The sequence below is a fragment of the Macaca nemestrina genome, chromosome 4 (assembly GCF_043159975.1).
Source record: "Macaca nemestrina isolate mMacNem1 chromosome 4, mMacNem.hap1, whole genome shotgun sequence".
In the NCBI taxonomy this organism is placed as follows: Eukaryota; Metazoa; Chordata; class Mammalia; order Primates; family Cercopithecidae; genus Macaca; species Macaca nemestrina.
This window is the reverse complement of record NC_092128.1, coordinates 122134255-122278433: the sequence shown is the minus strand read 5'-3', so window position 1 is coordinate 122278433 and position 144179 is coordinate 122134255. Positions and strand designations below refer to the sequence as shown.

Here is a 144179-nt window from a genome sequence, read left to right as displayed (position 1 = left end):
GTGCTCTATCTCTTTCCTGGGTTCTTAGAAAACCTCATGTTTCTGGAGGTGGAGCTACAAGAAAATCTTATGTTTCGGGAGGTGGAGCTACAAGAAAATCTCATGTTTCGGGAGGTGGAGCTACAAGGTAGACACACTGTGTCCTGTGTGGCTGAGCCTCCCTTCCCAGTCTCTTGCCAACCTCCAGTAATCACGAATTTAAAAAAACATTGTGTTTAACAACAGAGATTTTGGGCTTGATACCGAAGCATGATAAAAATTATTTTGACTACTATGAAAACCTATAACTAATTAACATGGAACTTTTTAGTAATTATTAAATCATATTCACCATTATAAACTTATTTTCCAAAAAACAGAGAATCATCTTTTCTACAAATAAGAAAATTTTTAAATATCGAAAAGCAATTACGGGAGAAAACTGACATATACAATCTCACTTAATTCTCACTGTAGCTTATGATGTGCATCCTATTTCCCTTGTCTTACAGATGAAAAAACTAATGAACAGTAATTTCAAAGGAGATTTACTGGCTTGGTGTGGTGGCTTATACCTGTAATCCCAGCACTTTCCAAGGTCGAGGCCAGCAGATCCCTTGAGCTCAGGAGTTTGAGACCAGCCTGGACAACATGGTGAGAACCTGTCTCTACAAAAAATACAAAAATTAGCTGGGTGTGGTGGTATGTGCCTGTAGTCTCAGCTACTAGGGAGGCTGAGCTGAGAGGATCACTTGAGCCTGGGAGGCAGAGGTTGTAGTGAGTCAAGGTTGTGCCACTGTAGTCCAGTCTGGACGACAGAGCAAGAGACCCTGTCTCAAAAAAAAAAAAAAATCACCAAAGTTCGCATGAGTAATAAACAATGAAGTTATAATTCAAATCCATGCTTTATTTTTTTTCATATTATGTGCACTGGATTATAGGCCGGGGTTTCTATAGAAGCACAATTGTTTAATTGCAGGTCTCTTATCTGTAAATGTAAGTCTCTGTAAACATAGAAGACATAGATCTCCCTGAATTCTTAAATCTTTAAATAGCTTAGGATTTAAAAATTTAAAATAGATTAGCATTCTTCTTCAGTAACTTTATTAGTTTATAGAAATATAAATAGATTGATATATACCTACATACATTCACACATTTCATCTTAATCTTTAGATTAAGATAAAATATAATTCTTCTTTGGTTTGTTTGTCATTTTGAATATTTTAAATGATGGTATTTTAAAAACCTCTGTGATTTGCTTTGAATCATATAAAACTCCTGATAATCCAATTCTATGAACTTCCATCTTCTAACTTATTAGACAGAGCATGATTTCTGAATGAGCAAACCCTGAATCTGAACTCAAGCTGCACCATCTCTAGTCATGAGATTTGAGGCAAATGTCTTGGTGTAAGTCTCAGCTTTCTCTTCTGTTTAAAAGAATAGTAGTACCTATTTGAAAAAATTTATTGTTAAAATTAAAAATCACATTTTTAAAGTAAAAGAAATTACACTGTATCTGCCTCATGGTTGCAAAGTAGAAGCTGTTTGAATTAGGTTGCTTTTAAATTTGAAGATGAGAATGAGGAGTATTTTAATGTCCATTACTGGGGAGCTTTCTTGGAATATTAATTTCATGACTCATCATCTCATCTGTATCAGGGTAAATCAGACAAAAAGTATCATCTGTCATCTAATAATTGGCACACCATACTTTTTGCATATTTATTATTCCGATATGTTAACCATTTTTAAATAGACAATGACTATACTTAATAATCTACATATAATTAGGCATTTTCCCCAAAGGAATATTTTTAGTCAATTACCTACAAGTGAACATTATAATTGAGGTAGAAGATAGATGAAATGACCGTGTGAAAATGAGAACTATTTTTCAATTAGAATTAATAAAAAATGAAATAATTTTTATAATTCAGCAAAACCCATGTTTATTTGAAAAACTATAGTATTCTGATATGTTATTATTCAAGTGTAAGAGTTGATTTTAAAAAAGCCCACAAAAGCATTTTTAGAGTTTGGAGACATGAGAGAATCCTAACTTATTATTAGAAGACTTTGGGCAAGTCATTTATTTTCTCTGAGTCTCAGGAACTTGAAACGCAAAACAAAGTGATAATATTTTTACCACCACTTTCACAGGGATATGTATAATGCATATATACATGCTTTTCCAGTTATAAGTTTCTGTACAAATATACATGTTTTTTATCTAGACACTGAGCAATTATATATTTTTTCATACCAAAAATGTTACTAAAAGCATTCCTTATGTGGAATATTATAAGCGGATTATTCTTATTCTCATTTGATATCCAAATCTAAAACACAAGTTTCATTTTCAGAGGACATGGTTTGGGCTAATTTGGATTGATAATTTAACTTGATCTAAAGTATAACAACCTTTAATGGGTATTTGTTATTGTCTCTAGACTTTCTAAGAATTTGTAGTTTAAAAATTCTCCTTTCATCATTTTATGGGTAAGTGTAAAAAAAAAACACTCAGCTATATAGTGGTATTTTTATAAGAAAGTGAGAAGAAACGATGATTGATTTTTATTTTCTGTAATTTAAAGGATGATTATGACAGGAAAGGGCTTCTGAACAATGAGGATAGAGAGACTGAGGAAAAGAAAGTGCTTATTTATTTTAAGGCTGATGGAAGAATTACTTTCCTGTTAAGTACTTGTTCATAACTCTTATTATTGTTCACATATTGAACTTTTACTTCTAGTTTAAAATTTAATGGAATTTGCCTTAAAAAATAATTCCCACTCTCCACCTTTTTCTATTATTCTAATCCAAATCCTTTTCGTGAGCCATAGATATGGACTTCTCATGTTCGGTTGGCTGCTTTTTGTGTTTAGGAGATTATATTTGAATACTAAATTTTATCTAAGCTCTGAGCTAACAATACATATAAAAATAGCACATCGGACTAGTTCTGAATTTAGAAAAAGCGTATAATTGTGCTTTCATTTTCTTCTGGTATTGTTCAAATTGCTGTATTAAACAGGCAAAACAATAAAATTTTAGTTGAGCTCTTACATTTCAGCACATCTAAAGAAGTAAATTTAGAGAATGATGATGGCACATTGAAAACTGGACTTGAAAAATCCAAATTCGTCTTCTGAGTATTCTTCAGACAGACTCCTTGGCAAGCATGAGCATAGCTTTCCATGGCTTTCTAACACTTCAGAGCATAGGTTTACGTGGCTCAGACCAAACCAGAGCCAGGGATCTCCATTGCAGAAAGGATACAAGCATGAATAAGCAGGAATCTCATCAGCTGATATTTTCTGCTATCTTGGGCCATTCTCGGGTGCGATGTGGCCAGAAGGCATTTTAGTACAAATCAAAAACAGTAAACCCTATTTTCCACTAAATTACCCTTTTGCAAAATACTGATTTGATTATTGCAACTGCATTCAAAATCACTCTCTACCTCCTTTACTGCAAAAATTCACAATTACACCATGCATAACCTTTATTAGACAGCAAGACAAACATGCAAATAAATAAAAATCAAAGCTAACTGAGAATGTGTTCTACTGACAGAAACAAGCTCTGAAATGCAGACAGAGAATTCTAAGTAAACCACCAAGAAGTTTTGCTAAAGGCCATTAATAAATGGCATAAAAGTAAATCTGGCAGATTTCCTCAAGAACTTTATATTGCTAAATTTGAGGGCGAAGGCGTCTGTATCTTCTACAAATATATCATGGTCTTAATATTTCAAATGTTAATATTTCCTTTAAAAAATGCTTCCCAAGCATGCTCTACACACAGCAGGCACTCTGAAAATGCTAGTTGATTGCTGGTTAGATTTCATTTAGGGGAGATCAGCTGAAGCAAATAGATTTTCAATGAAACAGTAATTGCTTGCCAGGAAAGAGATGACTGAAAGCAGCGTGCAGGACCCCCTGTGGCCATACCACCCTCCTCTCCTTCCATCACAATGGGCACAAAGGCTTGGAGTCGATCATGCACACGAATCACAGGAACTCCCTGCTGGCCACTCCGAAAGCTGCTGGAAGGCCCTTGTTTAGATGATCTTAGTGTTAGATGGTAACACTTGAGAATCCATGAGAGTGTAGAAGTTCAAAAATAAATCACAAAAATATACATGATTTTAGACTGATGCAAGAAGCACTTTGTAGAACTCACTCAAAACGAAACACAATGCATGCATCTGACTTTAACACAAAAAGTCCATCCTTGTGTTTGGAGGGCTCTTCAGGAAAGTGTTTATTTATTAATCCGGACCTTCTCCTCCCTGAGGCAATGCAGCCTAGTTGCAAAGGTCATAGATTCCACACCCACAGCGCTTGATTTCACCTCCTGTCTCTGCCATGGAATGCTCTTCAGCTGTGTGCAAATGAGCCAGCCACTCTGTGCTTACTTTCTCAACTGTAAAATTAGTTGTTACAGACAACATCAACCTCACAGGATAGTTGTGAGACTAAAGGGGTTAATCATTTATAGGAAGTGCTTACCACAGTGCCTGGTGTATAGCAAAAATACAAGAAATGCCCTTTATCATTTTTCTTGAGTTAATGTCATTAAATATATCCATAAAATTATTCTTCCTCATGAACTTGGAAACTATTAGAATGGATACAATTATTACATTGTTCTATGTAATATCAAGTTTACTTTAAAATATTTTTAAAACCTCCTTTATAAAAATAATGTTAATTTTTTAAATTTTTTAAAGAGACAGAATCTCATTATGTTGCCCAGGCTGGTCTCGAACTCCTGACCTCAAGTGACCCATTTGCCTCAACCTCACAAAGCGCTGGAATTACAGGCATGAGTTACCACACCTGAGATTTAAAATGTTTTAAATGTAATAGGATTAAACGATTAGAATACATATTCCTGTTCTGTGCCATAGAGTCATATTTTCTTTTTTCTTTTTTTTTTTTTTTGAGACGGAGTCTTGCTCTGTCACCCAAGCTGGAGTGCAGTGGCGCCCCCCGGGTTCATGCCATTCTCCTGCCATGTGTTTTGGAATTCACTGTGGTTCAATACTCTATAAGCTTTCATTTTATTTTTGAAACCAGCTTTTGAACATTCAATGGAGAAGTAAAACACTAAGACATGATTGTTTAGCCCAGTTTTAAAAGAATGTATTTTTTCAGAGAACCTATTTAATTTCTTAGGTTTCTTAATAGATTATAGAAAATTAGGTTGTCATTGGGATTTTGTTAGTCTTTTTGTATCTTTGAAACATTTTGTCTTTATATTACGATGCTAACATTTAAAGCTTTTAAAAACTGTTAATGACTTTTTTCCAAACGGTTTTTTTAAGTGTTGAATGATTCTCTGTATCTCACATGATGTTCCTTTTATTTAATTCATTCTATCTGGTATTGATTGGTGTCTTTTTCTTCTTTTAGTGTATATTTTAGCCGACATCATTTATTTTTAATAACTTTTGTGGGGTTTTTTGTACTTTTGTAATGTGATTATCATGCATTGATTCTTTTTTTCTTAATAAATCCAAGAAATAGGTAAGTTTTTTAATAGACAAGTTTAACATGTTGATGTTAACATGTTTAACATGTTGATGATAATTTTTAAAACTGTTATATCTTCTGTTATACTGTGTTATGCTCGTGTTGGATTCATTTGTTTTCTTTACTTGCAATATAATTTATGTTTTAGTTAATTTTATGCTCCATGATTACTGTGTTATATGTTCTGATTATAATTTTATCAACGTGTAGGCTAAAATCTATAACAAACATGTGAAATCCTATGGTTGACATGATACTGGATGATCAAATAGAGCCCTATTAAGGGATCTTGCTGCACTGATTAGTTGTGTTTTTTCCTGGTCACCTCACTCTGTCTGTGAAATCCTAGTCATAAGTTCCGAAGTATTCCACTTTAAAAAAAAAGACAGAGAGAGAGAAGGAAAGGAAAGAAGAAAAAGCAGTGTGCCTTCCCTCATCTCCACCTTCCCCTAGAGCTTTCAGTGTGCTTCCTTAGACAGCCATGCTGCTTGAGCAGCATCGTTTCCTCATGTCCCATCTCCTAGAATCAGGCTTCTGGACTCTTCTACACCTAAACGGCTCTCGCTAAGGTCGTCGACGACCTTGAGGTTTATCAATTCAATAGGCACTCTTTATTCCTTTCCTTACTCAACTCCTTTCAACATTTGAAACCCTGATTCCTACAGAGCAGGTCTTGGGCCTCTCGCTCTTTGGTGCCAGCTCAACCTCATCTCAGGAAACTGGATTCCTCTGAAGCTCATTCCACAGTGCTCTGTTCTTTTCACTCTATATTTTCCCTAAAATACTATCATAAAATTGCATGGTTTTAAAAGTCACCTAATGCTAATAACTATCAAAATTGTATTTGCATCTGGACTTATCCTTTGTACTTCAAATCCAAGTACCTAAAAAATCTCAGATACTGTCACAGGTTTCTCAAACTGAATATTCAAAACTCCCGACCGGGCCGGGCGCAGTGGCTCAAGCCTGTAATCCCAGCACTTGGGGAGGCCGAGACGGGCAGATCACGAGGTCAGGAGATCGAGACCATCCTGGCTAACACAGTGAAACCCCGTCTCTACTAAAAAATACAAAAAAAAACCTAGCCGGGCGAGGTGGCGGGTGCCTGTAGTCCCAGCTACTCGGGAGGCTGAGGCAGGAGAATGGCGTAAACCCGGGAGGCGGAGCTTGCAGTGAGCTGAGATCTGGCACTGCACTCCAGCCTGGGCGACAGAGGGAGACACCGTCTCAAAAAAAAAAAAAAAAAAAAAAAAAAAAAAACTCCCGACCTTCCCCTGCTAGCCATCATTTCCTCTAGTTTTCTATCCATCAGTAAATGTCGCACAGTAAGACTTAGTAGCCTACACACACACACACACACACACACACACACACACACCCCTAAAAGTTTTTCTTGGCAATTCCTTACCCCTATTAGTTTTTAAATTTATCACCAATTTGACTGATGCTTCTAAGATATATCTTAAATTCTTCCCATATCCAATGCCCCATCACCTGCTGCCAGGGCCACCTGGCCTCCCTTAGATGTACAATTGACAGCTGTTTCCACAATCCTTCAGTTCTCAGGTGAAGCATCCTTTTCCGTAGGCTTGGCTTGACCACTCTAACTCAGCAGGACACTTCCTGGCTCTCTGTTGTAGTGCCCTGCTTGTTTTCTTTCTTGCACTAATCACTATCTACAATCAATTTCTTACTTAGTTACTTTTTAAAATATATATCCTTCCTAAATTGCAAAGTCTATAAATGCAAAGATCTTGCCCATTCTTTTGTTTATCTAACATAGACCCTGGTGCATAGTTTATACACAGTGTTTTTAGAAATAACGGGCCGGGCATGGTGTCTCAGGCCGGTAATCCCAGCACTTTGGGAGGCCGAGGTGGGTGGATCACCTGAGGTCAGGAGTTCAAGCCCACCCTGGCCAACATAGTGAAACCCATCTCTACTAAAAATACAAAATTAGCTGGGTGTGGTGGCCGGCACCTGTAGTCCCAGCTACTCAGGAGGCTGAAGCAGGAGAATTGCTTGAACCCTGGAAGCAGAGGTTTCAGTGAGCCGAGATTATGCCCCTGCATTCCAGCCTGGGTGACAGAGCAAGACTTTGTCTCAAAAACAAAACAAAACAAAAAACAAACAAAAAAGAAGGTATGATTACAAACACACAAATGGATTTACAACATTTGTCCTGTTAGCTTCCATCTTTGGTATTTTGCACAGCCACACAGTCAGCATTATCCTCTGTAGTTGAATTGCAGGGAGGCTGTTTGAGACTGAAGATGGTTTCTACCATAGCGATCTGGTGTACAACAGGGATCTATGCCCTGAGTCTACATGGAGAGGTAGGAATCCTGAAAACTCCTTCCCCTTCCACAAACCTCTCAGAACGATTTATTCTGAAGATAAAAGATTCCAAGAGGGCATGACACATTGACCACAAATTTATCAATTTGATACGTTGAAAGTCTGTCCTGCTGAGAAGCAGAATTAAAAGCCAGGTGATAATTACTTCCTTTCCATTGTAAGCCCGAGGCCACATTTGTGGGGAGAATAAGGAAGATCTAAGTTCCTGTGAAGGTCAGGAGACGGTAGCTGCATGAAATAATTTTAACTCATTTCTCTGCAAAGTTAGTTGAGATTCACAGTTAAACACAATGTGTTCAATTATGCAAAAATTACATGAGTGGTCACTGTAGAATATATAGTAAATTCATATTCAATTTGGTGTTTTTTTAAAATTACTAGAAGGTGAAAGTGATGAGGCATATTACATGATAGTCTCATTTAACTCGGTATCCCTAAGAGGTTCAGTGAAGCAACATCAGTTCTTTTGTCCAAACGAAAGAACAACTCTAGCTGTTTAATGCAGTGTGATCTCCAGGGAGTAGACCTCTGGGTTCAGGGGCCACATGCTCTTCTCCATATTCTAAGTGCATCTGCCATTCTATAGCTGTACATCAGCCTGTAAAAACCTTCCTTTTAAAGAGTAACATATGGTGTTATATGTCTGGAATATAACATATTCCATGTGTTATATGTCATGACTGGATATAGTGTTTAAAATAGCAAAATGAAAAATGCTTCCTTGAGTAGAGTCATGGTTCTGTTTTCACATAAGTGAACCAAGGTTTATATCTGTAACAACAGCTAACTAGTTGCAGGGTTATGGTTAAGTCACTTAGGTTTCCTGGGTCTCACTTTCTTCAGCTGTTAAATGGGATACTTAGAACAGTTAATCTTTAAGTTCTTTATCTTTTTTTTTTATTATTATACTTTAAGTTCTAGGGTACGTGTACACAACATGCAGGTTTGTTACATATGTATACATGTTCCATGTTGGTGTGCTGCATCCATTAACTCGTCATTTACATTAGGTATATCTCCTAATGCTATACCTCCCTGCTCCCCGCTCCCCCCTCCCCACAATAGGCCCTGGTGTGTGATGTTCCCCTTCCTGTGTCCAAGTGATCTCATTGCTCAATTCCCACCTATGAGTGACAACATGCAGTGTTTGGTTTTCTGTTCTTGCTATAGTTTGCTGAGAATGATGGTTTCCAGCTGCATCCATGTCCCTACAAAGGACACAAACTCATCCTTTTTTATGACTGCAGAGTATTCCATGGTGTATGTGTGCCACATTTTCTTAATCCACTCTGTCACTGATGGACATTTGGGTTGATTCCAAGTCTTTGCTATTGTGAATAGTGCTGCAATAAACACGCATGTGCATGTGTCTTGATAGCAGCATGATTTATAATCCTTTGGGTATCTACCCAGTAATGGGATGACTGGGTCAAATGGTATTTCTAGTTCTAGATCCTTGAGGAATTGCCACACTGTTTTCCACAATGGTTGAACTAGTTTACAATCCCACCAACAGTGTAAAAGTGTTCCTATTTCTCCACATCCTCTCCAGTACCTGTTGTTTCCTGACTTTTTAAAGATTGCCATTCTAACTAGTGTGAGATGATATCTCATTGTGGTTTTGATTTGCATCTCTCTGATGGTGAGTGTTGATGAGCATTTTGTCATGTGTTGGTTGGCTATATAAATGTCTTCTTTTGAGAAATGTCTGTTCATATCCTTTGCCCACTTTTTGATGGGATTGTTTGTTTTTTTCTTGTAAATTTCTTTGAGTTCTTTGTAGGTTCTGGATATTAGCCGTTCGTCAGATAAGTAGATTGCAAAAATGTTCTCCCATTCTGTAGGTTGCCTGTTCACTCTGATGGTGGTTTCTTTTTCTGTGCAGAAGCTCTTTAGTTTAATTAGATCCCATTTGTCAATTTTGGCTTTCGTTGCCATTCCTTTTGGTGTTTTAGACATGAAGTCCTTGCCCATGTCTATGTCCTGAACGGTATTACCTAGGTTTTCTTCTAAGGTTTTTATGGTTTTAATCCTAACATTTAAGTCTCTAATCCTTCTTGAATTAATTTTCATATAAGGAGTAAGGAAAGGATCCAGTTTTAGCTTTCTACTTATGGCTAGTCAATTTTCCCAGCACCATTTATTAAATAGGGAATCCTTTCCCCATTTCTTCTTTTTGTCAGATTTCTCAAAGATCAGATGGCTGTAGATATGTGGTATTATTTCTGAGGGCTCTGTTCTGTTCCATTGGTCTATATCTCTGTTTTGGGACGACTACCATGCTGTTTTTGGTTACTGTAGCCTTGCAGTATAGTTTGAAGTCAGGTAGGGTGATGCCTCCAGCTTTGTTCTTTTGGCTTAGGATCGTCTTGGCAATGCGGAGTCTTTTTGGGATCCATATGAACTTTAAAGCAGTTTTTTCCAATTCTGTAAAGAAAGTCATTGGTAGCTTAATGGGGATGGCATTGAATCTATAAATTACCTTGGGCAGTATGGCCATTTTCACGATATTGATTCTTCCTATTCATGAGCATGGAATGTTCTTCCATTTATTTGTGTCCTCTTTTATTTCATTGAGCAGTGGTTTGTATTTCTCCTTGAAGAGGTGCTTTACATCCCTTTTAAGTTGTATTCCTAGGTATTTTATTCTCTTTGAAGCTATGGTGAATGGGAGTTCATTCATGATTTGGCTCTCTGTCTGTTATCGGTGTATAAGAATGCCTGTGATTTTTGCACATTGATTTTGTATCCCGAGACTTTGCTGAAGTTGCTTATCAATTTAAGGAGATTTTTGGCTGAGACAATGGGGTTTTCTAAATATACAATCATGTCATCTGCAAACAGGGACAATTTGACTTCTTCTTTTCCTAATTGAATACCCTTTATTTCTTTCTCTTGCCTGATTGCCCTAGCCAGAACTTCCAATACTATGTTGAATAGAAGTGGTGAGAGAGAGCATCCCTGTCTTGTGCCAGTTTTCAAAGGGAATGCTTCCAGTTTTTGCCCATTCAGTATGATATTGGCTGTGGGTTTTTCATAAATAGCTCTTATTATTTTGAGATATGTTCCATCAATACCGAATTTATTGAGAGTTTTTAGCATGAAGGGCTGTTGAATTTTATCAAAGGCCTTTTCTGCATCTATTCAGATAATCATGTGATTTTTGTCTCTGGTTCTGTTTATATGCTGGATTATGTTTATTGATTTGCATATGTTGAACCAGCCTTGCATCCCAGGGATGAAGCCCACTTGATCATGGTGGATAAGCTTTTGGATGTGCTGCTGCTGGATTCGGTTTGCCATTATTTTATTGAGGATTTTTGCATCGATGTTCATCAGGGATATTGGTCTAAAATTCTCTTTTTTTGTTGTGTCTCTGCCAGGTTTTGGTATCAGGATGACGTTGGCCTCATAAAATGAGTTAGGGAGGATTCCCTCTTTTTCTATTGATTGGAATAGTTTCAAAGGAATGGTACCAGCTCCTCCTTCTACCTCTGGTAGAATTCAGCTGTGAATGTGTCTGGTCCCGGACTTTTTTTGCTCAGTAGGCTATTAATTATTGTCTCAATTTCAGAGCCTGCTCTTGGTCTATTCAGGTATTAAACTTCTTCTTGGTTTAGTCTTGGGAGAGTGTATGTGTTCAGGAATTTATCCATTTGTTCTAGGTTTTCTAGTTTGTTTGCATAGAGGTGTTTATAGTATTCTCTGATGGTAGTTTGTATTTCTGTGGGGTTGGTGGTGATATCCCCTTTATCATTTTTTATTGCATCTATTTGATTCTTCTCTCTTTTCTTCTTTATTAGTCTTGCTAACAGTCTATCAATTTTGTTTTCTATCAAAACCAGCTCCTGGATTCATTGATTTTTTGAAGGATTCTTTGTGTCTCTATCTCCTTCAGTTCTGCTCTGATCTTATAGTTATTTCTTGCCTACTGTTAGCTTTTGAATGTGTTTGCTCTTGCTTCTCTAGTTCTTTTAATTGTGATGTTAGAGTGTCAATTTTAGATCTTTCCTGCTTTCTCTTGTGGGCATTTAGTGCTATAAATTTTCCTCTACAGACTGCTTTAAATGTGTCCCAGAGATTTTGGTATGTTGTATCTTTGTTTTCATTGGTTTCAAAGAACATCTTTATTTCTGCCTTCATTTCGTTATGTACCCAGTAGTCCTTCAGGGGCAGGTTGTTCATTTTCCATGTAATTGAGCGGTTTTGCTTGAGTTTCTTAGTCCTGAGTTCTAGTTTGATTGGACTGTGGTCTGAGAGACAGTTTGTTGTAATTTCTGTTCTTGTACATTTGCTGAGGACATTTACTTCCAACTATGTGGTCAATTTTGGAATAAGTGTGATGTGGTGCTGAGAAGAATGTTTATTCTCTTGATTTGGGGTGGAGAGTTCTATAGATGTCTATTAGGTCCTCTTAGTGCAGAGTTGAGTTCAATTCCTGGATATCCTTCTTAACTTTGTGTCTCGTTGATCTGTCTAATGTTGACAGTGGAGTGTTAAACCTCCCATTATTATTGTATGGGAGTTTAAGTCTCTTTGTAAGTCTCTGAGGACTTGCTTTATGAATCTGGGTGCTCCTGTATTGCGTGCATATATATTTAGGATAGTTAGCTCTTCCTGTTGAATTGATCCCTTTACCATTATGTAATGGCCTTCTTTGTCTGTTTTGATCTTTGATGGTTTAAAGTCTGTTTTATCAGAGACTAGGATTACAACCCCTGCCTTTTTTTGTTTTCCATTTGCTTGGTAGATCTTCCTCCATCCCTTTATTTTGAGACTGTGTGTGTCTCTGCATGTGATATGGGTCTCCTGAATACAGCACACTGATGGGTCTTGATTCTGTATCCAATATGGTAGTCTGCACCTTTTAATTGGACCATTTAGTCTGTTTACATTTAAGGTTAATATTGTTATGTGTGAACTTGATCCTGTCATTATGATATTAGCTGGTTATTTTGCTCGCTAGTTGATGCAGTTTCTTCCTAGCATCGATGGTCTTTACATTTTGGCATGTTTTTGCAATGGCTGGTACGGGTTGTTCCTTTCCATGTTTAGTGCTTCCTTCAGGATCTCTTGTAGGGCAGGCCTGGTGCTGACAAAATCTCTAAGCATTTGCTTGTCTGCAAAGAATTTTATTTCTCCTTCACTTATGAAGCTTAGTTTGGCTTGATGTGAAATTCTCGGTTGAAAATTCTTTTCTTTAAGAATGTTGAATATTGACCCCCATTCTCTTCTGGCTTGTAGAGTTTCTGCGAGAGATCTGCTATCAGTCTGATGGGCTTCCCTTTGTGGGTAACCCGACCTTTCTCTCTGGCTGCACTTAACATTTTTTCCTTCATTTCAACTTTGGTGAATCTGACAATTATGTGTCTTGGAGTTGCCCTTCTCTAGGAGTATCTTTGTGGCATTCTCTCTATTTCCTAAATTTGAATGTTGGCCTGCCTTGCTAGGTTGGGGAAGTTCTCCAGGATAATATCCTGCAGAGTGTTTTCCAAATTATTTCCATTCTCCCTGTCTCTTTCAGGCACACTAATCAGATGTAGATTTGGTCTTTTCACAGAATCCCATATTTCTTGGAGGCTTTGTTCATTTCTTTTTACTTTTTTTCTCTAAACTTCTCTAATGACTTCATTTCATTCATTTGATCTTCAATCACTGATGCTCTTTCTTCCAGTTGATCGAGTCTGTTACTGAAGGTTGTGCATTTATCATGTAGTTCTCATGTCATGGCTTTTATCTCTATGAGTCATTTATGGACTTCTCTGCATTGGTTATTCTAGTTATCCATTCTTCCATTCTTTTTTCAAGGTTTTTACTTTCTTTGCACTGGGTACATAGTTCCTCCTTTAGCTCTGAGAGGTTTGATTGACTGAAGTCTTCTTCTCTCAGCTGGTCAAATTCATTCTCTGTCCAGCTTTGTTCCACTGCTGGCGATGGCGCCATCATTGCTCGTGATGAGTTCCTTTGGAGGGGCAGATGCACTCTGATTTTTTGAATTTCCAGCTTTTCTGCACTGCTTTTTCCCCATCTTTGTGGTTTTATCTGCCTTTGGTTTTTGATGATGGTGGTATACTGATGGGGTTTTGGTGTGGGTGTCCTTTCTGTTTGTTAGTTTTCCTTCTAACAGTCAGGACCCTCAGCTGCAGGTCTGTTGGAGTTTGCTTGAGGTCCACTCCAGACCCTGTTTGCCTGGGTATCAACAACAGAGGCTGCAGAAGATATATTATTGCTGAACAGAAAGTGTTGCTGTCTGATTCTTGCTCTGAAAGCTTCGTCTCAGAGGTGTACCCAGCCATGTCAGGTGTGAGGTATCAGTCTGCACCTAGTGGGGGATGTCTCCCAGTTAGGCTACTCAGGGGTCAAGGACCCACTTGAGCAGGCAGTCTGTCCATTCTCAGATCTCAACTTCCGTGCTGGGAGAACCACTGCTCTCTTCAAAGCTGTCAGACAGGGACATTTACATCTGCCGAGGTTTCTGCTGCTTTTTGTTTAGCTATGCCCTGTCCCCGGAGGTGGAGTCTACAGAGGCAGGCAGGACTCCTTGAGCTGCGGTGAGCTCCACCCAATTCTAGCTTCCCAGCGACTTTGTTTACCTACTTAAGCCTCAGCAATGGCAGGCACCCCTCCCCCAGTCTCACTGCCGCCTTGCAGTTAGATCTCAGACTGCTGTGCTAGCAATGAGGGAGGCTCTGTGGGCATAGGACGCGCTGGGCCTGGCGTGGGATATAATCTCCTGGTGTGCCATTTGCTAAGACCCTTGGTAAAGTGCAGTATTAGCGTAGGAGTTACCCGATTTTCCAGGTGTTGTGTGTCTCAATTTCCCTTGGCTAGGAAAAGGAATTCCCTTCCCCCTTGTGCTTCCCAGGTGAGGTGATGCCTCGCCCTGCTTCAGCTCTCACTGGTTGGGCTGCACCCATTGACCAGCACCAACTGTCTGACATGCCCCAGTGAGATGAACTTGGTACCTCAGTTGAAAATACAGAAATCACCCGTCTTCTGTGCCGCTCATGCTGGGAGCTGGAGGCTGGAGCTGTTCCTATTCAGCCATCTTGCGCAACCCCCCAAGTTACTTTTCACCTAGATCTATGAAGCCAACTTTCTCCACCTTCTAAAACAATCCATTTTTTTTGTCATAGATTATAAGCACTTAAATGTCTCTGACTGCCTTTCCAGAGGCAGGAATTTCCTAGAAATTCACTTTCACAAGCCCAGAGCCTTTTCTCATTTCAGAGCCTTTCTCTTTGATTCCCTTTGCCTAAAATATTTGTCAGCCCATGCATTTGCTCTTGCCTAAAATTCCTCCTTCTCTGAAAGGACTTCTCTAGCTACCCCATTAAAATATCATCTTTCTATACTCTTATGTTAAATATTTCTTTTACTCATATTCTTGATTAATGTAGAACATTTTATTTTGGGATTTATTGTGTCCTCTCACAAGAATGTATATGATATGATAGACTGGATAAAGGAAATGTGGCACATATACACCATGGAATACTATGCAGCCAAAAAAAAAGAATGAGTTCATGTCCTTTGCAGGGACATGGATGAAGCTGGAAACCATCATTCTCAGCAAACTAACACAAGAACAGAAAACTAAACACCACATGTTCTCACTCATACGTGGGAGTTGAATAATGAGAACATATGGGCCCAGGGAGGGGAACATCATTCACTGGGGGCTGTTGGAGGTCAGGGGCAAGAGGAGGGATAGCATTAGTAGAAATACCTAATGTAGATGACAGGTTGATAGGTGCAGCAAACCACCATGGCATGTGTATGTCTATGTAACAAGCCTGCACATTATGCACATGTATCCCAGAACTTAAAGTATATATTAAAAAAAAAAAAAAAAAGAATGTAAGCTCCATTATGACAGTAACTTGGACACCTGTGTTCATTTTGGTTGCAATTTTTTATTTATTTTATTTTATTTTTTGAGACAGAGGCTTGCTCTTGTTGCCTAGGCTGCAGGGCAATGGTGGGATCTCAGCTCACCGCAGCCTCTGCCTCCCAGGTTCAAGCAATTCTCCAGCCTCAGCCTGCAGACTAGCTGGGATTATAGGCACCCACCACCAAACCCAGCTAATTTTTGTATTTTTAATAGAGCTAGGGTTTCACCATGGTTGGCCAAGCTGGTTTCAAACCCTTAACCTCAGGTGATCCACCCACATCAGCCTCCCAAAGTGTTTGGATTACAGGCATGAGCCACCGTGCCTGGCTTTTTTTTTTTTTTTTTTTTTCCTGAGACAGTCTTGCTCTGTTGCCAGGAGTGCAGTGGTACAATCTCTGCTCACTGCAACCTCTGCCTCCCAGGTTCAAGTGATTCTCCTGCTTCAGCCTCCTGAGTAGCTGGGACTGCAGGTGCATGTCACCACACCTGGCTAATTTTTGTATTTTTAGTAGACACAGGGTTTCACCATATTGGTGAGGCTGGTCTTGAACTCTTGACCTCAGGTGACCCCCCTGTCTCAGCCTCCCTAAGTGCTGGATTATAGGCATGAGCCACCACATTCAGCCTCAATTCTTAATTTTGGTAACTATCACATTTTCTTTTCTAATCAAAAATTCTTAATACAGACTTTTACTTATGATAAATACCTTATAATATTCATGAGGTTTATCATATGAGTATTCAATAAATTAGATCATGTTGTTTAAGTATTATGTTTTAAGCACAACTTTCACCCTTATATTGACTGTATAACTTAGACAAATTATTCAAATCTCTAAACTCCAGGATCCTTGGTTGTCACTGTTTTCAATAATAGGATTTACCTACATAAATGATGGTGTATATTAAATGAACTACAATGAAAACAAATCACTGAGCAGAGTTTTGACACATAATAGAAAAAAATTTATTAATAGTAAATTTGTGCATACGGGGTGTATGATAGACCAGAAATACTATGCTAAATTTCTGACAATTCTACAAATTAACACTTTTTTGATGAGTGTGTAAAATCAGTTTCTAAAACATCAATATTTCAGATGTCAAGTACACAGAAAGCTTTTAGTGTGCTTTAGAACATTAAAAGAAATCACTCAATTCCATATTGCATTAACTTTGCTTCCTTCTTGGTGGTTCCAGTTTCATGAGTTTATGATGGAATTAATATTGGTCTTGGCATATATTTTATTTGTTATGTAGCTCAAGAAGTTATGGAGCATCAAAAGTATGCAAAATAAGATATGGGATTGTTTAAAATACTGTGCCATTTAAATAAAAAACACGTTTTATTACTCTGTAACCTGAAAAACAATAATCATTTACTATAAATCTTGTCAATCCAAAATGTTCCAAGTTACTCTTATACAACAGAACATGACATTAGAACAGTGCATGTATAGTCCTGGAGGTTTCAAAATCAATAGCCAGTTTTTTGTATAATTTTGTCTTTAAACATAGTCTCAAATTTTGTCAGACATTTTGGGCAATCCCAAAGGACATTTTCCTAAAAATATCAGTAGTTCATGAAAAAAGTGATAGCTCAATGTTATTATTTATCGAAACATTTCATTTTTATCGATAGGTTTATTATACTGGTTTGATTATATGCTTTCTGAGATGCATTTAAGATATGATTAAAAATTGTGAAAAGATAATAATAGTTGTTTTTTCGGCTGTACTAGATTATGTCTCTAGTACATATACTCATGTAGTTTTCTGAAAATCCTACTATCAACTCACACTCACATTCCTGCTTAATTTGTGAAATTAATCATTTGCTTGAATTAATCATCTGTGCCCAACATACCCTCCTCAGTCAATGAGACCACTGCTCCCTGAGAAACTCTGTCATGGAAACCCTGAAATCTGGCACTCCCATTTATATCACACCATTCCCCCGTTACCAATATTCAGTAAACCTTTAAATTCATTAATTTTTGCTTAGAAATCTCTTTCATACTGTTGATTCCTTTTTCTTTCTAGAAGATCAGATTTTTGAAGAGCCCTTTAGCTGTTCTTTCAGACTCCATTTTTTTTTCTACTTCCAATACTTCACATGTATTGCCAGGCCCTGTTGGCTGGCTTATCTTCTGTTCAAGGTAACCCCTAGCACGTGCTACGTCCAACGTATGCTCCCTTCTCAGCTTACGGAGATCTAAGTGCAGTGACCCACAGGGCCCCCTTTTCCTTCATTCCTTCCTCAGAAGCTTGAGCTTAAGAAGACAGGACTTCTTGACTCTCTTGACTTTTTGACTTATAGCACTGCATAGGATCCCCACAGCATCTGAGCCATCAGGCCCACTCCCACCAGCATGCTGTTTTTTCAGACCCTACTACCTGCCCAATCAGTTTCCTTTCCATCTACATCCAGAGCAAACCCAACTCTCCATAAGAAGTTTTTGTGGATTACTTTTAGCTCATTCTATTACCTTACCTGTCTCTAGAACTTTTTACTAAGTGAATTGTGAAAAAGCCTTCTTTTACATAGCTCTAAAATACTTAAGATGGCTTGAACGTCCATAGACTTAAAATATTAATAGTTCAGTGGTTTACTTCTGGCCTTTTTGCTTATGTATACATCTCTATTTTCTTCATAACCGAAATTGTTATGACTGAACAGAGGTGCATTGTGTACTGATTTTTTAAAAATATAAAGCACTGATGCTTTCCCCTATAGTCTTAGGAATGAGTGAGCTAATGTCTGTTTAATGGCTACTATGAGACAAACTATATACTATCTATTTTACAAAGAAAGAGATTTCAAAAGATGGTGAAATAGGACTCTCCAGCAGTCATCCTTCAACAGACACATTAATTTGAATAACTATCCATGCATGAAAATACCTTCATAAGAGCTAAAGGAAACAGGAGAGAGATCAAAGCACCACATGGGAATAGCACAGAAATAAGGAAAGATGCATTGAAAAGGGAAGGACAGTTTCACTTTACCTACTTCACATCTTGCCCAACCAAAGGCAGAACAGCACAGAGATACCATCTGCTCGAGAGAAAGATAGGAAAGTATCGTTGAACTTAGCCTTGAGCACTGGGCCCACCTCCATAAAACTCAGAACCGGGCAGGCCCCACAGCCCCAAACTCAAGGCTGGTGCCTGCAGAATGAGCCTCTAGATCTGCCCCAGAGACAGGCTGGGCTACCCTGCAGCTTTCAGCTCCAGATCTTCATGGTGGACTTCATCTCCTGTCTGTGTCTGCCCCACTTGTGTTCCAAACTCAGCAGCTCCAAGTTCCCAACCACCCTCAGTACCAGGCTCGCCCCAGGAGCACCAAGCTATGGGCTTACGCTAGTGGCGGGCTATTTTCAGTGAGCCCTAGGCTTCAGGTCCACCTTAACTCCAGGCCAGCTCCTATAGCCATAGTAATTAGGCCAGTAACTGTGGACCCAGGCTTCAGGTTGGCCCCTACAGCCCCAAGCTCCACATCTTCCAGAGCAACCCAGAGTCAAGTTGGCCTACACAGCCCCAGACTTCAGAAACCCACACAAGCACTAGATAAGCACGCCTGACCTATGGGTACCCACTCAGCCCCTGCAGACCCAGGCTCCTGATCTACACGGTGTCAAAATAATCCCTACATCTTCAGCTTCCAGGTAGAGCCCCTGAAGTCCCAGGTCATAGGTCAGTCCTTACACACCTAACTTCTAGGATAGCACCCACACATTTTGTTTTCAAGCTGGCCTCCATGAGCCCAGAGTCCAGGCCAGTCTCCAGGACTCCAGGATTTAGGCCGGCCCCTGTGGACTCATTCTTTGGAAGACCCAGGGTCCAGGTCCATTCCAGTAGACCCAGAGATCAACCCCAACCCTGTAGACATATATGCTGGGCAGTCCCCTAAATACTCATGTTTCAGGGTCATTTCTAGGGGTACAAGCTCCAGGCTGGTCCCCATGGCCTGAGGACATAGGCCAATTCCCACAAATTGAGCCTTCAGGCCAGTCCCAGCACCAGTCTAACACCCATGGCCCCAGGTTCCAAACCAGCACCTACAGACTAAAGATCCAGGCTAGTCATGGTGGCCCCAGGATTCATTGCCTCATAATCCAGGCCTGCAGCAGTAGACCCAGGGTTCAGGTCTGCCCTAATGGACACTAGTACCAGGCTAGTCCTCACAGGTTAAAGCTGTAGGAACACCCCTGCAGATCCAGTCTCCAGTCCCTGGACCCAGGATCGAGGCTCATCTCAGAGGACACAGGTTCAAGGCCAACACCAATGCCAAGCTAGCCCCTGTGAACCCAGGGGCCATGCTCACCCCAACAGACCCAGTCAACAAATCCAACATAATGCATCTAGGCTCCAGGATTACCCACCTGCTGACCCAGACACCTGGCTAGCAAGTCCTCTCATGGACCATACTAGATGGCCTGCCTTGAATCTCTGGATGGGTTAACTGGTGACGAGCTTTCCCAGATAAAACTAGTCTGCATATTGAAATATGTACCTACTTCTTTAAATGCATAGACACCAACACACAAGGATTAAGAATAATCAGGGAAACATGACATCGCCAAAGAGACAAATTGAAGCACCAGTGATTAACTTAAATAAGTTAACTTCCTGACAGAGAATTCAAAATAGCTGCTCTAGGGAAGATCAGGAAATTTCAACAAAATACATAAAAGCAATCCAATGAAATAAGGAAAACAATAAATGATTGAAGGAAAAATTTTACAGAGATATTAAAATTATTAATAAAACAAAGCTGAAAGTATAATAAATGAAATAAAAACTGCAATAGTGAGCTAATAGCGGAATTTATTAAGGAGAAGAAATAATCTATTAACTCAAGATTATTTGAAAATATACAATCAGAGGAGGAAAAAGAAAACAAGAATGAAAAAGAATAAAGAAAGCATACAGAATTTAAAGCACAGTATAAAAAGAGCAAATATTCAAGTCAAAGTTTAGGAAAGAGATGAGATAGTCAAAGAAGTGGTACTTACTTAAAGAAATAATAGCACAAACCTTTCCAAACCTGGGAAAAGATATAAGTATCCAGATACAACTCCCCAGTAAGATTCAATCCAAGCAAGATACTTACCCCTAAGATATACTATAACCAAACTGTCAAAACTCAAAGTCAAAGAGAGGATCCTAAAAGCAGCAAGAGAAAAGAAACAGATAACATGTAAGGGAATTATATTAAAGCTAGTAGCAGATTTATCAGCAGAAATCTTATAGGTCAAGAGAGAGGGTACAAAGTGCTAAGGGAAAAAAATGCCAACCAAGAATATTGTATCTGGAAAAGTTGTCCTTGAGAAATGAAGGAAAGATTTTTCCAAACAAACAAAAGAAAGCTAAGGGAGCTAATCACCACCAGATCTTTCTTACAAGAAATACCAAAGGGAGGTCTTCCAGCTGAAAGAAAAAGATGCTAATTGTAATGCAAAAACACAAAAGTATAAAACACAAAATCATTAAAATATAAAAGTAAGAATGCAGCAAAATTCAGCACACTCTAATACAGTAATGAGGTGAGTAAATGACTTGTATCTTTGGCATGAAGGTTAAACAAAAAAACCATTAAAAATACTAATAGCTATAATAATTTGTTAAGAGATATGCAATATGCAAAGTTGTAAATTGTGATATTAGGAATTCAGGATGTGGAAATGGAGTCAAAATGTAGAATTTTTTGTTTGCTTGGTTTTTGTTTTTGTTTTTGTAATCAAAGTTAGGTTTTTATAAGTTTAAAGTAACTTATTTTAACTATAAGATGATTTTATAAGTGTCATGGTAATCCCAAAGCAAAAAAATATAGTATATGCACAAAAAATAAGAAGTAAGAAATTAAAGCATACCAATAATGAAAATTATCTAATCACAAGGAAGAGAGGAAAAAAGGAATAATAGATCTACAAAACATGCAGAAAACAACTAGCAAAATGACAGTAGTAAATCCTTACTTATCAATATTAACCTTCAATGTAAATGGATTAAATTCTGCAATCAAAAGACATAAAATGGCTAAATGAATTTTTAAAAATATGCAACTATGTGCTGCTTATGAGAGACTCCCTTCACCTGTAAGAACACACATAGACTGAAAGTTAAGGGATGAAAAAAGATATTCCATGAAAACAAAATGCAAAAGAGAACAGAATTTGCTATACTTACATCAGATAAAATGGATTTCTTAAGTCAAAAACTGTAAAATAATACAAAGTTGTTATATGATGATAAAAGGGTTAATTCAGCAAAAGGATATAATGACTATAAATAAATATGCACCCAACGTCAGAGCACCTAAACATATAAAGCAAATATTAATTGGTATTAAGAGAGAGATAAACTGTAATACACTAATGATAGAGGAATTCAACAAACCCACTTTCATCAGTGGCAAGATCCATAAACAGAACACTAAAAAAGACATATTGGCATAAATTACACTTTAGACCAAATGGACCTAACAAACATACACAGAACACTCCATCCAAAAGTAGCAGTATGCAGATTCTTCTTCTCAAGCACACAGGGAACATTCTCCAGGATAGATCATATGTTAGGCCAAAATACAAGTCTTAGCAAGTTTAAAAAGTTTGAAATCATATCAATTAGCTTTTCCGACCACAATGTTATGAAACCAGAAATCAATAAAAAAAGAAAGATTGTAAAATTTACAAAGCATAGATATTAAACAATGTAATCCTAAACAATCAATGTGTCAATGAAGAAATTAAAAGAGAGAATATACAAACGAAAAATGGTTAGACAAATGAAAATAGAAATACCACATACCAAAACATATGAGATAGCAAAAGCAGTTATTATAAGAGGGAAATTTATAGCAACAAACATCTGCATTAAAAAAGAAAAGTCTCACATCAGCAACTTAATGTTGCACCTTTCTAGAAAAAGAAAAACTAAGCCCAGAGTTAAAGGAAGTAAATAATAAAATCAGAGCAGAAATAAATAAAGTCTAGAAAATCAATAGAAAATTTCAATAAAATGAAGACTTGGTTTTTGAAAAGAGAAACAAAACTGACAAATCTTTAGCTAAACTAAGAATAAAAGAAAAAAAGCCTCAAATGAACAAAATCAGAAATGGAAAATAAGACACTACAACTGACACAACAGAAAAACAAACAAAGGGTCATATGAAGTTATTATGACCAATTATTTGACAATAAGCTGGATAACTTAGATGGATGAAATAGATAAATTTCTAGACATATCAACTTACCAAGGATGAATCATGAAGAAATAGAAAATCCGAAGAGACCGTTAAAGAGTAAGGAGATCAAATCATTACTAAAATGTCTCCCATCAAAGATGGGATGACTGGATGACTTCAATGATAAATTCTACCAAACATTTAAAAATACCAGTATTTCTCAGACTATCCCCAAAAAATTAAAGAGGGGAACATGCTTTCAATCAAAGCCAGACAAGGACATTACCCTAAGAGAAATAGAAAGAAGCAAATAAATAAATAAAAATACTGGCCAATATCCCTGCTGAACATAGACGCAGAAATCCTCAACAAAACACTAGCAAACAAAAGTCAACACACATTGAAAAAATTGCTCATCATGCTCAAGTGGGATTTATCCTAGAGAGTCAAGTATGGTTCAACATATGCAGACTTACAAATGTGATACACCACGTTAACAGAATGAAAGACAAAAGACATAATCATCTCAATGGATGTGGAGAAAGCATTTGACAAGATTCAACATCCTTTCATAATAAAGTCTCAACAGATTATATATAGAAGGAATGTACCTCTACACAGTAAAGTTCATACATGACAAATTCATAGGTAACATCATACTCAATGGGTAAAAGCTGACAGTTTTTTATCTAAGCTCAAGAACAAAATAAAGATGCCCACTCTTGCCAGTTCTATTCAGCATAGTACTGGACATCCTAGCCAGTGCAATTAGGCAAGAAGAAGAAATGAAAGGCATCCCAATTGGAAAGGAAGAAGTGAAATTGTCCTTTTTTGCAGATGACATGATCTTATATATATTTTAAATGCTAAACAATCCACCCCAAAACTATTAGAACTAATAAACAAATTTAGTAAAGTTGCAGAATACAAAATCAGCATACAAAAATTAGTAGCATTTCTACACACTAACACCACACTATCTGAATAAGAAATCAAGAAAATGATACCATTTACAATAGCTGTCAAAATACTGAGAACAAAATTAGCCAAGGAAATGAATATTCTATACACTGAAAACCATAAAACATTAATTAAAGAAATTGAAGAAGATGCAAATAAATGAAAAATTCCATGTGCATTGACTGGAAGAATTACTATTGTTAAAATGTCCATAGTACCCAAACTGACCTACAGATTTAATGTATTTCTCATCAAAATTCCAATAACATGCTCTCAGAAATAGAAAACAGTTTCTAAAGTTTTTATGGACTGCCTAAGACCCCAAATTGCCAAAGCAATCCTGAGCAAGAAAACAAAGCTGGATGCATCACACTAACAACCTTCAAAATTTACTGCAATGTTGTAGTGATCAAAACAGCATGGCACTTGTCTAAAAACAGATATTTATGGAGAGCCCAGAAATGCATAGAGAGAGATAGGTGATAGATAGATAGATAGATAGATAGATAGATAGATAGATAGATAGACAGACAGACAGACAGACAGATAGATAGATAGATCAAATAAAAGTAAAAATCAGCTTTCAAGTGATTTTTCACAAAGGTGCCAAGAACAGACAAGGAAGAAAAGACAGTTTCTTCAATAACTGGTGCAGGGAAAACTCAATCTCCAAATACAGAATAATGAAATTAGACCTTTGTCTGATACCACACACTAAAACAGCTCAAAACCAATTAAAAACTTAAATGTAAGACCCAAAACTGTAAAACTACTAGAAGAAAATGTAGAGGAAAAACCCCACAACATTGGTCTGGGCAAAAGCAAATCCAAAAAAATGGAATTGCATCAAATTGAAAGGTTCTCCACAGCCAAGGAAACAATGAACATAGTAAAGACAACTTATGGAATGGGAGATAATATTTGCAAACTATGCATCTGATAAGGGGCTACTATCCAAAATATATAAAGAACTCAATTCAACTACAAGGAGAAAAATATTTTAAATGGGCAAAGGAACTGAATAGACCTTACTCAAAACAAGACATACAAATGACCAAGAACTGTATGAAATAATGTTTATCACTAATCATTAGAAAAATTAAAATTAAAGTTACAATGATATATCATCCTATGTCTCTTAAATGGTTATTATCAAAACAACAAAAGATAACAAGTGTTGATGGGGATATAGAGAAAATGGAACCCTTGTGCTCTGTTGGTGAGAATGTAAGTTAGTATAGCTATTAAAGAAAACAGTATGGAGCTTCCTCAATAAATTAGAAACAGAATTACCATATTATCCAACAATCACACTACTAAGTATACAACCAAAGGAAGTGAAATAAGTATGTTGAATAGATAGCTGCATTCCCATGTTTATTGCAGCATTATGTACAATAACCAATATCAGGGGAAACAGCCCCCAATATTTCAACATAGGTTCTTTCTATTTTCCATAAGTTTTGGCTGGCTAAGAATTAAAGAGAAAGAGTACAAAGAGAGGAATTGTACAGCTGGGCCTCTGGGGGTGACATCACATATTGGTAGGACTGTGATGCCCACCTGAGCCACAAAACCAGCAGGGTTTTATTGAGGATTTCAAAAAAGGGAGGGGGTGCAAGAACAGGGAATAGGTCACAAAGATCACATGCTTCAAAGGGCAAAAAGGAAATAAAGATCACATGCTTCTGAGGCCAATAAAGATCACAAGGCAAAGGGCAAAGCAAAGATCACAAGGCAAAGGGCAAAATCAAAAACTCCTGATAAGGGTCTATGTTCAGCTGTGCAAGTATTGTCTTGATAAACATCTTAAACAACCGAAACAGGTTTCAAGAGCAGAGAATGGGTCTGACCTCAAATTTGCCAAGGTGGTGTTTCTTCCTCACCCTAATAAGCCTGAGGGTACTGCAGGAGACCAGTGCATATTTCAGTCCTTATCCCAGCTGCATAAAACAGACACTCCCAGAGCGGTCATTTATAGACCTCCCCCCAGGAAAGCATTCCTTCCCCAGGGTATTAATTATTAATATTCCTTGCTGGGAAAAGAATGTAGCAATATCTTCCCTACTTGCACGTCCATTTATAGGCTCTCTGCAAGAAGAAAACTATGGCTCTACTCTGCCCGACCCCATAGGCAGTCAGACCTTATGGTTGTCTTCCCTTGTTGCCTAAAATTACTGCTATTCTGTTCTTTTTCAAGGTGCACTGATTTCATACTGTTCAAAGTCACATGTTTTACAATCAATTTGAACAGTTAGGTACAATTATCACAGTGGTCCTGAGGTGACATACATCCTCAGCTTAAGAAGAAAACAGGATTAAGAGATTAAAATAAGACACACATAAGAAATTATAAAAGTATTAATTTTGGGAACTGATAAATGTCCATATTAAAATGAAATCTTCACAATTTATATTCAGAGATTGCAATAAAGACAGGTGTAAGAAATTATAAAAGTATTAATTTTGGGAACTGATATATGTCCATATTAAAATGAAATCTTCACAATTTATATTCCTCTGCTGTGGCTCCAGCCAGTCCCTCGATTCAGGGTCCCTGACTTTCCACAACAAGCCAGCATTTGGAATCAACTTGAGTGTCCATTGATGAATAATTGGACCAAAAAAAAAATATGTGGTATGTATACACGATGGAATACTATTCAGCCATAAAGAAGAAAATACTGTCATTTGTGACAGCGTGAATGAACTTGGAAGACATTATGCTAAGTGAAATAAACCAGGCACAGAAAGACAAATATTGCATAATCTCACCTATATATGGAATCTAAAAATATTGAATGCATAGAAGTAGAGAGTAGAATAGTGGTTACCAGGGGTTGGGACATTGAGGGGAAAGGGAGATGTTGGTTAAAGCTTACAAAATTTTAGTTTAATAGGAGGAATAATTCCAAATGCGCTAACGTACAACATGGTAACTATAGATGACAATATATTACATTCATTAAAAAAGTTATTACATTCATTAAAAATGCTAAGGCAGTAGATTTTAAGTGTAATCACAAAAATAATAACTGTGAGAGAATGCATATATTAATTTGCTCAATTTAGAAATTTCAGTTTATACATGTTTTAAAGCATCATTTTTTACAAAGTAAATATATACAAGTTTGCTAATTTAAAAAATACAGTAAGATAAATGTTAAAAAAGAAATTTCTGATTTCTAAGTGAGTATTAGATATCAATGCCTATGACTATAAGAGATTATTGTGTGATTCATATTTTCAGGCAGAAAAAGAAAAGAGAAGCAGAGATTTGTTTTTAACGTTCAAACTAAAGAAGTCTATTCTTGTTTAAAGACTCTGCACAGATTGATATTTGAAATTTTTGCAAGTAATTTACAAAAATGTTGAAAATTAACTCAGACAATATACGATAACAAAATAGTCTGCAATCTTATGATTCACAATTTTTATTTTTGGATCAAAGTTGTTTACATAGTAAATCAAATGCAAAAAAATCAAGAAAAACTCAAAAACTTGAAACTTTTATTATTTATTATGTTGTCTGCTTTTTAGACATATATGTTTTCTATCCCCATTTCTATGTCCTGAGTTGCTACATAGACTTCTCCTTGTTTTCATGAATAAATTAGTACATAATTTATGAAGTTTTGATCCCTCCTCTCCAAAAAGACTTAATTAGATTTTTCATCAATTACAGCCTTGTGTATGAGATTTTATGAGATTTTAGTTGTCTTCATTCATTTGCTTACACCCACAGTGGGAAGTATGTATACCATGTTGTTCTACACGATAAAATTTTAAATGATAGTCTTCATCCATCATATTAATAGTCCAATTAACAGCATACAGCATGCTATGGTTCTACCTGATTTACCTCCTCTGGCAAACAAGTAGACAATATTTCTAGTTAGATTCCCGGTATTAAGATTACCAGGAAAACTAAGATTTAAACTTGCTGCTACACTGTTAATAATGCTAAATATAAAGTTTTTAAGCAGCAAGATACACATCCTGCAATTCTTATCAGTCGTGCATCTCATTCAGAAAGTAAACTGCAAAGACATCCTCTCAACTCATGTGAAACCAATTCATTCTCTAGTGCTAATTATAAGCTATCAAAGAGATGACATTTTCCAAGGTGCCTAGATCTTTCATGAGGGTTTCAATGGCACACCTAAGTCAATTGATTAAAATACTATTATTTGTCTACATGACTTTTTTTTCAATGTAAAATGTTTCACATTATTAAGCAATGGAGTAATCTTGACAAAGTTAAAGCTTAATCTAAGTAATGAGCAACATTAATCAAAGTCCAACAGGACTAATCAGGCTTCAGACAATGCAACCATTTTAAAAAGTTTGCTAATGAGTGTTTCAAGTGGAAGTGAATGATTTTATTCTTAGGTGTAATATCACTATTCATGAGCATCCACTGGAAACATTAAACTCTAGTAGAAAGGCCACTGCTGCAGCTTCTATAATTACCTATAAAAACTTCTTCAACAATGGTCAGGAATAGAATATATTTGCATAATATGCAATTTCAATGCCCAGTGGTTTTCTGAATAATGCGTCACTTGTCAAACTTCATCTTAGGTTAGCATAATGTTTTTCTCTAGCCACTGAACGAGACTAAGTCTTTTTTGCATTACTTTTTTGTGTTTAGCACTGAACAAACAAAAATAAATGATGAACTTCCAAATAAATAAAGCCTTTGACTAAAGCAGGCAGGAGAAAAGAATACAATGAGAAATGAGCACTATGTCCAAATCTTAGCCTTCCTTTATTTACTTATTTTGTTGTGTGTTTGATTTCACATCACTGTGGCAGGAAATACTATTGCCCCAAAAGGATGTCCTCATCCTAATCCCAGGGACCTGCAATTTTGTTACCTTACATAGAGAAAGCAGGACTTGGCAGTTATGCTTACTATTTAGATGGGAGGGTTACCCTACGTGACTATTTAGATAGGAGGGTCACTCACTCAGCTGAGTCCAGTATAACCAGTGTGAGAGAGACTGGAAGGTGCTATACTGCTGGCTTTGAGTGTGGAGAAAGAGATCACAAACCAAAGACAGCAGGCAGTCTCTAGAAACTAGAAAAGACAAGAGAAGCTATTCTTCCTGAGAAGTCTCAGAGAAATACAGCCTTGCCACCAAATACCTTGATTGTAGCCCAGTGAGAACCATTTTGGACAACTGACCTCTAAACTGTAAGATAATACATTTGTGTTTTCTTAAGTCACTTAAGAATACAACTAAAATTGCATCCACCCTCAATCTTTGCATATTACTCAACTGAATATCTCTCATTCATATCTCAAAAATCCCATTTTTAATCTCAGTACAAGTTCTTTAATTTAGACCATCACCATTACTTTCCACAGTTATTTTCCTTAAATTACTTGGCTAGAACCTCAGGGAGCTTGATCGTCTGCTATTTTCATGAGAGGAAAATGGTTGAAATGTATAAGGCCTTCAGAGAAAGAGAGATCCTTTCTTGTTGGAAGAGTCAGAGAAAGCTTGCATTGACAAGGATTATTGCTATAATAATGACTTTGCTCCCATTTTTTAATTTTATTACAGATATAGCAAAAACAAAGTCTTTTTGCTAAGAAAATGAGGAGCATGTGCCTCAGTTTGTTATTCCTGATCCCCAACATTGTGCCTCCAGCTGCATCATTCACTGTAGGTTATAAATACACCAAAAACTCTCCCCAAACTATACAATCATATAGCCTGATAAAAGTGGTTTAGTTAACACTTTTAGTTAAAGTGCACATTGATAAACAATTAATTTACATTTACAGGTGTTCTGGTCACTTTTTTTTAAGTTGTACACTTTATTTCAAACTATAGAGAAATAGAAAACCCAAGAACCTTGATTATAACAAAACAGCAGCCACACTGGAGCACTCCCTCTTCTCCAAATACACTTTAACATTTCTACGGCTTTGTCTTCAGTGCTGCTGTTACCTGTGTGTGAATTGCCTTTCACCCACAGCCTCCACTCATCACTCCCTGAAAAAACTTAAAGGACTTGAAAACGCCTCTGATTTAGTCAATCCAAGCCAGAGACCTATCAAGAGTGTGTAATGAATTTAGTAACTGATGACTTTTTCCCTAAAAATCAATGGCTGTTCTTCCACATCCTGGAGGAATTGATTCAACACCATTGATGTCTTTTCTCTAGCTCTAATTTGATCATTATCTTACCTAATGAAGGAATCCAGCTACTGAGTCTGCTAGAGGACATGGTCTGAGCCATCTGGCCATCCATCATGACCTCACTAACTCTTCATTGACTCTGTTCTTTATCCCAATGGTAAGGACCATTTTACTAGAATGATCTCCATTGTGTAAAAGTTTTCTCAGGATTTTATTTTAGTAATTGTATTGATTCAAAATGTGGAATTAGTCATTAATGCTGTTCACCAAGCATTTATGTTCTCACCTATCTGGGCCTGTGGTGAGATTGCACTTCAGAAAACCCTTGAGGTCCTATGGGACCATGTAACAAGTTCTAGCCAATGCTTTTCAAGCAGGTTTCTGATTTGAGGGCTGTTTCCTTCTAGGATGATGACTGGCCATTTTCAGGATGGTACCAGATGCCTCAGCCAGGGCAACTGAATGACCCAATGAGCAGAGTCCTTATGGCAGATGGGAGAAGTATGAAGTATGAATATGAAAAACATCTTCATTGTTTTGAGCCACTAAAATTTATAGGTTGTTTTTTACTGCAGCGTAATCTAATCTATCCTGATTGTTACACATACATGTTTTGTGTGTAATGATGTACACACAAAAATGAGAGAAAGTGGAACAAGAATGAGAATAGTATATTTGTCCGTAGTAATGGAGATGAGAGACTAGCCAACTCTCAAAAAAAAAAAAAAAAAAAAGAGGCAGCTCTCTAGATTCCTCCTCTCTGGGCAGGGCATCTCTGAAAGATAGGCAGCAGCCCCCATCAGAGGCTTATAGATAAAACTCTCATCTTCCTGGGACAGAGCATCTGGGGGAAGGGTTGGCTGTGGGTGCAGCTTCAGCAGAATTAAATGTTCTCGCCTGCAGGCTCTGAAGAGAGCAGTGGATCTCCCAGCATAGCACTTGAGTTCTGCTAAGGGACAGACTGCCTCCTCAAGTGGGTCTCCTCCTGATCGGGAGACACCTCCCAGCAGGGGTCGACAGACACCTCATACAGGAGAAATCTGGCTGGCATGTGGCAGGTGTACCTCTGGGATGAAGCTTCCAGAGGCAGGAGCAGACACAAATCTTTGCTGTTCTGCAGCCTCCCCTGGTGATTCCCAGGCAAACATGGTCTGCAGTGGACCCCCAGCAAACTCCAGCAGACCTGCAGAAGAGAGGCCTGACTGTTAGAAGGAAAAATAACAAGCAGAAAGCAATAGAATCAACATCAACAAAAAGGACAATCACGCAAAAACTCCATCCGAAGGTCACCAACAGAAAAGACCAAAGGTGGATAAATCCACAAAGATGAGGAAAAACCAGAGCACAAAGGCTGAAAATTCCAAAAACCAGAGTGCCTCTTGTCCTCCAAAGGATCACAAGTCCTCACCAGCAAGGGAACAAAACTGGATGGAGAATGAGTTTGACAAATTGACAGAAGCAGGCTTCAGAAGGTGGGTAATAACAAACTCCTCTGATCTAAAGGAGCATGTTCTAACCCAGTGCAAGGAAGCTAAGAACCTTGATAAAAGAACCTTGATAAAAGAATTGCTAACTAGAATAATCAGTTTAGAGAAGAACATAAATAACTGATAGAGCCGAAAAACACAGCACAAGAACTTTGGGAAGCATACACAAGTATCAAGAGCCAAATCGATCAAGCGGAAGAAAGGATATAGGAGATTGAAGATCAACTTAATGAAATGAAGCATGAAGACAAGATTTAAAAAAAAAGAATGAAAAGGAATGAACAAAACCTCCAAAAAATATGGTACTATTTGAAAAGACCAAACCTACATTTGATTGGTGTACCCGAAAGTGATGGAGAGAATGGAACCAAGCTGGAAAACGCACGTCTGGATATTATCCAGGAGAAATTCCCCAACTTAGGAAGACAAGCCAACACTTAAATTCAGGAAACGCAGAGAACACCACAAAGATACTCCTCAAGAAGAGCAACCCCAAGACACATAGTCGTCAGATTCAGCAAGGTTGAAATGAAGGAAAAAAAAATGTTAAGAGCAGCCAGAAAGAAAGGTCAGGTTACCCAAAAAGGGAAGCCCATCAGACTAACAGCAGACTTCTCTGCTGAAACCCTACAAGCCACAAAAGAGTGGGGGCCATTATTCAACATTCTAAAAAAAAAGAATTTTAAATCCAGGATTTCATATGCAGCCAAACTAAGCTTCATAAGTGAAGGAGAAATAAAATCCTTTCCAGACAAGCAAATGCTGAGGGATTTTGTCACCACCAGGACTGCCTTATAAGAGTTCCAGAATATAAATACTGGAAAACCCAATCCAACAGCACATTAAAAAGGTTATCCACCATGATCAAGTTGGCTTCATCCCTGGGATGCAAGGCTGATTCAACATATGCAAATCAATCAACATAACCCATCACGTAAATAGAGCCAAAGACAAAAACCAAATGATTATCTCAATAGATGCAGAAAGGCCTTTGACGAAATTCAACACCCCTGCATGCTAAAAACAGTCAATAAACTGGGTATTGGTGGAACATATCTTGAAATAATAAGAGATATTTGTGACAGACCCACAGCCGATATCATACTAAGTGGGCAAAAGCTGGAAGCATCCCTTTGAAAATTGACACAAGACAAGAATGCCCTCTGTCACCACTCCTATTCAACATAGTATTAGAAGTTCTGGCCAGGGCAATCAGGCAAGAGAAAGAAATAAAGGGTATTCAAATGGTAAGAGAGGAAGTCAAATTATCTCTGTTTGCAGATGACATGATTGCATATTTAAAAAACCCCATCGTCTCATCCCAAAATCTCCTTAAGTTGATAAGCAATTCCCATTCACAATTGCTACAAAGATAATAAAATATCCAGGAATACAACTTACGAAGGACGTGAAGGACCTCTTCAAGGAGAACTACAAACCATTGCTCAAGGAAATAAGACAGGATACAAACAAATGGAAAAACATTCCATGTTCATGAATAGGATGAATAAATATTATGAAAATGACCATGCTGCCCAAAATAATTTATAGATTCAACACTATTCCCATCAAGCAACCATTTACTTTCTTCACAGATTTAGAAAAAACTACTTTAAATTTCATATGGAACTAAAAAAGAGACCATATAGCCAAGACAATCCTAAACAAAAAGAACAAAGCTGGAGGCATCAGGCTACCTGACTTCAAACTATACTAGAAGGCTATAGTAACCATACCATCATGGTAGTGGTACCAAAACAGATATATTGACCAATGGAACAGAACAGAGGCCTCAGAAATAACACCACATATTTAACAACCATCTGATCTTTGACAAACCTAACAAAAATAAGCAATGAGGGAAGGATTCCCTATGTAATAAATGGTGTTGGGAAAACTGGCTAGCCATATGCAGAAAGCCGAAACTGGACCCCTTCCTTACATCTTATACAAAAATTAACTCAAGATGGATTAAAAATTTAAACATAAGACCTAAAACCATAAAAACCCTAGAAGAAAACCTAGGCAATACCATTCAGGACATAGGCATGGGCAAAGACTTTATGACTAAAGCTCCAAATGGCAATAGCAACGAATGCCAAAATTGACAAATGGGATCTAACTAAACTAAAGAGTTCTGCACAGCAAAAGAAACTATCATCAGAGTGAACAGGTAGCCTACAGAATGGGAGAAAATTTTTGCAATTTTGCATCTGACAAAGGGCTAATATCCAGAACCTACAAGGAACTTAAACAAATTTACAAGAAAAAACCAAACCACCCCATCAAAAAGTGGGCAAAGAATATGAACAGATACTTCTCAAAAGAAGACATTTATATGTCCAGCAAACGTATGAAAAAAAGCTCATCATCACTGATCATTAGAGAAATGCAAATCAAAACCACAATGGGATACCATCTCACACAAGTTAGACTGGCGATCATTAAAAAGTCAGGAAACAACAGATACTGGAGAGGATGTGGAGGAATAGGAAGTCTTTTACACTGTTGGTGGGAGTGTAAATTAGTTCAACCATTGTGGAAGACAGTGTGGCAATTCCTCAAGGATCTAGAACCAGAAATACCATTTGACCAGCCATGCCGTTACTGGGTATATACCCAGAGGATTATAAATTATTCTACTATAAGGACACATGCACATGTATGTTTATTGCAGCATTATTCACAATAGCAAAGACTTGGAACCAACCCAAATGTCCATCCGTGATAGACTAAGTAAAGAAATGTGGCACATATATACCATGGAATACTATGCAGCCATAAAAAAGGATGAGTTTATGTCCTTTGCAAGGACATTGGTGAAGCTGGAAACCATCATTCTCAGCAAACTAACACAGGAACAGAAAACCAAAGCATGTTCTCACTCATAAGTGGGAGTTGAACAATGAGAACACATGGATACAGGGAGGGAAACATCACACACAGGGGCCTGTCAGGGGGTAGGGGGCAGGGGAAGGGATAGCATTAGGAGAAATACCTAATGTAGATGATGACAGCTTGATGGGTAGAGCAAACTACCATTGCTCATGTATACCTATGTAACAACCCTATATGTTCTGCACGTGTATCCCAGAACTTAAAGTATGATTAAAAAAAAAAAAAAATGAAAAGGCAGAGGAACCCTAGAGACATCTGCTTATCACTTCTTATATACCCTGAAATCACAGTTCCCAACCTCTTACTCTAAAAGGCCCCATTTCAATCTCAGAACATACTGAGACGCCTGTATGCTTTTCATATTCATCGACTGGGGATATATATGATGAAAACTTCCTCGTGTGAATTGAGAAAAAGATCACAAATTTTTATTTATTTGCTTTTGTTCCCTGACCAAAAATCATTGCCCAGGCTAATGTTGTGGGATGTTCCCCTATCCTTTATTTTAGTGTTTACAGTTTCAGGACTTACATGTAAGTTTTCAATCGTTTGAGTTGATTTCTGTATCCTAATTTCATTGTTCTGCATTTGAATATCCATTTTTCCCAGCACCGTTTATTGAACAGACTGTCTTTTCCCCATTGTCTGTTTTTGGCACGTTTATCAAAAATCAGAAGATATAGGCCTCACTGCTAAGACAGGAGAACCATGCAGCATAGTTAATAACTGCTCAGAAGCACTCTCCCACGGAGCGCGGTATAATCTCTTCCCAAAATTCTGCTCTCAATCCCTCCCAGGCCAAATTCCTATCTGATGTCTACCATTTCTACAGAACCTTCAGCATTTTGGCTGCTCCCTAAATACTTCTCCTAAGACATCTTCTTATCAAATAATTCCTAAACAAACCTGATGTCATCTTTGTTTCCAACAGCAAGTGCAGCAACTCGTGATCTCTCGGAGACCTTTCCTCACTTTGCTTGTCTTGCAGTTAGCGTGGTAAGATACAGATGCCCTTTAGAGACAGTAGTGACTGCAGCCAAATCCCATACTTTGACATTATTTCAGCCCATTCAATCAAAATATATTCATGGAACCACTATCTGTTATCAGTATTAGAGATGATCAAAGTTAGGAGCTGGGTCTCAATTTCCGCCAGCCCAAGACCTTGGGTTCCCCAAATAAGACAGACCAACTGTGATCAAACTATAAGACACAGGTTGCCAAAATGAGAATAATGTTTATTGGCTTATCATTAGATATGCAGCTGCCAAGTGTCTCAGAGTGTACAAATCCATTACTCAGCATGTGCTTTTTTTCTGCACAGGAACTAACTTATAACCAGCGTGGTTGTTGTTGAGCCAGATATAAATGGAAATGGTAGAAACTCTACAATAATAAAAGTTAATATTACCAAATGGCATCTATTCATATGCTCAAAAGGGTAAACAAATGGAGCTAGATAGACACAGATAGGTAAATAAGGCACCCACATCTCTGAACTTCTGAGTAAGGGTGGCCCAGTCTCTCTCCTTAGCATCCTTTCTGCCCAGGCCCCATATGCATCCCTTCTTTTCTGTGAACGTAGCGCTTCTTCAAACATAGTCGTTTGATGGACTGGTACAAAAGATTATTCTACCTGCAGATCTTCACTTGATCTTGACTTTGCTTGCTTGCATTTACTTTACAGGCTATCTGCTTTTGTATTATTAATAAAATAATAACATTAATAATTGCATGTGGAAAGTGCTGATGGCACTGTGTAAGTCTCCCTTTATTTCTATATTTTTCAAGACACTTTTAAACCACTCCCTACCTTTTTGTAAATGCCCATGTGCCTCTGAGAGAGTTCTCTCTTTGTTCAGCTTGGAATTGGAATTCAAATTTTACGAAACCAAAAATAAAAACAGTTGCATATTGCAAGTGTTAAGCAGAGATTTTTTACTTTAACTAAATTAAATTGACTTTAAACACCCCAAATTCTAAAATTATAAGTGCTTGCTTGGTTTTTATTTTGTTTTGTTTTAAATAGGATCTCACTCTCACCCAGGGAGGAGTGCAGTGGTAAAATCATAGCTCACTGTTACTTTGAACTTCTGGGTTCAAAAAGTCTTCCTGCCTCAGCTTCCAGAATAGCTAGGACTACAGATGTGTACCATGGTGCCTACATATATATATATATATATATATATATATATGTGTGTGTGTGTGTGTGTGTGTGTGTGTGCGCGTGTGTGTGTGTGTATATATATATATATATTAGAAAGTCAGGGTCTTGCTATGGCTCCCACGTTGGTCTCGAATTCCTGGCCTCAAGTGATCCTTGAGAATCCCAAAACACTTGGCCTCCCAAATCACTGGGATTATAGGTGGGAGCCACCAAGCCTGGCCACTGGATATTCATTGAAATGAAATATCATTGGAAAAACCAAATCAAACATAGAGGTACAAATGGCACCGTACATTTCTGGATTTCAGTAATCAAGTGAATATGTTCTTTGAACTATCTTCTAGGAAAGGAAGCAAAATTAAATGTCATCCTGGTTTTTTATATTTTTGATGTTTTGAGAATGGATTTTCCTGCAGCTTGTAAGTTTGTATTTTAACAAAGTAAATACTCCAACATCTGAATCAATGTGATTTTCTTCTGACTTTTGTTAATTGCATGAATAATATTCTAGCAATATGAAGGAAACAATGTGAAAGAAATGCAGCCACCAGAAATGCAGCTCTTTTGCTTTTTTGCATGTGCACGTGCACTTTGAACAAAATAAAAATTACAACTTACATTTGATTATGCTTTTTAAATTTAATATTCTATCAGAAACATTTTCATATGTTGTATAGTCATTACATGCTTAATAGTTTCATATCTTAATTTATTTCATAATATTATATATTTGTGTACCATAATGCACTTATCCGTTATCCCATCTTCAGACAAGAATTTTACTTCCTCATTTCCACTACATAAATATTATTTTAAAGCATATATTTAACGTGTGTGCACTATACATTTTCCAATTTTGAATTACATCCTTTGGGTACATTCTTTAAGGAAAACAATTTTTAGATACAAATTGATATGATTTTATATTATGTTTTACTTTACAAGTGTGTCAATGTACACATTCTCACACAGCAATCATGAGTGTATTTTTTCAATACAGTATTTCCAACACGAGTAAATGTGGCTGCACCTCTTGTTCATGCTTGCTTTTGACCTGAACCTCCCAGGCCCTGGGGAATGAACCCCTCAAACAGTGCCCTTAGCACCTGCCTGGGGAGGGAGGAATGATCACAGCAGCAAGGCGGAAAAAGAAGGCACAGATTCAGGTCTTAGCTCCTACTCCAGAGTGTGTTCCTAAGCTTTCTTTTGCAGGTAGTGATATGAAAAGAAGAAACGTGTTAGTTTAAGTCAGAGCTTCTGAAGGTGGGAGGATCTCTTCTGAAAATACAAACATTCACTCTAGGAGCCTTTCTGGGATGACTTGGCTCTCATGAAAGGAGATGAAAAGTGAGAAGTATGCAAGAGCCTGAAGATGAGAAGGGGTCCACTGCCCTCCCACTGTGGCGCTCCTGAGCGCTGGGCTCTGACTTTTATTATAATCTTCTTGTGGCTCCCTACTGTGGAAAAGGAGTTAGTCTACTTGATGGGAGGTGGATAGCCCTGTCCCAAGTCAAGGAAATATCCTTTGAAGACCCCAGGGATATGGACCTGAGCGTGGCCTCCAGGAGTTGCTTTAAAAGGTGGGCACAAGCCAGAGATGTGTGGGTGTGGAGGGCAGGAGAGACAGGGAGTCTGGAGGGAACTCTGGCATGAGGGTGGTGCTGCTGCAACTGCACCAGTAGGATTAGAATTAAAAAACCTCCTTTGTACCTACAGTTGATGGGGACGGGTAGCATTCTGGTTGGTTGGAGAAAAAAGAGATGCAGATGTAAAAATTGCTCATTATTTTAACTTTCCTCAATTTGTTACTTGAGGGTTTGAGGCAGTCTTACTTTATCAAAAGGAGCTTGGGTGTAGAGTCTTGTTTCTTGCTATTTCTTGATGTGTAGTTTCACATTCTTCAGTCTAATTTTTCTGTTCTACAAAATAGGGAGAATGATGCATATCTCGTGGAATCATTGTGAGGATTAAACATTGAGATGATGATGATGATGATGATGACACTAATACTAGCTAATATTTATTCTATGCCACTCAGACCTTTCCATATCTTTATATTTCACAGTCTGCTGCTATCATGTTGTCCCACTATTATTTGTTTTGCAGATGAGAAAACCAAAATTCAGAAATGGGAAATGTACTATAGGGATACAGTCAAGCATAAGTAGCCAAGAGCTGTACAAAATGTAGCTGCTGCTGCTGTCTTCTCTGGAGTGGGAATTCTTTTTTCTTCTTTTTTTTTTTTTTTGAGACAGTCTCACTCTCTAACCCAGGCTGGAGTGCAGTGGCATGATCTTACTCACTGCTACTTCTGCCTCCTGGGTCCTGGTTCAAGCAATTCTCCTGCCTCAGTCTCCTGAGTAGCTGGGATTACAGGCACATGCCACCGTGTCTAGCTAATTTTTGTATTTTTAGTAGAGACAGGATTTCACCACATTGGCCAGGCTGGTATTGAACTCCTGACCTCAGGTGATTCACCTGCCTCAGCTTCCCAAAGTGCTTGGGCTACAGGCATGAGTGGGAATTATTTATATTCTTTGTCCCTTGCTGCTTTACTTTGTACACTCTATCTTATTAAGCTGTATTAGTCTTTATAGTAGGATAATTAAATCACTCTAATCTTTTCCTTTGATATAAATGCTTTGATGTTCAGTGATTCATTTTTAATTTTAGTTCTGTTATTTGGAAATGCACAGATGATTTATTTTTGCCTTTGTGGCATGTTTTAATATTTGTTTATATTTTCTATTGCTTTAAAGTATAGGAATGTCCATCCTTTCACACATTAAAGAACTTGTTCTCTTGAACCAAATTGTAACCCATTTTCCCCTAGTAAAATAGAGTAAATATTTTTTCACTTTCCTTTATAATACCTACTTTGTCACATCATAAATCTAGAAAGAGAGGCAAAATAATAATAAAATCTGTTATTAGTGTTCTGTTTCATTGATCTATATGCCTCATTATTCTTATCCACCTATGTCACACTGACTAAATTATTATTCATTTACAAAGTGCTTTAAAATTTTGGTGGACCGACAGCGCTTTATAATTTTGTATATGTATACACACATATATACTCATTCTTTTTTTTGTAATGGATTCATATTTACTCAATTGATTACAAAATAGAGCCTGTTAGGGTTTGTACAAACACATATATATATTTCACATATATATGCATATATGGGTATCTATATACTTGTTTTCATTGTCATTTTTATTTAACACTTTCACTAACGTAGCATGTATCTTTATTGAAATTCTCTTCTAAATAACTAAATGAAACTTGCTTTTTCTTCTACCAGTAGTATACATCTCTCATTATATGTATTTCTAAATAATATTTGTGTGTATTTATTAACATTTCTTTTCCATTATGACTTCTAATTAATTATCACCAGAGGCATTAATGCATTTGTACTTCAGCCATCACATTTTTAATATGCAGGCATTCTTTCCTGAGCTCTGCATGCTTGCTTTCCTTAGTATCTAGTTACTGTTTTACAGAGAAAATACAGCTGAGTCATATCATACTGAAGGCTAGGTTCTAAAATCAGGGAATGAAGCAAAGAGCAGGGAGTCAAAAATTATTCTCCAGTAACCTCTAAATAACAAATTAAGTAGAGTATGCACAGTTTTGTGAACTATTTATCAACTCATCCAAGCAATCGTGAGCTGAGCATTTCTAAGCCAGGTCACCACCACCAGGAGGAAGAAGCATTTACTCTGGGATGCCAATGGCATAGATATTTATCAAGGTTTCCTCGGTCATTTTTAAGATGGCTACTTGATTTTATCCTTCTCTCTCTACTTTTCCTTTTCCCTAGCTGAACAAACAGCTGGTGTTTGATGAGAGGGAGAATAATGGAGAGGGTTGTGGTTGGTGTTTGGTGGGAGATAGAATGGTGGAGGGGGTCATAGTTGATGTTTAGTGAGAGAGAGAATGGTGGAGGGGGTCATAGTTGATGTTTAGTGAGAGAGAGAACGGTGGAGGGGGTCATAGTTGGTGTTTGGTGGGAGAGAGAATGGTGGAGGGGGTCATAGTTGATGTTTAGTGAGAGAGAGAATGGTGGAGGGGGTCATAGTTGGTGTTTGGTGAGAGAGAGAATGGTGGAGGGGGTCATAGTTGATGTTTAGTGAGAGAGAGAACGGTGGAGGGGGTCATAGTTGGTGTTTGGTGGGAGAGAGAATGGTGGAGGGGGTCATAGTTGGTGTTTGGTGAGACAGAGAATGGTGGAGGGGGTCATAGTTGATGTTTGGTGAGAGAGAGAATGGTGGAGGGGGTCATAGTTGGTGTTTGGTGAGAGAGAGAATGGTGGAGGGGGTCATAGTTGATGTTTAGTGAGAGAGAGAATGGTGGAGGGGGTCATAGTTGGTGTTTGGTGAGAGAGAGAATGGTGGAGGGGGTCATAGTTGATGTTTAGTGAGAGAGAGAATGGTGGAGGGGGTCATAGTTGGTGTTTGGTGAGAGAGAGAATGGTGGAGGGGGTCATAGTTGGTGTTTGGTGAGAGAGAGAATGGTGGAGGGGGTCATAGCTGGTGTTTGGTGGGAGAGAGAATGGTGGAGGGGGTCATAGTTGGTGTTTGGTGGGAGAGAGAATGGTGGAGGGGGTCGTGATTGTGTTAGGGGGGCTTTCTTTTGCAGACTCCTTTCGCCTGCATATTCAGCCCCACCACTTATTTCTAAGCATCAGCAACCTGCTGGGTCTACTTTCTAAGTTTCAAAAATATGTTAAAATCTTTCACCAGGTGATGGTCCCTTTGTCTTCTCTTTGAAGTTGTGTGCTTGCCCCTTTTTAATCCCTTTCTGAGATTTTAAAGGATTTTGAGGAGAAGTGGACACAAAAACGTATGTTCCATCTGCCAGATTGAACTAGCAGCTCTGTCTCCTTCATATCATTCTTTCCTTGATTCTCCAGTAATTGTTTCTCTCATTTGCTTTTCAGTCTCCCATTCTGCCTTTGCAGCTCTCTTATTTGCAACTTGTCTACAATTATTTTCCCAATAATAACCTTCTTAAAGTCTCATGGCACCGTATCATAGAAGTAACATTTTACTGCCAAGTTTGGGGAGAAAAATGTGTCATATAAAAATTCATTAACTTTGTATCTGTTATTACATTTTAAATTACTTTATAGTCCAGTGTTTAAAACATTAAGTGACAAATGGAAATGTGGTCGACTTGCCATGAAAAGCAATGGAGAGAAGGCAACACTCAGAAATGAGTTTAAATCTACAAATTATGATGTCAGTGCTGACCAATGAAAGCCACCAGGAATGCATTTGTTTTGAACAAGTTGTGCTTATTACTCTTTGCAGTGAGAAGGGACACACACCATGGAGAACTTTACCACATTTTAATAAGACAGAGCTAGGAAAGCATTATTACAACATTTAGGCTGTTAGGTGATTTACGAGTAAGTTTTCAGAAAGCAGGACTATGTTCTGCATTGGATGCTGTCAAGGAGGAGGGGTTGTCCTATGATTGGGTTTCTGAATACATTTTATCTAGAAGGAAGAAGACTTGGCCAAAGCTAAAGGAATAATTGCTAAAGAAGCCACCTTCACTTATATCAGCTAGCATAGGGGGTATTTGTCATTTTTTGTTTATATGGACAATGTTAATGTTTTATTTATGTTAAACTTGATTACAGACTCATCTTGTTTAGTCCTGATCAATAATGTTCATAAATGGCCTTGTCTCATTTTGATGTTCTGTGAAATTTATATGTGTAATAGGAAAATGCCGTGCCATGCACACCATAATCTACTAATGGTACCAGGCAGCTTTGGGGTATCAAAAGCTGCTATTCTCAACAATTTAAAAACATCAAAAATAAAATTACTTTTAAAGATAACTCCATCAATTCCTATTTTTTCATTCAAGCTCCTTCATTAAAGTGTTTGAAAGTGATGTCAAGAGTGATTTTCATTTTTGTCACATTTTAATGGACAAAAATGATCATGGGGGTCATTTCCCCCATGCTGTTCTCATGATAATGATTGAGTTCTCATGAGATCTGATAGTTTTATAAGGGGCTCTTCCCCCTTCACTCTCTCTCTCCTGCTGCCTTGTGAAGAAGGTCCCTGCTTCTCCTTTGCCTTCCACCATAACTGTAAGTTTCCTGAGGCCTCCCCAGTCATGTGGAACTGTGAGTCAATTAAACATCTTTCCTTTATAAATTACCCAGTCCCAGGCATTTCTTTATAGCAGTGTGAAAAAGAACTCATGCACACGTATAGCTGTGCAAAGAAAGAGACAGATGATAAATTAAAATCTGTATATAACCTTGTGAAATTTTAGTCCCACAGAAAATAATTTTATTTTTTAACTTTATTACCAGCAAAAGACATTATTACCACCTACAACATTTTGTTGTCTTCCAAATAATTAACACACTTGAAACAATGTCATAGTTATTAGTAACTCTGAATTCCCTAAGTAATCTGTCAACTTCTCTAGTGTTTATTACTAATGATACAGTGACATTAGAATTTTAAAATCAGTATTTTTTAACAAAGTTGATGTCAGAAAAGTTAGTATGGAAAGAGAGTTATGCCTTCTTCCCCTCAAGCTACTTTTGTTTTCATTGGAAGAGAAATGTTTTTCACATGCAAGCTACACCAGAAAAATAATTCTGCCAGCATTACATGGTATCATATACAATTACCTAAGTAAAATACAGACTCGAAATTAGGCAGGTGCCACTATGATTTAAGGTCTCTGGGTCCTATAGAGGCAACCTTCTTTACTACTTTGAATAACGTTCCAAATAAAACAGGACTACTATTCTCTTTTGGTTTGGTTTGGTTTGTTTTCAACTTTTAGTTTAAATTCAGATGGTACATGTGCAGGTTTGTGACCTGAGTATATTGCATGATACTGGTGTCTGGGGTGTGAATGAGCCTGTCACCCAGGTACTGAGCATGGTACCCAACAGTTAATTTTTCAACCCTTGCTCCCCTTTCTCCCTCTGCTCTCTAGTAGTCTTCAGTGTCTATTTTTGCCATCTTTATGTCCATGAGTACTCAATGTTTAGCTCCCACTTATGAGTAAGAATATGCACTATTTGGTTTTCTGTTCCTGCATTAATTTGTTTAGGATAGTAGTTTCCAGTTGCATCCATATTGCTGCAAAGGACATCACTTCATTCTTTTTTATGATGGTGTAGTATTCCATGGTGTATATGTAGCACTTTTTTTTTTATCCAATCCACCATTGATGAGCACCTAGGTTCATTCCATGTCTTTGCTATCCTGAATAGTGCTGTGAGGAACATGCAAATGTGTATGCCTTTTTAGTAAAATGATTTGTTTTCTTTTGGATGTACACCTAGTAGTGGAATTGTTGGGTGGAATGGTAGTTCTGTTTTACATTCTTGAGAAAACTTCACCTGCTTTCCACAGGGCTGAACTAATTTACATACTCACCAAATGTGTATAAGCATTCCATTTTCTCTGCAGTCTTAATACCACTTGTCATTTTTTGACCTTTTGATAATAACCATTCTGACTGGTGTGAGATGGTATCTCATTGTGGTTTTGATTGGCATTTCTCTTGTAATTAGTGATGTAGAGCACTTTTTTCATCCTATTTGATGGCCACTTGCATGTCTTCTTTTGAGAAGTGTCTGTTCATGTCTTTTGCCCATTTTTAATTGGGTTATTTGTTTTTTGCTTGTTGAGTAGTTTAAGGTAATTCTGCAATTACCTTACACCACAATGCTATGATTTCGATGAGATTACACATGTACTGGAAAGGGCATGGTCTTTAGATCAGAAAGATCTAGATTTGATCATGCAAGTTTTTTTGTTTCTGTTTTTTGTTTTTCATTCATGGGAAAATTTTAGAGCTACAACATACTTTTTTATAAGCATTAGTTTCTGATTTTGTGAATAAACTTAAAAGTGTGCATTCTACAAGGTTATTGTAAAATTTAGATGAGGTTGAGTCCACAAAACACCTAGTGAAAGTAACTGGCACTTACAAAAGCCTATTGGACGCATAACACCCATTTCTCACTTTTCTTGTTGATTTTATACTTCTTCTTATCACTATTATTATTATTATTATTGCTTTATCGATCCTCCTCCTTTATTTCCATCATTGCCATCATCATCACCATATGATCATCACCCTCATTGTCCCTCCATATTTTGTTCTTATTCTGTTTCAGGCCCCATGCTGAACACATTATAGGCACAATCACATTAATCCTAACTACATGCCAAAACTATGAAGCAGACAGACATATCCTATACAAAGTCATCAATATCAGAACAGTTAAGTATTTTACCTAACATTCAATAGCTTGTGGGTTTCTTCCCTTCAACTTCTTAACATTGAACTATCCCAGAACTCTAGTATTGATCCTTCTCTGCTAGATTTCCCTATCAACACTCCTCATATTGTTTATCTTTAGTCTCATGGCTTCATATACCATCTGTATACCAATGACATATATGTGTGGGGATATATTCCAGGCCAAACAATTCCCCTCAACTTCAGATTCATGGTATGCAATACTCCTATGAGATATCTAACATATGCCTCAAATATGATAATGTGCCATTAAACTCTGAAAATCTTCCTCCAAAATCTACTCTACTCCTCAGTTTTTCTTATTTTGGTGAGCAACATTTCCATCCTAAAATCAAGCCAAGAATTTTGGGATTACCTTGACTTCACTCATATCCCATCTAATCCATCAACAAATATTTATTCAAAAGATATACAAGATGTGACTCCATGTCTAGCTACCAAGTGTCTCTTCCAAGCCATCTCACATCACTTCCAGATAATTGCACTGTTTTCCCTTTGCTTTCACTGTTTTCCCTCCCCTTTCACTGTTTTCCCTCAAGGTTGTATAAAATGTCCCAAGAGCCATCCATCTCACTGTCAACCCTCTGTCTTGCCATAACTAGACCTGGTCATTCTCTGCTGGCCTCTTTGGTCTTCCTCCAGTCCTGCAGGTATAGTCCCACCCTTGGCCCTTGGCATGTGCTGTTTTCTCTCCTCCTTTCCCTAGTATCTGCTTTTTACACCTCCTTTTGGCATTTGCTCAAATGTCCTTTCCTCAATGATGAATTTTGTGATTCTTACATTTAAAATCCACAACACATGCTCATGTCAGCATTCCCCATCCTACTTCTTAGCCTTAATTTTGTCATAGCACATATTACCCTTTAATATTTTTGTATAAGTTATTTGTGTATTTGTATTATTTCTCTGTCCTACTTGAGTGTAAGGACCACGGAGGAAGAATTTTCATTCAGTTTTATTCATCAGCAGATCAAAAATATTTAAAACAATGCTCGACGATTACAAAATATATTTTAAATAAATGGATGGATACATACACTGAATACTAGCTGAGGAGTTACTATGGATATTGATACCCCGGAAACCATTGCAGACATATGACGCTGCAGCCAGCTCATCAGATGTGTGCTCTGGAGAGAAAGCTCTGATGGCAATGTGAGAAATAAGTGGACATGGTTAGAAATCACAAGTAGAAAGTCCAGATGAGCATGCAATTGCAATAGTCCAAATGAGGATGGGATCTAAGCTCAAAAGTGCAAAAATAAGTTCAAGAGGAACTATTAGGATATTATTTAAATAATTTGTCAGATGGTTGGAAATAAAATATAGAGAAGCTGGAATTGATAAAATCATGGCATAATTTCAAATCTTACCGGTGCGGAAGTTGATGTTGCCATTAACAATGTTGTAAGCAGCAAATTTACTAATTTATCACGAAATCGAAGGAAATATTGGGGATATGAAGAGCAAAGATAAATTCAATATTAGATAGTGGTTCTACATGAGAAGTGGTTTTGCCCTTCAGGGAACATAAAGAAATGTCTGGAGATATTTTTGATTTTCACATCTGGGGATGATGAGGGAGTGCCATAGAATTTACTGGCATCTGCTATGAATCTACATTCTACAATAAACAACAAATAATTACATGATCCACAAAGTCAATAGTGCTCAAGTTAAGAAACCGTGGTACCAGTCATGCTGAATTTGAGATACCTGTTCTGTATTCACATAAAACCACTCAAAAGTCAAATCTAGAAATCAGTAGACAGGTTATTTTCAGTAATATAGTTTAATATTCATTAACTATGTGTTTTTGACGGTAGCTGTAAAAATAGTTAAAATCATCAAGAAAATACAGTTTGAATGGGAATCCGAACACACAACTTTATCAAACTTATTTACATGTGTCTGGATAATTAAAGAAAGCAAATTAGGGGAAGGAGAGAGAATTTGGATGAAATGGAAAAAAGAGACAAGATAAGAGTCTGAGAGAAAATAAGTTGAGGAAGACTTTTGAAATGAGAGGAGAAATGATGCCGGTTTCTTTGTTAAGAAACGGGACTTGAACAAGGACGAGGCAGGATGCAAGGCATAGTTCCACCAAGCAGAGCAAGTCTCGGGGGGAGTCTCAGGCACTTTAATAGAAAAAGCAGGGGCAGACATAGCTTCCTGAGGTCGTAAACAGAACAGAGAGACAGTTCGGTGTAGGGGTAAGAGAATCCCACTGATTTGGGTGAGGTCCTCCCTCTTCTGCTTGTTGGCTCTGTATCTCCTTGATCCTCTGTTTCCTCTTCTGTAAAATAGTGGTGACTCACTTAGACTGCAGGTCTGCAGCCAGGGTTAAATGGGATCTTGTGTGTGTAGCACCCATTTCCTTCAAGTCCCTCTCACATCTTCTCCTTCTGGGACTCTGTGTCAGTTTCCTTTCCTTCAGGCTTTCCAGGGAGGTTGGACCAATGACAGCCTCTGGTGGAAGATTAGAAGACAGAAGAAAGAGAGTTGAGAGTGTTTCTCTACCTTCTTCTTTGTGCCTGGAGGAGTCTGCTCCATGACCCCAGCTTCTGCTGTATACTCACCTCTCCCTCTGTGGCCTCAGCTAATGTTGAGTAGCTGTGTCATAGCACTGGGTCCTGCACTTATCTGACACCTGGGCTGCAGAGACACCAGGTCTTCCCATCCTCCTCTATGCCTAGGCACCTCACAAGTTTCCGGGAATGCCTCCTTTTGCACTACTTGGGTTCTACACTTCTCTATCTGTGGTGCAGACAATCAGGTAGATGAAGTCCTCTAACGTTTTTCACTTCTACGGTGTCTACTGACCCTGTGGTTGATTAATAACATAATGCAGAATATGTGCTTTCTGGGTCTATTGAGTTGGAAATATCAACAGTAAGCCCAGGTGGGAAGCTGTAAATTCCCGAGTGCTCAACTCATGCTTGACACCAGCACAGCACTTAATCAGCAGCACATGATGACCTCGTCCCTTACTTTCTCTTGCCTTCTAAGTATTATTATTCTGCTACATGGAAGCCAAAACATTGTTTTCATTAAGAGACCATTTTTCCCCATGAATAGACTCATGAAAATTACATCTCTTGAGCTCTAATATAAAGGATTTGAAACCTACAGACAATATTTTCAGCTACTACAAGTTTCCAATTCCTGAAATGTTTCTTACAAGGGCATTCAATAAAAGCCAAGAGCAGAAGAGGGTTTTGCCAGAAAGTTGTTTCTGTACTTGTGTAAATTAATTTGGGCTAGGAATGTAAGTTTTTGCTGAAACTGAGTACAGTGAGGTCTTCAAAAAACATAAGGAAAGATAAATCTTGAACACTCATGTTATTTTTAAGAATCTTTACTAGGTACCAAAAATCACAATAAAGTTGGTTTGTCAATAAAAAAGCCACATGTAGTCTTAGCCAATTTTTCTTCAATTTTTCTGAATCTTATCTAGACTAATTCTTTCATTGCAGGATTCTTAAAATGAAAATAGCCCCAATCATCTCTTTGAGAACAAGGACGTAGATCTTACATCAAGAACACAAGGTGAGTGAAAAGGATTTCCTCGGGGCTTGCTCCCTGAATGTTGACTTTCTGCAGCCCACTTCTTACGGAAGTGTCCACAAAGGATGGAGCTCCCTGAGTGCACAGAGGAAGCTTGTGCCAGCTACTTTACAGCTTGGACCTACCTGAGACTTTTTTTTATAGTCTTTCCACTTACCAAAACATCGTGAAATTACAGGGAAGGAAGAGGAAAGTAAAAAATTCTCATTGAAAATGAAGAGTGAAGAAAGGTTCTTTTTTTTCCCTCCCAATTTGGTGGAAAATTCTATAGATTAGAAATCTGATGAATTGGGTCAATACCCAATGATGAACTGAGTGTTTGTTTTTTCCCCAAATTCATGTTGCAATCCTATCCTCCAATGTGATGGCATTAGGAGGTAGGATTTTTGGAAGTGATTAGGTCATGAGAGTAGAGCTCTCCTGAATGGGATTAATACCCTAATAAAGGAGACCCCAGAGGGACCCTCACCTCTTGTGCCACGTGAGAATATTACAGAACCACCAAGTTAGTATGCCCACTGCCTAGTAACAGACCAATACACGAAGACAGAAGGGTTTGCAGCAGATAAAGAGTTTAGTGATCCCGAGTGAGGCAATGGGAGGGACTTTCCAGTCCATCTCCCTAAGGAGTTCCGGACTGAAGTTTTTAAGGAGATTTTGGCAAGTGAAGGGCTGAAAAATTATGGTTACTTATTGGTCAGGGTAAGGGAGATGAAAGCATTGGGATTTGGAAACTGCATTCTTTGGTGAGTCAGTGACTCATGGGGTACTTCAGACCACTTGACATCAGTAGTTTCACTGGTACACAGGACCAAAAGAGTATTTCGGATGGAAAATTTAACATTTTACAATGTTCAGGTTGTTATCTACAGAGAAGTTAAGAATAACTGTAATCCTGTGATAAGATCTACGTGATTCTGGGACAAGAGCAGAGAAAATCTATGAGGAAGCAGGTTGGAGAGCAAGCTGACCCAGTGATGAATACTGAGTGTGCTGCAAGCTTGGTTTATTTTTGTTTCTCATCCACTCATTTTCTCTGATGATTTTTATAAAATTTATACAGACAGTTTCAAGGATGCAGTAAGAAGATGCCATCCATGACCCAGGAAGTGGGTCTTCAGCAGAAACCACATCTGCCAGCACCTTGATCTTGGACTTCCTAAGCCTCCAAAACAGTGAGAAATAAACATGTGCTTTTTAAACCACCCATTCTGTGGTATTTTTGTTACAGCAGCCCAAATGGACTAAGATAGGTATTATTCGAGTCCTGAGCACCCACTAGTTTTGTCCCTCACAACAGCCGGACATTTAATCTTCCTGAATCTGTTGTCTCATCTCTAAAATGTCAGTGATAATAGGTTCATTTCCACCTCAATCTCTTGCAGTGAGAATCAAATAACATATGTAAAAATTTTTTGTTACACACACAGTTTTCAAACTATGAACAAGCCATAAAGGTTTATGATACTAAAAAGAGTTGTATTGTGAAGGTAGGATTTTACCAAAAAATTGTGCAACAATAATCTATCTGGAGATTCTGCTTATTTGCTGGGCTTGGGCAAACCCACATTCGGGTAACCCTGATGTCTTGTAATTATGTGTTTTTTCCCTGCAACAATTACCATGCTTATTATGCAGGGTGGACAATTACCCAGTTATGGTTCATGGGTCTTTAAAACAGATTTAAAGATCATGAAACAACTTTGTTAGCTAACTGTCACCAAGGAGATGATTATGCAGTATTACACAGCACAATTAAAGTATGCTTCAAGAGATGGAATAAAAGCTTTTTCTCTTTGCCCTTGCCAACACTTGAGTTTAGCATCTGTGATTTTCCATCATAGTCAATTAAATGAAAAAGGAAAAAATAATCCGTGAGAGGTCATGACAGTTATTTGTGATTGCAAGGTATTAGTGACTGCACCATTAATTGGAAAAAGAAAAGGACTCTGAAATCACAACTGGGGGAGGAGAGGTGGTGAGAGGTGGTGATTTCAAATTGTATTTTGTTAGGACATTGTGGAAGTGGAGAGAGTCACGCCCACTGAATCATGTTCCTATGTTCCTGAACTAAAATTTAAAATAAGTGCAGGGATAGAGGAAATGAGGTTGGTGTGTCGCTTGCAGTGGTGTATTATGTCCCAGAGAGAACAAGCCATACAGAAGATGACACTGGTACTTGATGTGCTTGATTTCATTTTTCTTAAGGCATTTGCATGGTTACAGGAGGCTTCAAAGGATCATAGAGCAATTAGATATTTTTCCCATTATACTCTAAAACCATTGTGTCTGATTCTCCATCAATGCTCCTGGCCCAGCTCCTTGCGTAGGTGACCAGTCAGATGCCCTCTGTATCTCACTGCCCTGTGATTCATGCCAGCCCCACCATGACTTTGGCAGCCCTTGCATCTCTAAAGAAAGGCAATTCCTCTGCCCCCCCGCCCCCGAGTCACTTGATTATTGCACTGAAACACTTAATCCATTTGAGCCAGGACTGTGCAGAGTCTTGGAAGTAAGTGACCCATGCAACTTGTCCCCATCAACTGGCTCCACTGCCCAGGCCCTCCTGCCAGGGTCTACCTCAAGCGATGTTCTAGGAGACCCTAACACTTGTATATTTTAATTCCACTGGACTGTCTTCCTTATTTCTATCTCTACCTTCCTACTCTCACTGTTCTCCATTTCTTCTTTGCCTGGCCTCTCTATCTTTTCATAGCAGAAAATGTCTTCACAGGTTATGACCTTAGCTCTCAGTGCTGCTCGTTGGTTCCATGGAGACTTTTCTTCTCTTGTTGACTCCCCAGATTGCATTTTGGGTGTCAGATCTCATCAGCATTACCTGGAGCTGTCCCCAGCCTGGATTCAGTCTTTATAGCTACCTCGTGATATTGAGGGGCTCATCCTCACATGCAGCACCAAAGTGAAGTTCTTTAGACACAGAGGTTTGACCTTGAGGATGAGATTGGTGCAGTTTCAAATGTTCTGAACTGGGAGTTTGGGAAGTCTGAATTCTGGTCAAAACTTTGCTACAGATAACCTATGCACTGGGCCAAAACACGTGCTCTCCAGAAAGCATTTTCCTCAACAGCAAATAACAAATCACTAGTGTCTCTTCTAATTCCAGTGATTTTAGATTGGCTGTATAAACACTTAGAGCTGAGAGCAAGAGGAAAGGAACTTTGTGGGCACAGGTGTCAGGGTCATTTGTGTTGTACAAACTCACGTCTCTGTCATCAAGAAGGAGAGGCCTAGCCCCTCAGCCAAATGGAATAGCCTTGGCAACCCAGAAATCGCTTAAGAAGCATCTAGGTGTAGCCTGCTGTGGTTGCCCATGAGAATGGAATGGAGTCATTAGTTGGCAATGAGAAGGAAAAGAGCATCCCCCTGGCAAATGGTGGCTGTAAATACTGCCCCCTCAGGGTCACAAGGGGCCGCCAGCAAGAAAGAGAAGACAGAAAAAGCAATAATCAATTAGACCAAGTGCAAGTGAAATGTAGGCTGCCTGGGGAGCAGGAATCAGAAGAAAGTGGGTTTGAGAAATGATTCAAATGACAGACTCCCTGTCTACATAGCCAGGAATTCACAGAACCAGAGATCTCTGTGAGGAGGAAGGGCCGAAAAAGTCACCGGCAACTGTCACTTCAATCCAGTGCCTGTAAGGCAGCGTCAGACTTGTGGCTGAGGCTGGAGGCAGGCTCATACTCCTGCTCTCCTGCCTGCTGCTGTCAGAGCCTGCAAAGGACCCAGCCTTTCTTTGCTGGTATCTCCAAGACTGGATGCTAAACAAACCCATGTCAGAAGGTCTTTGAAACATTAAATGCATTAACACATGTACAGTCATTAGAATAATAGCAGCCACAGTCCATCATCTCCTTTGCTAAAATCATCCCTGAGGACTCGGACATACTTCTCAAGTTGGTCAACCACAGCCTCCTGGTCCTGGGTCCCGCTCCCCAAGGCTACCAATGCCCTTTCTCTTAGAGCCCTTCCTTCTGGGGCCCTTTGCTCCTTGCTCTCCCTCCTTGCATTTCCTCCCTGCCTGCTCTAATATTTTCTCTACCTAGTGCAGTAGCCAATTTGTCTTTTCTTCTTTCTTTTTTCTCTCACAGTGTCTTGGAGCACTTTGGGAGTCTAACGTAAGCTCTGGACTTCTCAAGAGAAAATTCAGACATGCAAATATCTACATAATTTATGTACGCTAACATTAAAAATTTTCCCACTGACTTGTCTATTTCCTGTGATTGTGAGGCCTATTTTCAACTTACTCCTTTTCTATTCAACTTCTTCACTCATTTGCCTGCCATCTTTAACTTTAGGTGCCACCTTTGCCAGCACGCTTTCTGTGACACTACAACCTGCCATGCAGGCATACACATGACATAATAAAAAAGGTGCCTCAGGCCAGGTGCGTTGGCTCACGCCTGAAATCCCAGCACTTTGGGAGGCCGAGGTGGGCATATCACGAGGTCAGGAGTTTGAGACTAGCCTGCAACATGGTGAAACCACGTCTCTACTAAAAAAAAAAATACAAAAATCAGCTGGGCATGGTGGTGGGCACATGTAATCCCAGCTACTCAGGAGGCTGAGGCAGGAGAATCTCTTGAACCTGGGAGGCTGAGGTTGCAGTGAGCCAAGGTCCCACCACTGCACTCAAACCTGGGTGATAGAGCAAGACTCTCTCTCCAAAAAAAAAGTGTCTCATGTGTACAAATTCCCACAAATGGGCACATAGTGATGCATTCTGGGTCTGTTGTAACAAATGAAAAACCAAGAGGGTGGCAGTGTCAATGTATTTGCCGAAGACAAAGACCTTAAAGTTTAAGCTTAGAATCTTCTTTTAAAGCAGATATGCCCAATTCCATCTTAGCCCCCCAAACTCTCAGTGAAACACATGCAGAACACCAAATGGTAAGAAGGTGCCTCGCTGATGACGTCAAGCGTCACCAGTCAGCTAGCAGCAGTGGTTGGTCTGCTCTTGGTGACATGTCTGTTTCAGTTTGAAGAATACCTGCCAAAAAGGACAACTTTGTTTTAGAATAGATGACTCAAAGCAATTCACTCTGTCAGTAATTAGATAACAAGACTCATTGCCTACAAAGAACACTTGGAGTTTGTGAAAAATGACTACATCTATCTACTTTTTGTTTCTGACAGCAGATGGAACTGGCTTTAGCTGTGTGACACTCAGCAAGTTCTTACCTTCTTTCCACTTCTGCTTCCCTGTGTATACACCGAACCATTAGTGCCTACCTCAAAAGGCTGGGGTGAAAATGAAATGAGATTGCAAATGAGATTGCATTGCGGCCCAAAACCTGCCCTGCATTAGGCTTTCAACAAATGCAGACTTACCCCAACCATATACACCATGTCCTCTCCTGTCTTATATCCTCACCTGATGCTCCTTCCTCCACTTGACTTGAAATGAGAAACGTACCCCATCCTTGCATCTTGAATGCATGCCGAACATGTTTGTCTGGCAGATTGTTTGATTAAGCATTTTGTGAAGAGGTGAGGTTACAATGCTCATTACTAGTAACGATTAAAACCCACTTAGAGAGAACACTGTTTTGCAGCAGAGGATCCTAAAACCTTGTGATAGTAGAACATAGATAAACAGTAACATCTGCTCTCAGCATAACATTCATGCTCATAAAGCAAACATTTTCTGTTGTAAAGATCATCATCTAGAAAGGCCCTCCTGATATTCCTTGTTTGTGTAAAATCCCCTCGGCACGTTTAGTGTACTCCAATTTCCTTATCTTGTTTTCAATCTTTCCTCTTCTCAATCTCTTTTGTTTTTGTTAATAACACAGAATATAATTTTTAAGGCCATAAAGGGAACATTGTTGCACTCACATTATTGTTTATGCCAACAGAGTGCTCAATTTTGTAAATAAACATATGCCTTAAAATTGTACCTCTCAATCTAGGTTTAAATTTAATGCCATTCTTTCTTACCACATGAAATGATGATGGTCTAAAGTTTTGCATTTTTTTTCCCTTTAGTGACTTTGCTTCTTACCAAAGAGGGTGCTCAGCTTTAGAACAGTGACATTTGTTGGGTATTTTGATAAGCAACTGTACTCAATATTGGATCAATTTAGAAACACAGACTCCCCAAATCCAGCATGTAGCTTACACCATGGTCCATACGGTGAGACTGATCCATTGGAAGAATAGCACAATAGATTGGATAGCCAGATGCATCGGGTCAGTTCAAGCCAATTAATACCAAGTAAAGTGCCAGAATCCTTTGAATTCTTAGTAAAGCAAGTGCCACGTTTCCAGTGGCCTTTGATAAGCTGAATTAATGTAGCAATTATACATGGGCTCTAGGGACTTTTCTGTAATGCCTTTGAAACAAAGAGATATGCTCCATCTCCCACTCAGGCCTGCATTTTAATATCTGCTCTTTGACACAAGATCTAATTAATAGCCCTAATTAATACCTTTAATCAACAGCTTCTGGCTGATAGTCAATTGTGGTTTTGTTTTGTTTTGATTTTAAACCTTTTTAGATGTATCTCCCCAAAATAACTGGTTAAAGAGCACCATAGTACCTTCAGTTTCTATAGAATTTTATTCCCTGAGTAACTTAAAAGACAACATGGGCTAGGCACGGTGGCTCACGCACTTTGGTAGGCCAGGCGGGTGGATCACCTGAGGTCAGGAGTCCGAGACCAGCCCAACCAACATGGAGAAACCCTATCTCTACTAAAAATACAAAATTAGCCAGGCGTGGTGGTGTATGCCTGTAATCCTAGCTACTCAAGAGGCTGAGGTGGGAATCGCTTGAACTTGGGAGGCAATTGCGGTGAGCTGAGATTGGGAATCACTTGAACTTGGGAGACGAGGAGGTTGCGGTGAGCCGAGATCACACCACTGCACTCCAGCCTGGGCAACAAGAGCGAAACTCCATGAAAAAAAAAAAAAAAAAAAGGCTCAGAAAGCAATCCAAATGATGAGGAATTAGCTTTTCAGAGCCATATCCACATTAGATGATATGCTTTCCCCTGGAGACAATAAAGTCCAGAGATGGCTCCTTGGTGGGTTTTTATTTCCTTAAAACACTTCTTCTGCCGGGAGCAGATGACTGTGGTGCACTCTCTTATACCTCTTGGTATTTCCCCTTCCAGTATTAAGTACTAAGAAACAGAGAAAAACTTTTTAAATTGCATTTCTCCTCTTCTGCTCCCCTGATGCTAACTACCTGCTTGCTACAGGCTTTCCTGAGGGTTTTTGATGAATTCTTCTCCTGACCTTGGCAAGTGTTTCTCTACTGCCATCTTCTAGTCCTGCAACAAAGGCTGTGTGATCTCAGAGCCATTCACAGGCAGGCTCTGCTCCTGTTTGCACTGGTCTTTTAACTGCTCTGTAGATTTTAAAGTCCTCTCAATAAAGGCTTGGGGGAAATATATGAAAATGTAATAACATTATTGAATAGAGTATTAAGAAGAAATCATTTCAAAACAGTGAATGGAAATATAATGGTAGCTCATTATTTCCATATTTGCTAATCAGAATGTTTATGAATAGATACAAATATAGAAGAGCTTCTTATTTTCCCACTTTTCTTCTTGTTTATTCACTTTTCAGAAAACTTGGTTAGTTAATAGAAAAATACACGGTTATATTCCTAATTTTAGAGACACTTTGAAAATATATGTAACATGTTATGCTCATTTAATATTTGTGTTAGCTGTTAGTTTAGCCTTTGAATGACCTGATTTTATTCCCGAGCAATGTGTGGTTATCAGGGTTATGACTGTAATAATAGAGTACACAAGACATATAGACAACTAAAGGAATACAATTTTAGGGAAGGATTTTTCCAGCAACTACAGCTCAGTATAGTGTGGGATCAGCTCAGGATAATGTAGTATAGGGTCAGAGAAAATTTCCAACTGAGTCTTTTTGTGCCCGACCCAGCCTCCACTGTTTATGCATGCTCCTGGCAATTTGAACTTTTCTAATGCTGAAAACCTTCATGGCCTATGAAATAACAGTGAGTGAGATCATGGGCTAATGACCAATTACCTATTTCAAAGAACAGTGTGTGGCTCATTTCTGAAAATCCCTTTAGAGATGCAAAATCCTTTTTGAGAAATCAGTCTTAAATGTGAGCACCATCAATGCAGGCCTTTTTTTTTTTCTGCCAGGGGTATTCATTAACACTAACAAGGCCTGAAGCATGGAGTGATTTTTGTCAAAGGCAGTGCACTGTTAGATTTTTCCATGAATTGATTGTAATCACCTTTATCTTGAACTTCAAGGATATAATTTGGTCATAAGTGTTTTCATCTGAAACCTTCCATTTTCAAGTTGTAAAAAGTCCACGAACTTCTAAGTTCTCAAGTGCCGAGGTGCCTGGGTTCCAGGCTTTGGGAACCTAAACCAAAATCTATTCATGGATGGGATTAAACAAAAGATGTAAAATATCCCATTTCCATAGCCCTTCCTAGGGTGTGAGAGGAAGGAGAGTCAAACACAATTATCCATTAAGAATTATCAGATAGGCAAGCAGAGCCTTAGAGCCATATAAATTCAGAACTCAGAAATCTTGGAGAACTTCAAGGCACTGATTCTCAGAGTTAATGTCATGAGGAAACTGTTTTGCTTCCTGTTGTTTATTTATGCTTATATTTCAATCCAGTCCTGCAATTGCAAGTTGCCGAATTGCCTTAGCAACCTGAACGAACTTGGAAGAAGGCCCCGGCTAGCTTCAGATGAAAACACACCCTAGGAAGGGCTATGGAAATGCGAGAGTTTACATCTTTTGTTTAATCCCATCCATGAATAGATTTTGCTCTGGAAAGCCCACAAGGGTGGAGGCCCAGGGCCCAGGTGGAAGAACCATCTCCAGCTGTGAGTCCAGAGTGCAGCCTCTCACAGCAGCAGGCGACTGTCAGGAAACGCCTGGCTCCTACCTTTTGTCCTTCAACTTCTGGGTTAAGGGAGGGACTGACCCAAGGCAGTCTGAAGGAAGGCGAGTGTGGCAGAGAGAGAAAAGTTATTGCATAGTTTTTGTTTTTCTCTAATCTATGTTAGGGGTTGACTTGGGTCCCACAAAAGTGATATGATGGAGCCTGAATGTGACCGTGTTTGGAAATAAGGTTATTGCAGATGTCATTAGTGAAGATGAGGTCACACTGCAGGGTTTAGGTAGGGTGCTAACCTAATATGGTCGGTGTCCTTAGAAGAAAACAGCCACGTGAAGACACAGACACACAGGCACAATGCCACAGAGGCTGGGATCGGAGCGCTGCAGCTGCGATGTCCCGGCACTGATGTGGGCTACTGCCACTAGAAGCCAGCAGAGGCAGAGAAGGATACTTGCCTACAGGTTTCGGAGAGCGTAGCCCAGCTGATGCCTTGACTTCAGATTTGTAGCCTCCTGAGAAGTGAGATAATGAGTTTATGTGGTTTGGAGCTTCCCAGTTTGTGCTGCTTTGTGGCAGCAGCCTGAGCAAACCCACACGATGTCATCTCGTGGTCTTGTCCTCAACCACGCCCACCCCATCAAACGGCTTCGCTCCTCTGTGTTCACAGCCATGGGGCATAATGTGTGACCTCTCTAAGAATAGGAAAAATAAGAGGAAGATAGTCTTCCCAGCTGGGCTTTTCAAAAGATTTCAGGAACAAGAGATGACTCTAGTCATAGACGAATGAGAGGGAGAGTTGGGTTTCTCACCTCACTGCCTGGCTGAAGAGCTCCTGGGCTTGTAAGGGGAGCGAGATGGAGGCTGAGGTGGATGAGAACAAAGAGGAAAGAGGGCCCACGAGAGAGGTCTGGGCTCTACACACAGGAAGGAGGGACATGGCAGCAAGGGCACTGGGAAAGATGAGCACCGGAATGGGGTGGCCTTCAACCCCCACCGCCTCAACCCAGCTGCACTGGCCGCCTGCCCTGCCTGGGTCTGGGAGACTCTTGCCTCCCACCTCAGCCGCTGCTTCCTCCGGTGACCACGGCAGGACTGCTGCCTGCCTCTGCTCTGAAATTGTGTGAGGTCCCCTGGGACCCCAGGCAGCCAACCCATCTTGCTCCTTGAGGATGTTACAAGACACCCATAGGTCCACAGGAAATAAGGAAGACCCCGGAAGCTAATGTTAGGGGGTGATAGGAAAGGGAGAGGGTCCACTCCAACAGGGGGAGAGCAGGCTGAAACCGGGAGTACACTGGATCTAGCTCCTGCTGCAGGCTGGACCGGTCAGCCCCTTATTTGCACAAAGTTTAGTGAATGACGTAGATTGAATGTTTGTGTCCACTTAAACTCAGATGTTGAAATCCTCACTCCCAGGGTGATGGTATTAGGAGGTGGAACTTCCAAAGGTAGTTAGGTCATAAGGGTGGAACCCTCATGAATGGGATCGGTGCCCTTATGAAAGAGACCCAGGGAGCTCTCTGACCCTTCAGCCATGTGAGGATGCAGGAGATGACAGGGAACCAGGAAGCCTGTGCTAGGAAACAGGGATGGGCCCTCACCATACACGGATTCTGCCTGCACCTTGAGGTTGGATTTCCAACCTCGTAACAGGAAGAAACAAATTTCTATTATTTGCAAGCCTCCAGTCTGGAATAGTTTTGTTACAGTAGCCCAAAAGGACTAAGACAGCGAGTCAGTATCACACAGAAACCCATCAGGACACCCAGGGGCCATCTATAAAAGCAGTCAGGGACCATAGAAGAGGGATGACAACTCTCAAAAACTCTTTTAATTCAGGAAATTTTGTTGTTTTCCCACTTATGTACGTGACTATTTCTGCGTAGTCATTAACAATGAAACCCCGGAAACAAATAGTGCTCTCTCGTCAGAGATAGGATGAGGTGGTTTTGTCCCTGCTGGTGACCCACCCCACAGACAGCCTCCCATTTCTTCCTTTGTTTGGTGGCCAGGTAGTCCTCCCCAGCTCCAGCCTTCTGGGTGGCTTCTTGGAGAGGTTTACTCATTCTTCCAAAATGTGCTGGGAGATTATTTCATTGTTGTTGTGAGAAGGGGTGATACGTGGAGTGTCCTCCGCCATGTGGCATCATGAGAGGATGAGTCTGAAGATGGAGACCAGAGACAGGAGAAAATAAAGGAGCAGAATCATGGAAAGGCCGAAATTCCTCATAACTTTATCTGGCCACTAAAATAGTCAACCTACTGCCTATTTGGTGTGAGTTAGTAAATGTCTTTAATTCTTAAGCCATTTGAATTGGTGGAATGTGCAGCTGAAAACAAACTAGCCGAAATCAAACACTGTTGGTGTTTGTGGGCTCCTGCATGGCCTGTCCTGGAGGGCAGAGAGCCCCACCTACGGGACTGCATGGGGAGTTTTCAAAGCACAGGAAGTAGGAGAAAGGACGAGTCTGCAAGGAGACAGGGTACCAGGAGCTTAAAATACGATGTCCACATGTTTTCGGCCCTGTTCCCAAGCAACTGAGTCCTCAACGTAGACCACACGAAAGGAATTCACTATTGTAGTCACTCAGTGGCAGTCATACGTAAGTGCCATTTCTAGGCACTGAGTCTCATGTTAGAGCCACTGTTGGGAAAGTGTGGAGAAATATTTGGGAGAATAAAGTATTGGGAAGGTGTAGCATACTTTTAGAGCAGAGCAGATCAGAGCATAATGAGCTCAAGAAATATTGGGATGTTCTCCTGAAAAGCTGAGGAGGTGCTTTGGGCTCAGGCCCACCCTGACACCAATGCTTCCAGAATTAGCACCCTGTGCCCAGCACGTGAGTGCCAATCAGGCAATACTTTCCAGCTCTTTGACAACCTCAGACTTCCATGGCAGAGCACAGGGGGTGCAGCACATCTGCACTAGTGACAAACCTACTGGAATGGCTGAGACTTTTCTACAAGACTTTAAAAGTTTTACCTTATTTTCATTGTTTCTTTTTAAATCTGAAGCAATTATCCTCCAAGAATTGTACAGTCTGTACTTTAAGAGAAAACCTTGACATGGCAAGTTATTTCTAATTCTTCAGTAAGTAGTTTAACTTCACCTGAATTCACAAGAACTGGGTAGGTCTAAGTAAGAAACACAGAAAAAACAAATGAGAGAACATTCCAAAAGTCAAGACTTTTTCTCAAAAAAAACAGGATCACTCAAAATATCAAAAGAGAGAGCAAAGTAATTGTTGGTGATGAGCAAAAGCCAAAAACATGGGCGTTGTGCCCGGAGAACACAAAAGTTTCTCTTAGATAAAAGACATTTCTCTTCTACTTCATCTTTTTAAAAAAAGAACAAAAAACCCAGAGAAAAAAAGCTGACAGAAGCTCTCATTATTTATTTAGCAATGTTTAGATACTTTAATTTTTAATTTTCACAAATAGCTTTTTTGGGGGAAGTACAAAAAAAGTTATGTAAAAATTATGGTCTTGCTTATAGATGATTTGTTCTCGCTTGGCACTCCCTTAATAATTTCTGAGAGAAAACCATTTTGTGCCTTAGAAATATCATCCTACAGGTTGGAAATGATTTGTAAATCTCTGGACTTTCAAACCCTTTTTTCTTAAAAATCCCTTGTTTCCCTTTCAGACCAACCACCCTAAGCTGGATTCTGAAGAACAGAAGGCTAATTTAATTATGCTCATTGGATTCCAGTAAGTTGATTTTCACTGATTTTTACTTCCATTTTTCAAAGGTGAGTTGCACAAGACAGAGGGAATCCCTTGACACTGGATAACCAAGGACATAGTTAGGGCCATTTTGTGACTCTCCATTTTGTGATATAGATCTGACTTTTTCCTCTAAAGCCTGGCTAATCTTTCCCTTGCTCAGAAACATTTGAAACCCCTAGAGATGTCCCCCTTGTGTTTGCAAAGACTTCAGCTAAGGTCAGAGGACACACTGCTAGCTGTGGCACCCACGCATCTATGAGCAGAATCTACCTCATAAACCCTTTTCCATCATGAGTCTCAAGGCCTTGGTTCCTGAAATCCCAAAGTATTTCTGTGGTTTTTTTTTAAATGTAGGAACTGAGAGAAATCAATGCAGTTGGATCCAAAAGTATGAAACGGGGCTTCCGGGATGTTCCCCGAGAGATCCAGAGAGAGTGTTGGGGACAGTGGAGTCACTATGTTTTGCTCTGACATGCATATAGTTGTTCACATTTCTCATATAATGAGCATTTCTCAAGTGCTTTCTGGATGCATACTCTGTGCCGACAGAACACATCCCAAGACCCCTGCCTGCCGAGCCTACTTTGTTTCTGAGCATCTCTGATACCTACCATCTTCCTTCTTCCTTCCTTCTTCTCCCTCACAGATTCTATTCCACAACTGTAGCCACACTTCCTGGACCTGCTAGTTTGTGTCATGCATCTGTCTCAGCAGCTGGATTTGCTGTCTGGAATTCCTTTACACACCTCCTTCCCAAAACCCTCTCTCCATGAACATTTACTCTTGTAGCCCCCAGCCCAGAGCAGAGACAATCCCTGTTCTTGAAAACTTTCTCTGGTTGAGTTCTGCCAGTAGAGAGGAAATAACTCCTCTCTTTCCTCCTTCTGTTTTTCATCGATATTTCCAAGCTCTCAAAGACGCTGTTGCTCTTACTTGCTGAACCTCAAGGGAGCAGCCCCACCTTTAGTCCAGCATTGCTCTGATTTCCTGGGAAGTGATCTAGGCCCAAATCTCCATTCCTGGCTTTCTCTCCAGATGCACTGAGTCCCAGGGTTGCAATGCCCTTGTCTAGGTACTCAACAAGTGCCTGCCCATTGTTTTCCAGTTGGCTTTAGTTCAGGACTGGTTATAACCTATTTTTAAACCTATTTTTCATGGAATTATTTTTGAGAAACAAATCTCTAAATAGTTACTGACTTCCTTAATTGAGACATTTGAATTGATAGGTGACAGACTTTCACAGCCTTGTTTTCTCCATTGCTCAGCTGTCCTCACTAGAAACCACTCCCTTCTTGGGACAAACACATAGTGCTTTACCTCAGGAAAGGGTTGCAATTTATTTGTGACTTCGAGTCCTCTCTCTTTTGGAAGGAGTTGGTTTTGATATATGTTTGTGTCTCCTGAACATCACCTAGGGAATGACGCAGAGTTGTTGAGTACTGATTACATTATTTTAATAGTTTTAAGGGTGCACAACTTGGTCTTCCACTGACAGGTGGTTTAAATATGTATTAGATATGTTCCAAAATAATTATCTAAATGTAAGCATTCCCAAGAGATACAATGAGCCCAAAGTCTTCGGTGTCCCTGAGACTAGATGTGACAAACTCTTCATCTAAGAAACAGCAGTATACAAAAGTTTCTCTCTCCAAACTTCCAGAACAATCAAATCTTGGGCAAAATAGTAAGTTTATTTGTTCAACTTTAAGCTTAACTTTCCAATGAAGTTATGAGTAAATATTTTTGATTCAGCCACAATAATATTGTAAGGTATATCTTTTTAACCCTGTTTTTCTTATTTGAAAATAAATGCATATAGGGGTGATACTTATCAGAATCCTGCAGCTTCTCAATCATAGAAGTTAGTTTTCCATCTGATTCAGAAACCAGGTCTCCCCCGATGGGAACATGAACTATGTCATGTTTTCTGGAGGTAAACAGAGCAACTGCATGCCCAGTTAGTTCATACATTTGATTTGCAATCTGGATTTCATGTGAATAAGAGATTCAGCCACTGGAAATGCCATAATTTTGCTTCCTGCTTTCTATTCTCACCCCCATTCTAGGTAATCTGATTTCTCTATTACCAAAAGACACTTTAATTTAACACACAGCAGAAATGTGAAGTTCAGGGAGACTTTTCTCTTTATTTTAGCTGAGTAAGCCTATGGTGTGTTAGTTTCAATGAACTCAATTGAAAAAACAATTGGTTGCTTTCAGAGTGGCTGGCCTCAAAGCATAAAAATAGACCTAACTTAGAAATCTTTCATCACATTTTACTTTAAATTGCTGGGTTTCATTTTCATATCACCAAGGGATAACACATTATCATGAGTAAATCTATGAAATCCCTGAGATCTTTTGAGTTTTGCTTCTCCCTCCTTGAACTACTGGGTTCCTCAAAAGATTGTCTTTTTTCCACTATACTTTAGTCATCAGAACTTAAATTGTGTTAAATACATTGAATAAGCAAATAGGATTTGCCAGTCTTTACAGATAGCAAAATTAACTTCCAAAGACTGAAAGCATTATAATTTTTTCTACAAAATCCATGTAACTGCCATGTAGTTCACATGGGAGAGTTAAGCCGTACTTCCCTGAGAAGGTTGTTCTTTGTCTCTAGGGAACCAAATGTAACTTCATCTTCTACAGAAAGGGCAGTATCTGTATATATGAAGTACTCTTGTATATAGACTATGTATATAGTCTTCTATATACAAGAAGACAAGATGTCCCATATGGAACAGGGATGATTTTTAGGCACCTCAAAATTTTGAAGATGTCACTACCCAAAAGAGAAGTTGATATAATTGCCCCATATCAGCAGCTGAGATAAGAGGAAGTATGAATAGACGGCATTCGTGGAACCAAGGTGTTGATAACGTATCCTCAGTGATGAAGGCTCATACTTAGAGCACCCCCTGCATTGCAGAGATGTGGTCAATATCCACCAATAGGAGTAGCAAGAAAGACTGAACTATGCTTGGGAAAGCTGAAGCCAAGCCAGGAAATGAATACATTCATATGGCATTTCTCAGAAACTGCCATACACCCAGCCTCAGAGTCATCTTGTTACAAAGTTAGATCTGGGTTCTACTGCAGACCAAATGAATCCAAGTAATCAAGCATGGACTCAGAAATGTGAACAAGCCCCTCAAGTATGTCTTGTGCTCAGTAGAGTCTCAGGTCCACAGCATTCCATGCTCAGGATCGGCAGTCAGAGAAAGAGAAGGTGGAATATCCTAAGAGCACGCAGCACAATCTAAGGATGCCAGATGTGACAGAGGGGGGTCTGCTTGGTTTTTCCCTTTTTAGAGGTTTTACCCATGCAGAGGCTGCCTGGCAGCAGTTGGTGCGGAGTCAGCAGATGAGGACACCACAGAGAGAAGGACCAAGAGGAAGACAATTCTCACAGCAGAAAGGAGAGAAAGCAAGCAATGCCGTGCACCTGCAGCAGGAAGGATGCTCTCTTCTGACTGTGGAGGGACAGAAAGAAATAGCTCAGGGAGGTGGGAAGTCAGGTGGAAGCAGATAGTGGGAGTTAGAAGACCTCTATGTTCTCTGTCAAGTTAGAGGCTACAATCCACAAGAAGAAGAGAAGGTATGGAATGAATGCTCTGCAGAAAGCAAGCTGGTGACAAAAATACCAAGATTGCAACCCAGAATTGCAAACCCTGAGCCCAGTGGCCCCAGTGGGCAGAGCACTGTGGCAGCTCTGGAGATTGAGAAAGCTCTGTCCTGGGGACAGTTTCACTAACAGGAGATGAACAAAATGGACAATATGAAACAAAGACAGGTAGTTGGCAGTATATACTTGACACTAATTGAGTGGAACAACCCATAAATATTGAAGGAAGGGTGACAATTACTGTGACAGCCTTTTCTGTTACCCTCGGTTTCTGGGGATCTTGTTGCATATTGAAATTGGACCCTGAGCCAAAGGATGATGTGTGTGAAGGATCCTGATGGGTTAATGCAATTATTCACTGACAGTTTTTCTCACTAGTGTTAAATTTCTCTTTGTTAAATAAAATATATAAGAAAACATTAAATCACAATACTTCTAAAATAATTTAATATTTCTTACAGAATACAAAAACCATTATCAATTCTTTGATGGTATTTACATAAAAATACTATGACTTAAATTACATAGGAAGAAAAATTCTCCTATCTGCCTAGTGTGTCTGATAGCAATTTTGTACGAAAAAGTGAAATACAAACAAATAATATGCTGAATGCAGTAAGCCCTGGTGGACAATTAAGGACAAAAACCAACCACATGTTTAAGGAAGTCCAGGATGAAAAATAACCCTATTACTTTTACATCCATGGTGTGTACCTGATGAGCCAATTTTAATTAAAAACAGACACAATAATATTTTTAAAGAATGAAATGAATTTTCAGTAACTACAAAGTTTACAAAGACCATAGAAATGAATTGAGAAAAAGGGTAATCTATTGTCCAGTAAAATCTTGCCTGTGTTCTTGCTCTATTGAGCTTTCCTGAGAGAGTAAAAGGAAACATAACCAAAGCAACATATTATGTATAATGTGTTTGTTAATTTGTGCTGTTTGAGCAGATGTCACGTGGTTCATTAAAAAGAAAATAGCCACATACAATTTATAAATACTTGGGTGTATCCCTAACTCTACTAAAGTCAACAGAAACCAACACGTTCTTTCAAATATTGTTAAGATTCGAAGAAATTCCTTCCTGGAACTGGGGTCTTCTGTATATTGGAAGAGCATGGATCAACTATCTACACGATCTTCCTTTAAGCAAAGTGTTCCTCCCTTCCTTCCACCTCTACTTCCACCCTCCCCATTGCCCCTTGCATATTCTGGATGCATTTTGTCTTTGGCAATGACGTTTCTTTTCCTGTATTCCTACCTAAGCCATACACATATAAGCCCTACCTATATCCAAGTTCTGGTGCTGCTGTTTAATACATAAATGTTCCTTTATTGTGGACGGTGGAAGGAACATGAATTTCCCAGTCTGGCTTCCTGCTAATGTACTCCTCTGGAATTGGTTTTGCCACTGTCATCAATAATCTCCAAGTTACAAAGTCCAAAGGAAATATTCCAATATGTCCCTTGCTTATTGGCTCTGTTGGGTTGGCAGCATGGATGGAACACTTTTCCTCCTTGCTTCCTGAGATTTCATGATGACAGGCTTTTCTAGGGTTTCTTTTGCCATGGTTCTCCTTCTCAGTCTCTTACCATTGACTTCCAAAGTTATGCTGGCATCCTAAATCTACCCAACACAGATCTCTCTCCTAAATTCTTGATCAATGTGTCCACTGCTTCATGTACTTCCATTTGGTTATTCTACTTGGACCTCAAAACCAACTCAAAACTGACTCCAAGGTTCCCCTACCCCACCAAGTCCACCGTGATATTCCATTCCTGCTGCTCTTTTAATTATTGAGCCATCAGAAAGCTTCCTTCATTGAAAGCCTACTCTGTGTCACATATCAGGCACTATGACTGCTCCTACCCAAGCAAGACCTTCCAGAAGAAATTGGCTCCAAATCTCATGTGACTCTTCCTTCTCAACAAGTCTTCATATGACTTTAATTATGGCTCCTATCATCTCTTACTTGGATTCAGACAACAGTTTTCTAACTTGTTTAATCACTGCAAGCCCTTCTCCCTCCAGCCACAAAGCTAAGTAAAAGGCAAACCTGATCTTTTCATTTTCTTAATTAAAACACCTCATTGTGCACTGACAAAGTTTATACAGCATGTAAACTGAACACATAATAAGTCTTAGTTACTCCCATTTGTGCACAACCATTTTCTAAATATCTGCAGATGCCTTTGTGATTACTATTTGATACATATTTACACATGAACTTAAACTTTTATTAATTCAAATAGTTAATCATTATATATTTTAATTGTGAATTAAAAGTCCAATTACTATCTGTAAATCACTTTTTGTTTTTAAAAATAGATGGGAACACTTTGAGTAATGGGAAATTTCCAAACTCATTAGCATGGCCTCTCTGTACAGGTGCAGCCTCGCCTCTTAGTCCATCTCATCTATATCTTTTGTTTCGAACGTACCACATCACCAGATGTCTCCAGTATGCAGACTCCTTTTTGAAGTGGTCCTTTGTCTTTTTGAGAGTATTTTGTCCACTTCTTTCTTCCTAATTAAGAAATCTCTTTGTTAACACGGAAGGCAGAGATCTTTTCATCCCAGGGAGGAAAGCCCTGCCCAGGCCCCGGGAACGAGAACAGTCACTGCATCTCCACGCCCCGTAGCCCATGGAGGGCGCATGCCCCTGTCTGCTAACAAGAGCTATGGCAGGTATTCTTAGCTCTCCAACCAGGTTAGAGGGCTCGATCCATCTCTTCTGGAATAAAATAACAATGCCTCCCACGGAGCAATATTTTCATTCCCTCCCTGTCCACCCTTCTCATTTCTTTCATGAATGCAGTTTTAATGACAGGATTGCAGTTGCTGAAAAGGAAAGGCCAAAAGAAAGCCAAAAGCAGCAGCTCCAGTATCACTGATTCTCTCATCCAATGTTCGGAAACTGCCTGCTTTGAATTTAAATCACAAAAATAACCTAGACTTCTACTTGTATTTGTGTAACTTACATCCACATAAACCCTAACCAATGAACTTCTCGTGGCTGCTTACCTTTGCATATGCTAGCAATATGGATTCCTCCTTTTCTCACCTGGCTAAACCTTTCCCAACATTCAGAAGTCAGCCAAGTCAGCACAATCTTTCAGAAGCCCATCCTGTGCGTGATAGCACTTCATACAGCATGTCATAAAAAACTGTTTACTAGTCCATCTCCCCTAGTAGACCATCTGGGTTTTTGTTTGGTTCGTTTGTTTGTTTTGAGATGGGGTTTCTGTCTGTTACCCAGGCTGGAGTGCAGTGGCACAGTCTTGGCTCACTGCAACCTCTGCTGCCTGGGTTTAAGCAATTCTCCTCCCTCAGCCTCCCAAGTAGCTAGGATTACAGGCATGTGCTACCATGCTAGGCTAATTTTTGTATTTTTAGTAGAGACAGGGTTTTGCCATGTTGGCCAGGCTGGTCTCGAACTCCTGACCTCAGGTGACCCACCCACCCATCTTGGCCTCCCAAAGTGCTAGGATTAAAAGTGTGAGCCACTGTACCCCACTGGGCCATCTGTTTAGTAACTCTGATGTTTATACCCACTTTTCACACATTAATTGATTTCCTTTAAGCCGGTAACCACATTAGACCCAAGCAACAGGACAAAGAGCCCTATTCCCTGGGATCCCTTGATTTTCAGAGCACGATTCTGGCCTTCATTTAAACCACTCCCCTCCACACAGATAGAGGATTCCCCCAGACCAGGGGATGTGCCCATTCAGACCTTATGCTCGTCTTCTAAACCACACACGCAAACTGGCACCACCAGAATGCACTGCCAAACCAGGCCCACACTCTGAGCCCAGTTCAGGACCTTCAAAGGTGTTTTCCACATTCAAACTCCTGACAGCTGAAGACCCACAAGGTGTTGCTCCCCTAATCTGGGGCAGGAGCAGGAGTGGGAGGCAGGAGAACTATCTAGGATGAGGCAGGACAAAGCTTGGACAAGGGTATCCAGGCAGACAGGTGTGGGTGAGGCTCCTCACAAAGTGAGGCAAAGCAGAGGGAGAAAGAACAGGAGTGCACTGCTGTGTTCCCTCGAGCAGAGGGCACTCAGACTCGGCTCCCAAGCCATCCCACCTGTGCCAGAGTAGGAGGATGGGAATGATTTTACACAAGGCCTGGCAGTTACGTTCCTGATGTGGTATGCAGGCCTCATGTTCCACTCTTATCAGTGCCCATAAATGTTAGAAAGAAGGTATTCTTGAAATTGCTAACCATGTAGCGTATATATTAAGGCTGTTAAATAAGCAAAAATAAAGAATGAATGAATACAAAGCCACAAACATCTCATGCATATATGTACTAATTCAGCAAATCTTTCCTTATCCAGTGCCAAAATGTGAGTGTGTTTGGATGTGTGTATGTGCATTTGTGTGTGTGTTTCTGTGTGTTTGTGTGTGCATCTGTGTGCCTGTGTGTTTGTATGTCATTTGTATGTGTGTTTGGGCGTGTGTTTCCGTGTATGTTTCTGTGTATGTGTATTTGTGTATCTGTGTGCACTTGTTTGTGTATCTGTGTTTACATGTCTGTGTATGCTTTTTCGTATACGTATATGTGTTTGTGTGTCTGTGTGTGTGTGTTTCCGTGGTGAATAAATAGGTGCAGGCTGCTATGGTTTGTGGTTTGTCCTCTGAATTGTCAAATTATTTATTTTAAAATTTAAGTATTATTTAGTTATTAAAAATTAAGTTAAATTACTTAACTATTAAAAATAAATAATAATTAAAATAGAATATTAAAAAAAATTCTGAAGTTCTGTGGATGACAATTTAAGGACCCAGAGGAGCAGCCAGGAGATCAGTTTCCCAGCCATTGTGATGGCCCTGGAGAGGAATCCCAGGTGGGGCTTGCAGAGCTGAGGGAAAGGGGGTTTTTGGAGTCCTTGCTGTCTGTGAAGGACAGACTTGGGAGCTAGAGAGGCTACAGAGAGGTGTACAGCGAGTGGCTTCAGACTGTATCAACTTGATGTCTTCCTGCCTTTCTGTGGTCCTCACCTGGCTTCCTAGAGTTACCAAGGGACTTTAAGTAGACATTTCATAGGCTTAGAAACTTGTTTTGGCATTTACCTCAGTAGAGCCAAGGATGCAGGATGGCTCTGCACACTGGTTACTCAATTCTGCAAGTACCTGCAAGACTTATATACCCCACATCCCTCCCTTGCTGGAACAGGCACCTGTCCGCCAGCTCCTCTCTGACAGTCCCCACTATATCCCAGACTGCTTTTACAAAGAGTAGCGACCATGTGCATATCTCAGCAAAGCAGGTACTAAAGAAGTCACCAGTCGTGCCTCCTTTGCATTCTTGATTCAACTTCTAGGTTGCAAATGAAAAACAAAACAGAACTGACAAAAACCCAAACTCCTTGAATGTGGCAGTCTCATGACTTTTTCCTAAAACTGCCTGTACCATCCAAACTTGAACTCTAAGCCTGATAGTCAACTTGCCTTGTTTGCACACACTTAATGTGGTTAAAGAGTGAATGATGCAATGGAGATGATAATCATTACAAAGTGAAAAATAAGTTCTGACAAACAGAACAATTCAACAGAAAAAAAATTGCATCAGCAATACCTGGATCTTAAATAAAAGGGGTAGTTTACATATAGAACTCTCATAGTCCCTTTAAATCTTCAGATCCACATGGTACTAATGTATATATTTAAGTAAATTAGCATAAGCATAGTCTAAAAGAATCTCTTCCTAACAATATGCTTTATTTATTCCCAACTCCTTGCTGAAAAGTATCTGTTGGAAGCCCAGGCACTGAGGGAGATGCAATACTACTTATGCAAAAGCCGTTTAAATCACTGACTGTAAGAATGTTATTATGCAAGATGTATTGCGCCAGACCCAGGATTGCACTCTGAAGTTAATTCACAAAAGTAGAGTAATTTGTAGTTACTTAGAATGTTTGTCACAGTCCTTTGAATCACCTTCCCTCTGATATTGGAAATGCAATATTTGGAGTACTTGTGAAGGCATTAGACTTGTATTAAGGATGTAAACAAACTTCAGGTGAGCCTTCTAACTCCAAAGGTACACAGATGCTATTGTGTATCAGAGAGATTGGGCATTCAAGACAAATGGACATAAACTGCTAAATACTTGTGTATGTGTCCACTAAGTGAGTCACTAGAAAACAACACGAGAAAACATGTCCTTTTTAAAAAACACACTAAAAGTGGTGAATTTCAGCTATATACAACGCAATAATGGCAAAATGCTTTGGAGGACTCAGGGTAGCTGATTCAGTGGTTAGTGTCTTGTAGACAATGTGGTAAAGTTAGTTTCAGACATAAATACATACAAAAATGTGTTTCTCTCTCCTTTTAAGGCAGCCTGACCAATTTGGCCTTTGTTCTCTGCTCTTGCCGTTAGATTGATTCAAGGCTAAAGTTGATTGACGGGAGCTGCCTGCAGACACTGTGGGCAGCCTTCTGAGCAGCACTTTGTAGAGTTTGTACATTTGATTTGCTCTCTATAACTTACAGTAAGTTGAAGGAGGCCACATCCAGGGATCAATCATTTTGAGCAAATATGTTTCCAAAGTTTCTCTACTCTTCATGACTCTTTTTTTCCATTGTGTGTACATATATACCCCACATGAATTCTTTTTTCAAAATATGTTCACTTAAGGGAGTTGAACAATGAGAACACATGGACACAGGGAGGGGAACATCACACACCGGGGCCTGCGGGGGGTGGGGAGCTGGGGGAGGGATAACATTAGGAGAAACACCTAATGTAGGTGATGGGTTGATGGGTGCTGCAAACCACCATGACACGTGTATACCTATGTAACAAAACTGCATGTTCTGCACATGTAACCCAGAACTTAAAGTATAATATTATATTTTATATATATATACACACATATTCACTTAAATAATTATCTAATGGAATCATTGGAAGGCCTGAATCTTTCAGTAGAATTCATCAGCATCCGCGGAAATAAGAAAGACAAAGTATAAAGAGACATAGTTTTGAGCAAGAATGAGTTTATTTAGCAACCTCTCATTAAGTGAGAACTGTTCTTAGGATTCTCCATCCCAAGGCACTTTTTTTTGACAACAAACCAGTATTCATGGAGATCATGTTGTTTTACTTTCCCGTAGAGATGGTAAGGATACCCAGGAGTCAATAACGTGTCTCTACCAGTAGATGACTTTGGAGATTTCATCCTCTAGTTTCTACAGTTGTCATCATTTGAGGTCAGGGCTGCTGCTGCACTCCTAAACTCAACCCATAGTTGCTTTAATGAATTTAAATAATGTATTTACCTACAAATCATCAGCGAACATTGCAGGAGAAATCAAAAGTACTGCTGGAAGAAAACAAACAGGTAAATTATATAAGTATGTGTGTGTGTATATATAATCTTTTTAATATATAACATATATTCCGTAAGTATAATACATACTACTAGTATAATGTATAATTATGTGTATTATATAAAACATTATACATATATTTATTATATGTAATATTTTTTAAACTCCAGCAGTTAAGCGTATATTTTAGATAATAATTGTTTATTAAAGCCTAAAAATGATTATAATGAAATTATATTTGTTTGGATGTTCACAGATCAGACAACAGTGGTAGCTGAAGCTATAAATTCTTATTTTTTGACTGGTTAAAGGCCTCGTCCTCTAATTCTGAAATCTTTACTCCCCTATGTGAATCAATTTCACATTTTAGCATATTACTAAAGACTTGTTAGGCAATATAGGGAAACCAGAGGCTACAAATATACTTAGCATACATTAAATGTGCATCCAGTTCATCAGTCTTAAAAACAAAAACACATACAAACTGTGTATTCTAGGGAAAAGTTAAAAATACCTTCTATCCAACTGTCTTACAAACAGCAAACCATGAAATCAACTGGGTGTGAATGCACAGGAGGCCACTGCAACAAAATATCTCCGTATAAAGTAATGCACAGCAATCTGTCCATAGGCCAGGAGAAAGACAAAGTGAATGACGTGGAGGAGGAGGAAGAAGAAATACAGAAGTATAAATGTATAAAATAAAAGTGCCTCTGGGCATGCGCCTCTCTCTAGAGAGCAGCTGAGGGGTCTGGAGAGTCTGATGTCAGAACAGTCCCTGCTAGTGGCTGCTTCTACAGCCTTTCACTCCCATCGTGCTCTTTGCTTCTCAAGATGCCCTTGCTTCCTGGGCTCCTCTATCTCCCAGTGCAAATTCCTAGATCCCCAGCTAGACTCTACTGCAGACCAGGCACCCTGCTGTGACGGAGGAGGAGTCTGGCTCACCCCAGCTGCAGCAGATCCACAGGGACTGGGAGAAAAGAGACTGGAGAAAGAGCTCAGTCTGCCTGGTGCTTGCCATAAGAATGAGGGAAATGTTTCTCCTTGTCCAGGCAAGGCAGTGGGGAAGTGGGATATTTTAAAAAGCATCAAGGGTTGGGCCTGACTCAAAGGATCGAAAGATTAAAGTTGAGATTCATAGGGCACAAGTAATGTGATATTTCTAGTTAATAAAATGCCTAGGCAAACCTGGGAGATTTGGTGTCATTTTTACTGCTTTCCGAAGGAAGTACCCTGTGAAGATTTCCATAATATCTTTTCTAAGCATTTTCATTGTACAAGGAAAATGCAATGACCCCCTGACCACTTCACATTGTTGGTGTCAAAGAAGAAGTATTATAATAATTAAACTCTAGTTCTTAATGTCCAGATATAAATACATGTATATATGAGCCACCATAAAGTGTATTTGAATATGCAAAAGCTGAAAAAGAAGTAATATCTTACTGTTTCTCATTTAATTTGTGTAATTACATTTTGGTTACATCATGGTAATATTATCAATGTTTTACAAATGCCCTTTGGAAATGACATTTTTGGCCAGGGGCAGTGGTTCATGCCTATAATTTCAGCACTTTGGGAGGCTGAGGTCAGAGAATCACTTGAAGCCAGGAGTCCTAGACTAACTTGGCAATATAGCTAGACCCTCTCTCTACAAAAAAATTTTAAATTAGCTTGGCATGTTGGCACGTTCATGTAGTTCTAGCTACTCAGGAGGCTGAGGCAGGAGGATTATTTAAGCCCAGAAGTTCGAGTTTACAGTGAACTATCATGGCGCCACTGCACTCCAGCCTAGCCCAAAGTGAGATCTTGTCTCAAAAAAAAACCAAAACAAAACAAAAAGAAATGGCATTTTTAACCATTTTTACATACGTTTCATATGAGCTAAATCAAGAATGGTTTGAACTGCAGGTGTATTCTCCAGCCCTTGTCCATGGTGCTAGCGCTGGTAAACATTCATGGCCATGACTAATCTGGCATGGTCTTCATCTTTGCTCAGTGATGAGACGGGCTTCATGTCTGCGGTCTGCTCCTCCGTTGCCTCTGTCAAAGCAGTTGAATAGTACATCTCTAAAACTCAAGTAGAGTCTGCAGCCTGCACACTCATCATGAGTCCTAAATTACCAAGTTTTGTATATGCGTGTATGAAAACAGCATAACTCTAAGGGAGTGACAATTGAGACCACACTTAGGTCTAAAGGAGAAGCAAACAAAAAGCAAAATAAGAGATGCAAGTTTTCTTTATTAAAGCAAGACTCACTTGACTATGCCCCCCTGGCTTTGTAAGCACAAGGAGAAATGGTGACTGTCCCTGGGTGGCCTTTCCCAGTGTTCCCTGGCAAAGCTGAACACTGAGGAGCAGATGGGTAAGTGTGCAGAGAGACCCAGAAGCTCCAGAAAGGAATGGGTCCTTTCCTTTCCAGTGGGTTGGACTGGATGTGCCAAGGGCCACTGAAAGAAAGGGTCCCATGGGAGAGCTCACCATAGGGGAAGGTAGACTGGGGGCGACCAGCACCAGCACCAGGGTCCAGCATTGTCCCTCAGAAGTGTGACCCACAGACCTGGTGTCACAGTCTGCCAGGGATTCACTTGAAAGAATAACCAATGCAACATCTCCCCAGTACACACATGTACATGCACGCTCATCCCTCACACACTGGAAAGGTGAAACTTAACAATTTTCAGTAAAAACTCTCTACATTCATATTCACAACCATAAGGGACTAAAACACTGTGCATATGTTTTGGTTGCTAAATCTGTCCGTTGATCTACGTCTGATCACAAGTACTTAAATTACTTAACATTTTGGCTAATGTAATTTCATGTTATTTCAAGTTTATTGTTGTCAAATTTGTGTTAGTATTTCTATTGTGTTGTGTTAGATATTTAATTCACAAAAACTGATTCATAGCAAAAAAGTCGTTCATCAAAGTATAAAATTAACAATGAAAACTGTAATTAAAATTTTAAATTCCAAATAATTTTGTAAAAACAAATTGTAAGCAGGATTCCAGTGTTGGTGGAGACTGTGAAGCCATGACAAGTGAAACATTCACGGAGAACCACACCACGCATGCAGAATGAAAAAGAATGGTGTAATTAGGAAGTATGAATGTAAATAACACAAAATTGGGTGGGGCTAGCAAACTATTTGCCTATAAACTCCAGTGCATAACCTTTTAAGAAACAACTTTGTTATTAAAAAATAATAGTAGTAATTTTAAAAGTATTAAATCAACCATACTTTTTGTTTTGGATAGGCAGGAAATAAGTCTTTCTACTATGAATTAGTAAATTATGGTACTTCCGTGAGGAAGAGAACAAAACTACAGAGCAATCATTCAAAGTTCCACTTGCACTATAGAGCAACTGAATGGAAATCATTCTCCAGGTCTATAACGAACGCAGTTCAAATCCTGCTAATGATCAGTGACCTCAATGGCTCTCAGGATCACCGTTCCCTGCAGGAGGCACGGTGGTTGGTATCAGTATCCCGCTGGCTTCTTGGGCTTTCCAGAATACCCACACTCTTCTTCTGCTTCCCTTAGTGGAGTTTTGTCAATCACGTTTTATTTTGTCAATCACCCCAAATTTATTTATGGAAGTTTGGCTCATTATTATAACAGTTTAACTTTAATAAATATCATGTTAAAGTATGAATAAGGATACAAAGAGTGGTTCCAACGAAAATCAAATTGAATGCTTTCAATAAAAACAAATAAACGTCAATTGCTGAAAATACTTGTAGCAAATTTAGATAGGTCTGAAAGACCTAGGGGGTAGAGAATCATATAAATTTAGTGGTACTGTCCATGTCAGTTGTTTCCCAAGAATATTTACATTCAGAATCCACGTTAAAGAGTGGTGACAGGCCAGGCATGGTGGCTTATGCCTGTAATCCCAGCACTTTGGGAGGCCAAGGCGGGAAGATCACAAAGTCAGGAGTTCGAGACCAGCCTGGCCAATATGACAAAACCCTGTCTATACTAATAATACAAAAATTGGCTGGGCATGGTGGTGTACACCTGTAGTCCCAGCTACTGAGGAGGCTGAGGCAGGAGAATCGCTTGAACCCGGGAGTCAGAGGTTTCAGTGAGCCGAGATCATGCCACTGTACTCCAGCCTGGGTGACAGAGTGAGACTCCGTTTCAAAAGACAAACAAACAAACAAACAAAAAAAGGAATGGTGACAATGAGTATGCTGACAGCAAGAATAGGTCTTGTAATAGTAATTTTTACAAAGTCTTGTCCCTTCACCAAATAGTCACAGTAAATGCCCACTCATATTTTCAAGTTAAGCTAAAATGTCTAAGTTATGCTAATGACTTTTTCATTCCATATTTTAATAAGCTTTTTTTCAATTAAATAAACAACTACTGCTAAGTTTATCAAATTGGCTAGACAGGCATCCACTGTAATACATTCATCAGTTCTCCACAAGCAACATGGAAATTATTATTTTAACAAAGGAACTTCGTGCATATTGGTTAACGAAATGATACGCAATCTGAAGAAATAAACTCCTGTCACATAGGCATGCCAGAAGTAATGCAGCCAGATAAAACAACAGGTATGCAAAACAAATCAGAATTTTGGAATATGTGAGGAAAACTTAGCAACCACAATATCATCTATAGGTTTTTGAAATCTCATTCAAAAGAAACCTCACGCTAAGGAAAAACCAATGGTTCACAAAAATGGCTGCCCTGGGAACCCATGCTAGAGTGGACAGTAGACTGTAGTGGAACTCATATTTTGGGAGGACCTAGGATACTGTAGGACCTATGCTACAGGGAAAGGCATATCTTCATTTAATTACAGATGAGTTTGTGAGCACAGAAACAGATTTGATTATAAGGACACTGTGACAGGTCCTGATCAAAGGCCAGCTGTAATGGCAGCTACTTTAATTATCAAGAACCATGATCAGGCCACGCGCAGTCGCTGATACCTGTAATCCCAGCACTTTGGGAGGCCAAGGCAGGTGGATCACTAGGTCAGGAGTTCGAGATGGGCCTGGCCAATATGGTGAAACCCCGTATCTACTAAAAATACAAAAATTAGTCAGGCATAATGGCATGCGCCTGTAATCCCAGCTACTCAGGAGGCTGAGGCAGGAGAATTGCTTGAACCCAGGAGGCAGAGGTTGTAAGCCGAGATCATGCCACTACACTCCAGCCAGGAAGACAGAGCAAGATTCTATTCCAAAAATAAAAAAAAAAAAAAAAGATCATAGTAGTAAAAGTTAACTTTTTTTGAGTATGTAGTACTGGACAGGTAATGTTCTAAATACATGTAAGATAGATACTATTTCTATCCCCATTTTATAGATGAGGAAGCTGAGGCAAAGATGGATAAAATAACTGGTTTAAAATAACACAGTGAATAAGAGGTAGAGCCAGGACTGAAACCCACATAATCGAGCTACCCTATGGTGTATGCTGGGCTTATGACTGAGATGCTGGAGTCTCTGCCCACACCAGTCCCACCCAGGCATGTCCCTCGCCTACTGGAGAGATATGAGCAAGAGTACGGGCTCCACTTTTGAACACTATCAAGTGATGGCTGTGGAGGGCTGGGGCTCAGACTAGTTTTTGAAATAATGGCTCTGAAAAAGCTAGTAAGGCTATTCCCATAATTTGAAGTGACTGATGTGAGCAATATTTCTCAACAACAAGTCCATTCTAATGGAGAGCCCAAAGAGCCTGCGCCAAAATATCATATTTTTTAATATTGAAAGATCATGAGGTTCTTAAGAAGATTATCACAAATAGTTTTATTGCCAACAGTATGGCAATTTCCTAGTGCTTAATGATTTTCTTCTTTTGTTGGAGCAAAAAAGTCAACAGCGGATTATTAGGTATTAAAATAAAACAAAATACAGACCTTCACCCAAGAGCTGGAATGGAAGTAAAGAAATGCTTCTCTGAATGAAGTATATCAGAAGAATGGGTAAGAAATCCACCCACAACTACTCCCAATTGAAACATCTAAGCACCCCACTTTCAAATCGGATGTCTCAACTTTTCTGAAAAGGTGCTGAAACAAATTTTCACTAAGAAGTCTCTATATAGCTTCTGAGTCTATGGTTGAAATAAGTACCCCAGACTGTGACAGAAACTTCAGACCTTTGCTGCGTTTCTACCAACTTTTAGTAGTGAATCAAAAAAATAATTTTATAGAAATAAAGAAAAGAATATAAAAGAACTTTATGTGGAAACTGACTTAGGGCTCAAAATATCCACTGTCTAGCCAAGCATTTGAGCTTTGAGGAAGGATTATAAATAATACCTTTTCTCTCCCTCCATTATATAGTGACACTAATCATTAGAGTTAACAATATTATGTTTTCTTTTAATTATATTAAATTTATGATAGCTACTAATTTTTTTCTTTGTAAACAAACCAAAAATCAGTACTCTTGGTGGCTGCCATCTTTGCTGTTTGGGAGCCTTCACTGGTGATACCTCCAGGTACTGGAAAAACTGAGGTGACTAGGGACCACAGCAGCCCTACAGAGTAGTGGCCAGACTGTTAAAAGGAAAACAAACAAACAAAAACAGCAACAACTACAACACCACCGACTAAAATTCCATCCAAAAGTCAGCAACCTCAAACATCAAAGGCAGATAAACCAATAAAGATGAGAAAGTATCAGAGCAAAAATGTTGAAAACTCAAAAAGTCAGAGTGCCCACTTTCCTCCAAATGACAGCAACACCTTTCCAGCAAGCAAACAGACCTGAGCTGAGACTGAGATGGCTGAAATGACAAAAGTAGGCTTCAGAATGTTGATTGAAATGAACTTCGCTGAGCTAAAGGAGCATATTGTAATCCAGTGCAAGGAAGCTAAGAATTATGATAAAACAATGCAGGAGATGACAGCCAAAATAGCCAGTATAAAGTGGAACATAACTGACCTGATAGGGCTAAAAAGCACACTGCAAGAACTTCACAATGCGATCACAAGTATTAATAGCAGAATAGACCAAGTGGAGGAAAGAATCTCAGAGCTTAACGACTTGCTTTCTGATGTAAGACAGGCAGAGAAAAATAGAGAAAAAAGAAAAAAAAAGGAATGAACAAAACCTCTGAGAAATACAGGATTATGTGAAGAGACCAAATCTATAACAGATTGTGGTACCTGAAAGAGACAGGGAGAATGGAATCAATTTGGAAACCATATTTTAGGATATCATCCAGGAGAACTTCCCCAGTGTAGCTAGACAGACCAACATTCAAATTCAGGAAATGCGGAGAACCCCATACGATATCCCAAGAGAAGATTATCCCCAAGACACATAATCATTACATTCTCCAAGTTCGAAATAAAAGAAAAAACATGTTAAGGGGAGCCAGACAGAAAGGTCAGGACACCAAAAAGGGAAACCCATCAGACTAATGGTGAACCTTTCAGAGGAAACGCTACAAGCCAGAAGAGATTGGGGGGGTTAATATTCAAAATTCTTAAAGGAAAGAAATTCCAACTGAGGATTTAATATTCACCTAAATTAAGCTTCATAGGCAAAGGAGAAATAAGATCTTTTTCAGACAAGCAAATGCTGAGGAAATTTGTTACCACCAGACCTAACACTAAATATGGAAAAGAAAAACCACTGGCAACCACTACAAAATACACTGAAGTACGCAGACCAGTGACACTGTGAAACAACCACAAAAACAAGTCTCCAAAATAACCAGCTAACATCATGAAACAGGATCAAATACACATATAACAACATAACCTTAAATGCAAATGGGCTAAATACCCCAATTAAAAGACACAGAGTAGCAAGCTGCATAAAGTACTATTGGTATGGTGTCTTCAACAGACCCATCTCACAGGTGAAGATACACATAGGCTCAAAATAAAGGGATGGAGGAAAATTTACCAACCAAATGGAAAACAGAAAAAAACAGGGGTTGCAATTCTAGTTTCTGACAAAACAGACTTTAAACTAACAAAGATCAAAAAAGACAAAGGAAGGTATTACATAATGGTGAAAGGTTCAATTCAACAAGAAGAGCTAACTATAGTAAATATATGTGTACCCAATACAAGAACATTCAAATTTATAAAGCAAGTTCTTAGAGACCCCCCAAAGAGACTTAGGCTCCCACACAATAGTAGTATGATACTTTAACACCCCACTGACAATATTAGACAGATCCTTGAGACAGAAAATTAAAGGTATTCAGGACCTGAACTCAGCTCTGGATAAAGTGGATGTGATAGATATCTACAGAACTCTCCACTGAAAAACAACAGAATATATATTCTTCTCATCACCACACAACACTTGCTCTAAAATTCATCACATAATTGGAAGTAAAACACCCCTCAGCAAATGCAAAAGAACTAAAATCATAACAAACAGTTTTTCAGACCACAGTGCAATCAAATTAGAACTCAAGATTAATAAATTCACTCAAAACCACAGAACCACATGCAAGTTGAACAACCTGCTTCCAAATGACTTTTTGGTAAATAATGAAATTGAAACAGAGATCAGGAAATTCTTTGAAACTAATGAGAACAAAGATACAATGTACCAGAATCTCTGGGATGCATCTAAAGCTGTGTTAAGAGGGAAATTTATAGCACTAAATGCCTACATCAAAAAGCTACAAAGATTTCAAATTAGCAACCTAATCACACAATTAAAAGAACAAGAGAACCAAGAACAAACAAACCCCAAAGCTAGCAGAAGACAAGACATAACCAAGGTCAGAGCTGAACTGAAGGAGACAGAGATGCAAAAAACTCTTCAAAAATTAACAAATCCAGGAGCTCTTTTTTGAAAAAATTAATAAAATAAGTAGACTGCTAGCTAGACTAATAAAGCAGAAAGAGAAGAACCAAATAAACACAATCAGAAATGAAAAGAGGATACTACCACTAAACACACAGAAATACAAACAATCATCAGAGAATATTATAAATACCTCTATACATACAAACTAAAAAATCTAGAAGAAATGGAAAAATTCCTGGACATATATACCCTCCCAAGACTGAACCAGGAAGAAATTGATTAGAAACTGAAGAGACCAATAATGAGTTCTGAAGTTGAGGAAAAAAAAAACCCAGAACCAGATGGATTCACAGCTGAATTCTACGAGAAGTACAAAGAAGAACTGGTACCATTTCTACTAAAACTATTCCAAAAAATTGAAAAGCAGGGACTTCTCTCTAACTCATTCTATGAGGCCAACATCATCCCGATGCCAGAACCTGGCAAAGATACAACAAAGAAAACTTAAACATTGATGCAAAAATCCTCAACAAAATACTGGCAAACTAAATCCAGCAGCATATCAAAAAGCTTATCCACTACTATTAAGTAAGCTTCATCCCCAGGTGCAAGGTTATTTCAACATATACAAATCAATAAATGTGATTCATCACATAAACAGAACTAACGACAAAAACCACATGATTATCTTAATAGAGGCAGAAAAAGTCTTCAATAAAATTCAACATTCCTTCATGTTAAAAAAAACTCTCAATAAACTAGGTATTGAAGGAACACACCTCAAAATAAGAGCCATATATGACACACCCACAGTCAGTATCATACTGAATGGGCAAAAACTGGAAGCATTCTCCTTGAAAACTTGCATAAGACAAGGATGCCCTCTCTCACCACTCCTATTCAGCACAGTATTGGAAGTTCTTGCCCAGGCAATCAGTCAAGAGAAAGAAGTAAATTGTATTCAAATAGAAACAGAGGAAGTCAAACTACCTTTATAGATAGCATGACCCTATGTCTAGGAAACCCCATTGTCAGCCCAAATGCTTCTTAAGCTGATGAGCAACTTCAGCAAAGTCTCAGGATACAATATCAACGTGCAAACATTGCTAGCATTCCTGTACACCAATAACAGGAGAGGCGAGAACCAAATCATGAATGAACTCTCATTCACGATTGCCACAAAAAGAATAAAATACTTAGAAATGCAGCTAACCAGGAAGTAAAGGACCTCTTCAGGGAGAACTACAAACCACTTCTCAAGGAAATCAGAGAGGACATAAACTACTGGAAAAATATTCCATGCTCATAGATAGGAAGAATTAACATCATGAAAATGACCATACTGCCCAAATCAATTTATACATTAAATGTTATTCCCAATAAATGCTATGCCCATTAAACTACCATTGACATCCTTCACAGAATTAGAAAAAAATTATTTTAAAATTCATATAGAACCAAAAAAGAGCCTGAATAGCTAAGACAATCCTACGCAAAAAGAACAAAGCTGGAGGCATCATGCCAACCAACTTCAAACTATATTACAGGGCTACAATAATCAAAACAGCATGGCAGTGGTACAAGAACAGACACATACCAATGGAACAGAATAGAGAACCCAGAAATAAGACTGCACACCTACAACCACCTGATATTCGACAAACCTGACAGAAACAAGCAATGAGGAAAGGATTCCCTATTTAATAAATTGTGCTTGGAGAGCTGGCTAGCCATATGCAAAAACAAAATGAAACTGGACTCCTTCCTTATGACATACATAAAAATCAACTCAAGATGGATTAAAGACTTAAATATAAAACCCAAAACTATAAAAACCCTAGAAGGAAACCTAGTCAATATCATTCAGGGTATAGGCACAGGCAAAGATTTCATGACAAAGACACCAAAAGTGATTGCGAAAAAAGCAAAAATTGACAAATGGGATCTAATTAAGCTAAAGAGCTTCTGCACAGCAAAAGAAACTATCAACAGAGTAAACACACAACCTACAAAATGGAAGAAAATTTTTACAGTTTGTGCATTTGACAAAGGTCTAATATCCAGCATCCATAAGGAACTTAAATTTGTACAAAAGAAGCACATAACCCCATTAAAAAGTGGGTAAATGACATGAACAGAAACTTCTCAAAAGAAGATGTACATATAGTCAACAAATATGAAAAAAAGCTCATCAATGATTATTAGAGAAATGCAAACCAAAACCACAATGAGATCTCATGCCTGTCAGAATGGCTATTATTAAAAAGTCAAAAACAACCGATACAGGTGAGGCTGTGGAGAAAAAGAAATGCTTTTACACTGTTGGTGGGGGTGTAGATTAATTCAACCACTGTGGAAGACAGTGTGGCAATTTTTCTGTAGCAGGACAAGCCACAGGCAAAACCTCTCAGACACCAAGTTGTAGAAGGAAGGGCTTTATTCAGCTGGGAGCATCGGCAAGCTACTGCCTTAAAATCCAAGCTCCCCAAGTACACAATTTCTGTCCCTTTTAAGGGCTCACAACACTAAAGATTTTACATGAAAGGGTCATGACTGATTTGAGCAAGCAGGGAGTATGTGACAGGGTGCACCTGCATGCACCGGTGGTCAGAGAGAAACAGAACAAGGCAGGGAGTTTCACAATGTTCTTCTATACAATGTCTTCTATACAATGTCTGGAATCTATGAATAACATCGGTTTCTAAGTTATGAGTTGATTTTTAACTACTGGGTTTAGGCCAGGCAGGCCCAGGCCTGGTTTCAGGCCTGGCGCCGGGCTGCCTGTCTTTGGTTTTACTTCCATGTTTTTCTTAAAACAGGTACTGAGTATAAAACAATATAAAACAATATGAGAGGGTCTCTCTCTTTCCTCAATTCCCCCCTTTGAGACTCTCACTTTTTATTAGTGGGAGTTTTCACTCTTATTTTTGCTACTATGTATTTTTGTGCAATAGATTGATAGTGATTCATATAGTACATTTGTGCTGAAGCATTTTGGTGAACTAAGGTAGTGATGAAGTTTTTTTATCATTTGAAGAAGTACAGATAGCAAACAAGGGAACAGTAAGCAGGTTCTTATTACTATTATAACTTTTATTATAAGAGTTTTAAATCCTCCTAGTGCTGGTAACTAATTTTTAAACATGACTTCAGGGCCTAATTCATGCTACACTTGTATGGGCACATGTGTCAGTTGTGTCATAATTTTAACTATATCTTTTACTACTTGCCTTTGATTATCTATGTGTAGACAGTAATTAATAAGGTTAAATTTTTTATAGACCTCTCTTTCAGCTGCTAGCAAGTAGTCGAGAGTCAATCTATTTTGATAGATAGCATTTCTTATCTGAGTTTCTTGCCAGGCCAGAATAGTCAAGACTTGACCGGTTTTATTGGTGATAATTTTTAAAACAGCTTGCAACCGTATGATTCGGTTGAGCATGTAAATGGGGGTCCGGTATCCCCATGAGCCATCTTGTGTCTAAGTGGCAGACCTATAGTATTGTATAATTTTTTAGGAGGTCATTTATCATCTTTTTAATTACCTATGGCTATGCTTCGCTTTCTACGGGAAACATAGACAGGGAAGCCCAGGAGTTCGCCTGTTTTTATGGGGAGTAGGAAGAAAGATGGTTTAATAGTGCCAATAACACAACCACCTGTCCACTGGTCAGGCAGTTTAGCGTAGGCTCTATGTCTACATATTCAGTACATATCCAGTATATGTACTGTATATGTCTACATATTCAGTACTACATAAGCCGGTGGGGGCAGTCCAGTCCTGGTGGAATTCCAGATGGGCCCAGACAGTTTGCAACCTTGGAAATTTACTGAATGAATCTCTTTCTGTGTAATTGGAACTCCACCATGTAACTGTTTTTTGGGTACCATTATACAGTTTTTGCCCCCAGACAACTAAGTCATCCTACAGAACGAGGGAATTTTTTCCTTTTTTTAGCTATGCAATGTTGTCCAATAATTGAGACTTTTAGAACCTAGAGATGATCAGGGGGATTTTTTGGGGCCAGGAATTCATCAGGAACTGGGTCTGTAGGCACTAATTCTTGGGCTTCTTATGGCCCATTGATCTCTTATTACAGTTTTTCCACAAACATAACATGAAGTGACATTTAGAGACTGGGCTACATGCTCGACTAATTGCAAAAACAAATTTCTGGTTTTTCCTGGAGTCTCTGGTACTGGCACATTTAGTTTATCATAGAAAGTCTGAAATACTCATTCCAGAGAGAATTTACGAACCTCCTCTTTTACTAAGATATTTACTTTAGGACCTAGTCCTTTCCTGTTGATGCCCAGAGATACGTGTTCTTCTTTTTACTACCTTGGGTTTAAGGGATTTGTAATTACTAATTTCAAGGGGTTGCAGCTTCCACTCATAAAGGAGGGGCTGCCTACTCCTTTTTGGAGCTATAACAGGATCTTTTTTATCCTTTTTACAATAGTCTAGATGACACAAGACCAGTAATTACATACATTTGCACATGAGCTTAATTCATGGCAGATATACTTATTTCCTGCCGTGTAATCTTTTTTTTTTTTTTTAATTTAAAGAACTGCATCTTATTCTATGCTGATTGCTATTGATAGTGGCACAAGCATTAAATTTTAGGGTCATATGCTTGGAGATCCCTCTTTCTTCTGTCCTAGCTATTACTTTACTCGTGTCACCTAGAAAAGGATGAGTCCTTAATTTTATTTTAAAAACTGTGGTCATGGGAGCTTAAAATGGGTTACAACACGCATCAGGTTGGTTATTTCCTGGGCCACATACCTTGGATAGAATAGCATTATACAAACAAGTTTCTTTCAGAGTCCTGGTACACTTATAATAACCATGAAGTAATAGGACTATAGTAATCTTTTGTCCTATCTCTGTGACTTGATGTATATACTGGGAACAACCCTCAGTCTGAGGAAAGTCAGTTGAAGTGCTTACCGTACAAGTCCAAATTTTAAGGAAAATGAGTCCCATGATGAATTTCCTCATGCTTCAGCCATGCATAGACCAGTCAGCTTCCGGGTGGGACTGGAGCAGGGCTTGTCGTCTTCTTCAGATGACAAAGGAGCTGGCGAAGCTACTCCCAATCCATGTACAGCTCCCAGTCTACTGATGTTTAAAGATGGTCTCAGAGGTTGGGCTTACTAGAATAAACTGAGTCCAATACTTTACACAGTTATGTTTAACTGGGATCTCTGATACCAGGAGCATGGTGGCGGGGTTTAGGGTATTGCAAACTTCAATGGTTACGCGGGGATTTTCACAGAGCAAGTTTTGGTATCTAATTAGTCTAGCACTCATTAGCTAATGGTGTCCTTTGGTATTTATTAAAATTACCACAGCATGGGGGGACTTTAGGTTTTACCTAAGAGTTAGCTTGCCAGCTTCTTGTTTTAATAGGGCTGTTGCTGCCAGGGACCTTGGACATGGGGGCCAGCCTTTGGAAACCCCATCTAGTTGTTTTGAGACATAGGCCACTGGCCTTGGCCAGGGCCCTACAGTCTGGGTTAAAACTCCAACTGCCATTTTTTTTCTTTTTGACACATAGAGTGTAAAGAGTTTTGTCAGGTCAGGTAGTCTCAGGACTGGGGCCGACACGCATTTTTCTTTTTAACTTACGAAAAGCTCGCTGCTGCTGGTTGTAATAGATGTAGTTTATCTAATCTACATTTCTATTGACTGTCATCTACCAAAATATTGACTTAAATCCTGAAACTATTTGATTTCAAACTTCAAATTGATCTGGTATTCCTTGTGGGGCTCCAATTGCATCTAAATAGACAGGAGAGTTGGGAAACCTATAAGGGGCTTCTCTCGCTTTACCATGTCTTATAATTATTTCTTTTTCTTTGGTTGATGAAATGCCAGAGTGAAAAGGATAGCCAAATGGACTAAAGCACAAGTGCCACTCCAGTTATTCAGCAGAGTGCCCAGTAAAGGTCCACAACACACCTGCTCTGGGATGAACAAGGGCTGACTGATTGATAAGCTCTTAAAAATTTTAAACAAAAGCCAAAATTGACAAATGGGATCTCATTAAACTAAAGAGCTTCTGCACAGCAAAAGAAACTACCATCAGAGTGAACAGGCAACCTACAGAATGGGAGAAAAATTTTGCAATCTACTCATCTGACAAAGGGCTAATATCCGGAACCTACAAAGAACTCAAACAAATTTACAAGAAAAAAACAACCCCATCAAAAAGTGGGCAAAGGATATGAACAGACATTTCTCAAAAGAAGACATTCATACAGCCAACAGACACATGAAAAAATGCTCATCATCACTGGCCATCAGAGAAATGCAAATCAAAACCACAATGAGATACCATCTCACACCAGTTAGAATGGCAATCATTAAAAAGTCAGGAAACCACAGGTGCTGGAGAGGATGTGGAGAAATAGGAACACTTTTACACTGTTGGTGGGATTGTAAACTAGTTCAACCATTATGGAAAACAGTATGGCGATTCCTCAAGGATCTAGAACCAGAAGTACCATATGACCCAGCCATCCCATTACTGGGTATATACCCAAAGGATTATAAATCATGCTGCTATAAAGACACATGCACACGTATGTTTATTGTGGCACAATTCACAATAGCAAAGACTTGGAATCAACCCAAATGTCCATCAGTGACAGACTGGATTAAGAAAATGTGGCACATATACACCATGGAATACTATGCAGCCATAAAGAAGGATGAGTTTGTGTCCTTTATAGGGACATGGATGCAGCTGGAAACCATCATTCTCAGCAAACTATTGCAAGAACAGAAAACCAAACACCGCATGTTCTCACTCATAGGTGGGAACTGAACAATGAGATCACTTGGACTCGGGAAGGGGAACGTCACACACCGGGGCCTATCATGGGGAGGGGGGTGGGGGGAGGGATTGCATTGGGAGTTACACCTGATGTAAATGACAAGTTAATGGGTGCAGCACACCAATATGGCACAAGTATACATATGTAACAAACCTGCACATTGTGCACATATACCCTAGAACTTTAAGTATAATAATAATAATAATTTTTTAAAAGTGATAAGATTTGGCTGTGTCCTCACCCAAATCTCATCTTGAATTCCACATGTTATGTTGTGGGAGGGACCCAGTGGGAGGCCACTGAATTATGGGGGTGGGTCTTTCCTGTGCTGTTTTTATGATAGTGAATAAGTCTCATGAGATCTGATGGTTTTCAAAACAGGAGTTTCCCTGCACAAGCTCTCTCTTTGCCTGCTGCCATCAGTGTAAGACATGACTTACTCTTCCTTACCTTCTGCCATGATTGTGAGGCCTCCTTAGCCACATGGAACTATAAGTCAATTGAACCTTTTTTCCTATATTTAAAAAAAAAAAAATTTAAGCTCACTGCATCCCTTCAAGTCTCCAAGGAATGTTAAGTCTCCTCCCTGCCATGAGAGACGTGAAGTGAACTTAGTGTTGGTAGACGGAAGCTGGATGGCCCTCAGGGGCTGACCTGCAGGGACTTCCGGATATAGCAGAGAGAGCTTGGCATGACTTAATATTCCAGGCTGTAGAATCCTGGAAAAGAGCTACCATGCATCCCACGCCTGGTCAACTGGAGGACCACCTTAGTGGAAGGGGGCAATCAGGGCCTCTGGCCTGCCATATACACAAGCATAACAATTGCTTTTGTTTAATGTGCAGATGGACTATTTGATCCATTTCAACCAGGCATTTGCATCTTGGTATGTTGTCTTAATTGTCAGTTTGTTTTAAGTCTTTAACTTCTATGATCCTCTAGCAAAATGAATGTTTCCTTTAGCACCTATTTTTATTAGCTTTTAGACCAAAGAAAGTTAAACACCATTTTATATTTAATAATGCTTCTTATATGATTTTTATACCAGATAAGGTAAATTTTACCTTTATGTTAGTGTGTTATTAATGTTGAACTTAATTTTAATAAAACCTTGTAGACATATTTGTTCATTTTTTTATGTTTGACCATAAGGTAAGATTTTATAGATTCTTTTTAACCTTTTGTAATTTTTGTTAAAGAGCAGTTTGATGCTTTAAGAAAAACCTGTTGCATTTTACTTTAATGTCCAGTTCACAGAAAAACTGGATGATACCTTTTTTAACTTTAGCTAATATGTTTACACACAGAATTTTCTATACAATTAACGTTTTAAAACTTGCTTAAACTTTCAAAACAATAATAATTTTTAACCTTTTAATGTAGGTAAAAATCCACATTCTTATGCCTCCTTATAATCTTTTTACCAAAGATATATTTTACTTTTTTTATACACTTGGCACATAAACTGTTTCTTCAGTAGTACTCAGGAGGCCTTATTACTTTTAAATTATACAACTTTTTTGCATAAAAATTTTTTTCTTTTATAACTTTCGCAGACAATTTTTCGACATGTCTTAACTGTCTGACCTATTACAAACATTTTTTTTAAACAACCAGTTAATTTCTTTCAGGACAAGAATTTACCATATAACCTTTTTCATATAAATTCTGTCTCCTCCCTCTTTTTCCCTTTCCTGAAAGTTTTTAACATAGTTCCCAATGGGGTGGGCTTACTTTGCACCTGACCCAAGTTTTCTCAAGACAAAATAATACACTCACACCACACAACACACTCACACCACACACACTCACCACCAAACAAAGAACGGGTAAAGAGGGCACACACACACTTTTATCGTTTATACCAAACCAAAATTAGAACACCACGAAATTCAAAATCCGAGTACCAAGAAATTCAAGCCAAGTCAAAACCAAAACCAAAGTATCCAGCAATTCAAGTCAAGTCAAAACCAGAATGACAGTGCCAGTGCAGGCACACCGTGGGTGATCAGGCCACGCTTCCACTTAGATGGAGTGGGCAAGTTCCAAAGACTAGTCTTACGAAGTCAAGTCAAGCCAAAACCAGAACAAAAGTGCCAATGCAGGCACACCATGGGTGATCAGGCCACGCTTCCACTCAGATGGAGTGGGCAAGTTCCAAAGACTAGTCTTACCAAGTTTCAGATGTCCGGACTCCAAGTGCCAGTTCCTCCCAGTGTTCAGCCACTGTGTTAATCCTCCGCGGGGGACTGCTACCCGCTACTCTGGCGAGGCGTTCCACCGGGACAATTGCCTACCCGAGAGCGCTCTTTGGATCACTCAGGCTGGCCGGAGTCCTCCGCAGGGATGCTCCACAGGGCAGGCCTAAGCCGCCTAAGGGGCTGCCTAGGCTGTCTGTCAGTTACCTCACTTCCTGGTGAGGGAACCAAGAAATGTAGCAGGACAAGCCACAGACAAAACCTCTCAGACACCAAGTTGTAGAAGGAAAGGCTTTATTCAGCTGGGAGCATCGGCAAGCTACTGCCTTAAAATCCAAGCTCCCTGAGTGCACAATTTCTGTCCCTTTTAAGGGCTCACAACACAAAGATTTTACATGAAAGGGTCGTGAATGATTTGAGCAAGCAGGGGGTATGTGACAGGGGCTGCATGCACCGGTGGTCAGAGAGAAACAGAACAGGGCAGGGAGTTTCACAGTGTTCTTCTATACAGTGTCTGAAATCTATGAATAACATCAGTTTCTAAGTTATGAGTTGATTTTTAACTACTGGGTTTAGGCCAGGCAGGCCCAGACCTGGTTTCGGGCCTGGCACTGGGCTGCCTGTCTTTGGTTTTACTTTCTTGTTTTTTCTTAAAACAGGTACTGAGTATAAAACAATATAAAACAATATGAGAGGGTCTCTCTCTTTCCTCACTTCAAAGATCTAGAGACAGAAATACCATTCGATCCAGCAATCCCATTACTAGGTTTATACCCAAAGGACTATAAAGACACATGCACGTGTATGTTCATTACAGCACTATTCACAATAGCAAAGACCTGGAATCAACCTAAATGCCCATCAGTGATAGACTGGGTAAAGCGAATTCTGCAAAGCAAAACTTGCTCTCCCAGAGAGTTGGTTGTCAAACATTTTACTTGCCCATGGCAAAAATTAATTTCTCTTTCTCTCTCTCTCTCTCTCACACACACAGCCACCTAAGGGGCTGCCTAGGCCTTCTCTCTCTCACACAGAGAGAGAGAGAGAGAGAGAGAGAGAGAGAGAGAGAGAGAGAGAGAGAGAGAAAGAGACCTTGTGCCTCTCCAATAGTAAGCTTTGGCATCCTTGACTGAAGGCTTAGCTATCAGATTACCAAGTCAGTATTAACCAAGGGTTTTAGCAAGCTTCAAAAATACCACTAAAGGGAGTCTGAAATGTGTCTTATTGTTTCAAATTCACAGTGTTTGAGGTTATCTCACCAAAACACACTTCCCTTTTTAGCACACCAATTATGCCCATAAGATGTTTCTAACACTATGTACATTGCATCTCCCATTTCCCAAGAACTTTCTTGCGCTAACTCCCCATTAGCTTGGCAGGGCTCTGACAACCTGGCAGCTCTTGCCAGTGTTATCGCCCTTGCTCCTGGTCAGCAGGGGACTAAGGTAGAGTCAGCTGAGCATTAATCCCACCTGGTGACCATGGCAGCCACCTCCCCCACCTGGAACCACCCTGGATATCACGGGTCTCAGGTCAAAAGCATAGCTCTGTGCCACCTGGAGTTACTTCATGTACATGACCGGCGTCAATATCTAGAGACTGGTTCTAACAAAGGGCAATTTCCTGATCTGCCCTGTCTCCAAACAGCTTCCTCTCCTAATCTTCCCATCTCACACTGAAGTGCCTACAGGATGCCTCAAAGCGGACACTGCCCCACCTACAAAATTAACTCTGTCATCTCTGTCCTCCCTTCCCTGGAAGACCATATACATAATATGGAACATATCAGAATCCTACTCAAATAATTATGGGATGTTAATGAAACTTTTGTGTTGTTATTACTGATCCTCCTCAATCAATCAGTCGGTATGGCTTGTCCTTCACAGCACGTTCAGCCCCATGCCCTAGGGTTGAGAAAAACTCAATAGGCATGTGCACTTGGCTCTCTGCCCTTAACAGTCTGACCTGGGAGAAGGGCACAGAACCATGTGACTCTTCGGGAGGGCTGGTGTTCGATTTGGGTGTTTTCATTCTTTCAGGGGGTCTTACATTTTTCATCACATTGAATTCCTGTCGTTCTCTCTAAGCAATGTTTTAAATAGCAGTTATTTCAGAGTAATTTGATGCCAAGAAAGTGCCCTTGAAATTCTGTTAATCCTTTATGGCTACCAACAAAATATTGCATTTCAAGCCTACCCACCAAATACTGCATTTCTAATCAAGAGATAAGCGTTGCTGCTGAGGCCCACAGAAGAAAACCTCAATGCCAACTCCAGAAGTTGCCAAAGGAAGATTCCTTCATGGACATGTGTGGTTTCTTCTCTGAAACGTGCCCTAGTCCTGTTGGCAACAGCCTCTTCCTTCCTCCCTCTAGCAGCTGCTGAATATGTCCTTCTGAGTACAATACTAATCACTGTTTGCATCATGTTCATTTGCACTGCCCATTTCCTGCATATTCTTAGACTATAAGCTTTCTTAAGACAGCATAAATACCCTTCCTACCTTGCGCTCCCCATTCCCCGCTCTCTGCCTGGCCCAGAGAAGGCGCTCAATAAATACTAAGCTAATAAATAGATGAACTAACAGTGCTTTGCCCTTATTCTCATACGTTCTTTAAAAAAAAATCTATGCTTGTAGTCTTAATTTAGATTATCTAGCAGGAATTAAGAGCTGTTAGGTACTTGACTGAAAATATGAAATAAGCCTCTATGGACGGACTTTCAGCCTAAGAGAGGGCCTCAAGGCGCAAAATAGAGAGAAAACGGTTCCAGTTCCGATCGTCATTGAAATCTCAAGTGACCTTGAGCCACTCTCTTTACCTCCCTGGGAGGCAATCTTCTCCCTTATAAAATACAGATGATGAATAAGATGCTTTCCTAAGCCTCAGAATCTTAGTAAATGTTGTCCATTCTTAGTAAATCCTAAATATAACTTTTGTGAATTGTTTCAGCAAAAAGCAAAACTACCCAAATAAATGACCTGATAGTTTTGCATTTTCTCTTCTTGTGTTTACAGAGATAATTAAATATTGATGATATTCAATTTAATAACCAAGATGTCATTGTAGCCAAGAAATTTTTAGCTTTTCTTTGTCAGAGACTCTCTTTTCTAGGATAGGGGAAAACATATAAATTTTTGAAAAATGGGCTCCAAAAGCAAATATGAAGTTGACAAGTAAGAGTAGGGAAGATGGTGATTTTACAAGTGGAACTATCTACCTCTGTGTTCTTTCTTTCAGTGTTAGATTATAAAAATGTGTTTGTTTTCTGTTCCTCAGCCCCAGGTCTCTGAAAACAAAAAGAATGAAAGTATTTTTACCTTTTTTAACTGTAAAGTGATAGAGTTCTACTTCAAATTTATCAGCTTCAAAATATTTTCTTATTTTTAGTTTATTTATCCAGGATAATAAATCAACTCACATTTCAGATGCCAAGTCCACGTACCATGGATGTCCCTGTTGTCATGTGCGTCCCTGTGAAGAGACCACCAAACAGGCTTTGTGTGAGCAACAAGGCTGTTTATTTCACCTGGGTGCAGGTGAGCTGAGTCCGAAAAGAGAGCCAGCGACAGGAGATGGGGTGGGGCCATTTTATAGGATTTGGGTAGGTAGTGGAAAATTACAGTCAAAGGGGGTTGTTCTCTGGCGGGCAAGGGCGGGGGGTCACAAGGTGCTCAGTGGGGGAGCTTCTGAGCCAGGAGAAGGAATTTCACAAGGTAATGTCATCGGTTAAGGCAGCAACCGGCTATTTTCACGTCTGCATACTGACAGGCTTGAATGCACCCCCATGAGGATCTTTTCCAATCAGATTTTCAACTTAGAGTCACAGGCATAATTCTAAAATATTTCTACTGTAAGCTATAGAACTATTACTTCACTTCCCCATTCCATACTATAAAAAATGTACAGAAAATAAGAATTCATGGGTGTGTGTGTGTGTGTGTGTGTGTGTGTGTATTTTTAATTTATTTTTTTCTTTCTGATAGTGTTAGGATAGTGTTTGGATGAGTATCAGATGTCCATTCTGCAGAAATTAGGGCCTTGGTGACATGAATATTTCCATAGAGGGACCAAAATATTTCAACCCTGGCCCTAAGAAGGATTGCTGGATGTGCAACATTAGGATCTGAGATCAAGGTGACATAATCTAGAAAGTGAGGTTAACTAGGACTTTCCTCTTATATTGCTTTAGATCAAATTAGGTGACCTTCGCACCAATCTGCACCTTACTACGTACAATGCTATGTATAGCATTTCTAGAATAAACTGAGAAAGTGAATTAAAGCACTTAGGAAACATCAGTATGGTTGTGCCTTGACAACTCTTTCAAACCTTTCTGAAGTCATCAAGATACTACGAGAATTTACTCAAAGTGAAACTTTCACAAGAGTGAACCTTAGACAATGGCAGAATTTTTTTTTAATACTTTAAGTTCTAGGGTACATGTGTACAACATGCAGGTTTGTTACATATGTATACATGTGCCATGTTGGTGTGCTGCACCCATTAACCCATCATTTACGTTAGGTATATCTCCTAATGCTATCCCCTCTCCCTTCCCCCCTCCCCACAATAGGACCAGGTGCGTGATGTTCCCCTTCCTGTGTCCAAGTGATCTCATTTTTCAATTCCCACCTATGAGTGAGAACATGCGGTATTCGGTTTTCTGTTCTTGCGATAGTTTGCTGAGAATGATGGTTTCCAGCTGCATCCATGTCCCTACAAAGGACACAAACTCATCCTTTTTTATGGCTGCATAGTATTTCATGGTGTATATGTGCCACATTTTCTTAATCCAGCCTGTCACTGATGGACATTTGGGTTGATTCCAAGTCTTTGCTATTGTGAATAGTGCCGCAATAAACATACGTGTGCATGTGTCTTTATAGCAGCATGACTTAAAATGGCAGAATTTTTCACCTTTAAAGATAAACCATCGAGATTTGGAATGGAAGCAATACAGCTTCACAGTGGTTTGAAAGGAGAGCACAGATCCAGTCCAGGTTACTTTCTCTGGAGCCAAGTGTCCTTAGAACAGAAGGCATAGAAGAATGTGGAGCCATGCTAACCCCAGGCCCTGCCACACAACCTGTGACTGCCCCTAGGGAACTAGTCTAGGGGCGTTCACAGCTACATGGCAGCCCCACATTCCATGGGGGTGGTGGCTGGAGGAGACCACCTCTAAGCAACTGCAGCTGCAGGAAGTCCCATGAGTCTCCAGGTGAGGGAGTGCCTTAGATACAGCAGATCGGGGCTCAGGTATTTGTAATGGGCAGTGGAAGGCCATATGCTCCTGCTCCCTGTGTCCACTGATTTACATAAGGAGGTTCCTGCATAAAGAATTTGCACCATGCCTATGATAGAGATTTGGAAATGTGAGTACTTACAGTGACGCTGGAAGGAGGTCTTAGTGACCTGGAGCATCCTGCCCCACCTAAGAAATGGCAGAGTGGATCTTCCTGGGTCTGCAGCAACCTGAAGACAAACCTCAGTTTCTCTCACAAAGTGAGTCCTTGAAGAGCCCCCTTTCTAGTATCAATCCTGATCTGCCCCTCTTTACCACAGTCTTTCCACTAGGCCCCCTTTTTTTTTACTAGAAGCTTTAAATGTCTTGCCCCATTAAATGCATCCAGCACAATGCACACACGCTGACCCCATGCTCTGCTCATCAGCAGCTCTAAAAGCCAACCAGGGGCAACAGCAGTTGTCCTAATTTCTCACTATTCTGCATTTCTTGCCCTTTAAGCAAGCTCTGATACCTGTCCCCAGCGCATCAGCTTGGTGCTCAGCTCAAAAGCTATTGACATCCAAGCTTCCTGTTTCATCTCTCAACTCTCACTAGTCCTCTGCTCCAGGCATCCCCTAAACTTTGGAGCAGACATCTCCTTCATCTGTCTTTGTGCTACGGCAACACATGTGCCTGACCCAAACCTGCTCACTCCCTTTCCTTTTGCCCCCTCATCTTGCCCAGTGGAAGAGCATTCAAAACTGCAAAAGTGGAGCCTGGGGCACTTGCCTGTAGCAAAACTGGAAATAGAGTGGATTTTTGCCCGAGGGCAAGGTAAGTGGTTTGGTTGGGCAGCCCAAAGTTTTAGAGTGTCCTCATTGGCCCAATTATAGAAGCAAGTGGAGCTAAATTAGGGGTCAGCAAACTATGGTTCAGGGGCCACATCTGTCCTGCTGCCTGTTTTGTAAATAAAGTTTTATTGGAATACAGCCATACTGATGTGTTTACATATTTTCTGTGACTGCTTTCATAATACAAAGGCAGCATTGAGTAGTTGAAACAGAGACTGTGTGTCCCGCAAAACCCTAAATATTCACTATCTGGCACTTTACAGAAACATTTTGTGGAGGAACCCTGAAGTAGAGCGAGTGCCCTCACAAAAATACACAAACCAGAGTCTAAAGCACCCAGTCTACACCTAGCAATTCATCAGATAAAGGCTATGCAGCAAAAAAGCACCTTGTCAGAGACTTCATACGTGATATATACATATATATATATCACATATATATATTTGTGTGTGTGTGTGTGTGTATATATATATTTACCCATATACAAACAAAAAGAGAGAGAGAGAGAGGGAGAATGTCAAGTGATCTATGCAGACATACCATAAGTATAATTGTGTAAATACAGCATGGGAAAAATAGATAACAGATGTACCAAAACGGTAATAATCACCAATTATTTAACTAAATAGATCTGAGTAAATTTTGAGGGAATATTTCAGAGGAAAGGTGGAAGCTAGGTTGCATTCATCCATGCAAACATTTAAATGGAAGTGTAGATACTAGCTGTTTGTAAAATGTTTCTCAGACATTATTTTCCATGACATTTACATCCTCTCCATCTAACCAGGTCTTGTTCTGCCTTTATTTTTCTAGTTTTCCACCATCTTCTCTTCTTCATTTCCTCTTGCTTATTCCCCCTTATTGCCTTTCAAATAACAAAATATTTGTTCCCCTGTTCTCTTACATATGTTTACATATTATTTCTATTTGTGTTAAAGATAATATGTAAATGTTATGTATTTTTTATTTTTTTGTTTAGTCAAACCTCGGGGTTTCATCATCTTTTCAAAAGTGACTGATCAAAATTATTTTCCAAAGAAAACTATTTCCCTAAGACATCTTCCTAGGAGGATGTCTAATATATTCTTGAAGCCTTCTTCAAAGATGTTACTATTCTCTTCCCATTGTTATATTTATTTAACCACTTCATAAAGAAAGCAGAAAATTACTTCACCACTAATTTGGCTACTCAAGTCATCTTCTGTGATGTTACTAGGAAAGGATAATTAGACTGTTTTAGACTCTTTGCTCAAGTGGTTTTAAATGCTGATCTTTCAAGATGGGATACTGAGATTGGGCAAAGTTCACAACAAGACAGTGTAGGGTTGGTAGGCACAGCCAGGTAAAATCTGAAAAGGAGTCTTACAAAGTAAATTGTTTTTGGAAAAGTGGACAGTTTTTCAAGGAGCTAAATTCCGTTATTTGATCAAACCTTACTATTAGTCCCTAGCTTTGTGTTTTCTGTATGTCTTCATAAATATGTTAATTTGCAAAAGAAGAAAAGTTAAGTTACCCTCTAAATATTATTACAACTTTAACATGCAGCATCAAGGGTGACAATTTCCCACAAAATACCAGAGCAATGTCAAGAGAAATCAAACCACAAACAAAGACATTTACTCTCAACATTATTTAATATTGCTTTGAAATACGTAGCAAAGTCAGTAACATATAGATGACTTAATTATTAAGATGATTGTAGTTCTAGACAATCTAAGATATGTATTTGTTTTATAATTTTAATATCCATCAGTAAAACCCTAGAAAAGATCAATATAACTAGCCTACAAACTTTCTTCCCACTAGTAATAACTGGTTTAATTCTATTTTAAAAGAAGCCTTATTAAAAATCTAATAAAATATTTCAAAACTGGAAACCATGAAAAATATACGTAAACTATTAAAGAAAGTGATTAAACTCAGGTACACAAAAAGACTATATTTCTCAAATATTATTCGCTTCTTTATATTCTCACTGAGTCATTCAATATAAGCTTCCATTCTCTTTCTCTCTCTCTCTCCCCTATCACACCAAGTGCTTTCTACTTGGTGTCCTAGAAGAATGGTTAAATAAATTTTAGTAGGAAAATGCATTCACATGTGAAATTATTATTATAAGTAAGCAGAAACAACAGCAAAGAAAATATATATATATAATATTATGAAGGAAATATATAAAATTATGGTGATTAGCATTGGATACTAGAATTATAAAATTTGAAATGAATTATTTATTCATTTTTTCTATTGTTTAAAATGTCCTAAAATGAACAAGTATTACTCTGAAAAACTAGGGAAAAAATGAAAGTATATTAAAATTAATTAAAACTATTTGTGATGTGACTGGTGGATAAACAAGATGTGCTATGTATATACAATAGAACGCCATGCAGCCTTACAAAGGAAGGAAATTCTGACACCTGCTATGACATGAATGAACCTCGAGGATATTATGTTCAATGAAATACGCTAGGCACAAAAGCACAAATACTATATGATCCCAAATATAAGAGGTATCTAAAGTAGCCAAACTCATAGATATGGAAAGTAGAATGGTAGTTACCAGGGCATAGGGAGAATAGGCAAAGGAGAATTGTTGTTTACTGGATATATTATGGAGTTTCAGTTCTGTGAGTTGAAAAAGTTCTGGAGATCTGTTTCACCACAATGTATACATACTTAAAACTCCTATACTGCTGGGCACAGTGGCTCACATCTGTAATCCCAGCACTTTGGAAGGCGGAGGCAAGTGGATGGCCTGAAGTCAGGAGTTCAAGACCAGCCTGGCCAACATGGTGAAATCTGATCTCTACTAAAAATATAAAAATTAGCCAGATGTGGTGGTGCATGCCTGTAGTCCCAGCTACTCAGGAGGCTGAGGCAGGAGAATCACTTGAACCTAGGAGGCAGAGGTTGCAGTGAGTCGGGATCGTGCCACCGTACTCCAGCCTGGGCAACAGAGCGAGACTGCTTCTCTAAAACAAAACAAAAATTCCTATGCTGCATGATTAAAAATGATTAAAGTGATAAATTTTATATGTGATTTTTGATACAATTAAAAATTTTATGTGATTGTCTTACAAATATTTTATTTCTATATAATCTGATAGAACCTAAAAACTTCTATATTTTTTATAGGTAAGTATTATGGGGTGCACTTTTGGAATATGGGAGAATTTTATTAATTCCTACAACCAAACTTAGATTATGGCAAGTTAACAAAGTTAATAATTTATTATATTAATGATAATAATGTGTCATTTAGGTATATAGCATAAGATACGTGCTAATTATGATAACTAAAACAGGAATCTATTCTCAGAAATTATATCATAGTATGCTCTTTTACAACACAACACTCTCTTTGGTTTTCTACTGAAAATTACCTTGGCTTAATTTTTTTTTTTTTTTTTTTTTTTTTTTGAGACAGAGTCTCGCTTAGTCGCCCAGGCTGGAGTGCAATGGCGCGATCTCGGCTCACTGCAAGCTCCGCCTCCCGGGTTCACGCCATTCTCCTGCCTCAGCCTCCCGAGTAGCTGGGACTACGGGCGCCCGCCGCCTCGCCCGGCTAATTTTTTGCATTTTTAGTAGAGACGGGGTTTCACTGTGTTAGCCAGGATGGTCTCGATCTCCTGACCTCGTGATCCGCCCGCCTCGGCCTCCCAAAGTGCTGGGATTACAGGCGTGAGCCACCGCGCCCGGCGGCTTAATTTTTTAATGCTTAACATCAGTTCTCATCTGTCTGTTTTCTATTTTAGGCATAACTGCAATGAATATCCTATGGGTAAATACGATAATCTTGAAGACCACAATGTGTGTATTTGGGTATGCACATATGATAGCATGGGTAGACCCCAGTGGGTTTTCCCTCCTGTGTGCAATGTTCCCACAATACCGTAATGCTCAGCTTAGAGTTACTGCTCTTTCTTTTGGAGAGCAGAAACCTATTTACCTTTGCCCGCTTTTCACCAAAATTGTGCGCGATACCTCTCAAGCACCTCTAAGTATGTGTTCAGTGAATCAACGAACATAAACCATGATCATTTCAATCCCTCTACTGAGAATCAGCCACTGATTCAGCACATCATTTTTAACAGAATTCAGTCATTATCATGTGTACACTTTCCTAAACATAGTACTTTTCAAAATGCCTAATTGAAAACGTATTGTTCTGAAAAATACTTGATCTTTATCACTTGACGTGGTATTATTAACTATTAAAATCAAATAATCCATTAGGTGTTTAAATAGGCATCATTGTTGAATAATTAAGAGTATTAATAAATGGGAAACAAGTATCTCGTGTGTGTGTATGTGTATGTGTGTGTGTGTCTGTGTATGTTTAAAGACTGCAGATTTGAAGACATGGAGAGGTCAGGTATAGATCTTTAATTATCCAATGAAAAAGGTGCATGGATTGCATTCACTAATTGAGCGTCACTGGTTTAGTGGGAAGGCTCTTTTCTCAATCAGGACACCACTGAAGCCAGCTTTTCTCATTTCAGCTATTGATTGTTTCCCCTCACCTTGGGGAATGCATTTGTCTATGATCCTCTGCTATTCATGGATATCATCTTCTCATTTCTCTAGAATGCACCTAGTGTTTGTTTCACTCTATGTCCTGGACACTTGCTCCTAAAAAGTACTATCCAATTACGATGTAGAGGAATAGCTACTGGGAATTCAGTAATGAGAAAAACCTTTGGAGGCTGAAGCTGCCAATACATCACCTTTGCACATGAGAGCGCAGAATAGATCTTCTCACCAACTGGGCCAGTGTGCATGGTGGGAAATTAAAGGGAGAGAAGCAGTGGGTCGGAGCCTGAAAAAGTAATGAACAAGGGTGTGGCATTGAGTTTGCTCAGCAAAACAGTCGCTGGTAAATTTGTGCTTGAAATCCTTATTCCACTACCAAATAGGAAAAATGTTTGAAGACATAGCAGGCTTTCCAAATGCATCTTTAAAAATCTCTGGAGCCATTTTCATTTTAAAATTATTTTCAAATAACTTTACATTTTAAATATTTAAATTTAATTTTTTTATTTTAGAAATTTATGTTCTTGTATTCTCTTTTGGCATGAATCCTGTTGGATAAGGTATAACTAGCTTGTCTTGCAGTCTATATTGCTATTGGCATATACTAGAACATGGATGTTATTTCTTCTTGGGAAAAAGGACATTTCCCTAAACTTTCTTTGTTTATATTATCATACTTATTATATTATGGATATATTATAATTATGCATTACACTTATAATTAACATATATGAGCTATAATTGTGGATATTTACATGTATATTTAAGACAAAATATGTTTTAATTGTATGTACATTTTAAGTCCCAACTTCTCATGTAGATCCGAAGCAATTTAATTTGTCCACTATTTGCTCAACTACATCCTTCTTTAAAAAAAAATCCCTTTCCTCCATTATCTAATATTTCCTAACCTCTGGTATCCAGATATCTTCTTTTGTGAATTTTTCTGTTTATGCTTGTTTTCTAATGGTGGCTATAAATGCTAATATGTGGGCCCATTCTATTAATTAACAAATCCTTCTGTAGAGTTTACTCTATGACATCATCTTACATGCTTTACAAATATTAACGTTTTATCCTCAAAATAATCCTTGGAGGTTGGCAGGGCCATAACCCTCATTTTACTGATTAAACAAACAATCAGAAAATAAAGCTGAGGCCTGGATGGCTGAAGGAGGTTGCACACGGTCACGGATGTTGTAAGCAGCCTGATTGGGAATGCTTCTTCAAGTGCTCCGCTCCAGAGTCCTGCTCTTCACCTCTGGGCTCTGTTGTTGCTCTGTTTCTAGGCTGTACATTAAGAACTCGGACTGACTCTTGCTTTTCTTCTTCGGGAACCAGCAATTCCTCTGCAGGGATCCCTGTTCCATGCTTAGTGAATGCTGTGGTGCACTGCCTCCATCCCATTTTCTGGACTCAGGCACACACTTTTCCAGCAGCCAAGACAGTTGATGGCTGACAATTCTCAGCTCTCACCCTCTCTGGCTGTTGCCCTCACTGAAGGCAACTGCCACATCCAATGTCACACTCCCTCCTGAGGGGCAGCCCAAATCTAATGTCTACCCAGTGACCCACCCTCTTTTCCAAATTTGAGAGAACTTTGAATGGCCATCCCAGCTCCAGAATTACCTGTGGGATCTGCTGAGGACTTAGCTGGGGCCGCATTACACTTCAGTCCTTCCTCCGCTCAGTTCTAAATCCATGGGTAATGACCTACAGGGTGCTCCCAAACACACTTCCTCTCATGTTAATTCCAAAGCAGTCAGTATTAAGGAGCTGACTCTAATGTGGGCATTGGCTTCTAGACCAAGGTGGCAGCCAGGCACCAGCTCTGCAAGGGCTTAACTCAAGAGTATGAGGAGAACAAGTTACAGGTCCTGTTGCCTCTGCAGAGGGTCTCGGGAGCCACAATTGATCTCTATCATCTTCCTCTACCGCCACCATTCCTCAGTCTTGGACAGCACTTCAGTGGATGTAGGTTGCTTGCTAGACCTACTTCCAGGGTTTGGAGTCTTTAATTAATTTGTAAAAATTATCAGGCCATGATTGATGCAGTTTTCTATACACATTGTTAACATGGCATGGAAGCACTCAGGAACCCCTGGATTCCACATATATTCCCTCTGCCACAATTGGGTAACAGCATTAGCACCAATCCTAAATCCTCACTGTAAACGGAGTCTATGATGCCCATTAATGTAGTAACTTCCAACTTTGCTGGCTCACTGGCCTCAGGAACCCAAATTAAGCAGATAATAGCATCAAATTCAGTGCAATTCTCCCTGGATACTTTTTTTGCGTGAATTCCCCCTTTATAGTCTGAATTTTGGGAAATGGATATTCAAATTTTACAAATAAGCTATTGAGAATCTTGCTAAGAGAGACCAACCCTACTTTCACCCTGTGATTCCCAGACATACATCCCACTTGTTGAGTACATAACAGCACATGCCATAATGGCCACTGGAGTGTAGAATTCCTACCCACCTTAAATTGTCATCTCTCTGGTGCCTTGAGTAAGAATTTGGCAGGCTAGTCCATCATTTTCTTGGGCCAGCAGCCTCTGAGTGATGAGGTATATTGTCCAATAAGTGCATTCCATAGTTACCTGTCCATGAAATGAATCCCCTGGTCTGAAGCAATTAGGATCTCATGCCCTTAAATTTAGCATTTTTTTCATGGTTGTTCTGGCAGAAGTTAGTTGTTTTTCATGGTTGTCCTGGCAGAATTTAATATTGTGGGCACTTTTCTCACTGATATATCTGCAGAGCTTCCAAATAAAGGTAGGCTTCTATCCTCTGGAAAGGGCTGATTCTGATTCATGAACGGTTCAAGGAAATCTGGGCTTAAGATTCTCAGTTTTGCCTTCACAAATATCCCAGAAGTTACCCTTTGGGCATGGAAGGCAATCTTATATAATTACAGTTGGGAAAAATAATGCTGGTGTCTACAGGGTGCAAGGGGTTCAATGTAATCAGCTTTTACAAATGGTGAGTTAGTCTTCTTAAGAGTTGATGCCGTATCAGACAGCCAGTGTTGTCCTCTGCTGATAACAGGTGGAATATTCAGCAGTTGCTAGGCTAGACTTAATGGGACAGAGCTCATTGTCTCGATCCCACACAAAGCTCCCAACCCTGCCTCAATGGTTTCTCTGTTCATGGGCAGATAAGAGAAGTCATTCTGCTTACGTAAGTGTTGAGTGTCTCATCATAGTGAATGCTATACAATGGGCAATAGCAGGACAGAAGAAAGATCTGTAATTTTGTACCAGCCTTCATAGGTTCATCCACATTTTTGTTCCTTAGAAATTCTTCCAGAGATAGGATGTTTCTTCTGACTTGCTATCTTGGTTTCAGGAGGTGGGGAAGTTTCAGCAGCTTCTCCTTGACCCTTCCTATCCTGATGGCTGTTATTCCATAGGTGAGGGAGTCAACGTGAGGGTTAGGCCAGCTATTATGTCTATTTATCCCAATTATACTATGGAAGAAAGTGCACAGAATATAAGCAGGTTTCAAACTTGGGCCAAAAGTCCATTTAATACCTAATTCTCTTTATATCCCAATTTAATTTGAGGACCACTATGACATTTTGGGTATTTGATATCAGTGTTTGTTCTTTATACTATTGGAGTATCCCTTGTTTACTAGTGCATAGTTACCCTAGTTAATGGCTGTAAATCTCTTGGTAAATATAAGTCCATGGTTATCATTTATACTTGTAGAGATGTGCAGAGCCCTCTACAGTATAAAGGGTATCCGTCCTTCCCTTTAGCCAGTGGGCTTTGTTCCTATGACTTGGCTTTGATTTGAAAACCAAAATTAGGTCTGTGAGTTTGTAGTGCTCTTTCTCTCTCTCTCTCTTTCTTTCTCTCTCTCTCTCTCTCTGTCTCTCTCTCTCTCTCTCTCCCCTCTCTCCCTGCACTCCTCCTTTCTTTCTTTCCTCTCTCTCTCTTTCTCTCTCATCTCTGGATCTTCTCACCAACACTCCATTTTTGTCTGTTCCCTAAGTGAAAGAAACCCTGGTTGGCCCTTCCTTCACAGTGATCTGTTAGTCTTCATCACAGAGCCCCTTTTGCTGTTTACTAGGGTCATTATTTCCACTCTGCTTCTGTTAAGTGCAACCATTTGGCTTCAGCCATTCCATTCTAAACCCCAGGCTGTGACACCCTACTGTCACTCTGCCTGTAGATGACAGTTACCATGGAGCTTCTGGGTACATTGAATACATGCATTTCTCATTACTTTAGTGAAGGGAGTGCCACCTGTGAGGCATCTGGTCTCATATAATGAGTCATTCTAACATTGCTACCTCCTTTAGCCTTCTGACTTGTTCCTCAAAACTATGCCCAGAAAGTTAAGAAACATCTAGCTTCTTTACTGTAGGCCTTTTACATATCATTAGCATGTCAGGATCAGGTCAGGGTTCCAGCTAAGATATTTATTTATGTCATCAGTAAGCGCTCCCATCTGAAAAATTCCTCCTCTATCTCGCTTTAATATTTGACTCCCCTCCCTGCCTCTGCCAAACACCCTCAGTATGTTCTTCTCCATGTGTTTTCCCAGCTCCTACTGGAATGGAGTAGGTGATGCCTGCAATGATTTTCATGTGTGAGCTCCTCCCTCCCAAAGCAGGAACAGAATTTCCCCATTTAAGTTGTACTGAGGTCTGACCTTGGTTTTATGTCTGTAGTCAATGAGGATTCACTAGGTAGATCTTAAAGAAGATGATTTTAATATTGCGGCCGCTTTCCTCACTCTCTGCAGAGCTTCCCAATAAAAGCATACTTCTATCCTCTGTGAAGGGCTGATTCTGATTAATGAAAGGTTCAAGGGAATCTGGGTTCAAGATTCTCAGTCTTGCCTTCACAAGTATCCCAATTCTATATTTTAGTTATGCTATTTTATTATCAGGGCCCTGCTTTTGCCATAGGAAATATGCTGAGCTAGAAGTCCACCTCTTTTGAAGCTCTTCTATCCTTTCAATTAAATCTTGGGCCTGGCTTTCAGCATGGTCTTCTCTGCAGCTGCAGGAGATGAGAGTCTCTTTATACACAACCATGGAGGATTTCTGGCTTCCAAAACACATTTGAATTGTTAGCTGGCTGACCTGAGATCGTATTTACCTCCCAAGATTTCCAAAGCAGTTAACAAAAGCCAGCTAATTTTAAAAATCCTTAAAATTATGTCCTTCCCTCTCCAAACTGTTCACATGCCACAGCTCATGTAAAACCTAACTATGCATCTTCTACTTGAATCTTTCCCCAAACCCCACAAGCTAGGGGTTCAGCAATTGTGATGCTGACCCATGCTTTTTCTCCAGCAATGGGGTGGTCCTTTTTAGCCATCTGGCTAGAGAAATATCCAGCTATAAATTTCTACTTACTATGACGAAAAGTCCTAATGACAGGCTAATTCTAGTTTTGCTAATTGTTAACTTGGGTTTTCCAAATAAAATCAGAGACAGTGTCTTTTGTGTAGGCTTTTAAATTTGGGGATTACTGTGAGGAATGAAGGAAAGTCAGGAAGGAAGAAATGCCAAGAATATTGTGTGTCATTCAATTTTCCACTGTTTGGAAGAATTAGTGCTCAATCCCACAGGACCTTCTGAAGAGCTTTATTAATTGTCTCAGTTGGAAAGGACAGTCATGTGGAGTCTGCCTACTCCTGGGGAGCTGTATAGGACAGGCCTTGGGCTGGGAGCAGTACCATACTAGAAGATGAAGAGCCCTCACAGCCCATGCTGGACTCATTGCCTTGTTGAAACTGCCCTTAATAAAATGATGGTGGTGAAAGAGATTTGATGTAACTGATTCCATCTTGCTTCTAACCTATGACCTGTCCTTGCTTATTCCTGAGTGTAGACCAAGTTAACTATGGAAGAAATTTAGTTTATATTTTAACTTTGAAACAAAGATGATAACACCCCCCTTCCCAAAATAAAACTCTCTCCTTGCTTGGGAATCAGATCTCCTCTATAAAACTAACAAATTAGCCACAAGATTAAAATTATGGCTCAGGACTTATGTAGCCAGAGGCCACAAGAACCCTAACCTCCTTTATTGCTCCTATGGATAACGTTACTATTGTAAAACATAGGATTGGTGTTCCAGGTATATTTCAGACCCTGCATTCTGATGTACCAGCTGGCACCACCCAGACCAGTAAAGTGGCTCATCTAGTCTTGTAGCCTCCACCCAGGAACTGGCTCTGCACAAAACAACAGCTTCAACCCCCTGTGATTTTATCCCCAACTCAACCAATCAGCATTCCACATTCCCTAGTTCCCTGCCCACCAAACTATCCTTACAATCTCTAGCCTCAGAATTTTCAGGGAGGCTGATTTGAGTAACAGTAAAACTGTTGTCTTCCATTTAGCTTGCTCTGCATTTAGTAAACTCTTCTCTATTGCAATACCACTGTCTCAGTAAATCTGCTTTTCTGGGCAGTAGGCAGGATGAACCCATTGGGGAATTACATTTTGAGGGAATGCCTTTTCCTGTTCTCAGTGTGATGTGCACTATGTATATGTGCATGCATCAGTAGTCCTCAGGCACAACCCCAATTGTCTGTATTTCAAATCCCATGGAAAGGGGTTGAGGTCTTCCACTGTAGCATGCAGTGGAGTGTGCACAGCCACACTGCTGTGTTGATGCAAACTCCACTGGTCATGGGGGACCTCTGCATTGCAAGTGGCTGGATCTTGTGCTTATGCTGTCTCCTCTTGCTATAAGCAAATGCTGCACTACTCGAGCCTGTGTGCATGTATCTGTTCTTAGCCACCTTGAATCACCTGCTGGTTTCTTCCCTGGCTGGAACTTATCTGTCTTTTACCCTTGGTCATTGTTGAGACTCAAAAAACTTATACCTCAAAATATGACATGTTGAACTAAAGAAACAGTCTCAAGTTGTCTCTGACCTTCCCTAGATCCCATCTCTCAAATCTTCTGTCTCTCTGAAACACAGGGTAGAGCTATTCTCTGAAATTCCCTTATCCATCTAGAAACTGGACCTGCCAAAGAAGAATACAATTGCTTTTTTTTCTTCCCTAAAATTTCATTAGTTGGAGAAGATGAAAACTCGTATTACAGAGAAGGAGACTGAAAATTAAACACTTGGAGCACAGAACTTTGTCTCAAATCATTGTGTGTTCTGTGATCCCTTTCTCTTTACAAGAGAATCATTTATGAGCAAATTTCTGTCTTCAAGTCCATTTATCTCTCCTAAAGTTATTTACTACTCCTCTAAAATTCTATAGTCATCCTTTCCCTATTCCTTAGGAAGAGGGTATTAAAGTTTCAATTATCTGTCCCCTCATTGAGTCTCCTACTTTGTGTAAGGCTCCCATGTGTATGCATGTTAAATAAATTCATATGCCTTTTTTCCTGCTAGTCTGTCCATGTCAGGTCATTTCAACAGACTTAGACTTAATCCTTTAGAGGGAACATTTGAACTTCCTTACACCATTCTCATGTTATATTCTGTCCTGCAGCACAGCCAGGACATCCGATGAACAGTGACAGAGTACCTACGAACTGTCCTTTATCCATCGACTCCACCACCTGTAGCAAAGTGGGCCCCACAGGCACTAGGTGACAGCTGGCATGTTCTCAGAGTAACCCATCCTGGAAGTCAGACAAGCCTGTGGCAGAAAGTGAGGGCCACATGGTGCAGGCCTGAGGGTCAAGGCATTTGATGCATCTGTACAAAAATGGCCAGAACCTGCATGGACTTAGTTATTGCAGCAGTGATTGGTGGAAGAGGAGGATTTGAGGTGGTGCAGAGGACAGTAAGCCAGGTTGTAACCAGCAAAAGATTCTGATAAAACTCTTGGCTGTGGATTCACCCAAGTTTCAGATGAGTCTCATATGGAGCCACACTATTCAATACCAGCTAAGTCTTGGATGAGAGTTCCTGGAAAAAGCATGTTTGCAGCAACAAATAGATGTACATAATAATCCTCTCACCTCATCCAACTTATTTTTCATGAGCCTTTCCACAATAGATTTCCCTTTGGGAGAAATGGCACTGACTATATAAAAATTATTTAAGATTTAAATGTTTTCAGAGTAAGAGTCCAGGCCACAGGTACCTGTTCCACTTGCCTTTATTAGCATCTAATATTCTTAGAGCTGAAAAAGCAGAACGTCTCAGTTTCCAGTCCAAGCCTCAAACTATATATCTGAGTATCACTTTTGCTGAAAGAAAGTTATAAGGTAGAGCTTTGCATTGGCTCTAACTAATCTACTTTGCTGAGCTAAATTGCTTGAGATTTAGCACAGAGCTTTGCTGCAATATTCTAACGGTGAAAAATCAGGTGCAGAGCAAATGAGATTAATGTCCAGGCAGCACTGTATATTTCCTTTGCTTAACATGGAGCATGCCGTATTTCCTTTCTTGGTGCGACTTCAAATAATTATTGTATTTTAGAGTGAAACTAATTGTCAGAGAGAATGGAAGTTCATTTCCACAGATGAGTTAGCTCCTCAGGCCCAGGAAGGAAGTGGTTTTCGTTTATCTTTATTTGCATTCTCAAAGATGACTAGAGAGACGGGTATAAAGACGTCTGCATTACGGCTGCCCAGCTGCTTGGGCAAACCCTTTGTCTTCTATTGCTGACATGTACAGGATCTGCTGTTCTCTTCAGCTGTATTTGTACTGGAGAACAATTCTTAAGTTGATTGGTACAATAATGGCAATGGTGATGATGACGACAATGATGATAACTAATAATTAAACAAAGGAACAAGAGGTTGTGCTGGGCACGTTACACTATCACTTCATTTGGCACCCTCAATATGCATATGGATTACATATCATTAACAGCATTCTATAAATTAAGAAATACGCTCCAAGAAGCAATGAGTACTCAGGATTTGAAATAAAACCTCTAGTCTTTATTTTCTTCTTTGGCTCTTGATTCAAGGAAGATACTGTACTTTATGTTAGAGAACATTACTTGAGCATAAAACATTGACCAAAGGTTAGAGATAGAATGTCAGAGATGGCTATGCGGCCTTAAAATCATTTATTCATAGTTTCTTATTTCAGATATTAGCAATTGAAGGCCAAACAGTTAAAGTGACAGGCCTAAAGTCACACAACCATTCAAAGGAAATATCCTAACCCAGTATTTAATGAATGTAGGCACTTGTAGTTGACTCTAGTATAATCTGTAATGATGCCATGCTCATATTAAATGTCTTAACCAGGGATGGGTTAATAACAATACAGTGTAGGTATATAGAAGATTGAATTACTTCTGATTTTTTGTGCCTGAAACTATAGCCCAGAGAGCAAGTAATCATTGAATGACTCTGGTGGCAATTGACTGGATCCCTACTGGCTCAGACCTCCTTTGTCCCAGGGACCCCATGTCACCACCACCAGCATAAGGTGATGCCCTAAGTCTTATATTTCCTTTTCTAGATGAGATTGGAAAGCCACTGCAGTGAAATTTTTGTGTAGGTGCACAATCTGCTTAACAAAGATGGAACAATTGATGAAACTAACACATTACCTGGCAAGTTTGATAATAAATTGAAATGATTTTTTTGTACCTGATACATGAAAATCAAAATTTGGTGAACTTAAATCAGAGTAGTAGGGAATAATGTTTCAAGAAATTGCAATTTGTATATGAAAGCTAGTAGCAAAGAGCAAACTGTACATAGTAGCAGATATTCTGTTATCTGGACATATAACAGAGAAGACACTGGATTATTGTGTTGTAACAACTTCTTGGAGAAGACCAAACATTCTTCAAAAAGTTTTCTTGCTCTTTTCCCAGATACATAAAACTGTCTGAATCAGTGTGTTCTCTGCACTTCATTTCCCACCATGACCATAAATTCTTGCCTTTGGTCTCCTCTGGCAGAGTTACTGAAGCCAATGAGGCTGGCACTTCAGAAGGTCTCACTTGTATGACTCCTTCCAAGACCCCCTGGGGTGGACCGTAGCAACTTGCTGACATGCCCGTAGGTTTCCTAACATTTGCCAAAATATAGTGTATTGATTATTCTCAGCTGAGGTTCTGCCTTTCTACTCTGATGTTCCCTTTTCACACTTCCCTTCACATTGTATGGCACTATAGTTAGTATGGGAATTTTTGGACTTTGGTTAAGGGAAAGTGGATGAGGGAAAGTTGAATTTGGGTTTGGAGTGATATATTTATATATCTTTCAGTAGCTTCCACGTTCACTTGTGCTTTTGGTAGCATCTTAATGTAGCAATGACTAAAAGAAGCTGTCCATTGCCCTCTCTGGTCTCTCAGGGATGTGTCACTAAAGTCTAGAGCTGGTATGTGCCCTCTGTCACTTAGCACCAAAGGCACGTGAGCAATGAAGGAGAAAATGGGAGGAGATGCAAACACAAACCTCCAAGAAGTTGCCTCTTCATCCTCTCATCTAAACTACCACTGATTATTTTATGCAGGAAAAATAGATGCAACTGGTAGAATTCAAAACCATATCAAAGGGTTTACAGAAAAAGTAGTGGAAGTGGACACTTGACCCATTCCTTCTCCCTTATTGCACTTTCCAACTTTCCAACACCTAGTGCCAGAGAACCATGATTGCTTTCCATCTTCCTTTTATGTTTGAACCCATATCATGTTTATCAATGCCATATAATGCCTGCTAATTATATTATAAAAGATTGGCACTCAGCTTACTTAGAACACTGCCCTGCTCATTCACAATTTTTAATGATTATTATTTTGGTGTTTCTATTTGCAGCTCTAAGTCTCATATTTTTCATTTCATCAACTGGGGAAATAATAGTGCAAAATCCGTGAATCAGTTTTTCACATTCAGAACCAATATACAAACAAAACTTGGAAGACATAAATACCACCATAAAACATAACATAAGCAGCATCCCCAATGTCAAAGTAAAAATATATGTTTTGCTGACAGAGATGGACAGATAAAGAGGGAGGAAAAGGGAAAGGAAGGCTGTCCTCATGGATAGTGAAACTCAGACACAAGACTATGTCTTAAGAAGCCAGCAGACGGAGGTTAGAGAAAAGTGGATTTCATATTAATGTATCTTTTATGGCTATTACACATTTATATAGATACACGGATATATGTGTGTGTATATATATTAATACATATACATATGTGTGTATGCCTTATTGACACATCCTCATGTTACCCCATTTCAAGACAATTCTGTAAGATTTTTAGCATTTGGCCAATTTAAAATCATCTATTTATGTTTTAATATTATTTTTGACTTAGTACACAGACTAGTAAAAGTTAGTGTTCCCAGTTTTGCAAATAAATACTGGCATTGCGCAAAATCTTTTGCCGACACAGATTTTTCAGTGAATCACATTTAAAGTTACCTCACATGTAATTTTGAATAATGGAGCAAAACTGCACTGCCAGCCCATTTTACAATGCAGGGGATTAGGCTGGCGTTACACTTAAGCACTTCCTAATTCACAGGATGGCAATCTCCACTGTGGCTCCCTGGAACACAGTGAGAGGCTTTTGCTTCCCGAGGTTCTGAAGCTGTAATTAAAGACTTATAAGAGCACCAATCTCCCTGTGCTAATTATTTGCTGCTTAAAACCTAGTTGGGATATAACTTGGCCCTGTGCAAATCTTCTTTTCTTTTTCTTTTCTAATGATCGCCTTAATTGTAGCTATTTTATAAACTCCACTGCTAAAGAAGAAGGGAAGTTGTAAATTGCTCATATTTTTGGCTGTTTGAAAACACAAGATAAAGAGGTTTTTAAATAATATATAAAAATAGTTTGTTATATTTAAGGGCAATACCAAATTATAATCTGGAAATTGATTAAATTAAACTTATATATTTTTTCTTTTTCCTGAGGATTCATTAAATGATAAAGTGGACTCTTGTTGTTCTATTGATTTATTATTTACAGGATTTCCTGTTCTATTAAGAAAATGCTCAGCATCATATTTGATTCATCAGAATGGCAGAAAGAGCCTTTTTGAAGGAAGAAATTGAAGTAAGGACTAGTTGAGGCAAAAATCATCTTTTCCTTGTGAACATGAAGAAAAATTCCAGTGGATCAAAGGAGATTTTAGAGATATGTTTGTACCTTGAGAAATGATGAATTTTTCCCACATAAAAATAAGTCTTTTTTTACAGTTTACAATGGTATAAACTTGATTAAGCTCATTGCTGCATAAGAATGCAGCAATAGCATGCATAATTGATGCATGCTATTTTTCACTTCACTGTACAAAACAAACTTACTAATGCTAACTTAGAACCTAACCCTCTACCAGTTGATTTTTAATCCACCTTCCCCACTCCACATGCTTCCTATTAATTAATCATCTTAGCATCCTACCTAGCAGGTTCGAAGCTCTCTTTCTCAGAGAAAAAAGGGAGTTTGCAGGCCGAAGAACATAGAGTAAAACAGACTTTCTCAAGTCAAATGTGTTCTTTGTGCTCAAGGAATTGAGCTGCTGTTTGTTCCTTCAAGGAAACTCCAAAGATTCTCTGAGCAAGAACAGTAGGATTTAAATATTAAAAATTGAAAGGATATTTCCACTCATTACGCTAGGAAGATTCTACACTCTGCAATTAAAGCACAATTTTCTCCACATGTGTATTCTCCCCAACTTTCTGTCCTCACTGTCTCAGGGCACACAGGATAGCTGCAAGAAAAACTTGCCTTTATAATGGACCATATTTACTCCCTCCTGACAAAGGTGGAACTCATTTAGACATGCTCAAATTTTATTTCTGAAAGTACAATAGTTTTCATGAAGTCTGTAATAAAAGTGTATAATGCTATGGAAGATTACAAACTTAAAATGTGACATTCCATCACACCTTCTTAGAGCTTCTCAGTGAGTTATCAAGGGTTATTTTCTACCAAGCCAATAACATAACAAGAGAGAAAGTCATATTGTGACACATTGTTGGATAGTATTTATTTAAATATTTAGTTATTCATGAAACTACTGTTCATTGGCTCCTCTATGCCAACCATTGGGCTGCATACTACTGAACATTTGAAGTTACGTCAGGCTACATGCAATGAGCTTTTGGACTCATTAGAGAAATAGGGCATCAAGGACTGGTATGGAAGTAGAGATTGCTGGGCACTTATTGTAGCATGGGAAACAGAGACCCCTGTTCAATGCAATGCAAAATGGCAAGGCTGATAATGGTAGTGAACACAAGAGACATTCATCTTGTTGTTAGTATTTTCCTAAGATGCACACAAGTTTTTAACTAGAGATATGAGTAAGAAAAGACAATTTCAAGCTGAGAATTTTAGGGAGGAATTTGGACAGAAGATCACATGAGATGAACTTTGAAAGAAAGGGTGATTGTGGAGATAATGAAATGATTAACTAGAGAGTTTTAGCATCGTGGGCAATCCTGAGTAAATCACAGAGATAAAAAAGTATATGTCACATGCAGGGAATATGAAATAAATTCAACATGATGGCAGCAAAGACTTTAAAAGTAGAGACTGGAAAGTGAAACTGGAAGGCTAGTTGCAACAGGCTGTAGCACTCATGAATTTCAGGCTAAGGAGCTGGAATTATAGCCTGTAGGTAATAGGGAGCTTTTGAGAACTCTAGCATCCACTTGGATGAACAGTCCAGATATCCCTGCAATGAAAAGTGTGCTAGGAGGGAGCAGGCAGAGTCTCCAGCTATCAGCCCCTCGAAGGATTGCTTGAGCTGCAGGGGTCCTCGCCAAATATCAGTGACTGACCAAGGTGGAGATAAAAAGGTCTGGCTTTCTCAGCCCAATAGGAGACAACTCTGAAGGGCCGTTTTAGATTCAGAGCTCCCTGCAGGCCATCCAAGGCTGGTGTCAGCCTGTGTTGCATCTTGGCTCCTCCCCGTACTCTCTCCCGCCTCCCCTGCCTGTCCGTGGGGTTGATCCTGAAGGCAGTCAGTCCCTAATAAGCATCCTGCACACTAATCACAGAGCCTGCTTTGCAGGATGCTTGACCTACCGCAAAGGCTTGGAACTGAGGAGTAACATGATTAGAACTGTTATAAAGAAATATTAAGGTGGCAACAATGAGCAGAACACCTGAGGATGGGGAGTGTGGGGCCAGATTTTAGGATTTTCTAAACCTTGCAGGAGGGAAGGAGGCTACACAGGGTAGCATGGAAAAACTGAGTCAACAGGAGGAATATGCCAAAATGGAAACATTGCAGATTTGTGACTGGTCAAATATTTGGAGAAAATATGAAAGAATCAGAAACCATTCAAAGGTGAATGACTGAAATGGTACTGTCAGTAGAAAATAGGCACAGAGAGGAAAGAACAGAGAGGGTGAACATGATGAGCTCAGGTTTAGACACATTGAGTTCGCAGGGCTGGAGGGACACGATAGCCAGATGTTTATTACTTGGTGGGATTTCCAGGCTGATATTTGAGAACAGAAATTAGGTAGAGACAAAAATAAGTTATTTTAAAAAAGGATGGTATTTACTTATGCAGACATTGGAGCAATGTGTGTGTGAGAGAGAAGAACAGTTGTGGTTCTTATATTTAGGAAGTAGGAAGGGAAAGGAAGGGGAGCTGGAAAAGGAAAAATAATTCCTGATCAAATGTGTCAGAGAGGAAAAAAATACCAAGAGAACCCAGTATCCCAGAAACCAAAGGGCAAGGTATATATTGCAGTAGCAAGAGGAGGCTGTGGACAAATCCTTCAACCAGATGAGGGGCTAGAAAGGATGCCCTGTGAGTGAGCTGGAGAGGGCAGTGAGGGGGAACATGAAGTGTGTACTGGGAAGGGGTGCAGGTGGGAAGGGGGAGGAACTACTAGCTGGAGGACAGACGGTAAAAGTGTTTCCCAATTGTAGAGTGCTAGAATGTTTGAGGGGATAATTTTTTATGGTGGGAGGTGGAGAATTTAATTCTTCAAATCTCTGTTCTCCATGGAAATCAGACAAAAAAAAAGTGAGAAAAAGACTAAATTATCAGCCATCTCAAAGTGACTCTATCCACAAGTTAAAAAGGAGCCACTTCATGCTATATTCAAGTGACAGAACCCTGGGAACCCTGGCGAGCTGGAGGCAGTGCTGGGGCAGAGGAGAGGGAGGAAATGTTTCAGGAAGAATATTTTGAGTTCTTCATAGAAGAACAAGTACTGAGTATACAAGAATTGAGGTAGAAGGTAGAGAATTTCGGGAAATGCTGCAATGACTGTGACTTCTCCAGTAAGGATGAGATACTATTAAGGCTTGGAATTCCTTTGTAATTACATGTGTCTGATGTGACTGTAAGCAAAGATTGGGCTCCTTTAGGACATAGCATTTACTATGCAATGTCTGTAGGCAGAAGAGACAGGCCCTATTCAGGGAGGATGCTTGAAGATCATGAGAAAGAAAGAGAGTGACAGACACAAGATGAACAAGACAGCTCCTTGCATTTTTCTGCATACATGACATAAACAAATGATAGTGCATAAAAATGTTCCAACAGCGGTGTGCAGACACAAAGATGCCATCTGTGTTATGGTGTGAGACAAAAACTTCACAGGAAGGGAACTAAAACTAAGGAAGGAAAAAATGTAGAATGGAAAGACTATGGGCTTTGGGGTGACCTAGAACAGGATGTATGTAGGAAATGAGGAAATATCTACCTCAGTCTTAGAATAAATCATAGAAAGCATTTGTGAATTATCTCACAGCTAAGAGATTCTTACGTCTTCTCCCTCTGTATTGGGAGAACTTGCCACCAATATTTCAACGTAGGTTCTTTCTATTTTCCGTAAGTGTTGGCTGGCTGAGAAATAAAGAGAGACAGTATAAAGAGAGGAATTTTATAGCTGGGCCACCAGGGCTGACATCACATATCAGTAGGACCATGATGCCCACCTGAGTTGCAAAACTAGCAGGTTTTTATTGAGGAGTTCAAAAAGGGGAGGGGGTGCAAGAACAGGGAGTAGGTCACAAAGATCACATGCTTCAAAGGGCAAAAAGGAGAACAAAGATCACATGCTTCTGAGGTCAATAAAGGTTACAAGGCAAAAGACAAAGCAGAGATCACAAGGCAAAGGGCAAAATCAAAAACTCCTGATAAGAACAGGCATGCGAGGTGCCATTGGAAAGCCCCATGGCACTGTGGCCAGGGTTCACATTGGCCAAGTTATGTCCATCTGCACCAAGCTGCAGAACAAGGAGCATATGATTGAGGCCCTGTGCAGGGCCAAGTTCAAGCTCCCCAGCCGCCAGAAAATCCGCATCTCAAAGAAGTGGGGCTTCACCAAGTTCAATGCCAATGAACTTGAAGACATGGTGGCTGAGAAGCAGCTCATCCCAGATGGGTCAAGTACATTCCCAATCGTGGCCCTCTGGACAAGTGGCAGGCCCTGCACTCATGAGGGCTTCCACTGTGCTGCCCCCTCTTAATACTCACCAATAAATTCTACTTCCTGTCCACCTAAAAAAAAAAATGCTTTCACTTCAATTACCCCTCTCTCTTACGTACTTTTAGTCTGTTATTTTAGTTTTATCCTGATTCCCTCAATAAACATTATTAGTATATTTAAAAAAACCCACAAACACAACAACAACAACAACAACATAAAAACTCCTGATAAGGGTCTATGTCCAGTGGTGCACGTATTGTCTTAATAAACATCTTAAACAACAGAAAACAGGGTTGGAGAGCAGAGAGCTGGTCTGACCACAAATTTGCCAGCGCGGGGTTTTCCCAACCCTAGTAAGCCTGAGGGTTCTGCAGGAGATCAGCGCTTATCCCAGTCCTTATCTCAACTGCACAAGACAGACATTCCCAGAGTGGCCATTTATAGACCTCCCCCAGAGGAACGCATTCCTTTCCTAGGGTATTAATATTAATATTCCTTTTAGCAATATCTTTCTTACTTGCATGTCCATTTATAGGCTCTCTGCAAGAAGAAAAATATGACTCTTTTTGCCTGACTCCACAGGAAGTAAAGACAGACATAAGAAATTACAAAAGTATTATTTGGAAACTGATAAATGTCCATATTAAGATGAAATCTTCACAATATATGTTCCTTTGCCGTGGCACCATCCAGTCCCTCTGCTCGGGGTCCCTGACTTCCCGTAACACCTCTCAGTATATAAACTAACGTTCTCAAACCAGACTGACTGCTCCCCTACCTGAAATTAAATCACAACAGCTTACCTTTGACGAAAGCAACAGTATTTTTTTATTTTTATTTTTTGAGACAGTGTCTTGCTCTTGTTGCCCAGGCTGGAGTGCAATGGCGTGATCTCTGCTCAATGCAACCTCTGCCTCCTGGATTCAAGCAATTCTCCTGCCTCAACCTTCCGAGTAGCTGGAATTGCAGGCTACCACACCTGCCACCACACCTGGCTAATTTTTTGTATTTTTAGTAGAGACGGGGTTTCGCCACGTTGGCCAAGCTAATCTCGAACTCTTGACCTCAGGTGATCCACCCTCCTCAGCCTCCCAAAGTGCTGGGATTATAGGTGTGAGCCACTGTGCCTGGCCCAGCAATGGTATTTTTAAAAATCTCATCTAGTCCTCAGTTTATTTGGCTATACAGTTGAAATAGAGAACTGCCAATGTATATATATACATACTGATGTATGTATAGCTCCTTGCATTTTCCTACATATATGACATAAACAAATGATATACATACATCAGTATGTATATATACCTACTGATAAATATACATATAAATCATAAATATCTATATATACCATATATGAGAGACATATTTAGGGTTTGCTGCTTAGGAGGTACTTTATGTTAGGATATAAATTGCTATTTATTTATAATAATAATTTAATTGTCCATTTCATAATAACAAAAAGAGCATAATTGCATTGTTTGTAACAGAAAGGATAATTGCTCGAGGTGATGAATACCCCATTTATCCTGTGTGATTATTATGCATTGCATCCCTGCATCAAAAATATCTCATGTATCCCATAAATACATACACCTAATATGTAACCACAAACATTAAAAATAAAAATTTAAATATTATAAATATTTAAATTCATAAAAATAAAAATTTAAATATTATAAAAGCGTGTCATTCTTTTAATTTCATTAGAAAACTCTGTTTTTGTATGAAACATGAGCAACTATATGCAAAAACTGCTTTCTGATTTTTTCTCAGAATATGTATTTTTCTCAACATCTTTAATTTTTTAAAAATGTAGTTTCATTTTTAGATTATTAAGAAATCTCCATATTGCTTCCTGTAATGATTGTGCTAATTTATATTTTTACCAACTGTGTACAAGAATCCTCTTTTCTCTGCATCCTCACCAAAACTTATCTTTTGTCTTTTTGATAAAAGGCTAAGTGAGTATGAGGTAATATCTCATTGTAGTTATAATTTGCATTTCCCTAATGATTAGTGATGCTGAGATTTTCTTCATGAATCTATTGGTAATTTGTGCGTCTTCTTTTCAGAAACGTTTATTCAGATCCTTTGCTCATTTTCCAATCAGATTATTACTTGTTATTGAATTTTGTTTCTTATGTATTTTCAATATTAACCCCTTAGAAGATGTATGGTTTGTAATTTTTTTTCCCACTCTGTGGATTGTCTCTTCCCTCTGTTAATTATTTCCTTTATTGCATAGAAGATTTTTAGTTTGAAAACCAAAAATAGAACTACTATATGATCCAGCAATCCCACGTCTGGGTATATATCCAAAGAAATTGAAGTCAATATATCAAAAAGATATCTGAACTTCAATGTTTTTGCAACCAATGTTTTTTGCAACATTACTCACAATATTCAAGATATGCAATCAACCTAAGTGTCTATCAGTGAACAAATGGATAAAGAAAATATGGTATATACATAACAGAATACTATTCAGCCTTAAAAAGGGAAGAAATTGTATCATTTGCAACCAGATGAGTGAATCAGACAAATCCTTCATGATCTCACTTATACATGTAATCCAAAAAAGTCAAAATCGTAGAAGTGGAAAGTAAAATGGTTGTTAGGAGGCTGGGAGTGGAGGTTGGGAAGTACAATCGAGGGATGTTGGTCAAAGGGTACAAAGTTTCACTTAGAAATAAGTTTGTGAGATCTATTGCACAGCAGGTTGAGTACAGTTAATAATATTCTATTGTATATTTCAGGATAGCTAAGGGTAAACTTCAAATGATTCACAGAAAAAGGTTAGTAAGTGAAATGATGGATATGTTAATTAGCTTGATTTAATCATAGCACATTGAATACAGATATCAAAACATCACTTTGTATCCCATAAAAATATACAACTATGATTAGTCAATTAAAATAATATGAATTTTAAAGTGTGGCTTTTAAATTACCCATCTTTAAGAAATATAACTAGTTCTACTTTGATATTCCATAATTTTAGTGTCTTATTAGAGACATATTTGCTTAATTTATATATCTAAATGTTTGGATATTTCTACTAAACAAAATAATCAGTAAAATACTTGTTTGTACCTTGAAGAAGATTGCTTTGGAGAATGAATCAAGAATAGGATTTATGTCATGTACAGAATCACTTATTGGTCTCACTGTTTACCAGCCTACATGAGCCTTGCCAAAGCCTCATTGCATCATCTGTATAATGGGCGGAATAATTCAATCATCTGATCAGTAAATCAGTAATGAGGCAGATCACATAGTACAGCAGATTTTCACTTCCTCCCTTTCCTCAACAAGGCTTCACCTGCTGCATTTTACAAATTTACATAATTTTAATTTATTTTTCACTAAGCATATACATGTAGATTCAGCAACATCATTACATTCAAAGATTCACAGTTAACAGGCGCACACATTTGGCTGTCTGTCTAAAATAAATGTCTTCTGTCAGTTCCCTGAATGATTCCGTCTGCATTTTTCCCATCTCTTCTTAAAACTTTTGAAATCTAGCATGCATACAGCAAAGGGTAGATTTTGTGAGCAAGGAGTTAAATGAAAGTGTACATTTCGTGAGCAAGGAGTTAAATGAATGTTCAGAAACTGAACGTATGTATGGAACCAGCACTCAGATGAAGACATGGTACATGGCCAACAAATCAGAAACCCCCAAATGCCTTTACCAGCCAGTCACTGCCATCTCCACTAAGAGTCCCCTCTCCTGACTTCTAACAACACAGCCTACCACCCTCTGTTATTATGCTTTATATAATTGGAACTAAACAGTACTTCATCTTTTCTGTTGAGCTTCGTTTGCTCAACCACCTGTTCGTGAGAGTCATCCATATTTTGATTCTCCTTGTTGTACAATTTTTAAATGGGAATATACCGCAATATAATTACCCACTTTACTGGTGAAGGTCACTAGTCTAATTTCCAGGTTTCCAGGTTGCATAGTGTGATACAGACATTTTAGTGCAAGTCTTCAAGTCTTTTCATGAACTATGTACATATTTCCATTTAGTATCTCTACTAGAGAAGTTCTTAATTTTAATATGATTTGACTTATCACTTTATTTCTTCCATAATTAGCACTTTTGTTCTTAATCTTTTTTAAGATACCACTTCTTTCACCATCCTTCAATATTTGTATTCTCCAGCCACATCTCACATATTTTGCACACTTCTGTTGTGTGAATTTATGTTTTCAACTATAATGAAAGTGTGGACATTTTGAAATTTTCAGCCAAGATTACATTTCAAAATTCTAAGCCTGTATATTTGTCATAATTAAGGTAAAATTTACATACAGTGGAATGCATAGGTGCTAAGTGTAAAATTTGATAAGTTTTGAAAAAGTTTATGTGTAACCACCAGAGTAATAAAGACCTACAAATTTCTTAGATAATCATCCCCCCACCATAGGCAAACATTTTCTTTTTATGACCACAGGTAGATTTGCTTGTTATCGAACTTCATACAAAGTTTGAAACTTATGACAGACACTCTTTGGGGCCACTCTTCTTTCCTTCAGTGTAATGCTCTTGAGAATCATTCATATTGTTCTGTTTTTATAGTTCCTAATTTCTATTGCTGAATAGAGTTCAATTTTATTAACATACCCTTTTTTTTTTTTTTTTTTTTTAAGTCAGAGTCTCACTCTGTCTCCAGGCTGGAGTGCGGTGGGCTGTCTCAGCTCACTGGAACCTCCGCCTCCCTGGTTCAAGCAATTCTCCTGCCTCAGCCTCCCGAGGAGCAGGGACTACAGGCGCACACCACCATGCCCAGCTAATTTTTGTATTTTTAGTAGAGACAGGATTTCACCATGTTGGCCTGGATGCTGGATGGTCTTGATCTCCTGACCTCGTGATCCACTCGCTTCGGCCTCCCAAAGTGCTGGGATTACAGGTGTGAGCCACAGCGCCCGGCCAACATACCACGATTTTTATATCCATTTTTATATTGATGGACATTTGGTTTATTTTAGTGTTGGAACATTATGAATTAAACTGCCATAAACATTCATATGCAAGAAATTTGGGAACAGATATTTTCTTTTCTACTTGATCATGATATATTAACATTGATCTATTTAGTTGTTTTTGACTTACGAAGTTTTCCTTAAGTGTTTATTACATGTAGGGTCATAGAGATAACTGCCAGTAATTTTTCTTTCTTAGGTCTTTTTCGGGTTTTACTGCTTAGGGACATACTGCTCATACAAAATTAGTAGTGAAGCTTTCACCTTTTGCTATTTTCTGAAAAGAACTTTGCATAAAATTTGTATTATTTCTTTCTTAAATGATTGCCAAGATTTACCAGTAAAATTGCCTAGGTCTGGAGCCTTTTGAATGATAGGGTCTTTGATTATAAAATCAAATACCTAAAAAATACTGAGATATTCATATATTCTATTGTGTATTTTGTCAGTGTTTATATTCTTTTCAAATAATTTGCCTGTTGTGTTTAAATTTGTCTAATTTATTGGTATTAAGTTGTTCTTTGTATTCTTTTATAATCTTTTTATTGCTTATAGGATGTGAATGGATATCCACTGTTTTACTCATCCTTTTGATAATTTGTGTTTTGATAATGCTTTTATTGATCCAGATGGTTAGGGGATATTCATTTTATTCACACTCTCACAGAATAAACTTTGGCTTTGTTAATATTCTATATTATTTGCCTGTTTTGTATTTCATTAATTTCTGCTCTTTTTTGTATTCCCTATATTTTATACCTACATAATTTTTTTCTTTTTTAACCTAGGTTATTATGGCAAAAATTTAGATTTTTAAAAATCTTTCACTTTTTCTAATAATCATTTAAAAATATACATTTCCATAAGCACTGCTTTAGCTAAATTTCATAATACTTGAAATGATGTATTTTAATTATCACTTGGTTGAAATTATTTTTAAATTTATCTTGTGGGTACTTTTTTGAAAAATGAGATTTTTAGAAGCTTGTTAATTCTCGAGTATTTGGATTTTTAAATAAATGTCATATTCTTACGGATTTCTAATGATTATCTTTAAAATCAGAAAATATATTCTGTAAGATTTCCATCTTGAGATTCATTGAGACTTATTTCATAGTCCAAGATATCATCTATTTCAACAAATACTGAATGTGCCCTTAAAAAGGATGTGTATTCTTCAGTTGTTATGTGTACTGTTTTATAAATATTAATTAGGTCAAGATTATAGTGTTGTTCATATCTTTTATAATATTAATACTTTTTTACCTAGTTGTTTTAGCAGTCACTGAGAAAGGAGTGTTAAAATTTCTAACTATATTTGTAAATTTGTCTATATCTCCCTTTAATTCAGATGATCAATTTTTGCTTCATCCATCTCTATTATTAGATACATAGGCGTGTATGACTATGTATTCCTAATGAATTAGCCTCTTTGCTCTTATGAAATTTGCCTCTTTAACCATTAATAGTATTAATGCATTCAGGAAAGAGTATTAGTCTGCATTACTATGCAGACTAATGACCTGTCAAAATATCCATGCCCTAATTTGAAGAATTTATGAACATATGGCAAAAGGGCCTTTGCAGAAGCAACAAAATTAAGAACCTTATGATGGAGAAATTGTCCTGGATTATCAGGTGGGCCCAGTCTTGTCACACGAGTCATTGATATTGAAGAACCTTTTCCCAGTGACTTCAGATTCAGAGGGAGATGTGACTCTGAAACATTGAGCAGAGGAATGCAAATTTGAATTTGCTGGCTTTGAAGATGGAGGAAAATTAGCCAAGGGATGTGGATGATCTCTAGAAGCTGGAAAAGTCAAGAAAAAAAGATTCTCACCTAGAGAATCAGACAAAGGAGCAGCCCTACCTACACTTAATTTTAGCCTATGTCAAACTTCTAATCAATAGAACTTTGAGAAAATAAATTTATGTTGTTTTAAGCCACTAAATTTGTGGCAATTTGCTATAGAAGCAATATAAAACCAATATAATTACTTTGTCTGAGGTTAACATAGACACACCAGATTCTTAGGCTAATTGCTAACATGCTATATCTCCCCCACCTCTTCCCTTTTTTAAATTAGAAACTCTTCTTGGCATTATATTTAAATTGTTTCTTTTGAAGAATTGGATCTTGTTTTTGTTTTTTATACAATCTGCAAATCTCTGTCTTTTAATATGGTACTTTGTTCATTTATATTTAATGTAACTATTGATATGATTGTGTCTAGGTTTATCATTTTGCTATCTGTTTTTTATTTTTCCCATCAATTTTGTTTCTCTGCTTCACCTGTCTTATCTGTATTGGAGAAATAAGACATTTTTAATATTTCATTTTATAGTCCTCTAAAGACATTTGGTTATATATTTTTTGTATTACATTAGATATCTATGTGTAAATTATGCATCCTCAGTTTATTTATAATCTACTTGGAGTTAATATTATACTACTGTATGTAATATATTAGAACCTTGAAACAACATAATTTAAAAGACACTCATGTTCTTTCTAATATTGTTATTATACATTTTACAGTTACATATGCTATAAATTCCACAACAAAATATTACATTTTATTTTCAACAGTAACTGTGTTTTTAAAAAATTAAGAGAAGAACAGAAGAATGTCTCTTATTCTTACCGATATTTCTAATACTTTTCATTCCTGTATGTGAAACTGAGTGTCTAGCTTCCATTTAGTGGTCAACCTAAAAAGACCTTTAAATATTTCTTATATGCAACACTGCTGGCAATGAATTATATGAGTTTTTATTTACCTAAGAATTTATTTTGCTTTTATTTTTAAATGATATTTTTACTGAATATATAATTATTTTCAACAGCTCTTATTCTTTCAGTATCATAAAGATGTTTTTCCATTCCATTCTGGCCCTCAATGATTCTGTTGGGAAGTAAGTTATTATCTATATTGCTGTTCCCCTCTGTAAGATGAATATTTTCTCCCTCTGGTTTCTTTCAATATTTTCTCTTTATCGCTGGTTTTTATCAGTTTAGCTATGATAGACCAAGGTGGGTTTTATTCCTTGTTTTCTTTTCTTTTCTTCTCTTTTCTTTTCTTTTCTTTCTGCATGGGATTTGATGAGTTTCTTGAATTTGAGAAAGACTGTTTTCACCAAATGTGGCTGGGTTTTTTTTTTTTTCTTGATTTCTTCAATTTTATTTTTTATGAAACTTTTTGTTTTCTCAATTCAATTTCTGAATCATCTTCTCTCTTTCTGGGACTCCAAAAATGTGCTTGATAGTGTTTTATGTGGAGAGAATTAAAAAGAGGGAGTTTCCAAATCTCCATATAAACTCCTCTCGCAGCACTGGCTAACTATTGAACTGTGCATGTGGATGGGGACTCTGAGATTAGTGAGAAACTTCAGTTGGATGGTTAAAACACTAGAGATAGGTAGCAGTTGACATATTTGCTCCAGTGTTTTAATCATCCAACTGAAGTTTAATTCTCTCCTATTTTAGATCTCCACCCCTCAGTTTTCAGCTTCTCTGTTGATTTAAATCTCCTTCCCCTGACCTCTACCGTTCTAGTTACTGTGGCTTTCTTCTTGAGTCCTATTTTCAACATTGCCCTTAGTGAAAAGTCTCTTCAAGTAAAAAATTTATAAACATGGATCTTTCCCAATTCCATTTCCTTCTTTCAATGGTCAGATAACTTCCATATCCTGCTTGCTTTAGTTCACTTTCAAGTATCTGCAAGTAGTTGAGTTTTCAAAAATATTTTGTTCAGAGATTTTGTCATTACATGCTATAGAGTGTGTTACATACTCACTTCACTGTTATCAAAACTGGAAACTTCTGGATCATTATTTCTGCTTGTTTCTTGAACAACTTCTTCCAGATTACCCATAACTCTTCACCTCATATTTCCTCTGTCATCTTTTCTCCCTCATATTCCCTCAGTAAATATCAAAATATATTCAAATTATTTCCTCATTTATTATTTAACCTAACAGATATTACTAAGGGCCTATTGTGAGTTAAAAATTATTTTAAATTATGAGCCTACAGCAGTGAGCAAGTGGGACACATTGTTGTCACACGGGGCTTGGCTTTCCTTGATGTCATCCTTCACGTTGCGCTAGTCACCAGGTTTTGTTGATTCAACTCGAAAGAACTATAAAGTTGGCCCATATTTTTACATCCTCATAGCTATTTAATTATTGTGTCTTGCCTAAACACAGAACAATGTCTTCTAAAGATCCCTTTCCAAAGAGTAGCTTCTGTGTTTCCCAAGAGATCTTTCTAAAGATAAATATCAGCATATTGCTTCAATTTTAAAATTACTAAATTCCTAAAAGAGCCTGTGTTATCTAGGCCTTTTCGGTCTATCTCTCTAGCCTCATATTCATTTTTATATGCACCTTATAACAGTAACATTTCAAAAGTTAGACTTTACTAATTTTGAGAAATATTTCTTAAATGCTTCGCATACTATTCCCTTTTATTGGAAAGCTTTTTTACCCATAACAGTAGTTTAATACATGATTAGATTCCAAAAGTTTCTTCAAATTTCAACCTATAATCTTTCCTTTCTGAACAAATCTTACGTCTCCTCCGAGTACAATAACCTAGTTTACACTTAGGGGCTTTTGTCACATGTCATGCATGTTTCTATTATAACTCTTTATACACTATATCCATAGTCTCCCCGGTCTATCTTCCAAATGAGAAAAATATTTAATAACTGCATCACTTTCATTTCTCTTTCATTAGATGATAACACAAGGCCTGCTCCATTACCTAACTCATTAAAATATTTGTATAGAATACAGAGTTCAACCCCTGCTGGATAAACATATCAGTGATCCAATAGCTAGCTTGGTTTGATTCATAAAAAAAGACACAGAATTAGTTCCAAGTTATATATCCTGCTATGTCATTTTTATTTCTCTTTACATTGAAATGTTCTGCAAGGTGGTACATACATTTCCTTCAAGATTATCTGATTGCCCAGGGTTTATTGGCCAAATAAACTAAAACAAAACAAAGCCTGTGGTCATGTTTCACTATATCAGGTAATATCCATTGCAATCAGGCATACATTAGAAATATCCCTTGGTTGTACCATCTGATAGGATGTAATTTGTTGGTGTTAATTACTTCCTACCCACCCTCCTTTCCAGCTCAAGTGATCCTTTAAATTACACCTTTCCACTAAGGCATTAATCTTCCTTTGGGTTTCATTTTAATGTTTTCTCCACATGTAAACTGAACAGAATTTAGAGCTGGGAGAGGACTTAGAAATCTTCTCACACAGTGCTTCTCAAATTTAGGAATATAAACCCTGTGGGCACATGGCTGTATTCCGGGGGGTGGCCTGAAGAGCTACAAGAAAAATCTCTGTGAAACATGAGTTTTCCCCCAAAGCCTCTGCGGGAAGTTAAAGTCAAATCTTTGTTTGCAACTAATTTGAAGAAATATTTCATATTAAAAGTAGTATATATGATGACTTTAAGTGCAAATTAACTTTAGTAGTTGGATTCATCAGGACACTTTTTAAAAATTTAAGTATGCATTGGTAAACCATAGTACATCTTAAATCAGACATTCATTCTTCAATGGCCTTAGGTATTTGAATAACAGTGATCTAATCTATTATTTTTCCTTCTTTCCTTCCTTCCTTCCTTCCTTCCTTCCTTCCTTCCTTCCTTCCTTCCTTCCTTCCTTCCTTTCTTCCTTCCTTCCTCCCTCTCTCCCTGCCTCCCTCCCTCCCCCTCTTTCTTTCCTTCTTTCCTTCATTCTTTCTTCCTTTCTTTCTTTCCATCTTTCTCAGAGGTAAAATATGCCCAAAGAATAGCAAATTAGCTGGCAACCTTCCTTCAGCACTTTTATGACTCCATATCCAGTCCTCTCTGTACCCTACCCTGCTCATGTGTGATTCAGCATGTTTTCTTCAGCTAAATTAAAGAAAATAAATTCTTTGATTTATTTAACTAAATTAAAGAAAATTCTTTAAAAGGATAAAGAATGTATCCCTTTCTGGGGAATGTGCTCCTTTCCTCTCAGGCTCTAGTCCTCCACCACATGAGATGCCAGGGGTACACGGGTGGCACTTCATCGTCTCTATGTCACACTGGAGAAAATTTAGGCTCAGAGAAATTTAAAATTTCGGAAAAAAATTACAATGTTAACATGGAGCTAAGATCCAACCCACCATCTATTCCAAATTATACCCGTTTCCCAAAATGCTTCTCAGTTACAACTAAAGTCTGTCTAAATAAACAGTAACATGCTCATCACCAGCAAGCTCTGTGTCATATTGGGACAAGCAAGGGCTCGTGTCCTGTTGGACCTCCCATGGGATCTTCACTGAGTGAAACACGCAGATGGCCCCCCTCCCCTTGCCCCAGCAGATTCAATCACAGGTGACATGTGGCACCAAGATTCAAACTCTGTGCAGCCACAGATGCCAGGTGAATATTTCCTGATGAAATTAAGGGCATCTGAGTTTATTTCTTTTACTTTACTTTTGGATCTTGGAATACCATTCAGTGACTTCTCCCTAAATGGTTTCTCACTAATCCACTGGAATGTTATAAGCACAAAGTCATTGGAGATTTCTAAAGTGGAATGTATTTAAAATAAGTGATTAGACTGGCAATTAAAATCTGTAAAATATTTGTTTTAGTTAATTCCTCAAAAAATTCTTATTCCTTAAAGCATAGCTTAATTTGCAATTATGAATCCATTTCTTTTGCTTCATATTGTGAAACATAATAGTGTTTCCTAAATATATGCTAATAGTTAGTTCTAAAATTGTAGTAATAATCTGCTTAATAACCCAAGTGCTAGGTAAACTGACAGTTATAGTCACAAAAAGGATAATAAGTACAATCAGCTCTGCACAGGCAACCACATATCTTTTAGAAGTTGTGAAAACATCATAACTGCAATGAACATTTTATTTAATTTGCGTGATTTAAAAAGTACAGCATGTGCCTGTATTTGACTTTGCTAAGATTTACTAAGTGTAGAGCTCCTTCAAGGAGATGAGCTGCTGTCAAATGTACATTCTCAAGCCTTTGTGTGGTGGAGAAGATCATTGGAGAAGCCAACCAGGACAAATATTTTATGCTCTGCTTTGGTATCTCTAAGAGAAGCAAGTACTACATGCCATTTATTTCTCCAACTAGATCTCTACAAGTCTGCCGTCAAATAAGACCTTGAACCTTTGAATTATAGAGAGCCTGGCTTTCTGAATGAAAAAGGTCAGCATCCCAGGGTCGAGCAGACATTGTGGCACAGGCCATAAAAGGTTTCCTAGGCTACACTGGTGGAATGCTTGGAATCACAGCGTTCTTAGTCTTCATTGCTTAGTGTCACTGGATCAAATAAAATCAACTTAGAAAAGAGTATGGCTATAGCAGAGAAGAGGGTCTTGAACTGATAAATGATACCCAGAAACTTCCAACATTTCTATTGGACCCAAGGGAGAGAAACAAGCAACAGATACTTACAGAGGAGCATCTAATTCACTAGGAAGAAAACCTAAAAGAGAATGTGTCATGACAGAAACGAAAACTAGACTGCACTTCAGGATGGAGGGAGCAGACAGTTGCATCGAATGCTGGTAAGAGGCTGAATAAACATTGGAAAGAGAATTGGTCTTGGACTAGGAAGGTAAAAGCCACTGCCACTTTAACAAGATGTTCTGAGATGAGTGGGAGGCATTCTAATCGGTAGAAGTAGCAGTATGAATTGAGGCAGGATAGACAACTCCCCTGAGATGTTTTCCTATGCATAGAGAGGGACAGTAACATCAGGAGCATGCAGGAGTCCGGAGGGGGGGGGGTTAAAAGCTCCTATGTGGAATAGGCCTTTTGTAATGCAGTTTGTAGTTCTTAGGATTTCCATTTGCATTGTCCCTGGATTCAAAGAGTTTACAGACTAATATGGGATATTTATGTATGTGTTTGCATAAATAACAGACAATATGATAAAAGGAAACAAGGAGGTATAGATACAAATAAATGAGGTTAATTCTAGAGTGAAACAAGGAAGTGTTCAGGAGAGCTAGCATTTAAGGTGGGCCCTGAAGGACCGATAAAGTCATACTGGGTATAAAAATGAAGGAAGAGATTTTCATGCAAAGAGAACAATATGAGCTAAGGTGGACAGCTGAAGTGGCGTGCAGCACTTAGTTTGGTCGGTACTAATATGAATGATTTGAGGGAATAGAGGAAGTAAGACTGGACAGGTAAATTACAGCCATATCATGAATGATTTTGAATATCCCTATGAGAATTTAGATCTGAGCCTATAGACAGCTGAGAAGAATATCTCCAGCAATGGAATGAGAGAAAGTCTGTATTTTAGTGGTTTGAATATGCACTAACAACATATATTGCCAGGTTGTGAATTTTGAGCTTCTTGACATTGTCAATTTACATAACAAGTCCATTTTGGTGTAGGGTTTAGGCTGAAATCTGACCTCACACTGCTTGCATTTACAACCTGTCTCTTCCCATTACCGGCATAGACTTATTAGGCAAGTTTTTCATATTATCAACATCATAGACAGTTCATTATAAGTGCTCAAAGAAATGTAACTATTGTGACTACAATATACTTCCCAAATTCTCGAGAGACACCATTACTTCCAAGATGGGCTTGTAAGAAGATGAGGTCCATGTCGCATTTGCTGTGGGAGGATTTGTAAAAGGGAGTGCAGTTGGAGCAAAGAGAATATGGCAGGTCAGAAGAAGGAATTAGGGCCACATTCCATAGATAACAGGGAGAAAGGAAGTGGCACCATCACAGGTGTCCTTTATCAAATAAGCCTGGGAGTAGAATGTAGCACAGAAAGAATCTATTTATTCAGGGATTCCTTCAGCAAGCATATATTGAGCACTGTCTTTGCTCAGGACTGGGTTTATAGTTAGGAACCGGCAGACATGATACCTGTCCTCAAGGACCTCACAGTATATCAAGAGAAAACTGAGAGTCTAGGGACAGGGACACTCACACGAGGTCTCTTGAAATAGTAAAACTGAGAAGCCCAGAGCTGGAGGATGACATATAGAATACAAAGAAGGGATGGTAATTAACCAGATCCTGAGTATAGTAGGAAATGGGCTCTGACACCAACCTGCCCTGCTCCTTGTAATGAAAGGAAGCACCATCTGCAAAAGGCTGTTGGCTTTAGAGAAGTGCAGCCTCCACAGAGCTCCCTTGTGGATAGAGCAGCTCACTTGCCCAAGAAAAGGTACACAGAGGGCAAGAGGAGGTTCTTGCAGAGCCCTTTCCCCATAAGGACCCCTGTGCTCAGACATCAGCTTCTTTGGCAGTCAAGTCTCCTCTCTGATCTGCATTCTCACAAAACAACAAGTACTAGAACCATCTCTAGTTCTTAACCACTCCTCTCTCCATGTTAAATGCTTCTGCTTTCTTTTTCACACTACTAACCAAACTCCAAACATGCTAGTCTTTCAAGTTCTGTGTTAGATATTATATCAATTTAACCCCACTCAAATTTAGAGCATTTTAGTTATATCTTTGTAAAGATAAATTATTTTGTTTGCATCTTTCTCATGGCCTTTGGTATACTACTTGGTTATTTTCATTGGTGTCTCTCTCACTACAAGATAAATACATCCTAAGTACCCAAGACTGTAGTCACTGGCATCTGCGTGCAAGTACCTAGCACAGAGTTTTTCATATGGTGAATAAACAAACAAAAACACAAAATACTAATTGCTCATACTTTATATTCTTGTTTATATTAAAAATCACATTGAGAGGCAAGACCAAGAAATAAATGCTTTCAGCTAAAAGTACCACCCATCTTCCACTAATATTTCCTTAGCCAAATGAAGTCATATGGCCGTGCCTAACTAAAACTGGTCAAGGTATTAGAACCTTCCCATGTGCCTGAAAGGAGATAGAAATCAGTTATTGATGACCAGTTATATTGCCTACCTTACAAGTAAAAACTCCTTTACAGCAATGCAGTCAGGTAGGTAATGTCATTATCTCTAAATTATAGATGAGAAAACAGGGCACAGACAAGGAATTTGCCAATGTACACACAGAGAGTAAGTGGCAGAGCTGGATTCAAACTAGGCAGTCTGCCCCAGACTGTATGCTCTTAACTCTTGCACTTATTCTTTTCAGGAGATAATAAATCTAATCTGCCCCAAGAAGTACCCATGTCACTTTTTGGAGCCTAGGAAAACATTTTAATGTTTTTTTTTTTAAATCAGTAGAAACAAAAAGAATGTGATCCAACATGGATTATATTTGTCTTTATACCAATACAGTCTTAAAATCACATATACAAATGCACATATATGTTTATACACATGTATATGTTGTGTGTGTGTGTGTGTGTGTGAGAGAGAGTGCACACACATAAAATATTAGTAGTCTATCAAGTCAAAAATGCCCAAGCTCATAAAATCCATAATGTATCCCTCATCCTCTGGATCTTGATGGTGCAACTTAAACAAGCTACTGCATTTTGGCATTTAGAAAAGTACTTGAATTAAACTCAGTATATTGGGTTTTTTTTCTGTAGTGTAGACAATTAGACTCATTAAAAGTTTATCAACAGGGAAGTAAGCTAATGAAAGTTGAATCTCAAAGTAATTTATTCACTGCTTTACTCACAGTTGTTTTCTGGGCTGAACTGTTAGAGCAATGCCTTAAGGCTTTCATGTTTAGGATGAAGAGAGAATCATATCTTTCTTTTTTTTTTCTTTTTTTTTTTATTATGCTTTAATTTCTAGGGTACATGTGCATAACGTGCAGGTTTGTTACATATGTATACTTGTGCCATGTTAGTGTGCTGCACTCATCAACTCGTCAGCACCCATCAACTCGTCATTTACATCAGGTATAACTCCCAATGCAATCCCTCCCCCCACCCCCTCCCCGTGATAGGCCCTGGTGTGTGATGTTCCCCTTCCCGAGTCCAAGTGATCTCATTGTTCAGTTCCCACCTATGAGTGAGAACATGCGGAGTTTGGTTTTCTGTTCTTGCAATAGTTTGCTGAGAATGATGGTTTCCAGCTGCATCCATGTCCCTACAAAGGACACAAACTCATCCTTTTTTATGGCTGCATAGTATTCCATGGTGTATATGTGCCACATTTTCTTAATCCAGTCTGTCACTGATGGACATTTGGGTTGATTCCAAGTCTTTGCTATTGTGAATTGTGCCGCAATAAACATACGTGTGCATGTGTCTTTATAGCAGCATGATTTATAATCCTTTGGGTATATACCCAGTAATGGGATGGCTGGGTCATATGGTACTTCTGGTTCTAGATCCTTGAGGAATCGCCATACTGTTTTCCATAATGGTTGAACTAGTTTACAATCCCACCAACAGTGTAAAAGTGTTCCTATTTCTCCACATCCTCTCCAGCACCTGTGGTTTCCTGACTTTTTAATGATTGCCATTCTAACTGGTGTGAGATGGTATCTCATTGTGGTTTTGATTTGCATTTCTCTGATGGCCAGTGATGATGAGCATTTTTTTCATGTGTTTGTTGGCTGTATGAATGTCCTCTTTTGAGAAATGTCTATTCATATCCTTTGCCCACTTTTTGCTGGGGTTGTTTGTTTTTCTCTTGTAAATTTGTTTCAGTTCTTTGTAGGTTCTGGATATTAGCCCTTTGTCTGATGAGTAGATTGCAAAAATTTTCTCCCATTCTGTAAGTTGCCTGTTCACTCTGATGGTAGTTTCTTTTGCTGTGCAGAAGCTCTTTAATGAGATCCCATTTGTCAATTTTGGCTTTTGTTGCCATTGTTTTTGGTGTTTTAGACATGAAGTCCTTGCCCATGCCTATGGCTACAAACCACTGCTCAGTGAAATAAAAGAGGACATAAACAAATGGAAGAACATTCCATGCTCATGGATAGGAAGAATCAATATTGTGAAAATGGCCATACTGCCCAAAGTAATTTATAGATTCAGTGCCATCCCCATCAAGCTACCAATGGGTTTCTTCACAGAATTGGAAAAAACTGCTTTAAAGTTCATATGGAACCAAAAAAGAGCCCGCATCTCCAAGACAATCCTAAGTCAAAAGAACAAAGCTGGAGGCATCACACTACCTGACTTCAAACTATACTACAAGGCTACAGTAACCAAAACAGCATGGTACTGGTACCAAAACAGAGATATAGACCAATGGAACAGAACAGAGTCCTCAGAAATAATACCACACATCTACAGCCATCTGATCTTTGATAAACATGAGAAAAACAAGAAATGGGGAAAGGATTCCCTATTTAATAAATGGTGCTGGGATAATTGGCTAGCCATAAGTAGAAAGCTGAAACTGGATCCTTTCCTTACTCCTTATATGAAAATTAATTCAAGATGGATTAAAGACTTAATGTTAGACCTAATACCATAAAAACCCTAGAAGAAAACCTAGGTAATACCATTCAGGAGAATCGTATCTTTCAGTTGTCTGTAAGATGGTCTCAAGTCTTCACCTCCTTGTATTCTCAGCCTTATGTAACACCCTCTTGTTGGGTGTGGACTGGAACTAATAAAAGGTTTCTAATAAAGAGAATATGGCAAAAGCAATGAATGTCACTTGTGATATTAGGTTACAAAGAGGCTGTGACTTTGGTCTTGGGCTGTCCTCTCTCATTCAGTTGCTCACTTTGCGGAAGGCCAGATACCATGTTGGAGGTGCCTTAAGAAGAGCTGCACATGGCAAGCCACTGTGGGAGGCCCCATCAACCACCCAGCAAAGAAATAAGACCCTCAGTCCAAAAACCAGGGATAACTCAATCCTGCCAACAACCACGTAAGTGACCTTGAAATAGGATTCTCCCTATGTTGAAACAGCCAGCCTCATGGCCTTTTCCATCCTGAAGTGATTAGTGATTTGTTCTTATTGGAATGAACATGTACATATTTGCATATTGTTTTTTTCTCTGCCTACAGTGCCTCAACCAACCCTACCATCTGAGGACTTATGAAATCTAAGTTATATGAATATGGCATCCCCATTCAAAGCTGCTCCAGACCAAGGGGCATATTGTATGGCAAATAAGAGCTAAAAATTGGCACATTAACCTGAAATGTGTTGGTCTTACCCAGCTGCATCACCCAGATACAGCTGGTCTAATAGAACTGTGTGGTAACATGTAAAAACTCAGTTAAAAAGTCCCTTTGGGAGACAACATGTACAGGTTGGAGTGGCCCCCTCCAGAAAGCAGTGTAACTTGTCCAATCTAAAACAGTGACCTGCTTGAGAAATTTGAAATTTTCATCTACTAACTTAGGTGCCATGGATTTATATGCTCTAATTCCCAAGAAATGAATGTCTCTGCCATCTTGAATCTGTGGCTATGATCCGGTCATTTTGGGCTCCTTGTCTCTGTGGAACAGCAGACAAAGAAACTTGTTACTTAGCTCAAGGGGAATCACCCCTGACTACTCCAAGGTGTGAGAGCTGTTCCTGTACAATCGGGGCAGGAAAAAGTTTGTCTGGGCCCTAGAAGATTCCCTGAACCTCTCTTGGTGCTTCTTTGTGTAGTAATAGGAACTGGGTAATTGCAGCAATCATGGCCAAGTAAAAACAAGGCAACTAATTGCCTCCTACCTGTTTTTTCAGGAAAGAAGAGAGGACATCTTATCGTTTAAAAAACAATTAAGGCCCCATATTGTATTATGAAAGTCAAATGTAATGTATGGCATAAGCAGACCAGAGAGGTGCAGGCTGAGCTGGGTGCACATTCACTGCAGCACCTCAGCCCACTGGGGATTGTTTCAGCTGCTGTCTCTGAGACCAGCCCTTTGTGCACTGGTCAGATCCATGCCAGCACAGCCTGACAGCTCCTCATCACATTCCTCTTCTTATCCCAACCAAGGTCCCTCAGCAAGTGGCTCTGCACCCATGTGTGTGCAAGACCAGGAGGCACATGGCATGAGATCGTCTTGGGTTTAACTAAAGGGAGGTGGGAGTGGGTAGATAAGTTTTTCCACGCGTGACCCCTGGATATAGGTTTCCATGCTTCCTGCCTCTTTTCCCTTTGCTCCACTCTCACTTCCATAGGATTCCCCTCCTTAGTAAGGAAGCACCCCTTCTCCTTTGCCTCCGCCTGCATTTTCTGAGGCACGCAGGATGGAACACTGCCCGACGCATCCATGGGCCACTGTATTCTATTGCATGTGTTTCTTCCTGGTACTTATCCAGCCTGAAATTATGCATTTATTTTATTGATTACAGAGACTGGGATTAATTGGTCGTGTGCACCCTGGCATTCTCAAGGCCAAGAACAATTCCTGACATATTGCTGGCACCCAATAACATATGTTCAATGAATAATTAATCCTCCAACAACTATCAGAGATGAGGGTCAAAGAGGAGATCTGAAGTCTCATTTTGTCACTATTCTGAGACGCTAAGAAGGTGTCATAGATGGAAGACTCTGTTCTGCTCCTAGATCTTACTGTTCCCATTAGCCCAACCCACCCCATCTGCTTCACGACCCTGACTCCTCTTTCTACAGGATGAACTGCCTCTGCCCTGGTGAGTTCTCAATTCCAGGAGAGCCTAAATGTCCTGCTAGAGCTTGCCATTCTGATGAGAAGCTATTGGTCCTCAGAGGCTCACACACTCAGGCTTAAAGGGAAAACTTGTCACAAACTTTGGAATTGCCTCAGCACTAGATTAAAAATCAAGAGGAGTTGTGGGAAACTATGTTTAAACACTTTCATTTAAATAAAATTAAATATTAAGTGATTTGCTTCTAACTGGTAAATAATACATTTCCCTTTTCAGAGTGGCTTTAATATTGCAACTGAAAACCTCTACTTGCTCCTCTAAAATAAGTTATTTTCAAATAGTGGGCTAGGCGATAGTTATTTTGCAAGCACAAATGCCTCCTAACATAACCAGATGGTCAAATCCCCAAAGTCCTTCGAACTCATAAAGAATTTCCAAAGGATTACCAGTAAAATATAGTGCTGACCCCTGGAAAGAGGCCTCCAGAGGGCCTTGCATAAAACACTGTGTAAGTTCCATCAAAGGCAGGATGAACACTGAATCCCAGAGGCCTCCTGTTTTGATGAACTGCCAGCCTCTTTCCCGGGAAACTGTCTGAGATCGGCCTCTGGTAATCTCTGTTGGGCCACTGTTGCCTCCGGTTGACAGGTCTGCTTTCAGGCTCCTGTTTTGAGACCCAGCTTGGAGTTACACTGCTTTAAATGCTTACCTTTGGGCATTTTCAGTAAAGAATTACCTTTGGTAGAGGAGTGATAGTGCTTTACTAGGGGTGAAGTTTATTAAATCCTGAAAACAATCCTATAGGCCTTAAGTTAGGTGCTATTATTAATCCCGTTTCACAGATGAGGAAACTGAGACTTAGAGACTATCAGTAGTCTCTAAGGAGACTCTAAGTCTCTAAGTCTCTGAGGAAAGCTGGGGCATCTCACGGAGTGGTACTAGATCAGTCACTCTACCCCTCTGAATCTTGGCTTCTTTGTGGAAGGGGATAGAACAAAGTCACAGGATAATAGTAAAACTTATTTATGACCCTTGACCTTCCAAAATCTTAAGTGCTATGGAAATTTAAGCATTTCTTGCTTATGACATGAATCTAAATGGACTATTAGTTTCATGGAGACTGACAGTTGTTCACGGTGCGTAAGGGCACAGATTCAAATCCTGGCTCCACCCCTCCCTAGCCAAGTGACTTAGTCCTGGTTATTCTCCTCTCTGAGCCTCAGCACGTGGCCAAATAACAGCATGTGGCCAAAGGCTTATAGGATTGGTTTTTGGATTAAATAAATTACTAAATACAAAGCCGGGAGCAATGTGTCACACAGATCAAGTACTGTATAAATTTTGGGTTATAATTGATTCGACTGTAAATATAGAAAGCTTTCAAAGTTCTGTGTAAAATCATGGAATTATTCAATGTCTTCCAAAGGCATATTAAAATCTAAAAATATAAATAATAATCTTTTAAATCCCACATCTATGCCAACTTTTCTAAGCATCTTCACAATCTTCCCAAGGTCCTTTGTAACTTGATGGACTCATTCCAACCTCTCTCCCAAACCCCAGAATACAGCCATAGGTACCCTCTGCCCAGCACAGAGTAAATTATTTGCATGCCCTGGAAAGTGCCAGGCTGTCCTGTGTCCCTCTGCCCTCACATGTGCCACCATTAGCCTGGATGATCCGCGCTCCAGTAGAAGCTTTGAAAGAGTCATTAATCAAAGTTCTGCTCATCAGGACTCCACAGTGAATACTTTCCCTACTCATGTCTTCCTTTGGATTATTGCTCTGTGTTTGGGGCCACGACTATCATTTCTTCAGAAATAATATCCTATTCAGGATTATGTTTTTTATGTTATTATATGTATTTCTTTGTTGTCTTTCCCTGTGACAAACTGTGGGAATGGAGACTATTTTCTCTACTGTTGAATCTCTTGTGTATCACAATCATGTTGAGTATATGTGGAAGGTTATAAGGTACTAGCTTGTAATAATCAAACATACTACATTATTAGAATTGAATTCTATTTTCTATAACAAAAGACCCCAAAATAAGTAGAAGTATATTTTCTCTATTTCACAACACAAAGTTCAGAGATGATGCCTTCAAGGCTGTTTTGGGAGTTCCATAGTCATCAGGGATTGAGACACCTTCCCACTTTCACCTCTGGCTCCTGGCATATTGTGTATGCTCAGAGTTACTTCAGAGCCCAAAATGGTCGCAGGTGCTTCAGCCTTCACGACCACATTCCACTTAGGAGGAAGAACATGACCCTATCTGTGATTTCCAAGAAGTCCCTACACATTTCCTTTTAGATCTAACCACCAAAATCTTTTCTCATGGCCACATCTAGAAGCAAATGAATCTGGGAAAATATGTCTTTTTTTCATATCACAACAAAAAGTGGGGTTGTATTAATGGAATAGTTAGCAATCAATGCCACGTAATCTATTAATGCACTTGCCATGTCATTTACGTATTTACTCACATGGGTCTTACATTCAAGATTGTGAGGGCCTTGAGAAAAGGGACATTATTTATTTAGTTTTAATGTCAGTAAAGTCTAGTTCATTTCTTGCAATGCTTGGCATCTAGGAGCCATCCAGTTTGCTGAAGGAGTGATTAAAAGGATGAATAAATAATTTAATCAACAAACAAACAGATGTTTGAAATTTAGAAAGATACGTCTTTCAAATGTACTTCAGTAGCCTTATTCTTACTTGAGAATTTTCCACTTATTAAATCTAATATTTATTACCATTTAAAGTTTAACAAATTGCTTAAAAGGAGATCTGAGATTATTCTGACATTTCAAATTGGAGAGACTTTTTTTTTGCAAACATTCCAGGGCTATAAATTTTTATTAGTTAAGTTTGCCCATTCCCTAATGTGAATGTGGCATTTTTTTCTTTCCAAAGGTTAACTGTGTTTTTCAAACATCTACTTTTTTTTTTTTTGAACTCACATAAGGTACAATATTTAAACACAGTGACCTCATTCTTTTACATCTTTTGCTGGGATTTATTCTAATTTTGTTAGTGAAAAGATTTGAACATAATATTCCAAAAAGCTAGCTGAATTGCTTTTAAACAATATTGACTTAAAGTTATTCTAAAATTCTAAAACCTTTGCAAGGATAACTATGCTATTTCTTTTCAAATTTAAGCAGGTTCATATTACTGAAACTTGTAGACATAAATAAAATGTGAAGGCAAGCCATAGATTCCTCAAAATCTTTACGTTTTGAAAAATAGAAGCTCAGAGTGCTGAATTTCAAATATATTTTGGTTTGAAATTAATAGCTGATTTAGATTCTAGGGCTTTTATCATCTGTGCATATTCAATTAGAAATGCACTTGGAAATGTAACAAATTTCATGCATCATTAAGCATTTTAAATAATTAATAGTTGATTATTTTCTCTTTTAAGATGGCCTCATTTATAATTCTGTGTCAACGATGAGATTGACCTTTAGGTTAAAATCAAGTTGCATTTCTATTTAGAAAATAGTTCTTTACTTAGAGAACATAATGAATGGCATTGCCAGCCTTTATGCTGTGTAAAGTGATGAAGGTTTGGCCAATGTTACATAAACATTAAGTGAAGAGATCAATAATCATTGTAATAATGCAATGTTCAAATTGGCATTTTCAGTGCCTGATCTCTGGGACCTTTTGCTAAGTCCCGGATTGTAAGTTAGTAAACAAGGCAGATCCATGGAGAGTGCTCCTCCTCAGAGCAGAATGACAGCGTCGGCTCTGACAAAGCCAGGCCACAGAGAGCCCCACCTCCCACTCACCATGCCACCAACCAGCGGTTGCCTTGCTTGTGTTTTCCTCACTTGAGAGTTGGGCAGCACCTAGTGAGCTTTGAGGGTGGGCTTTCACAGAATGGGGTTGAGAATCTTCAGGTGGTATCAACACCCATCTCCAGATTAGTGATACATGTTCCAAGTCTATATCCACCCCAATAGGAGTCTTCAGAAAAATGCCATCAATGCTATTGTAACCCACTGAGTTCATACCATGGAGAAGAAGACAAGGGGTAAGTAGTTTCTAGAGAGCAGTTCTGATGTCACAGTGACCAGGCAGCCAAATAAGATTTTATGGAGTCTGGAACACAAATCTGTTCCTCTCCATAGCTGGCCATTAAATGAAGCTTTCACTTCAGGCAAACTAAAGGCAGCTTTGGGTTCTCCCAAGTCACCAAGCCAGAGGTCAAAATTCCAAACAATTTAACCAGTCTTTCACCAAGGTCAATTAAAATAAAAATGATGCTTACTAGTCTGACCTCTGCTTTTACTCATAAAGAGCTTGCCCATTGCCCTTTAACTTTAAAGCCAGAGGTCCTGAGGCCAGCATGTGCCACTTTAGGGAACACAATATGTGTTCAGTTGGATCCTAGTGACCCACAAGTGAAAAGAGAGAGAATTGACTTTCAAAATTCCACAACCATTTTTATGTAATAAGCTCATTGAATTATCTTAACAGTCTTATAGGATAAATATCATCATTTCCAAATTCCAAATTAGGATACTGTGGCTTAAAGGGGTTTAAACTTAACAATTACAATATATAGATAAGTAAATGACTGGAACTTCACAACTCCAAAGGATTTTGGAATGATAGACGGAGAAAGAAAAAAAAGGGCTTCATAATTAAATGACAAAATTATACATATTACATCTCTTAAAGTAAGCAGATGATGAGATACTGGGATAAAATAAAGAAATTGAGGAAATGGAGAATTTAGCCTATCCTTCTTAGAGAGGAATTTGGGCTCATTTAGTCCAGGAATCAGAAGTGTTCATATACCTAAGGTATACTTCAACCTGTAAGTTGTAAAACACCATTCTAATAGTGTAGATGGTTCACTTTATTGTATATAAATCTCGTAAAGATGGTTCTCTAAAAGGCTAATAGAAATGTAGAGTGTTCTTCAAGCCTCATTCCTTCCCTTAGCCCTGCTGGACTTATTATGTACGATAGGTGAGTTAACCTCACTCATGTAATGTGGAAAACATATAAATCTTGGTGCACTGCAATAGTCTTCAGGGAGGTATTGACTTTTTATGGATGTAATTATTTTGTGAATGATCACAATGTTTTAAGCCTCTGAGTGATATTTCATGGAGAGTTATGGTGTTTCACTACATTAATATTTTCAAATATCCTCCAGTTACCAGAAAGTTCCAGGGCAGGGTGAGTGGGGATCCTGATGTTGGGCTGAGGGGAGTGTCATGGAGGTGGGATCACAGGGAAAGCTGATGCTCAGTAAGTAGAGATGACATTTGGTACATGTACTTAAACTCTTTTTTAATCCCACTCAGGCTCAGAAATTAAGAAAGAAAATCAGAAATAGGAAAAAGCTTGCATAAGAGCTGAAACGAGGGTAGGAATGCCAACCATCAACACATTTCTTCCCATGGTGGTACAGATGAGACCATGTTGCTATATTTTTCTAGTGAATTTTGAGTGGAAGTCTTGGTGAAACCTCCCATGGGAATGTGCAACATGGAAGGAGAAGATAGGTTTAGAACTCACTATTTCACATGAACCCACTTCGCTCTTGGGAGATCATCACCTCTTGGAGATGGCCATGTGGAGCCCAGATGTAGCTATGCCAACAGAGGCATGTGAGGATGGACAAGATCCTGCAGCCCACCTTCACCAGCAAGAGGAAGCATTCTAACAGTTAAAAGGAGTGTCCTCGGTCCGGGTGCCGTGGCTCACGCCTGTAATCCCAACACTCTGGGAGCCTGAGGCGGGCAGATCGTGACATCAAGAGATGGAGACTATCCTGGCCAACATGGTGAAACCCCATCTCTACTAAAAATACAAAATTACCCGTGCATGGTGGCGCACACCTGTAGTCCCAGCTGCTTGGGAGGCTGAGGCAGGAGAATCGCTTGAACCCAGGAGGCGGAGGTTTCAGTGAGCCGAGATCATGTCATTGCACTCCAGCCTGGGCGACAGAGCGAGACTCCATCTCAAAAAAAAAAAAAAGCAGTGTCCTGCATGGCAAAGACAACCCACCTGACCCAGTAGCTGAGGGCAGAGACAGGGAAGCAGAAACAGACACCGCTCACACGCCAAGACCTCACCTCTTGGAACACTAGATGTTTCAATAAGAAAATCGCAGCAATGAAGGTTTTTCTACTGGCCACGCATGGCTTTACCTCCATATTGCCTCCAGCCTCCTTCAAGTCTTCAGATCCCTGAATTGGAACCATGATGCACAGTTCATTGAACTAAATGTGACAGGGTGAGTCCAGAGGTCCCCAAGCAAATAAAGGTGGGTACAAGAAGAATCCATCCATATGACAGTGGATAAATAATGCTCCACTATCAAACAAGGAAATGTCCTTGTTTCGGAATCTTTACCTTGGAAAATATTTTGGTATTAGAAAATGTGAATTAAAAAAGGGAAATCAATATATTACTTTTATCATTTAACTAATGCCACAATAACAAACACAAAGGAACTATCCAAAACTGACTGGCCTGGAACAGTCAGCGTTTATTTATCCACATTCATTTATCCAGAAGTTGACTAGCTGCCATTTGGAATGATGGTAGCAATTTGCCATGTGTGTCTCATCATCTAGCCAGCTACAGTGGACATTGTCTCTTTAAGAGGCAGGGTTCTGGCCAGGCGCGGTGGCTCATGCTTGTAATCCCAGCACTTTGGGAGGCAGGTGGATCACCTGAGGTCAGGAGTTCGCGACCAGCCTGACTAACATGGTGAAACCCCGTTTCTACTAAATACAAAAAAAAAAAAAAAAAAAAAAAAAAAAATTAGCCGGGCATGGTGTTGCATGCCTGTAATCCAAGCTACTTGGGAGGCTGAGATAGGAAAATCGCTTGTGCCTGGGAGACGGGGGTTGCAGTGAGCCGAGATTGCGCCATTACACTCTCTCCTGGGCAACACAAGGGAAGCTTCATCTCAAAAAAAAAAAAAAAAAAAAAAAAAAAAAAAAAACAGAAAGAAAGAAAGAGAGAGAGGAGAGAGAGCGAGCGAGAGAGAGACAGAAAGAGAGAGAGAGAGACAGAAAGCGAGAGAGAGAAACAGAAAGAAAGAAAGAAAAAGAAAGAAAGAAAGAAAGAAAAGAAAAGAAGAGAAAAGAAAAGAAAAGAAAAGAGAAAAGAAAAAGAGGCAGCGTTCCCAGGAAGTAAAAGGAGGAGTTCAAATCCTCTTTCTGTGTGTGTACCCATCACCAGAATACTTTACCTAGGTTCAGAAAAACACACCTCACTTCTGCTTTCACTTCTATTGCCCAAAGAAAGTGACAAGCCCAGCCGAGATTCAAAGGGTAAAGAAAAAAGATTCCACCTGCAAGGTCATATTGCAAATGGTATAGATACAGGAAGGAGTGGAAAATTGGAGCCAATTTTATAATAAACATGTCATGGCATAAAGAAATTGAAAACAAGATTTGAAAAAGAATTTATTACAAGAAATAATTTATTAAAAGCATCTACTTGTTCTCTGAAGGGTTATAAAGAATATATGGATCCCTTGAAAGTAAATATAGATGAATGGTAAGATGTTAAATCAGGAGACAAGAGATTTATAAAAGAGACTGACTTAAGGAAAACAATATATAGGTATTACCACACCGTAATTTAATATGCCTATAAAAGTGGTACAAATTATAATTGACAATGCAGATAACTGAGTCTGAGGAGGTCAAGTCTGGAGTCTCTTGGAACATGGAGACAAAAAGCAGCTATAAATACAAGTTAGGAGAAATAGTAAAACGGAGTCCTGGCATTAGACCTCTAACAATCTCGCAATGCTCCTGAAAATCACAAA

The 144179-nt window shown here is 38.9% G+C and overlaps 2 long non-coding RNA genes across 4 annotated transcripts; one reads left to right on the top strand and one right to left on the bottom strand.

Annotated features, from left to right (window-relative positions):
* Positions 1-45949: 45949 nt before the first annotated feature.
* LOC105492387 (uncharacterized) lies at positions 45950-93473 on the bottom strand. 3 transcript variants are annotated; one of them, XR_011622386.1, is made up of 4 exons: positions 93344-93473; positions 72636-74164; positions 72071-72114; positions 45950-47431 (listed from the first exon to the last, which is right to left on the bottom strand). It is a non-coding gene; the product is annotated as an uncharacterized lncRNA (long non-coding RNA). The 3 variants fall into 3 exon arrangements; XR_011622387.1 differs by lacking the exon at positions 45950-47431 and having other exon boundaries at positions 71794-72114; positions 72636-72742; positions 73994-74164; XR_011622385.1 differs by lacking the exon at positions 45950-47431 and having other exon boundaries at positions 71794-72114.
* A 35746-nt stretch (positions 93474-129219) lies between these two features.
* Positions 129220-136583, top strand: LOC105492386 (uncharacterized). Its single transcript, XR_011621702.1, has 3 exons — positions 129220-129462; positions 134505-134659; positions 136088-136583. It is a non-coding gene; the product is annotated as an uncharacterized lncRNA (long non-coding RNA).
* The last annotated feature ends 7596 nt before the right edge of the window (positions 136584-144179 follow it).